This window comes from Oncorhynchus mykiss, chromosome 27 (genome assembly GCF_013265735.2).
Source record: "Oncorhynchus mykiss isolate Arlee chromosome 27, USDA_OmykA_1.1, whole genome shotgun sequence".
Classification (NCBI taxonomy): domain Eukaryota; kingdom Metazoa; phylum Chordata; class Actinopteri; order Salmoniformes; family Salmonidae; genus Oncorhynchus; species Oncorhynchus mykiss.
The window spans coordinates 10019249-10163034 of record NC_048591.1 but is presented as its reverse complement, the minus strand read 5'-3'; the positions used below and the strand labels follow the sequence as shown (position 1 = coordinate 10163034).

Sequence of the window (143786 nt, the reverse complement as noted above, 5' to 3'; positions counted from 1 at the left end):
AGGAATGGACTGTCTGTATCCATGGAGATCAGCTTTAACCACTCTGGCATGTTCTCTCAGTAGGGCTTTCTCTGAACAGGAGAGATACAGTACACACACAATGAGCAGGGAAGTCTTTCTCTCTTCCTCTCACCCACGCGTATACAGTCATGTTGGGTTGTCACGATACCAGTATTGCGATACTACAATACCTGATTCTCCATGGCAAAAAGGAAAACACAAAGCAGACAACTTTATGTAAAATATTGTGTGTTATAGCTTGCTAAATAAACATGTGATTCTGGGCGACAACATAAGGCTGCTTGTTTCCAACATTAGGACTGTTTTCCACCAGGACATTTAGTCTGCTTCATGTTTTGTTTCCTTTCCACGATACCTCGGAGTATCGCAATGCTGGTATCGTGACAACCCTACATTCATTCTACACACACATCACAACTGCTGCTACCAAACAGCTTAAACACTTCTCCCTCCTTCTCCAATACACATGTAAATATCGGACTATATAGTTTGCCTTCCGGTATTATACTTATGCTAAAATGTTTATTGTATCCTACTGCCATTTACTTTATGTTCATATTCTTATATTCTATTATTTCTTATGGTTGTTGCATTGTCGAGACGAAATCTGCGAGTAAGCATTTCATTTGATGATGTATACCATGTGTATCCCGTATATATGACCGATAACACTTGAAACGCACACACCCGCGTTATGTATGAAGATGTACCCACCTTGTTTGCTGCTCTTGCTGTGAAAGAAAAACAGTAAATGTTCAAAAGGTTGTCCTAGCAAGCAAACGACAATTAGCAATATCTCAATTGGGTGAACTCGTTAACAAACTTAACCTGGCAATGACTAAAAGGTAAAGGACAGAGTCGTGGTGAACGAGAGACGCTCACCTGAGCTCAGGCGGGGTAGCATCACACACAAAGTGGCCACCATGACCAGGATGAATCCACAGCCAAAGAACAACCACAGCAAGTTCCAACTGTCAACCTCTGATAAAACACAACATCCAAAGTTTTATCAGTCAATGCAGTTTTTGTGGCATGTTCTCCTCTCAAAGCACACTACAGTATTGTATGTATTGGGGCTGCCATCAAGTGGCCATGAATTGGTGCTGCATGCATATGAATTGGTGTTTGGATCAATATCCTCTGAAGACTATATAGACGGAGTATACAAAACCTTAAGAACACCTGCTTGACATAGCTTTGACCTGGATTCACCCGGTCAGTCTATGATCCCTTATTGATGTCACTTGTTAAATCCACATCAAATCAGTGTAGATGAAGGGGGTGAGACAGGTTAAAGAAGGATTTTTAAGCCTTTTAAGCCTTGAGACAATTTAGACATGGATTATGTATGTGTGCCATTCAGAGGGTGAATGGGCAAGGCAAAAAATGTAAGTGCCTTTGAACGTGGTATGTTAGTAGGTGCCAGGCACACCGGTTTGTGTGAACATCTGTAATGGTGCTATGTTTTTCATGCTCAACAGTTTCCCGTATGTATCAAGAATGGTCGACCACCCAAAGGACATCCAGGCAACTTGACTCAATTGTGTACAGTTGAAGTCGGAGGTTTACATACACCTTAGCCAAATACATTTAAACTCAGTTTTTCACAATTCCTGACATTTAATCCCAATAAAAATTCCCTGTCTTAGGTCAGTTAGGATCACCACTTCATTTTAAGAATGTGAAATGTCAGAATAATAATAGAGATAATGATTTCTTTCAACTTTTTTTTCTTTCATCACATTCCCAGTGGTCAGAAGTTTACATACACTCAATTAGTATTTGGTAGCATTGCCTTTAAATTGTTTAACTTGGGTCAAACGTTTCGGGTAGCCTTCCACAAGCTTCCCGCAATAAGTAGGGTGAAGTTTGGCCCATTCCTCCTGACAGTGTAACTGAGTCAGGTTTGTAGGCCTCCTTGCTCGCTCACACTTTTTCATTTCTGCCCACAAATTTGATATAGGATTGATGTCAGGGCTTTGTGTTGGCCACTCCAATACCTTGACTTTGTTGTCCTTAAACCATTTTGCCACAACTTTGGAAGTATGCTTGGGGTCATTGTCTATTTGGAAGAACCATTTACAACCAAGCTTTAACTTCCTGACCGATGTCTTGAGATGTTGCTTCAATATATCCACATAATTTTCCTGCCTCATGATGACATTTAGTTTGTGAAGTGCACAAGCCCATTCTGCAGCAAAGCACCCCCACAACATAATGCTGTCACCCCCGTGCTTCACGGTTGGGATTGTGTTCTTCGGCTTGCAAGCCTCCCCCTTTTTCCTCCAAACATAACGATGGTCTCCATGGCCATTTTTGTTTGATCAGACCAGAGGACATTTCTCCAAAGAGTACAGTATTTGTCCCCATGTGCGGTAGCAAACCGTAGTCTGGCTTTTTATGGCGGTTTTGGAGCAGTGGCTTCTTCCTTGCTGAGTGGCCTTTATAGTTATATCAATATAGGACTCGTTTTACTGAGGATATAGATACCTTTGTAAATGTTTCCTCCAGCATCTTCACAAGGTCCTTTGCTGTTGTTCTGGGATTGATTTGCACTTTTCGCACCAAAGTACGTTCATCTCTCCTTCCCGAGAGGTATGACGGCTGCATGGTCCCATGGTGTTTATACTTGCATACTATTGTTTGTACAGATGAACGTGGTACCTTCAGGCATTTGGAAATTGCTCCCAAGGATGAACCAGACTTGCAGAGGTCTACAATTTTTGTTTTTCTGAGATCCTTGCTGTTTTAAAAGTTAAGAGGCAGTGAGTTTGAAGGTAGGCCTTGAAATATATCCACAGGTACACCTCCAATTGAAGTCAATTAACCAAATTGAAGCGTCTAAAGCCATGACATAATTTTCTGGAATTTTTTAAGCTGTTTAAAGGCACAGTCAAAACTTAGTGTATGTAAACTTCTGACCCACTGGAATTGTGATACAGTGTAAACAATTGTTGGAAAAATTACTTGTGTCATGCACAAAGTAGATGTCCTAATCGACTTGCCAAAACTATAGTTTGTTAACAAGAAATTTGTGGAGTGGTAGAAAAACGAGTTTTAATGACTCCAACCTAAGTGTATGTAAACTTAAGACTTCAACTGTATATTTAAAATATGCTTCTGTAAATCTGCAGAAATTTGTATGAACACATACTGTATCACTGTACGTAATCAGACTGGGTTGTAAGGTACTCAGCTGTTCCTGAGAAAACGACCTTTACTTGAAGACTTCGCGAGAAGTTCCTAAACCACCTAACCTGTGACGATGAGGGTGAAACTCTTGCGGATGGGCATGCGCAGGGAGCTGTGAGACACCCTGCAGAAGTACTTGGAGCCCGAGTCATGCAGGGAAGCGTGGAGCAGGAAGAAGGCCGACAGAGAGTAGGTCCCGTCCTGGTGGTGGCGGTGGCTGGAGTACAGGACAGTGTCCAGCTTCTCTGGTAGGAGGCCTCCACCTCCACCACTGGGCTCCCTGAACCACTCCATCTCCACGTCCAGGGGGTAGTAGCCCTCTGCCTCACACACCACCTTCTGCTTCTCCGTTTCCACCAAGGAGATGACAGAGTCCACGTTCAAGGACACGCGAGGAGGCTCTGAGGGACCATGTCAGAAATGACTGGCATTACAATGAGGATGTTGGCGGTATATACCAGGTGATCAAAATGGCTAGTCTATGACACCTTTAATTGGTTGTTATGGTTATCATGTCATAGATATGTACATATTCATACATGTGTATACCATATCAGGTAGTGATAATAAAAGTCATTTGTTTATCCTTTCAATTTTCAATGATAGCGCAAATGAGTGAGCAAAGTTTCAACAATTAAATGTATCTGCCTCATGTCCCGTGACCCCTAACCCTTCCACCTTACCCATGATGTGCAGAGCGATTTCATGGCTGCCAAACAGCGGAGGCACCGAGACAAGGCAGACATATGTCCCCTCGCTGCTCTGCTTGGTGAGGGGGAGCGTCAGGGATGCGTCGCCCCTACCGATGCCCTTAAGCTCCACCCCACCCCCCTCCCTTTGGCCCGAGCGTCTGGAGTGGCTGAAGAGCGTGGTCCGTTCGCCGCGTCGTTGCAAACGCCATTCCACTGTCAAGTCGACTGCCTTGTGGTCCACGTCAAACTGACAGTGCAGGCTCGGTTGCTTCATTAGGCCCACCCACACAGAGGGAGTGCGGGTGAAGACTAGCATCGCAGCTACACACAGACACAGGTCACAGCCAAGGCAGGGCAGGAAGGGGGGCATGGGTTGCAGAGGAGGGAGAGGGAGGAATTTGGGAAAAAAAAGGGAGGTTATAGCTAGGGACTTATTCTGTTGTGTGTGACATAGACATACTGCACAGAATGTGACTCAGACTTTCAGGAGAGAGGAGTATTTTACAATTTACATGAAAATGTAACTCACACATAGATCATAACTCAAGATAACGACCGCCTAAAGTAAATAAACAAGGGTAAAAAAGGAAACACTGACCCCAGGAGGTTGGCGGAGAGGAATAGGTGGAATGGTATCAAATACGTCAAACACATGGTTTCATGTGTTGGATGCCATTCCATTAGCTCCGTTCCAGCCATTATTATGTGCCGTCTTCCCCTCAGCCGCCTCCACTGACACACGCTACAGACTAGAGCAGTGCTTCCCAATCCTGTTTCAGGGGACACCAAGGGGTGTACATATTTTTTTTTGTTGCCCTAGTACTAACACAGTTGATTCAAATAATCAATTTATCAAGCATTTGATTAGAATCAGGTGTTAGGGCTAGGCTCAAAACTCAAATGACCAGGAATGGGAAGCACTGGACCAGAGTGCAGACTACATCTACTGCAGGGGTGTCAAACTCATTCCACAGAGGGCCGAGTGTCTGCAGGTTTTTGGTTCATCCTTTAAATTAAGACCTAGACAACTAGGTGAGGGGAGTTCCTTGCTAATGAGTGACCTTAATTCATCAATCAAGTTTTGGGCTCCCAAGTGGCGCAGCGGTCTAGCACATCTCAGTGCTAGAGGCGTCACTACAGACCCTGGTTCGATTCCAGGCTTTTTCACAACCGGCCCGTGATTGGGAGTCCCATAGGGAGGTGCACAATTGGCCCAGCGTCGTCCGGGTTAGGGTTTGGCCGTCATTGTAATTAAGAATTTATTCTTAACTGACCAGCTAAATAAAAGGGTTTTAAAATAAAAGAGTTCAGACAAAACTCGTAGACACTCGGCCCTCCATGGAATGAGTTTGACATGAGATCTACTGCACAACAAATAGACGGAATCAAAAGTTTGAATTACTTGAGGTGGTTAGCATCTCTCTGTCTGCGATGGCGGGCCAGTTGCGGTAGTCTGCCTGGCCAGGTGTGGGTGTGGCAGGGGTATGTCTGAGGAAGCTGGTGATGACGAAGTGGCCGTCGGTGTGCCGTAAGGTGCTGGTGAACCAGATGTCGTGATCCTGGGCTCCTAAACCTGGCCAACGCATCTGGATACCCTCTGTGCTGTACCTGCGGATCTCACACTGCAGCTGGTGCTCCACTACTGCTCCTTCAATGTACTTCCTCATGTCCACCTTAGAGCCTGAACACACACAGGTTGAAGAGCACCTCTCAGTGTTGAAACACCAAACACCAGCGTAGAAAACATAACCAAATCTGACATTTGTTTAGCTGTTTCTCTCATTCACCTGTAACAAGGAAGGTGATGGCATTAGGGTTCAATGCACTGTCCCCTGGATGGCCAAACTGCAGCCCAGCGTTTCTGTGTTGATACTGGGTTTCAGCATGTCCCTCATCATTGAACTTTACAAGTTCATCCACCAGCATACAAGGCAGCCAAGGCACCTGTTGTAAAGACTGGATGCCTAGCACCTCTGTCAAATAGATGAATAAGTAGAATAATCACAATGAGTTTAAAATGTAACTTCAGCTTTAAAAATCAATCATAATTGGAGGCTAACAAATAGTCCATTCATAAGAACTCTGAATGAACACAGCACGCGTGAAACCGTCTGGGGAATGAAAAATACTCGCAAAAATAGTTCACAGGGTAGCCTACCTGCACAGAGAAATAAACAGATAACAATATTGACGTTTAAACGCATAATGTTACAAAACTGTCTTCCGGAGATGTCTTTCCCTGTGCCATTCGACTCCACAGAACTTTCACTTTCATTTCGGCAATTTGACGCAAGTGAAAAAAAATAGAATCTGCTCGTGCAGCTGCCTAAGACAAGTTAACGTTAGATTTTTACAATGGCTTGTAATAGTAAACTAAATATCATCCGATAATATGTGAATGAGGAAGAAACTGTTACAAAATGCAACTAAACATACACCCCCCCCCCCCGTCCCATACATCCATACCATGAGTGGCGCTGTAAAGTCACGAAAATACATTTCGTCGCTCTTCAATAAAAAAAATCCCGCCCACGTGACGTTGATGCAGAAGTAAGACGAGTTGTTTTGAATGGTCGAAAAAAAAAAAGTTCAACACGTTTATTTGATTGGTTTCTTGTCATATCGCCTTGGAAAGTAAGTATATATTTAAATATATTAACTTGTCTCCTTTTATTATAAATCAGTATACTAATTAAATGAACAAAAATGTGCACGTGTTCTTCGTTGTAGTTGGCTTGGCGTGCTGTTGGGTCCGGCGTGGATGACAAGGTGCACATTGAAGACTGAACTGCGCCTCACCCAAACACAATGATGACTCAAGGTAGCTATGATATTTAAGTTGAATGCTTGTGCTTTGTTTATAGCTATAAACATGTTAGCTGTGTAACTAGCGAGCTGACACACATTATTTACTGTCAGTGGTACCTGTAGTGAAATGTGTAGCGATGTGTTGGGGTAAAACCATTTGAATCAAGGACACCTTTCGATTTGACCTAAACCTTTCATACATATACATAAGTATTCATAAGCATTTGTACAAGTGTCCTTGTTACATCCATATTATAAAATTGATTTCTTTTTAAAGCCCTTATCCACACACAATACCACATAATGACAAAGCAAAAAAAGCCTTATAGAAATGTTTGCAAATGTATTACAAATAAGAAACTGATCACATTTACATAAGTATTCAGACACTTTACTCAGTACTTTGTTGAAGCACCTTTGGCAGCGATTACAGCCTTGAGTCTTCTTGGGTATGACGCTACAAGCTTGGCTTCTCTGCAGATCCTCTCAATCTCTGTCAGGTTGGATGAGGAGCGTTGCTGCACAGCTATTTTCAGGTCTCTCCAGAGACGTTAGATCAGGTTCAAGTCCAGGTGCGACTGCACTTGAAGAAACTTTCAAAGTTATTGAAATGTTCTGGATTGACTGACTTTCATTTCCCTTTGTTTATTTGAGCTGTTCTTGTCATAATATGGACTTGGTATTTTACCAAATAGAGCTAGCTTCTGTGTACCACCCTTACCTTGTAACAACAACTGATTGGCTCAAATGCATTAAGAAGGAAAAAAATTCCACAAATGAACGTTTAACAAGGCACACCAGTTAATTTCAATGCATTCCAGGTGACTACCTCATTAAGCTGGTTGAGAGAATGCCAAGAGCTGTCACAGCAAATGGTGGCTACTCTGAAGAACCTCAAATAAACCATTTTGATTTGTTTAACACTTTTTTTGGTTACTACATGATTCCATGTGTTATTTCAATTTAGAAAATAGTAAAAATAAAGAAAAACCCTTGAATGAGTAGGTGTCAACTTTTGACTGGTACTGTATGTTGTACCTTAGACCCTATTTTACATAATCTGGAGGTTGTCTTTTGACTGCCATAGGTTGAGACACAACATGCTCTTGAATACAGAGTGCGTGTCATGTTTTGGCTGATAAATGTACTAAGTTAAAATTTCAACTTTCAAATGGTACCACAAAGATGGTTGGGAGTCCACACATAAGAGAATGTTGACTTGAATGGGAATAAAGGACTGTTTTAAATTACTGTTACTCATCATAGATAATAGAATAGATGTGACCATTTAAAGGTGCCACACAGAATTTTTATTTTTAAAAACTGCATTGTAATTGAAAAAAATGTCCATAATATCTGCAGCAATAGTGGAATGATGGTGTGTCACAGTATTACCTACCTTCCAGTGTTGTGATATTCACCTATTGATTTCTTCTACCTGAGAGGCAACCAATGTCAAAATGGGAAAGCTGTTTTGACTTTATCTAGTGGAAATCGTGTCATGTGGCCAATGTAGAAATCACTCTGTCATTTTTTGGTTGCTAATATTCTAAACTGTTGCTCAATTTAAAAAAAAACAAGCACTGAAATAGTGTAGGGAATCATTGTACCATCTAAATCGTGTGAAATTTCGAATAGAAAAATATTGTTTCTACATCTGTTTGAAGCTGGTGGACCAAAACCTAAAGTAAAAGGCTCAAGGGCAAGTCTCTGCCATGTTACGGGGAAATGGGATGCGGTGGAGGGGGAGATTTTGTTTTCAATGCAGCTTAGTGCCGTTGCAATTCACCTAGCTTCCACATGGGGGGAGAAATTATAGGCGTAACGCCTTTCAGTTGACATTCGAATATGGGCGGATCAGCGGACATCTTGTGGTAAGTTGAAGGTCAAATTTCAATGGTCTGAAGAATAGGTCCATTCTATTTCTATGATTGAATGACACACACCCTGTATCCAAGAACATGTCTCAACGGTAGCTTGCAACCCTATTTGTAAGCTTTAAAACGGTTGAGTTTGATATGATTTATATTTTCCGGTGATGAAGACATGGATGTCTCATGGTATAGTGGGGTATGCAAAATGGGTCAACTTTGAGCTCCTTTATCCCTGGAATGTTTTGTCATTCGGTTACATGTATACGAAGTAATAAAAACAATTTAAACAAAAGGGATGCTGTCAAAGTGATTAAATTCAAATGGATTTACCCTTGGCAACCTGGTTTCTGTACTGAACTAACTACTCTCTAGTCTACTCGTGTTCATTCGTTCTCACTGTTCTGCTTGTACTTTCAGATTCCTGGCTGAGCTGTGAGAAGACTGCCATTCTCCAGGGAGGCTTTCTGTTGGCCAACAGATTGTGCCAGCCAGCGTCACTCAGTGCCCTGCAGAAGGAGGACTGGAGTAAGGTTGGCCACCCAATTCTACAGGCTGTCAGAGAAATTTGTGGGCAGGAGCGTGGTAGCTGTCTGAGCAGTGTCCGCTGGAAGAAGAAAATCATCTGCGTCTTATGGAGCAAATTACTGGGGAAGGAGAGCGAAGAAGACATGGAAATCGGCTGGAGGGAGAATCCATTCTTCTCTCTGCAGAACAGCCTACCTGACATTAACCGCATAGTGCTGTTTGAGCTGGTCAAGTTGACAGGCTTCTCTCAGATCTACGCCCAGCTGCTGCTTTGCCTCCCATCGGCCCACCTGAGTGCAGAGCTGGGGGAGCTAGTTCAACACGTTACCCGAAACAGCACTGAGGAGGATGTCCGCGTCCTGCTGGAGGTGTGGTGGGAGCTGTGGAAGGGCAGGTGGGGAAGGCAAGAGGAGGACGACCTAGATAAGGTCTTTACTTACCGGTGGACCAGCCTCACCAACACCACTGGCCTTTCACCTCAGGCTGCCAAGAGGTTCAAATCAGACCCAGAAACCTCAACATCATCATCGTCCACCACTGATGTGCTGTCCATTCTTTTTCATGCTCTGGAGGAGATGAAAGAGCATCTGAGCACCTCTGACCTTTGCTACCGTGCCCTATCCAACTGCCTCGACTCCCTCTACACCTCACATCTGATAGACCAAGCTATCATCCTCCCAGCTGAGGTACAACTTCAGAGCCTGACCAGTACGGTGACTGTCAGAAAGAGGCATGCTGGGATAGAGAAGTTTGACCTGGTCCAGGTGATAAGCGAGGCCCGCAGTGACCTGAAGGCAGCCCACACACCCTCTCTGTTTAAACCCTGTGGAATGACACTAATGCAAGCTCTGCAGACGGTCTCACAGCTCACTCAGGCCTGGGAGAAGAGAGGGCTGCTGGAGATGACAGACAGCGGGGACCCCAGTGACTTGACACGCCGTTTGAAAAACAGTCTGGCCAGAGTGCTCGAGTCCCTAGAGGAACGGTCCATGTCTGAGACCATGGATGAGGGTGAGCGGCAGACACTGAACAATGTGCAGAGCACTTTGAGAGGCTTGTTTGTCTCACTGTCCTTCCCCGACACAGAGAGCAACGCTGGGGAAATGGCCCACATTGCCGTAGCCATCATTAACCACCGCTTGGAGGGCTTCCAAGATTTCACTATGCTATTTGCCACTGAACTGAGCTGGTCCCTGAGCATGGAGGAGTGGATCAGCTGTCTGGAGAGAAACAAAAACGCATTCCAGCGAAAGGATATTGTCATGAAATTAGTCTCCACTCTCATTGCAAAGTGCCAAATGGATAGTGAAGTAGAGCACTGCAGAAAGCTGAAGGACATTATTGTGAACATTTTCGCAGAGCTCCCCTTAACTGAGAAAAACACAACATTAGCGGAAATGTTAACCTGCTCCAAGAGGGGTCTCCAGGGCTCTCTGCCCCTGGCTGTGATGGAGGGCTTTAGTGAGGAGCTCAACATGACGTTCAACTGCATCATCCAGGGTGGATCGGCGCAGAACAACCTCAGCTTGGCCGTGGCCGCCATAGCCCGCGTGGCCTTTCAGAACCCCGAGGCCACCCTGCGTCGGTGCTGCCATCTGGCGGTGGTGAACCATGGGGCCCACAGCCTCCTCTCCAACATACTCCAGCAGCTCTCAGGGCTGAGGGGCGGTGCCCCCGGTTGCACAGAGGGGACGGGCAGCTCTGCGGGGAGCTTACTGTGCAGCTGTCTTCAAGATACTGCCATGACTAAACTGTCCTCGGCTAAGGAGGAGGACCAGTTTCTGCACTTCCTGGTTGCACTTATGCAGCCGAGCATTTCGGAGAGCTTAGAGCGAGGCCAGAGTTTCCTGCACCCTGAAGAGGTTGTGTGTGCCTTCGTCCTGCCTCACCTCTCCCCCTCCTCTGGCTATAGCACCTGCAGCCTGGAGCTGTGCCTGCGTTTGCTCCACTCTGCCTTTTCTCTGGAATCCCAGGATCCATCTCCACACTGGGTCATGAACTGCTCCCCATTCCCCCTCCTCTACATCCTCTGCCAGATTCTGAACGAGGGCTGCAGGTGCTGGGAGCTTCCGGTAGAGGGCGCACCCTGTCACTTATCCACAGAGTCCAAGGAGATGCTCGTCACTGTGCTGACTGCACTGGGCAAGGTGGTGGGACGGGAGGTGGCCTCAGCCCCCAACACCTGGTCCAGAGCCCTCTTCTGGCTCTACAATAAAGTGGAGGCCCTGGACTGGACTGTTCGCTTCCATCTGAAGGTAGTGTGGGGGGATCACTTCAAAAACGAGGTGCCGTCCTCACTGTTGGCTGTGTGCGAGCTGCCGGAGCAGGAGTGGTCTGGCCTAAAGTTGGCCCAGTATGGGCAGGGCACAGGGCTGCTGGCGTGGATGGAGTGCTGTGCTCTCTCTGACGAGGTTCAGAACACCATGCTGACCTCTCTGGCTCTGGACCAGCACCGGCCCGACGATGTCAACATGTTCAGCAAAGGCCTGCTGGTGGCAGTGACACAGACCCTACCCTGGTGCACAGTCACCGAGTGGGGCAGGCTGCTGAGAGCAATGCGAGAGCTGCTCCGCTCAGGCCGGCTCCACGTGCCTTACTCACTGGAGTACGTGGACTTTCTCCCCCTGCTGGACCTGCGGCCGTTCTCCTGCGAGCTGCGTCTGTCCGTGCTACTGCTGCGTGTCCTCCAGCTGCTCTGCGGCTCCAGTTGCAAAGACTGGCTGCCCGGCCAGGGCTGGGCCCACGTGGGGCTGCTGTACGCCAGTGCCATGAGAGAGGTCATAGACTCCCTGAGGGGAAAGCTGTCGCAGTCTTCCTCCAACACCTCACCCAAAGACTCAAAGGTAGAGAGGGCAGCTACCACCACTGCCAGCCAGGAGGTGCTGTTTGTACTGAGCCAGCTCTTCTGTCATGTTCAGCACATTCAGGTGATGATGCCCGGCGGGCAGTGCGAGTCTCTGTTCCTGTGTGCCCTGGAGATCCTGACCCACTACGAGGCAGTGCTGGCCACACACCCCAGTAGCAGCTCCCACCTGGAGATCGAGAACACTCGCCACTTCTTCACCACTATCACAGACAACCTGGAGAGCGCTGAGATGAAGGCCGTGTTGCATCAGAAAATTGCTCAGCTGTCGTCTTCGGGTTGATGTACTTTTTTCAGACAGCACTTGAATGAGGGTTTATTGTTTCCAGCCTCAAATAAAAACGTGTTCTGACCTTGGGTTGAAAATACAATTATTTTTATTTTGAATACAAAAAATGACAAATTGCATGTCTTTCAATCGTTTATTAATCAAACAATAGTTTGGAGGTGGAAAGTTATCCTGATAAATCACTAAATATTCTGTAGTAGTACAGACAGTATAACACACTCCCTGAGAATTTTGATAAATACTGTTCATTGTGTATTGATAGGCAGTTGCAGGTCCTAAATTCCACACAGACTGTTACTTCAGAGGGAAGGATTGAAATAACGGCTAACTCATGGCATGGAAGACCAGCAGCAAAAGAAGCATAATTGACATTACATGTTGCTAACCATAGAATTAGATGGCAACTCTAATCTGTTTTTGAGCCATCTTTGTGAGCAAGTTGACCCTTTGACCTAGTCTGACGCAGGTAGAGGCGATAGGCCTTGTGACACAGAAGCACAAACCAGTAGATCTGAGGTGCCAGTATGGATAGGTTGGCTAAGTTACAGTGGAGCGGTAGATGGAAAGGCACTTTGTGGAAGGGAATGGTGTACTGCTGACCATACACCCAGTACATGTAGGGGAAGAGCAGGATACGGCAGGTGAAGAAACTCAGCAGAACCATCACACCGTTGACTCTGTGAAGCCATGAGTCCTCTAGTCCCAACTAGAGGAAAATATAGGGAACGTTTACTAATTGTACAGCGAGTTATAGTACACTTAATACTATGCTCAGTCTTCCTAAAGCACAACAAAAACAAAGTGGTTTATGAATCTAGGTGTGGCTTTACCTGGATCAGAACCTTTCCTAACGAGACAAAGGGAGTGCTGAATTCTGCCATGAAGAAACAGCCAATGAAGAAGTCTCCACCTAGACCAGTCCTAAGGAACTGAGGAAAAAAACAGCACTATATGAATATTAAACACTAACTTACTGTGAAATGAGCACAGCTTTTGAGGATGACACGGCAGATTCTCAATAACAGAAACTGGACTATAGTTAAGCAATAAGGCCTGAGGGGGTGTGGTATATGGCCAATATACCATGGCTAAGGCCAGTTCTTAAGCACGACGCAACGCAGAGTGCCTGGATACAGGCCTTAGCCGTTGTATATTGGCCATATACCACAAACCCCTGCGGTGCCTTATTATAAGTTGGTTAACAACGTAATTAGAGCAGTATAAATAAATGTCATACCCGTGGTATACGGTCTGATACACCACAGCTGTCAGCCAATCAGCATTCAGGGCTCGAACAAACCAGTTTATAATGACACATTTCAACTGCCGTTGTAACACATCAGACCTAACGTTACGGTCCAGTAATGTTTGTGATCCTTCCTCACCAGAATGGTGGGCATGAAGACCGTGAGGAGGACCATGTGATGGACAACCAGCAGGGGATGCCGGAGGAGGAACAGCTTGATGGTAAGGAGGGAGTGCTTTCTGTACGCCTCGTGCCCTTTTACCTTTTGACAGTGGTAGTTACTCAGATACATGGCATAAATATCAAACGCCATGTAAGGAGCGCCAAACCACACAAATTCATTGGTCAGTCTGTGCCTAAAGAAGATGGTGACATACCGGTACATTAGGATCATGAAAGTAAGTACTTACACTCAATTTTGTTGTTGTTGTGCGAAATAAAAAGAAATGTTACTTCATCCTTATAAAAATCACAGAATCCTCTTCCTCCACCAAATGCAACTTTGGAGCTTTGAGTAAAGTATTATAAATAGGTCCTTGTGTTTTGGTTAATCATGTCACATGACCTGGATTTGAACATTTATTTTAAAAAGGTCCCGAACAGTCATTCTGATTCCGATGTAAAATAACCTTTTGAGTGACTAAAATAAATCACCCATTAAATATTTGCTTTGGATAAAAATACTCAACATTTTGAGAAAGACAGGCTGAGTGGGCGGGGAGCATATATTCATGAGCTCGCCTTGAGTGACAGCTCTTTGAAACACCCATGTCAAGCAACTTGGATGAAGTGTTGCAGTAAAATCATCAAGCAAATTTGGTGATAAACAAAGCAAATCAAACACTGAAATTGCATCGATGATGTCATTTTTAAAAAAATCCATCTTCCATTTGGCACGTCTCTTGTGAGGCGGTTCACAGCAGCACTGACAGGTGTTGACCTGACAATGGCGTTGGGAGTTTTGAACAACCCCCCCACCCCCCCTTTTGTTCCATGCTGGCAGAAGACCTAGCTAACCAATAAATAGCTAACCCCAGACAGATGTAAGGGGAACATAAGTATCTTTGCCATAGATTAATAGGGTCAACTTTTAATTATGTTTGCCGAGACCCTACAGTGAGATTTTGGCACCAGTCGAGTAGCCATCTCGCTATATAAACCACGGCCATCTGCAAACAAGCCTTCTTTGATGTTGGTTACAAGACGGTACTTATGACACAGGGTAGGGGATCGACCAGTAACATTATCATTGTGGAAGCAACAGTCATTTTTCATACTTTGATCTGTTTTCATCCAAGTATCATCACATTTCATGAACACATGATTTGACTGTTCGTGACCTTTAAAGCTTTTTCAACAAACTGACCCCTTTTTATGTCAGATAGTCCAGAACCATCCTTAGACAATTGCTTTAATTTTTGGTGTAATTCTAATTACAGGAAAAGGCACGAAAATGTATGGTCATGTGACATGATTAACCCAAACGCAGGGCCCTAATTATAAAGTGTAATTCTTGAGCGGTGACAAACTACATCATAAACTGATCATCAATGCCAGCTGACTAGTCAGATATTTGTAGGCTTTTAAGACTATATAATACTAATACTACTGCACAGTGCACTTAGAAGCCTACCTATTCTAATCTATAACCTGTGTTTGGTATGAGATGATCATGTATAGAGTACTATGAATATTTGAGATACAGTTTCAGTCACTAAGGAAATAAACACAGCAAACCCCTGCTGATAATGAGTAAATTGACCACAGTGTTAAGATGGGGGGGATTGATCTCTAGAGATCACTCTAGTGATGGGGACGTATACAGGTCAGTCTTGTATCCGAGTGTACTACAGCCTCTGCCCCCAAAAGCTTGTTTTTATGGCACCGGGGGTAGTGCATTCAGCCGTCAAACAAAAGTACCACTGGTAAGTCTCACTCAGAGGAGAGGGGAGGAGATGACTCAATCACGACAAGTGATGATTGCTGGTTTGATGGCAATAATCAAAATATAAATTCTTACCTGTCATACATCACATCACTGGAGGCAGTAGCAATTATGAACCCAACAATAGTAGCCAGAGTGGCATGGATGGAGGACACCAACCTTGCAAAGAGATGGGATATATGATGAGGCTATGAAAGTGCACACAATTGGTTATTAATTTGTTCTGATATTAATTTAAAATAAACACACTTGTATTTATTGGCATGCCAGTTAAAGGGTTAAGTAGACAATATAGGCTACATTTCAGTGATTGTATATTTCTATATTTTGTGTATTATAATGATATTACAAATATTGCAGGGGGTACAGAAGAGGTATTTGGCCCATCCACACTTCGTCAAAAAGAATGGATTATTTTCAGATAAGGCATTTTTTCGGTTACATGTAACTTTTTATTTAGACCTATTCTGGAAGTCCATCGGCTGTGGCGGCTGTAATGACGATAGTTGCTCAGTGAAACTCCATTATTTTGTAAGTACCGAACGTATTTTGACATTATTACGCTTGCAAAGCTGGTGAATTGCAAGTTGGATGGCTCCTGGGTTTAAAGGAGAATCGCCAAATTCAATGTCTCCTGTAAATCCAGGTTGTGGTTCAGTTCTGATAGATTGATCTCCGGAGTTGTTTTGATATAACTAGACATCTGCTCACTGAAATAACTGTTGTCAGTTACTAGTGAAGTCATTCAAGGACAACAACTAGCTAGGTTATGCATATGTAAATATTACTGTAATAAAGCCTACCTTTCGCTGACCACAAACACATCTGCATCATTCCAACTTTTGAAAACGGATTTAAGCACTTTCCTGGATATGAAGAACAATCCCGGGAAAAATGCAGTGCCCCAAGCTAACATAAACATGATACACTCGCATTAACCCGCCTCAAGGTCAAAGTGCGAGGAAGCAGGAAGAGAACTTTCACCGTGCAGATGCAAATGAATAGTAGCTGAGCGTTTTAAATTCAGCTACTATTAAAATCATGTGCAGAGACTTTCCTGTTTTTCAATAAGGATTACTTCAAAATAAAAGCCCTCATTTCTAAACATTGCAATGTAGATTAAAAAATATATTCAAATTAATCAGTGGCCATTTGTATTATACTAATAAACAAATATAACAAGGAATTTATGAAAACAATGAAAAAAAAAATGACTCATATTTTTTAAAATATGTTGAGACTGGTATACAATAATTGGATGTAAAAAAAACTGTTCAGAGATAAAAGTAAAAGGTTGGAAGTACTTATTATTAGGGTCTCTACTAACCATATATTATTTTTAGGGGCACTGTGGTCTAAATATCCAGCAGCACTTCGTACTCAGTTTATTTCATTGCCCCCGATGCAATACACCAGGGGTGTTAAACTCATTCCATGGAGGGCCCAGTTTCTGCTGGGTTTTAGTCTTTCCTCTCAATTTAGACCAAGACAACCAGGTGAGGGAAGTTCCTTACTAATCAGCGACCTTAATTAATCAATCAAGTACAGGGGAGGAGTGAAAACCCGAAGACCCTCAGCCCTGCGTGGAATGAGTTTGACATGTGCAATACGCAGTATATGGAAATCATTTGGTTAAAGAGAAAAAACGATTATTTGTGCTGAGGTTAAAGTTGGGTTGGAGCTACTCAGTAAGGTCTGTAGAATCTATATCTGATGTTATTTTCATGGGAGACTAAGGAGTGTTTAAGCAACATATCCTCAAGCCAACAACATATTTTGCATACTTGTACATAAAGTACCATCTTACACAAGATACCTTAAGGAATTCACAGGTTGCCTCCCAAATGGCACTATTCCCAATATAGTGCACTACGTTTGACCAGAGCCCTATGTCCAGACTATTATTAATTTTTTTGTGCTTTGAAAATACTTTTGCACTACGATCATTACACCCTTATAGTACCTTTTTACACAAGAAACCTTACACTATAAGAGGTCCGAGGTTATGCCACTAGAGCCTGTCATTAGACTGTAGAGAAGACGGACCAGATAGTAGGGGCAGACTGGTCAGGGGCAGACTTTGGACTCCATTCCATTGTCTTGTTCTTCCAGAAACGCAGAAACTCCTATACTCTCCCCTCCCCTCTGTTCTCTCTCCTCTCCTCCCTCATTTTCCTCATTTTCCTCTCTCCTCCCATCCTCTCCACATTCCTCTCCACATTCCTCTCCACATTCCTATCCCCCCTTCAGGCTCCATCACCTCTCCTGTGGAATAATATAATTTATACAACTGGTGGGTGTAATCCTGAATGCTGATTGGTTAAAACCGCATTCCAGCCAGTGTCTATTCCACAAATTGCCGCCAGCTAAATCTATGATGTTAAAATGCCTATTTACTCTGTTCCATCTGACTGCGCATTGTCTCGTCAGCCAAGCAATTTATAAACGTTATCTCCACTATAAAAAGCATCTAGACATTATCTCACTTTTTTTTTGGATAAACATTTAGTTTTCAACAGCGGAGATTTGTATAATCCTTGCTGTCGGTCTCTCCGATATTTGCAACATTGTTTCAATATTCAAATTCGATCTCCTGCTGTCCCATTGTAATGAACGTGTCGTGATTCGGGACGAGACAGGCAGGTACCGTTTCTCAGCCAGTCTAAATCATGATTCAACTGGCATCATTTTTATGGATATATACAAAAAAATGTGACTTGAAAAAAGGTCAAACGAAACGCAGCTAATTTGCAGTCTTTCCAGCTTCAGTTTGAAGTGATTGTGTTTCTGTAGCTGTGTTGTTGGCTAGCTCCTCTGAACAACAGTGTCCTGACTAGTGAGCACATTTTCTATGCCAGACGAAATATCGCCTCATCAGCTTATTAAGGATGTATCCAAATAAATGTTACTAGAAAACAGTTTAAACAAATGCAAATGCAGCTACGTTGCTGTTATTCTGTCTGCACTGTTTGACATGACAGTAAGTTAGCCGTAGTTGGCTAGCTAGCAAGCAAGATATAAGAACGTTGCCAGCCAGTATGGCAATAGAACATTTAGAATTTACGACTGGGTCGAGTCCATAGATATAGAACATTTAGAATGAACGACTGGGTTGAGTCCATAGATATAGAACCAAAAGACTGAACGACTGGGTCGCGTCTCTAGCAACCCTAGATTTGTATCGGGACTATATGTTGTGGAAGGATGAAATAGTGTGAGTAAATTAATCAAAATAAAGTTTTTAATGAAAATGTTACAATAATTATTTAAGTATGTTGGTAACCCGTTGTAGAAAAGTGATAATGCCCTTGAAGCCGGTGTTTGGAGGACATATTGGCACGGTTTGCCGGCCCTCGACGAATCCTGTTCCGTTGCAACGTTCCATACTGGCTGGACCAGACTGACAGCCTGTGGTTACGGGTGAGATATTAGGAATTTCTAATTCATTGATTCTCTTCAGTAGCCGTGATGAAATCAAGTTATTATTTAAACAGATACTAGAAACTCCAGCTAACTTTAGCCACTACTAGCTAAAAGCAATGGAAGTGGTACAGTAGGGGGCATAAAAAAAGGCCAAATCACCTTTAAGAGTAATGTCAGATTCCTCTCCTCTCTCCTCCTCCTCTACTCCCATTTCTTCTCATCTCACCAGGGGCCCTAGTCAAAAGTAGTGCACATGAAATGACACCAGATATAGATTCTACAGTCCTTACTGACTACTCCCAACCCCACTTTTACCTCTGCACAAAGAATAGTTTTTTTTCTCTATAACCCAATTTGTATTTCATATATAGTGTATTGCATTGGGGGAATGGAATAGGCGGAGTATGGGGTGCTGCTGGATATTTACGACACAGTTCCCCTAAAAAACGAAACATTTGGTTAGTAGAGACCTTACTGAATAATTTCCACCCCCTCTAGCTTGAAACATGTAGTATTTTTCTCTATGGCCGTATGTATTTTGTATATGGTGTATTGGATTGCATTGCAATGAATGGGGTGGGTGGAGTAAGGAGTCACCAGCACTCCGTATTAAACCAGGTGCCCAGCACAAGAGACCATTTATATTCTACAGAATCTATTGAGTAATTCCAATAGCATATAAAGTGTGTTTCGTTAAATATACACAATAGTTTTTAACATAACAGTATTTGTGTAAATCTTCCAAATAAATGCTGTTAGAAATAATACAAAATATAAAAGCTACAAATAATTTCTCTCCCACCAAGGTCTTTGTTCTTCCAGAAACACAGAAACTTCTCTCTCCTTCTCCAGACCTTCCGAACAATCATGTTTGTGCTGCCAGCATAATTTCCTGCTTCTGGGAGAATGGAATACAATTGTTCTCATATTTTTCACAACGACGTCACACCCCAATCTAGCCAATATGTCTCGACTTGAGGTTCAGCAAGAAGTTACAAATCCTCCCTTCAAGTCATAACGATGCCATGCTAAATGTTTGCTCCAGGGTGGCGAATGAGGGGTATGGCTTCAAAACGTTCCTCAATTCAGGGATGAAAGGTGTCGCTTGTACTGTTCAATTTCACGGCATGGATAATGGGATAAAGCTCTATAGCTGCACCATCGAGAGCATCCTGACCGGTTGCATCACCGCCTGGTATGGCAACTGCTCGGCATCTGACCATAAGGCGCTACAAAGGGTAGTGTGTACGGCCCATTACATCACTGGGGCCAAGCTTCCTGACATCCAGGACCTACAGTATATACTAGGCAGTGTCAGAGGGAGGCCAAAAACATTGTCAAAGACTCCAGTCACCCAAGTCATAGACTGTTCTTTCTTCTACCACATGGCATGCGGTACCGGAGCGCCAAGTCTAGGACCAAAAGGCTCCTTAACAGCTTTTACCCCCAAGCCACAAGACTGCTGAACAACTAATCAAATTACCACCCATACAATTTACGGGTGGTCATTTGCTAGCCGTGCATGCTGACGAAAAAGGCAGTTTAATTAACCTAGCAGAGCAATAGTAATGGTGTATTTTTGTAGGCATGAACTCAGCCAGGGCTCATTGGTCAAAGCCTATGGGTAAATTCATGTTTTTTTAAAGAGTTGTGGATAATTTTTAAAATTTTATTTTACCTTTATTTAACCAGGTAGGCAAGTTGAGAACAAGTTCTCATTTACAATTGCGACCTGGCCAAGATAAAGCAAAGCAGTTCAACAGATACAACGACACAGAGTTACACATGGAGTAAAACAAACATACAGTCAATAATACAGTATAAACAAGTCTATATACAATGTGAGCAAATGAGGTGAGAAGGGAGGTAAAGGCAAAAAAAGCCATGGTGGCAAGGTAAATACAATATAGCAAAAAAACACAGGAATGGTAGTTTTGCAATGGAAGAATGTGCAAAGTAGAAATAAAAATAATGGGGTGCAAAGGAGCAAAATAAATAAATAAATTAAATACAGTTGGGAAAGAGGTAGTTGTTTGGGCTAAATTATAGGTGGGCTATGTACAGGTGCAGTAATCTGTGAGCTGCTCTGACAGTTGGTGCTTAAAGCTAGTGAGGGAGATAAGTGTTTCCAGTTTCAGAGATTTTTGTAGCTCGTTCCAGTCATTGGCAGCAGAGAACTGGAAAGAGGCGGCCAAAGAAAGAATTGGTTTTGGGGGTGACTAGAGAGATATACCTGCTGGAGCGTGTGCTACAGGTGGGAGATGCTATGGTGACCAGCGAGCTGAGATAACCTAGCAGGGTCTTGTAGATGACATGGAGCCAGTGGGTTTGGCGACGAGTATGAAGCGAGGGCCAGCCAACGAGAGCGTACAGGTCGCAATGGTGGGTAGTATATGGGGCTTTGGTGACAAAACGGATTGCACTGTGATAGACTGCATCCAATTTGTTGAGTAGGGTATTGGAGGCTATTTTGTAAATGACATCGCCAAAGTCGAGGATTGGTAGGATGGTCAGTTTTACAAGGGTATGTTTGGCAGCATGAGTGAAGGATGCTTTGTTGCGAAATAGTGTTGCCAATTCTAGATTTAACTTTGGATTGGAGATGTTTGATATGGGTCTGGAAGGAGAGTTTACAGTCTAACCAGACACCTAAGTATTTGTAGTTGTCCACGTATTCTAAGTCAGAGCCGTCCAGAGTAGTGATGTTGGACAGGCGGGTAGGTGTAGGTAGCGATCGGTTGAAGAGCATGCATTTAGTTTTACTTGTATTTAAGAGCAATTGGAGACCACGGAAGGAGAGTTGTATGGCATTGAAGCTTGCCTGGAGGGTTGTTAACACAGTGTCCAAAGAAGGGCCGGAAGTATACAGAATGGTGTCGTCTGCGTAGAGGTGGATCAGAGACTCACCAGCAGCAAGAGCGACCTCATTGATGTATACAGAGAAGAGAGTCGGTCCAAGAATTGAACCCTGTGGCACCCCCATAGAGACTGCTTGACACACCGATTTGACACACTGAACTCTATCAGAGAAGTAGTTGGTGAACCAGGCGAGGCAATCATTTGAGAAACCAAGGCTGTTGAGTCTGCCGATGAGGATGTGGTGATTGACAGAGTCGAAAGCCTTGGCCAGATCAATGAATACGGCTGCACAGTAATGTTTCTTATCGATGGCGGTTAAGATATCGTTTAGGACCTTGAGCATGGCTGAGGTGCACCCATGACCAGCTCTGAAACCAGATTGCATAGCAGAGAAGGTATGGTGAGATTCGAAATGGTCGGTAATCTGTTTGTTGACTTGGCTTTTGAAGACCTTAGAAAGGCATGGTAGGATAGATATAGGTCTGTAGCAGTTTGGGTCAAGAGTGTCCCCCCCTTTGAAGAGGGGGATGACCGCAGCTGCTTTCCAATCTTTGGGAATCTCAGACGACACGAAAGAGAGGTTGAACAGGCTAGTAATAGGGGTGGCAACAATTTCGGCAGATAATTTTAGAAAGAAAGGGTCCAGATTGTCTAGCCCGGCTGATTTGTAGGGGTCCAGATTTTGCAGCTCTTTCAGAACATCAGCTGAATGGATTTGGGAGAAGGAGAAATGGGGAAGGCTTGGGCGAGTTGCTGTTGGGGGTGCAGTGCTGTTGACAGGGGTAGGAGTAGCCAGGTGGAAAGCATGGCCAGCAGTAGAACAATGCTTATTGAAATTTTCAATTATGGTGGATTTATCAGTGGTGACAGTGTTTCCAATCTTCAGTGCAGTGGGCAGCTGGGAGGAGGTGTTCTTATTCTCCATGGACTTTACAGTGTCCCAGAACTTTTTTGAGTTAGTGTTGCAAGAAGCAAATTTCTGCTTGAAAAAGCTAGCCTTGGCTTTTCTAACTGTATAATGGTTTCTAGCTTCCCTGAAAAGCTGCATATCACGGAGGCTGTTCGATGCTAATGCAGAACGCCATAGGATGTTTTTGTGTTGGTTAAGGGCAGTCAGGTCTGGGGAGAACCAAGGGCTATATCTGTTCCTGGTTCTAAATTTCTTGAATGGGGCATGTTTATTTAAGATGGTTAGGAAGGCATTTTTTTTTTTAAATATCCAGGCATCCTCTACTGACGGGATGAGGTCAATATCCTTCCAGGATACCCCGGCCAGGTCGATTAGAAAGGCCTGCTCGCTGAAGTGTTTCAGGGAGCGTTTTACAGTGATGAGAGGAGGTCGTTTGACCGCTGACCCATTACGGATGCAGGCAATGAGGCAGTGATCGCTGAGATCTTGGTTGAAGACAGCAGAGGTGTATTTAGAGGGGAAGTTGGTTAGGATGATATCTATGAGGGTGCCCGTGTTTAAGGCTTTGGGGAGGTACCTGGTAGGTTCATTGATAATTTGTCTGAGATTGAGGGCATCAAGTTTTGATTGTAGGATGGCTGGGGTGTTAAGCATGTTCCAGTTTAGGTCGCCTAGCAGCACAAGCTCTGAAGATAGATGGGGGGCAATCAGTTCACATATGGTGTCCAGATTCACAGCTGGGGGCAGAGGGTGGTCTATAGCAGGCGGCAATGGTGAGAGACTTGTTTTTAGAGAGGTGGATTTTTAAAAGTAGAAGTTCAAATTGTTTGGGAACAGACCTGGATAGTAGGACAGAACTCTGCAGGCTATCTTTGCAGTAGATTGCAACACCGCCCCCTTTGGCAGTTCTATCTTGTCTGAAAATGTTGTAGTTTGGAATTAAAATGTCTGAATTTTTGGTGGTCTTCCTAAGCCAGGATTCAGACACAGCTAGAACATCCGGGTTGGCAGAGTGTGCTAAAGCAGTGAATAGAACAAACTTAGGGAGGAGGCTTCTAATGTTAACATGCATGAAACCAAGGCTATTACGGTTACAGAAGTCGTCAAAAGAGAGTGCCTGGGGAATAGGAGTGGAGCTAGGCACTGCAGGGCCTGGATTCACCTCTACATCGCCAGAGGAACATAGGAGGAGTAGAATAAGGGTGCGGCTAAAATCAATAAGAATTGGTCGTCTAGAACGTCTGGAACAGAGAGTAAAAGGAGGTTTCTGGGGGCGATAAAATAGCATCAAGGTATAATGTACAGACAAAGGTAAGGTAGGATGTGAATACAGTGGAGGTAAACCTAGGTATTGAGTGATGAAGAGAGAGATATTGTCTCTAAAAACATCATTGAAACCAGGAGATGTCATTGCATGTGTGGGTGGTGGAACTAATAGGTTGGATAAGGTATAGTGAGCAGGACTAGAGGCTCTACAGTGAAATAAGCCAATAAACACTAACCAGAACAGCAATGGACAAGACATATTGACATTAAGGAGAGGCATGCTTAGTCGAGTGATCAAAAGGGTCCAGTGAGTGGAGAGGTTGGTTGAGGGTCACGGCGATTTAGACAGCTAGCCAAGCCATCGTTAGCAAGCTAGCATAGAATGGAGGTCTGTTGTTAGCCACCTCTTGCGTTCGGTCAGTAGATTAGTGGGGTTCCGTGTGGTAGAGGGGATTAATCCAAATCACACAACAACAACAAAAATAAGAACAATAGATATAGTTATAGAGGCCCGAGAAGAAAACATAATAATAATAAAAATAAATAAATTGTCCGATTGTCTATTCAGATAGCAGCCGGTAAGACAGCTAACGGTTAGCGGGCCGCAGATGGGCGTTCAGGTAATAAACACCTTAAATATAGTAAACACAGGCTTAGGAGATCTTAAGTTTTGTCCTATGAGATAATATTCATCAGCGAACGTAACTTTTTGTGGATTTTGAAGCATTTATGTAATTAAACAAGCACATAAAGGGCATGTTAACTGTCTGATATCATCTCATAGAACGACACCTAAACCTTGATCCCCAAACCCCATTAATTTCCCCTTAAGAATGGCTGAATAATCCAGAGTTAACTAATTTCAGTTTTTTTTCTTACTATTGATTTTTATTTCACCTTTATTTAACCAGGTAGGCTAGTTGAGAACAAGTTCTCATTTGCAACTGCGACCTGGCCAAGCTAAAGCAAAGCAGTGTGACACATACAACAACACAGAGTTACACATGGAATAAACAAACCTACAGTCAACAATAGAGTAGAAAAAGTCTATATACAGTATGTGCAACTGAGGTAGGATAAGGGAAGGCAATAAATAGGCCATGGTGGCGAAGTAATTTTAAAGAAAAAAAGTATTTTACCTTTATTTATACAGTTTTGTTGTTTGTTTTGTTTTTCAGCAAACTTAAACATGTGTAAATATTTGTATGAACATAACAAGATTCAACAACTGAGACAAACTGAACCAGTTCCACAGACATGTGACTAACAGAAATTGAATAATTTGTCACTCAACACAAAGGTAATAGTCAGTATCTGGTGTGGCCACCAGCTGCATTTAGTACTGCAGTGCATTTCCTTCTCATGGACTGCACCAGATTTGCCAGTTCTTGCTGTGAGATGTTACCCCACTCTTCCACCAGGGCACCAGCAAGTTCCCGGACATTTCTGGGGGGGAATGGCCCTATCCCTCACCCTCCGATCCAACAGGTCCCAGACATGCTCAATGGGATTGAGGTCCGGGCTCTTCGCTGGCCATAGCAGAACACTGATATTCCTGTCTTGCAGGAAATCATGCACAGAACGAGCAGTATGGCTGGTGGCATTGTCATGCTGGAGGGTCATGTCAGGATGAGCCTGCAAGAAGGGTACCGCATGAGGGAGGAGGATGTCTTCCCTGTAACGCACAGCGTTGAGATTGCCTGCAATGACAACAAGCCCAGTCCGATGATGCTGTGACACACCGCCCCAGACCATGGCGGACCCTCCACCTCCAAATCGATCCTGCTCCAGAGTACAGGCCTCGGTGTAACGTTCATTCCTTCGACGATAAACTCCAATCCGACCATCACCCCTGGTGAGACAAAACCATGACTCGTCAGTGAAGAGCACTTTTTGCCAGTCCTGTCTGGTCCAGTGACGGTGGGTTTGTGTCCTTTGGTGACGTTGTTGCCAGTGATGTCTGGTGAGGACCTGCCTTACAACAGGCCTACAAGCCCTCAGTCCAGCCTCTCTCAGCCTATTGCAGACAGTCTGAGCACTGATGGAGGGATTGTGCATTCCTGATGTAACTCAAGCAGTTGTTGCCATCCTGTACCTGTCCTGCAGGTGTGATGTTTGGCTGTACCAATCCTGTGCAGGTGTTGTTACACGTGGTCTGCCACTGCGAGGACGATCAGCTGTCCGTCCTGTCTCCCTGAAGCGCTGTCTTAGGCGTCTCACAGTACGGACATTGCAATTTATTGCTCTGGCCACATCTGCAGTCCTCATGCTTCCTTGCAGCATGCCTAAGGCACGTTCACGCAGATGAGCAGGGACCCTGGGTATCTTTATTTATGTGTTTTTTCAGAGTCAGTAGAAAGGCCTCTTTAGTGTCCTAAGTTTTCATAACTGTGACCTTAATTGCCTACCATCTGTAAGCTGTTAGTGTCTTAACGACCGTTCCACAGGTGCATGTTCATTAATTGTTTATGGTTCATTGAATAAGCATGGGAAACAGTGTTTAAACCCTTTACAATGAAGATCTGTGAAGTTATTTGGATTTTGACAAATTATCTTTGAAATTCAGGGTCCTGAAAAGGGGATGTTTCATTTTTTGTTATATTAGTCATATATTAGTTATAAGGGCCACCAACAAGTAACCTTAGTTCAAGGGGAAGTTCACCCAAAAATACTCCTGGGCCCTTTACAACACTTACCTGGCTGTTTGTCAGTAACCCAGACAACAGTTTTTAGGTCTATTGTTTGAGTATTTAGATTTCTGTATTTTTACATCAAAATGCAGAAAATCTGAAATGACCTAAATTGCATTAAAAACGGTGTATTCATTGTTACATAAACAATGATTGTGGTGTTTAATGAAAAAAGTATAAAAAACAAAGACCTACTTTTGTGCACGCGCAAAGGGCTTCCATATAGTATGTAATCCGGTAGATACTCTTCTTCGTGGTTCTAAAATGTGTGGCCACAGCGTCTCCTCTGTCTACAGTTCCCACTGAACTGGAGGCTGCTACTGTACATTCTGATTCTGTATGGAAAAATGTGGAGGGGATGTCCATCTCCCAAGAGACTTTGAAGCAGTAGAATGTTTTAGTTTTTTCATTCCTAGGGACGTTAGATTCTCCCAAAGAGATGGACCAGAGAGATCGTAAAGCAAAGGAACCGCAAGCAAATTCCATCTGCTGGCAAGTCATGTAAATAAATTCGTTTTTTGATAATTGTTCTGTATGTGTTTGTGGTGTCCACTTGCTTTATGTGGAGCACCAGTTTCAACATTCCTTTTTACCGTATTATACAATGTTGGGAAATGTTCAGATAAAAAAAAATGTTGTGTAGAAAAGACATGCCTCTGATATGTAACAATCGCTTTCTCAATTGTCCTTCGTTACCTCTTTCTCTACGCATTGGAGGAGAAGTTCCAAGGTCCCGGGAGTCACATAAGGCGGCGCACAATTGGCTCACCGTCGTCCGGGTTTGGCCAGGGTAGGCCGTCATTGTAAAATATGAATGTGTTATTAACTGTCTTGCCTAGTTAAATAAAAATTGTAATAATGGATAATTACACAGTCTTACTATTGGTCTTCAAGAAAGGAAATCGGAACGAAAGGAAGTAAATAAAGAGATAGGTAGCTCGCTAGGCTTAAATAAAGTAAGGCGAATGTAATGAACACGAGGGGAGACAGAGAGCTGGTTTCAAGAGCAAGGCGCAGCAGGTGTTTATTGTAAAGGACCGCAGGAGGAGGCAGGTAGCTGGGTCCAGGGGCAGGCACAAGATCATACACAGGTCCAAAGGGGCAACAGTACAGACACGGAAAAAGGCTAGTAACGTAGTCCTGGAGATCAGGCAATAGGTAGATAACAGGAAATCCCCTAGGCTAAAGTACGGGCAGGGAATAGGCAAATGGCACCGTTAGTGAGGCAGGCAAAAACTATTATACACGGGAAGCGTGAATAAACAGGAAAAACCAGCGCTCTGAAAGACGTGTGTCACAAAACAAACAATACCTCACAGTAAGGGGGTGCAAAGAACTGAACTAAATAGTGTGTGATAATGACATACAGGTGTGTGAACAGGTGATTAGAATTCAGTTGATTGGATCTGGAGAGTGAGCTGCATTCAGGGGATCTAGGTGTTTGAGAGTGTGAGCTGGAAAGTGGGCTAGAAAGAAAAACTTAGTAACGTGAACTCACCCCATTCCGTACAAATGTGCGTAACCACAACATTTAAACGAGGCTACAAAGAAAACGAATGGGACTGTAGCGACTGTGTTGACGTCAAAATCTGGGGTGTGAACTAAGTTTCTATTCAAGCGTTGATCGACATGGTAATGGCTCTATAGTATTGGGGAAAAGTTGAAAAAACTGACCCTCCGTTACATCGTGATGTGTCATGCCGTAACGTACAGCACGCTGTTGTGGAAATTTCCTGGATTTACCAAGTCATGAGAGCAAACCACACACAAGTCAGAGTTAGTTATCACAAAGTCCATCTTTAATTATATGAGCTCCATAACAACCCTGTGACTCTCAGATCAATTCAGTGTCTATAAATTAATTCTCTGAGAGTCCCTTACACATTGCAACTGAGATCCTTTATAGCAAAGACACACATAGCCAGACAGCATCGGCATAATTTATCGTTCAGCTTTGTCTCCTAAACTATGTTATTTTCTCAAACTCAGAACCATAAACCAATCCTCCATATCAACAGGCATATATCAAATCCATCCTATCTTGACAAGATCACAGAGACACATTCACTGGCACACAGACATTGTGGAGCCAAGAGATACACGCTTGACCTCTCCACTCTCTCCGGCCCAAGTAACTTAGTCTTGACATAGAACAGATACTGCAACCCCACCACAGTATTATACAAAAATAACATTCTGATGAGAAGTAACTTACAAACATATGATGAATATAAAACATCTTACCTATGTTACCAACTAATTCTGATTATTCCCCAACAACGCATAAAGTTACTATTTATATCTTACAATCTCTCTCCACCAGGTGTAGCACTTCTCTCATCCTTTAAAAACAAGAAATGGACAGTGACGGGGGTAAGGGGAGAAACGTAGTCATTTTTTTCGGCATCATTACATGCGACCATCATTCTCAAAGCCGCTGTTTACTTCTAAAATCACTTTAGCACCGCCCTAAATACCCGATTCAAATTCGACATTAACCTTCAAATAGGTATGTAATAACTCTTTATAGTGTTTTATTGACATTTTAGATGCGATAAGGTGATAAGTTGGATAGATCGAGTGAAAAAAGCCATTTTCCCACACGACATCTGTCCTTCTCACTATCACGCATTAGTTTCGTTTCCCCACACGCCATTTTTAAAAAGACCTGACAGACCTGACGGGGCTCATTGCCTGCTTGAATTATGCAGAAACGGGCAGTGTTTAGGTCATGTAATTGATTTTGTTGGAAAGGGGAGAAATTATGCTTTACAATGGTATTGACATTACAGTTGATCTGGAAGTATCCTGTTTTTGGGGCGCTAAAATAAGGGCAATTGTACGGACCAAGGCGATGTACGAGTTTATGTTATCCTCTCCTACTCACTGCTCTGTTTATTTAGCTTTGTGATGCAATTCTCTTTTTCATTACAACGTTACTGATAGTAAATAGTATATTCTTTTCTACTAGGCATCAGTTTTATGTAGTGCTATTGATTGCATAAAATGACTTGCCCTAGTTAAGGTACATGAGTAGGACACAGCCCTATCCAGAGACAAAAAGATAAATATAACACTCGTATTAGGCTTAGTGCCTTTGAATTAATTTTTAGAAACACGAGTTTGGTCAGAGTCTGTGGCTTCAGGCTCATGCCTGGAGAGCAGGCCAGCAGCGGCGAATACCTTCTCCGCGCTTGCAGAGCAACTGGGGATGCTAAATACCCTTCAGACCAGTCATGCCAGGCTGGGCATGGCTACTGACTGTGCATAAGTTACCATAAAACAACAAATTCTAATTTAGAAGACTAAATCACATTGTTATCTTTTCAAATCAACCATTCCAGTGTTTTACTTGCTATATTGTATTTACTTCGCCACCATGGCCTTTTTTTTTGCCTTTACCTCCCTTATCTCACCTCACTTGCTCACATTGTATATAGACTTATTTTTCTACTGTATTATTGGCTGTATGTTTGTTTTACTTTATGTGTTGTATGTGTCGAACTGCTTTGCTTTATCTTGGCCAGGTCGCAATTGTAAATGAGAACTTGTTCTCAACTTGCCTACCTGGTTAAATTAAGGTGAAATAAAATAAAAAGTATTCTTATACTTATTCATCCATCTTATACAACATTCAAAAGTAAACCTGACAGCAGGGAAATGTACACTTAAAGAGATATAGCTATGTGTGTTTCCTGTCCTTCATGAGATCACCAAATGAAACACACTCGACATGACTGTCCCTTAAGTGTCCACAGACCATTCTCAAAAATATAAATATTGTTTAATTCTCCCATTGTGGGGATTAGGAGTTTTTAAAGAGAAGCTCTTTGTTCTCCATAGGCTTTTTCCATCCATACTCCATGGCAGTGAAGAGAGAGAGTTTCTAGCAGGAATGTATGACCATTGTAAAACCTGATGTGGGAGAGAAAGTGAGAGAGGGGGGAGAGCCATGATATACACCCCAAACGGCCCACGTCGTGACAGTCCCCCTCATGTGGGTTCAATTTTGGGATTATCCTGCAAGTTGGAAACCAACATAAAAATAATGACCATGTGATGTCCAGTTGGTGATCGCTGTTGCAGTCCCCCTCTGGTGGTCGACCCGGGTAGGATTTATGCAAATGGGCAGGCAGCCACAAGGGGGAGCAGCAGATGTCCGGATTGGGATCGCCGTTCCGGACCAGTCGTCTGGTCGTCCAGCCTGGTGGATCTGGCAGATGTTAACTTAGGCAGATGTTAACAACGCGCACACACTCATGAAATACATACAGTTGATGTCGGAAGTTTACATACACCTTAGCCAAATACATTTAAACACAGTTTTTCACAATTCCTGACATTTAATCCTAGTAAAAATTCCCTGTCTTAGGTCAGTTAGGATCACCACTTTATTTTAAGAATGTGAAATGTCAGAATAACTGTTCCTAGGCCGTCATTGAAAATAAGAATTGGTTCTTAACTGACTTGCCTAGTTAAATAAAGGTAAAATAAATGTATTTGTAATTTTTAGGCCCATTCCTCCTGACAGAGCTGGTGTAACTGAGTCAGGTTTGTTAGGCCTACTTGCTTGCACACACTTTTTCAGTTCTGACCACACATTGTCTATAGGATTGAGGTCAGGGCTTTGTGTTGGCCACTCCAATACCTTGACTTTGTTGTCCTTACGTCATTTTTCCACAACTTTGGAAGTATGCTTGGGGTCATTGTCCATTTGGAAGACCCAATTGTGACCACTTCCTGACTGATGTCTTGAGATGTTGCTTAAATATATCCACATAATTGTCCTGCCTCGTGATGCCATCTATTTTGTGAAGTGCACCAGTCCCTCCTGTAGCAAAGCACCCCCACAACATGATGCTGCCACCCCGTGCTTCACGGTTGGGATGGTGTCTTCGGCTTGCAAGCCTCCTCCAAATATAACGAGGCTTGCAAGCCCCCCCCCCCCCCCCCTTTTCCTACAAACATAACGATGGTCATTATGGCCAAACAGTTCTATTTTTGTTTAATCAGACCGGAGGACATTTCTCCAAAAAGTACGACTTTTGTCACCATGTGCGTTGCAAACCGTAGTCTGGAATTTTTATGGCTGTTTTGGAGCAGTGGCTTCTTTTTTTGTACCTGTTTCCTCCAGCATCTTCACAAGGTCCTTTGCTGTTGTTCTGGGATTGATTTGCACTTTTTGCACCAAAGTACGTTCATCTCTAGGAGACAGAACGCGTCTCCTTCCTGAGCGGTATGAAGGTTGCTTGGTCCCATGGTGTTTATACTTGCATACTATTGTTTGTACAGATGAACGTGGTACCTTCAGGCATTTGGAAATTGCTCCCAAGGACGAACCGGACTTGTGGAGGTCTACAATTGTTTTCCTGAGGTCTTGGCTGATTTCTTTTGATTTTCCCATGATGTCAAGCAAAGAGGCACTGAGTTTGAAGGTAGGCCTTAAAATACATCAACAGGTACACCACCAATTGACTCAAATTATGTCAATTAGCCTATCAGAAGCTTCTAAAGCCATGACATAATTTACTGGAATTTTCCAAGCTGTTATATAATTTGTGATACAGTGAATTTTAAGTGAAATATTCTGACTTTAAATAGCTGTTGGAAAAATGACCTGTGTCATGCACAAAGTAGATGTCCTAACCTACTTACCAAAACTATAGTTTGTTAACAAGACATTTGTGGAGTGGTTGAAAAACAAGTTTTAATGACTCCAACCTAAGTGTATGTAAACTTCCGACTTCAACTGTAATTACATTTCTTCCCAAATGAGCGGCATTGTGGCACTTAGTGATGGTTGTATGGGGAGCTTGTTTATGGCTCTATCACTTCCAAAGTGTCAAAGGAAATTAAACTAAAAGGAATGAAAGCATAAAAAAAGATATACAAAATATAGTTATCACACCTTCTAATTGGACTGTATTCTATTTACGTCTGTCACATTCGTTATAAGGATCGGACCAAGGCGCAGTGTGGTATGCGTACATTCTATTTTATTTAAAGAATGAACACTGAACAAACTAACAAAAGGAACCGTGAAGCTAAACAAGTGCTGACAGGCAACTACACAGACAAGATCCCACGAAACACAAAAGGGAAATGGCTGCCTAAATATGATCCCCAATCAGAGACAACGATAAACAGCTGTCTCTGATTGAGAACCATATCAGGCCAACATAGAAATACAACAACCCCTAGACCTACAACAACCCTAGACATACAAAACCCCTAGACAATACAAAAACTAGCATACCCACCCTAGACACACCCTGACCTAACCAAAATATAAAGAAAACAGAGATATGTAAGGTCGTCCAAGGTCTTGGCAAAATGACCCTATCATGGCATTGTCTAAATCTAGGGTGTTGATTAGGGCACTATCCTAAGTCGGTAACTACATGATAAGTCTACAGCTGTAATGCACCAGCTTCGGGCAGTCTACAGGGATGACCTATGGACCTCTGTGGAGAAACTGGTGAGTACTGTAGCTGTAGAGTCAAAAGGCCTAAGAGTAACCTTTCAACTTTACGAAGGCTGGTATTTTGTTCTGACCCTTAAGTGATCCGAGCATAAATCCTTATTTAATGTTCCGTTGTACATTGGCGTTTGTGCTTACACAAGCGCACATACCAAGGGAAAGAAACCAAGTATCCGGATAGGCTGCAACCTATTCAGAATGAGTCTGATGTCATCAGATCATTTCCAGGTCAATGCCTGGAGGTCAGTAAGAATTGATGTCAAGACGTGTTAAGGGGACCTGTAGTAGTTTTACTACACGTCAATGTGTCTTACACCATTGTAGTGGTGATAGGTATGAAGGAGTCTATTTCATAGCTATGTCCTCCACAGAGGAGCTAACCTCACGACGGAAGTACTGTACTCTATAAGCTCTGAACCAGTCGTACGGGGTGTGATCATGGTTCATGACTTCTAATAACATTCCTCCTGAATGGAGGGTTCTATTTATTAGTGGCATGTGTGTTAACCATCAGAAGATTGTTCTGGAGATTCCCTTACACGTGTTGCAATCTGAGTGACTACTAACTCCTCTGTCGCTGTTATCAATAGCAATTAGACAACCTTACTGATTGTGACTGGACTGACTGTGCTGGCATTGGTACTGGTACTCAAGGGGAACAGTTGTCCTACTGATTTATTCTGAAATATTATCCTACAGGAACCCATGATTAGAGCATTGTACTAGTTGTATTGTAGTTGAACCTACACATGTTAAAGCATGACTATCTTTGCAATTGTTTTGCAAGTGGAACGTCCACTGGACTTCTTTTACCACCAGTGTGGTACACCTCGGTAATATCTTAGATGTGTTCTCCGGTTGAAGTTGTGTAATAGCTAGTTGAGATGAACTTCTCTTGCCCTTTGGACACATCCGCAAGCACTGCGGCCGCCTCAGCAGTAAAAGCATTGACGCGCAGAGTGTACATTTTCCATTGTAAGGGGACTGTGACCCCTTACAATGACACTCATAGCGTCAGTTCAGCACGTGACACGATGACTCCCACTGGTGTAACACTTTGCGATATCACAGACCGGGGGGGTCGAGACTACCTGCAACACCCCAGGAGAACAGAGAGGAGCGGACAGGCACCTAGACGGAGGGCACCTAGACGCAGGCACCTAAAGTATGTCGATGGCAACATACTTTACAGTTATTTCAACCTCGGTGGTTATTGGATTTGTGGTTTCGCGGTAGAAACCGTTGTTGTGCGTCATTCTCTCACTGCTCCAATTCCTGATAATGCACCCTCTAACTGGGGTGAGTGCTCCTGGTCAAACTTCAAAGCCGACTTGTCAGGGCTCTTAGCGTGGCGAGCTTTTGATGCCTCAAAAGCTGTGCTTGCAAGCTTTCTGAGTTGTAAGATAGGCAAGCCAACGTGGGCTGTAGGGCCCAAGTAGGTAATGAAGGTGGGATACATGTTCGACAGAAACATTTGTTTGAATGGTAACAGCTCCTCCATTCCTGTTTCAGTGAGTAGGCCAAAGTAAGCTGAACGAAGCCTATGATATTAAGCTTGGGGGTGTTCATTCTAAACTTGTTTGACAGTATAAGTCACTGAGCTATCGTGTTTGTGAGTTGCAGAACCACTGAATTCTAATTTCAAAGCTGTGGCAAGTTTAGCATAGTCGTTTAGCACTTGTTGCTGTTGTAGAGACGAATGAACCTCGTCACGTGTCTATTCGACATTTGCTTCAAAAGGTAAACCCTTATAGAACCCGTAGTGTTCGGATAGCCATCCAATACGTCCTCTATGTCAACTAGGAACGCCTCAGTATCGCTTGGCTGTCCTGGAATGAGGTCAAAGGTGGGGAAATTTTTGACGAGTTTGTCAAGGCGTTTCCACGTCAAGCAGGTGGAGAGGTTTGGCTTCATCCTTTGGGGAAATTGGGGCCGAAAGGCCAAGAGGAGAAGCCAAGCTTTGGCTTTGTTGGCAAAGAGGAGCATATTGCTCAGTGCCAAATGGCCAAGAGGAGAAGACTGAGGGACACATGAGGGAGGCAAAGTCTGAAAACTTCTATCGTCTTCACTCCTTTGAGTGCCGGGCTCCAGTTGCTTGGTTGGGTCGTCACGCTGTAGCATGTGAGCGTTCTGGAATTCCACCAGATTATACCTAAGGGTGGTATTCTGCTCCATTGCAGAGTCCACTTGAGCGCTTAGACTACTGATTTTGGACACGTGAGTGTCGTACTTGCTACTGTCAGTGTCGTACTTGCTACTGTCGGTCTCATACTTATCTGTCATGGTTTGCAGATAGAGGTCGTGAGTATGAGAGATTCAGTGATGAGATTTCCTCCGCTTGCTTAGAAATCAATATTTCCATCTGCCTCACCTGAGTTCTCTCATCATTCATTCGGTCAGCGACTTCAATGAGTTCTACTGACCTGTCATCCAACTTAGTCATTGTGTAAACTTTAATTAACCTGAAAGTGTTGCTTCATCTAGATTAATATGGAAAAGTTTAAAATGTCTCATTTTACTTGGAAGAACCTGAAAAGGTATGTTCGACAATTTAATTTACATCCAATCAATTGAGATTGGCTGGATCATCATAAGTGTAAACAGGAGTTCAAATGTTAGGGTACATTCACTACTAGGGTCACTTATCCCTAAGGCCAAAGCCACATGGGATTCTTGCGAAGGCGGGACTTCCTTCAGTACTGGGTAGTACTAGAATTTTACTTATTAGTTAGTATTATGTCTCATACTGTGGTACGCTATTAACCAATTTAACACATGGTGATGTCACTATGGAAACCCGAAACTCCCGCCCATGCAAACCTGCTATTTAGAAAATCCTGTGTAGATTGTATTTTCAACCAGCAATGATCAGGAATCAAATCAAATCAAATCTTATTTGTCACATACACATGGTTAGCAGATATTAATGCAAGTGTAGCGAAATGCTTGTGCTTCTAGTTCCGACAATGCAGTAATAACCAACAAGTAATCTAACCTAACAATTCCACAACTACTACCTTATGCACACAAGTGTAAAGGGATAAAGAATATGTACATAAAGATATATGAATGAGTGATGGTACAGAACGGAATAGGCAAGATGCAGTAGATGGTATGGAGTACAGTATATACATATGAGATGAGTAATGTAGGGTATGTAAACATTATATTAAGTGGCATTGTTTAAATTGGCTAGTGATACATTTTTTACATCAATTTCCATCAGTTTCTATGATTAAAGTGAGCTGGAGTTGAGTCAGTATGTTGGCAGCAGCCACTCAATGTTAGTGGTGGCTGTTTAACAGTCTGATGGCCTTGAGATATAAGCTGTTTTTCAGTCACTTGGTCCCTGCTTTGATGCACCTGTACTGACCTCGCCTTCTGGATGATAGCGGGGTGAACAGGCAGTGGCTCGGGTGGTTGTTGTCCTTGATGATCTTTATGGCCTTCCTGTGACATCGGGTGGTGTAGGTGTCCTGGAGGGCAGGTAGTTTGCCCCAGGTGATGCGTTGTGCAGACCTCACTACCCTCTGGAGAGCCTTACGATTGTGGGTGGAGCAGTTGCCGTAACAGGCGGTGATACAGCCCGACAGGATGCTCTCGATTGTGCCTCTGTAGAAGTTTGTGAGTGCTTTTGGTGACAAGCCAAATTTCTTCAGCCTCCTGAGGTTGAAATGGCGCTGCTGTGCCTTCTTCACCACGCTGTCTGTGTGGGTGGACCATTTCAGTTTGTCCGTGATGTGTACGCCGAGGAACTTAAACCTTACTACCCTCTCCACTACTGTCCCGTCGATGTGGATAGGGGGGTACTCCCTCTGCTGTTTCCTGAAGTCCACAATCATCTCCTTTGTTTTGTTGACGTTGAGTGTGGTTATTTTCCTGACACCACACTCCGAGGGCCCTCACCTCCTCCCTGTAGGCCATCTCGTCGTTGTTGGTAATCAAGCCTACCACTGTTGTGTCGTCTGCAAACTTGATGATTGAGTTGGAGGCGTGCATGGCCATGCAGTCGTGGGTGAACAGGGAGTACAGGAGAGGGCTCAGAACACACCCTTGTGGAGCCCCAGTGTTGAGGATCAGCGGGGTGGAGATGTTGTTTCCTACCCCCACTACCTGGGGATGGCCCGTCAGGAAGTCCAGTACCCAGTTGCACAGGGCGGGGTCGAGACCCAGGGATGACGAGTTTGGAGGGTACTATGGTGTTAAATGTTGAGCTGTAGTCGATGAACAGCATTCTCACATAGGTATTCCTCTTGTCCAGATGGGCTAGGGCAGTGTGCAGTGTGGTTGCGATTGCGTCGTCTGTGGACCTATTTGGGCGGTAAGCAAATTGGAGTGGGTCTAGGGTGTTTGGTAGGGTGGAGGTGATATGGTCCTTGACTAGTCTCTCAAAGCACTTCATGATGACGGAAGTGAGTGCTACGGGGCGGTAGTCGTTTAGCTCAGTTACCTTAGCTTTCTTGGGAACAGCAACAATGGTGGCCCTCTTGAAGCATGTGGGAACAGCAGACTGGGATAAGGAATGATTGAATATGTCCGTAAACACACCAACCAGCATGCTCTGAGGACGCGGCTGGAAATAACAGTGATCACATTTTCTCACAATTTTACAGTGTTAGTTTCATCAGCTGTTGTACAATGTGATAGAAAACACAGGAAAAACAATGTTGACTGCAGTGTTTGCTGCCAAACATGTTCAAGACTATTTATCCGTCTGGTGGGTATTACATTCAGTGTAAATAAACCTAATGTTTGAGCAGACTAAGCATAGCTTTAACTCTTTGAGAACTATCAATTCCGTTGAAATTGATAGTAGGTATTTCCTTGTTTACAAGAGAGAATCTACTGTGGCAATTTACTCGACACATTTTTATTAATGTAAAGCTTGTGTTGTTGGTTGACTTACTTTTCATTTCCAATGTATTTAATACATTAATAAAAACTTAATACAGACTTAATACAGTATGATCATTTCTTATCAAAAGGGGAAAAGTAAGTATTCCTGAACTGTCTACATCTAACATTGGTAACTTAATCAAGCCAATCATAATTGAATTAATATAATCTATGTTTTCCTTCAAATATAGTCTAATCGAGGAATGTCAAATTACAGCATGGTAATGTCACCATGGAAAGACCAAAACCATATCCCACCAAAACAGACAGAGGTTTCAGGTGGTTTTATCAAACAACTCTAACACTGAAAGGACATTATCCTAATTTTCACTATTTCACAGTATTATTCCAACCTCATGGTGTGGAAATATATATTAAACCCCATTTTTGGCTGCAGTGGACCTTTTAAATGATTTGACTGGATACAGAAGAACATAGACATTTTGTTTTAGATAAGGCCATACAAGAACTTACTTTAAATAATTTGGCGCAAATTACATCAATGTATAATTTCAACCGTTTTAATTAACAGGGTGTTATCCGCAGAGGTGAATGATCCAGTGTCTACAACTGCTCCACCATCTGCAACAGCTCGATAATCTGGGTTAGATCGCCCTTAATATTGTTATCTAAGACATGGTACCTGTGACAACACTTCCCCAGCAGCCCACGGAGGGGCTCTCCAGTCTCCTCAATGTGCTCCTCAATGGTTCTGCCTCTTAACTCATCACCATAGGTGAAAAGCACCATGGTGCTTCGCCATACCCCCTCACCCAAAACACTCAGGTATTTCTCCACAGCACACCTATCTTTCTCTGTGAAGGAGTCAACAGGTATGGCCAAGAGGAATGTACAAACTACCCCATAGGGGCACAGGGATGCACTGCCTCTCATCTCCAGTCTGACCTGCTTCGGGTTGGACAGACCGTAGAGACTCCAACCGGGAGTGTCCACCACCGCGACTGTCCTCCCTCCCACCTCTCCCTGTCCCACCACACAATGGACTGTTCTTTTGCCACTACCAAACTCTCTTCTGCCAAGAATGGTATTTCCTGCTGAACTCTTCCCAGAACATCTTCTTCCCAGCAGCACAAGGCCAAACGCAGCTGGCCTACATTTAGATGTGTCTGTCAGAAAAATAAACAAAAACATCTGAATACAGCCTGTGCAGTTATACAATGCTACCAAGTAGCCTTATGTTCTCTATTTGCAATGGTATTCTTTAACCTTTGCCACAAACATGCAATTTTACAACCCAGCTCATCAATGAGCCTTGTGATAGCAGAGCACTTACCTATGGGTACCACTGCTGTGACCCGCTGGTTCTGCCTTGTCCTCATGTCCTGCATGACAAGCATTTCCATGTCCTCTCCTTGCTGTTTCCCTCCTCCCATCCTTAAGCTCTCTCTCACCTGGGTGTACAACCTCTCCTGTATTTCCCTTGGACGCCTATTTATCTCAACCATCCTATCAATCTTCTCCAACAGCAATTGGACCTGAACCTCTTTGTCCCTGGCGTGGCTGTCCAGAACATGGAACTTGTTCCCACACCTCTCCACAAGCCACAGGAGACTCTTGCCCTTCCCTCGGATGTGTTCCTCAGCGGACGTTCCTCTTGGTATCTCAGCTCCGTGGGTGAGGAGCACTATAGCTCGCTGCCAGATAGGGGCCTGGATCTGCCTCAGGTGCTCCTCCATGGCCCTCCATTCTCCCTGACTGAAGTCACCTATGGCAGAGACCACCAGGAGGATGGCATGGGGCCCCAGGGAACAGAGGGACAGGGCTCGCCCCAGCTCCTGTGCCACTCTGCCAGGGGTGCTGCTCCCGACGTACCATCCAGGACTGTCCACCACAGTCACCTGTCTTCCTGCAACAGTGCCCTTCCTCTTGGAGCTGTGAGTTGTCATTATCCCTGTGTCAAATTCCCTCTTGCCCAAGATGGTGTTCCCCACTGAGCTCTTTCCACTCAGTCTCTCTCCAAGTAAAAGCAGGATCCGCTTTGAAATACATGGGTCTTGACCTAATATGGAGTTAAAGAGTTAAACACACCTCAAACGTATTTTATATCTATTCATGCTTTCATTTCATTGAGTAACAACACATGATCTTATTAAGAAATAAGGCCCGAGGAGGTTGTGGTATATTGTCAGGTCCTGACCTTAGTCAGGTGTTCCTTTGTTCTTAACTGACTTGCCTGGTTAAATAAAGGTAAAATAAAAATAAAATGACGAACACTTACCACGCTGCATATTGGTCCAATCCTTCCTACTTCTCCTCAGAAGAGGAGAAAAAACATTACATGTATGGCCAATATACCACAGCTAAAGGCTGTTCTTGGACACAGCCCTTAGCTGTGGTTTATTGGCCAAATATCACAAGCCCCCGAGGTGCCTTATTGCTATTAGAAACTGGTTACCAACGTAATTAGAGCAGTAAAAATAAACGTTTTGTCATCCCCTTGGTATACGGTCTGATATACCACGGCTGTCATCCAATCAGCATTCAGGGCTTGAGCCACCCAGTTTATAATTATAGCTAATGCATGTGTGGCACTATTAATGATACAAGAACAGAATAACAGTCAAAAGACTTACCAAGAGTGGTTGAACTGTGAGCTGCCATTTGAAGGTGCCACTCTTTATGTTACGATTGAGAAGTGCAGTAGATTGCGACAGCCAAGTCCATGCTCCTGTGACTTACGTTCCGGCAATAACACATCTCTTCCCTAGCCTGCTACATTGTAAAGAAGGTACCTCCCATTTGCTTCAAAAGTACCCATTGATTAGTATAACAAACCCACCCTATGATAAGTGGTATCGTAGACTAGTCATGCCCAAGGCATTCATAACAGTTCCAAATGACACTTTACAGTTCTTCAGAAGTCGTTCTAGTTAATATGCAACCAACCAGGCACTGAGTGTACAAAACATTATTATCCATGAAATGGGGGGGGGGGGTTGGTGGTTTGTTACTAACACGATCATTTAGCAGACCCTTTTATCCAGAGCAACAGAACTGTTAACCTCGTCCCCGGGCTAATTGTGTATAGCAGCAGAAAGGGGAAGTTAAGCAGTATCTTTGTTTACGAGCAATGGGAGGAAGTGTTTGGTGAATGAGATTACAGCACGGTCAAAATTTAAAGTGATACACATTCAGTATGTTAACCAAGCGGGAATTGAACCCATAGACCTGGTGTTGTTGGCACTATGCTCTAACCCATAAAACCATTGCAACCACGGTCTTCGACCATTTAAAGCCACAACACGGGGTGCCTATATGATATAGATGATGGTAATCAAATATTTATGTGAAGATCTGTTTGCTCAACTAGCTGCCCGAATAAAAAGCAAGTTGTTTTATAACGTGAATATTTTTGAAATACGTACACAAGCATCCAGGCTACGTAAGGGCTATGTGCCTTGGCAGCACAATGTTAGACTCGTGTCTGTAATGAAAAAACATAAAACCCATAACTGACTGGACATAAACACAACACAAAATACGAAACTAAAAGCCACAGTTTTTTTTAAATTCATTTATATATATATATAATAAATTCATGTGTTTTGACTGCCACTGTTAAAAAGTACGACTCGTATCACATGTAAGTCACCTGTAAGCATAATTAAGAATCCTTTCTCATTCACCTGTTAAATGAACTGAAAACACTAACAGGTCTTTTCAGCACCACTGTAATAGTACATTCTCTATATTGCATCAGAATATAAAAATATACAGATATGTTTTTTTTGTGTGTGAAAACATTCTTCCCGTGTTGTTCATTGGCATGACAATTGAGGATGAACAAATCCATACGGACAAGATTGGGATCAATAGTGTGACTTCCTACGGGATCGTCCTTTCCTTCACAGCACTTTAAAACATCAGTAGCAGCCACACTGAAGAAAATAACACAAGGTACAGGGCATCCTCTGAACACGTAGCACTCTCAAGAGGACAACCTGCCCCCCACCTTCAGAGAGGAAGATGCAGGACAAGGAGAGAAAGAGAGAGAGAGAGAGAGCAGCAGTGAGAGGACAGAGTAGTACTGTACACAGCTGAACAGAGAAACTGGGATGAGATATTGCAGTGTGTCGGCAGGAGGGGGCACTCAGGTTTGTGTGAGCGGTGTGGTAAGAAGACTTTCTGACGGCTCCATATTGTTCTACTCCAACCTGTCAGCAGGGGGCGCTGCCGCAGCAACACAGTTCAGTTAATCTTCCACCGTGATGATGGTGGTAATACCAATACAAAAATCAACAAGAAAATCCAAAACCAACATTGAAACAATGTCTTTTAATATTGAGGCGATCTCGAACAAGAAGAGAAGAAGGTGCGGTCGGGACGAGAGTTTGGTTTGTTGCAGTGCATTGAGAGGGACTTCGGAGACGATTGGTTTTTATTGCCCGGTGATGCTCCCCTGTCTTAACCTAACACACATACTCTCTGAGACACACACACACACGCACCACACAAGCACAGGCCGACTCCTCCGACCACCCTGCTCTCCAAGAGCAGAGCGAGAGCGATGTGGCAGAGAAAAAAAGAGAGTGAGGAGGGCTGGGTTGAACGGCAACTGCAAAGATGACAGATTCCTGTAGTGTTTCCATAGTCTGAGGGTGGACGTCCAGCAGTAGTAGTAGCCTCTTTCTGTTGTGGATGTAGTTGGGGAGGGGGGAGTAGTAGCCTCTCTCTGTTGTGGATGGAGTTGGGGAGGGGGGAGTAGTAGCCTCTCTCTGTTGTGGATGTAGTTGGGGAGGGGGGAGTAGTAGCCTCTCTCTGTTGTGGATGGAGTTGGGGAGGGGGGAGCAGTAGCCTCTTGTGGATGTGATTAGTCCTAAAGGGCCTGGCTTCGCCCTCCTCCTCCTCCCGCCCGCAGTGCCCTCCACCTCCTCCTCCTCCCGCCCGCAGTGCCCTCCACCTCCTCCTCCTCCCTCCCGCCGCCCGCAGTGCCCTCCACCTCCTCCTCCTCCTCCGGGAGGCCCTCACATCCGCGAGGAGGAGGCCAGCTCGTAGAACAGCACGTAGGCGTCACTGCTGCGCACTTGGCTGGAGGACATTGGCGATACTCTGTGAGGGGAGAGAGGAAGAGGGGATGCATGTGAATGAGCTGTAATGTTGTTGACAGTCCTACCAGTGCAACGAATTGACAATATCATTGGAGAAATGCAATTATGTTGAACTGGGAACAGCCATATTGAGGCTCCCTTCCACTATTATGTCACAAAACCATGAAAATGGATGGTGTATTCAGACGGTTGTTTTCTAACAAAAGGTACTCGTTTTACGGGCAGAGAGTTTTTAGAGTAACCTTGCGTGGGTACTATCATACTGTGCATTAAGCACAGAGAAGGATAAGGGGGGAAAGGGAGAGAAAAAACAGGAGAGAGAGAACTGCATAATGAATGAGAGCGGAGTAGCAGGGAAAGAAGACACAGGTAGCTGCTGGGAGAGAGAGAGAGAGAAGCAGATAGGCTCTCACGAGGCAATGAGTGGGAGAGAGGTGAGAGAGCGAGGAGAAGAGAGGGGGAGGCGGAGCGAGGGAGGAGGTAGGCTACTGCACACTTGACAGAATTTAGGGGAGGTACTGTTATTAAGAAAGCAAGTAGCTCTGGGTGAATGGTATGTAGCCAGCAAGCAGGACAGACCGACAGACGGACGGACACAGGCTCTTCATGTCCTCTCCCTGACAGTCTCTGCTCTAGCACTCAACATGAGGCCCAGCAGATCATTTGTTACACAGAGGTCCTACACTGTGGTGGTCCATTCTAAACAACATCCTATTTCCTACTGTATAAAGTGGTGCACTACTGTTGACCAGACTAGTGATACAAGTAGTGCACTATAAAGGGAACAGGGTGCCATTTCAGATGTATGCAGTGAGGTGGAAGAGGGCTCTAATGTTCTAATCAGGAGAATTTCCAGTGTTCTAAGATTTCCAGTCGATTCAACGCAAATGAGCTCAGTTCTGAGCAGTATGGTTTGCTAGCAGAGCCTTGTGGGTAGTGTAGTGTCATAAAGGGAGAGGGAAAGACATACCTGGAGTCATTGAACGTGTACCATTCTCCCGAGGTGGGGTTGCGACAGTACGCTGTGTAGTGGCCGCCCATGGTAGTGCCTGAGTGATTGGACACTGCGTACAGGTTATAAACTGCATTTACTGTGGGGGGGGGAAGGGACAGGGGAAAGAGAGGAATCAGTAGAATGCCACTGTGGTACCTCGACGGACGATTCTACCCGACAGACGATGGTACTCACTGCTGTTTTCCGAGGCAAACTCCCTGAGGTCCAGTTTCTCCATGGGGAAGTTGACAAATGTGGACAGTTTGCTGGTTCTCCGCGCTTCAGAGAAGCGTTTCAGATCTGGACACGTAGGTGGGTAAAGGACAAAACAGTGTAGGGAGGAAGTGTCTGTAAATACACAGAGACGGGGGCTTCATATGGAACCTTGGGTGGGTTTCACATGAAGGTTGACATGCATACATTAACCCATAGGCAAGCCTCTATAGTAACAGAGAGCACTTCTAGGCTGGTCCCAGATCTGTGTGTTTTAGTTGAACCATAACCAACTCCTCAGACTACAATTGTCTCATGCATGACGTGTTGGCATATGCACATTATATACAGATCTGGGACCAGGCGTCAGCCAACTCCTCTCTCCTCTATAACATCTAATGGGATAGAGTACTATCAGACCAACGGAGCCCACAAATATGAGCGGCTTGAGAAAGGATACGAAGCACTAAGATCTTGGGGAATTTCTGTACAGTGAACTTCTTTGTGCATCGTCTTCTGGCTTTACACCTGTAGCACGTTGGTTTTTCATCTCCGTCGAGCACATCCTCTTTGGTGAAGAGACTCACGCAGTCCATCAGACTCACTTCTCCGTAGCCCTTCTTGACACATAGACACAGGGCACATTTAGGCGACATAAAAACGCTGGGACTGTATGTGGGTCTGGTGAAGGGTGAATGTGCAACACTGCGGGGAAGAAGCTGGTGTCCATTGTCGACACTGACCTTGGCGATGGGTAGCGAGAGATCCCAGAAGGGGTCAAAGACAGTGGAGCAGTAGCCACATGTGCTGCACGTCAACGAGCTCTTCAGCTGACCCACAAACAGGTCTGTGGAGGGCAGGCCAGAAAGGGACCATTACTACCCCCTCACACACACACACACACACACACACACACACACACACTCAGACACAGACAGACACACATGCATGCACGGCAGATTGATGTTGCTTGCCATGAATCTTGCCCTGGAGGCAAAACTGAGCAATTTCCGCTAGATGGGCCAGCTGCAAAGTCAAAATTGCCTAGTTATATCATAAAAATGTATGATAACAAAAAGTAGCTTTTTGGTCTTCATTTAAAGTTAGGCATCAAGGTTAGTGATGTGGTTAAGATTAAGGTTCAAAAAACAGATTCATTTGACTTTGTGGCAGTGCCAGCTAGTGACCACTCTGCAGAGCTGCCCCCAGGGAAAGATACATGACAATAAATGCCAACCTGCGCACACACGCACGACATCAACAGACTACACATGACCAGGAAACACAATTTATTAACAGCACAGAAGCGTTACTCAACCCCTGTGGGTGTTGATGCGTGCCCTTACCCACTACTTTGCTGTCCTCTCTCTCCAGGTACTTGCTCCACATTCTATCCCCTTTCTCTCGGTCACTGTGGGAGGGACGACCGGACAGGAGAGGGTGTGTCAGTATTCATGCTCACTGCTCCCACACCCTCCCCTCTTGTAAACCCACGAAGCGTCACGCCTCCACACCCACTGATGTGTACTAATAATATGGGACATGCTGCAGCCCTGGCTTTGTCCTACTGTCCCAGTTAACATTCTCTTGACCGTAGTCCCACGGTCGTTCACGGAGAGAGAAAGAGCAGGAGACACTTACGGCAGGTGGTCAAAGTCCTCCGAGCTGCCCCGCGGCCGCACCGTGACCCGGTTTACCTCGTTGTGCAGCCCGTCCAGCAGGAAGCGCAGGAACTCCTGGGCGTCCTGTTGGCTGGAGGGAGGGACACAGACAGACATTGGAAAATCATCTACAATACCATTCCCTACAGATGTAGGATCTTAGGAAATGTCAAACTTGCAGCGCATTTGAAGTTTTAAAAACGCTTCTGAAGTTTGTCATTTCCACTTTGAAATTTCTGACTTGATTTTCCCTTACGAAAAATGTAACCTCTACAAAAATGTCTGTTAATTATAATCCACACAATAATTCACATTACCTGTTGTGGCAGAATTATTCTCCTGCTGTAGCAAACTGGCTCAAATTAAGATCCTACATCTGTATAAAGTGCACACATGTTACACTAAGGCCCATAGGGCTCTGCTGTTGTCAAAAGTAGTGCACTATATAGGGAATAGGGTGCCATAGGGCTCTGGTCAAAAGTAGTGCACTACATGGGTAATAGGGTGCCATTTCACAGGTAGCCTTGGTGAATAGCTAGTTGAGGAACAACACATACTTGTATCCCACAAATCGGGGGGCGTATCTCTGGATCTGAGTTTTGAACTCTGAGGGGCCGACCGCCTCGCTGCTCGAGGACGTCCACATGGTCTGGAGGAGCTTGGCAAATTCTAGAAGCACAACCAGGAAGATAGATCAGATTCCCTCGGAATAGGGGTAGACATTGTAAAATGGGGGACTGGCTGGTAAATACTATGTTCAGCATTCATTGACTGCAGGGGACTTAGGCTAGCTGTCTCACCCTCCATGAGCGCCCCAGTGTTGGTGCGGCTGTTTTTGTTAAGGTCGCGTCGGTGGGAGTTGTGGAGGCAGTAGTCCCGGAGGTTGTGCGTGTTGCTGAGACACTGCAGGATGGAGTTCATGAAGCACTGTAGAGACACACACACACACACAGTCTTTAGAAGAGGGTTAACACACACACTACCATGCTGTTTGTGGTGCAGGAAGTTACAGCTTCAATATCGAGATTGTTGAGAAATATATATATTTTTTAAAATTCCTGCATACACAATAATTTGACAATTACGGTTTCAATGTTGAAGACAAATGAGGTGAAATCGTGTCTGCTGAAGTTATTTTTAGATGTTTGTTTGTTACATACATGCATGCAGGCAGGTAGCCTAGTGGTTAGAGCATTGGGACAGTAACCGCAAGGTTGCTAGATCGAATCCCCGAGCTGACAAGGTAAAAATCTGTCACTCTGCCCCTGAACAAGGAAGTTAACCCACTATTCCTAGGCCGTCATTGTAAATAAGAATTTGTTCTTAACTGACTTGCCTAGTTAAATGAACAATTAACATCACATGTTACACATGCTAGCATGGGGAAAACAAGGAACAGCGGGCTGAGTGAATGAAAGGTAGCAGGGATAGAGAGGGCGAGAGACAGTCCCCCAGCTGGTACAGAGTGCAGCAGAAACACTCTGATAAGGTTACGGTGCAAGTAGACAGTTTATTTCAGGACCCATCCTTCTCCCTGTTGCCTGGCAAATGCCCCCCTCCCCTCCTGTTTGTAGAGCCATGAGATGGCATGGCAAATCATCTCAGCTAATGGAAATAGACTAGCTAAGGGAAAGTGTTTGTGATATCAAAACACAGCCCTTAAGCCGATGGCTGTGGATTACACTACTTTTTCGGTACACTGACAATATTCCACATTTATTACACAACACACATGAATAGAGGCCTAAATAGTGTGTGTGTGTGTGTGTGTGCGTGCGTGCGTGTGTGTGTGCGCGCACACCCAGGCCACTACTTACGGTATTTCCCAGGTTCCGTAGGCCCACCAGGCCCTGGGTGCTCTTGGAGTTCTGGGGAGGAGAAGAACACGACAAGGAAAACCATTTACGACAAAAGCACACGAGAGAATGTGATCTGGCCCTACGGTGGAAGGACGTGTGCGATAAACATGGGGGGGGGGGGGGGGGGGGCATGCTCGGAAAACGGGGGCCGTTCTACTGCAGGTTAGGCGACTAGAAACGCTGTAAGATGTAAAGATGGACATATTCTTTGTCGAACATTAGCCTGTTCCTGTTTCAATACAAGGGGAATCACGCCGTACCTCAGATGTGTAGCGTTCCCGACACAACTGAAAAATCTTTAAAAAGGCTTTAAAAGTGGATAACGGTCTACGAATGTAGAATAAGGGCTTTGTAGAAAAGAACATGACTAACGTCACTGCAGTTTAATTATATAAAGTTCAGTCGTTTTATAATTGAGTAGTAATGGAAATAATTACCAAAGCACCAATATGACTGTGGACAAAACTTTACATGAAGTACATATCTCTTTAATATGGAATGCAATGTGTTGTGCCTTAAGGCCTCTGTAGAAATGCTACAATCAATTATTTATGCCTCGTACGTTGAACATAAGTGAACACAAGGTCCCATCACAATGATACAGGCCCCACATTTAGACCAGGAGGAAGGGAGACTGGGAGAGGTAGAGTACAATTCACGCAGAGTCAGACAGGCCAAAAACCTGACACAATTATGTTTTTATGGGTTGATGTAGAGCACAGCGCTGCTGGGGCACAGGAGAGGGAACCCAATCCAGCTTCCAGTGGACCTCAATATAACACTGAAGTGACCCTGACTGAAGCTCTCCAGCAACCCTCACCTGCATGTTCTGTTCCGGGCTGGCTCATATAGCCTCCCTCCCTAGTCTCTCCCCATGACCGCAGGAGTGACCAATCACCACAGGACACACAGTGAAAAACAGACACACACCCATGTGCTCCTGGTGTCTGGGAGTTCAACCAGACAGTGTGTTCCAGTTATGAGAACACAAACTTGGGACGGGCTGTAGCGTTTCACTATTACATAAATAACCCAACGCCATCTGTCCCCCTTTCCCAACAGGATAGAAAAACCCATCCAACAGTTTAATTAACTCAGGATTATCTAAATCCTTCTTTCTCAATTCCAACGTAAAATAAAGTGATTTATTAGTCCGCGACCACATGAACAAAACATTTCCTGTTGTCAGTTATTGGTATACAGTCAGTTCCTTGTAGTGGGTTGGTTCCTACTGTCCGAGACAATATATCTCATTTTCCCCCTCGTGTTCACTTGTTCACTTCCCTTCATTTGAAAGGAATTGACTGGTATGATTCCTTTGGTAGCCCCCACAAATCCAATGCTTTTACATTTGTGGCAAGTAGTGTGCGAGTGTAGGCTACACTTCAGGAGGAAGGGCAGATTATTAGGTCGCTGCAAGGCAAGGATCATACTGGATAATGCTCATAACAAACTCACACCGCTTTTCACCTCCAGAAGAGTTTTCCGGAATGAGCCCCATGACGTCACCATGTGCCGTACTTTGCTGAGTAATATCATCAGAGCCCAAAATAGCACCTTTCCTTCAGAACTGGCTGCCGCGTTCCCATTGGCTGGTTGCTGTCAGAGCGGTGTGACTGTCACTGCAGAAGTCATCCTGACAGCCTCTCTCCCAGGGAACGCTATTTTTACATGAACAAGATAGAGGACAATATGACAAACGCACTTGGTCACACTCACAACATCTGGCAAGGGCTTTAGTGTGACTTACTGATGAACTGACTGACCGACCAGTGTTCTTCTTTGGACTAGCAACAGATGAATCCGTGTCCCCCATTATGAAAATGTCTTATTCATTAACCTTTGATGATAAACTTAGTTATAGAACTCTTAGTCTTCACAGTGGTATGACAAGCCCCAGCACATGCAAGAAGCCCACTGCTGTTAATCATCATAGCAGTGCACCAATCACCTTGTGATCGGAAAAGGTTGCCGGTTCAAACCCCCCGAGCTGCCTGCGGTGAAATTTGCAGAACAGGCAGCGTTACCGGCTTCAATATCCCTGTATACTGCCCCTGTGCTGCTCCCAGCCTGTGTTGTGTGACAGCAACAAATGAAGAATATCTGTGCAAAAGGACCAATATTGTACTCTCTGTCTGAATGCTAGCCGTGCAGGTCCCATGCTGTCTTGCCAACTCCTATTGTCATGCCAGAACACTTCTAGGACCAGGCTATGTGGAGCGTTAAAACATGCCCAGGCACATCCATTACTCCAAATCCATGATGGAGGCCATTCAGTAGTAGGCCATGTTTGGTTCAAACTGTAGCTACAGTAGTCCAATCTCTCGTCTACAGTCATTCCATCTACAGATACAAACGTGGGCCTGGTTTTCACGTAACACAGAGACTGATTAATGAATTGCCTTGCACTCGGAATGTATTTACGCATACCATGATTACTGCCACCACACTACCAATCCGAGACATTTGATTTAAATGTTATCTGTTGTTTTGCTGTTTTGGGTTCCGTGGCCCTTGGCCGTCACTGACATCGATACTGAGCTGAACTATCTCATGATGAAACAAGTTGAGCCCTGAATGGGTTGAATAGGCCTGGCCTGCCTGACACGGTTCCACCTTGCTCCATGGAATGCGCTATAATCATTAGCTGGCAGCGGGGTTGTGTTGTGTTGATGGCTGCTGGAGATGGAGAACAGCATGTTCTAATCTCCCTGTGCCTGGCCCCTGTTGGGGGACAACAACAACAGCAACCCACCAACTGTCTTCACATGGAGTGACTGACCAGTCATGGACCAGTCATGGATGAGTCATGGATGGACCAGTCATGGGCCAGCTTAATCAATTGATATTTACATCCACTTGTCTCTCAAGACTATTCAAGACCAAGATAATGCACTGAAACAATAGCAACACGTTCCCAAAACAGGTTATAGAAAAGCCTCGCAAGATCTAATATGAGCCATAGATAAAACATGAGGGACAAGCGAGAAGAAAAAAAAAAAAACACTCTTCATTGTGATAGCCAGATACTAGCGTCTGCCACAGGCTTTCGCCTCATGAGAGCGAAGCCTGGGAGCCAAAGATAGAGTAGCCAGGCGCTTTCAGTCATGCCGCTCCGCTCCTTCTATTGAGTTTGTTTTCCTGAAACGTTCAATACACTCTCTCTAGGAGGAACCCCGATTATTGAAGATGATCAATGAAGTGTCAACGTTGAAGGTTGTAATAAAATAGTCAATCATTAGACTACAGTGGGTGACTGTTGACCAACGAGTTATCCAGTCACTGCTAGAGCCATAAACACCATTAGCTCATGTCAGATGATTTCAACATCAGTCTGAAAATAGACCCCTTGACCAACAATTGTACCTTGATTTGTTTCTCTCTATGGACATGGAATTATGGATAAAAATAGCGAGAGGGTGGGATATATTGTCCCATACGATATCACAGATGTTGCATAATAAAAAAAGAATACAAAACCCCATTCTAAATATATTCTGATACAGGCCTAGGCTATGTAATATAATGTATCAAAGGCCTGCTATGGAGTGAGATTAATTTGAGATTGTATAACTAGTCTAATGACCTGCCAGAATACTGATCCTCCACAGAGGTTTAGCGGGGGTTTAGGCTACTGCTAGAGTGACTGCAACGCTATATCGCCGTCAATGCCGTGTAGAAGAACCCCTAGTGATTTTCATCCAGGAAACGCAACATCAATCCTAGATCCTTATTGATTAACAACACATATATATTACTGTAACTAATTCGCAGACAAACATTCGATAGTTTATCTTGGTGCCAATATATCCTCTCTTGTTTTTTAAAAATGTTTTACCTTGGCTTGATTAATGAGAAGTCCTACAAAGGTTGACACCAGCACCGAGCCAGACATGCTGGAGCTTTTCCGCCGCATCTCTTGCTTCAAGAACGGGAAAACCGAGGCCGGGGGTTCTTCGGGTACGGTCACCGTGTATGACTGTCTCATGCTGGGCATGATGACTGTCTGATATAGTCGGCTACCGGTGTGTTCTGATGCTCTGCCGGTATCAGGCAGATAGAGCCGGTGCGCTCTTGATTCACCGGGAGTTGCGCTCGTTCTCCTGATATTCTATGTCGCAGGATCTTTGTATGAAAGTGTAGCCTACGTTACGAATATATCAGTATTTTTGCTCGAGCTTGTTCGTTTCCTTTTTGCGGTTGTCATGAAAAACCTAGCCATTCATCTCATCTACACTTGATTTACAAGCGATATATACCAGACTGACACTCCTGATATCATGAAAAAACACATAAACAATACATGAATGAAATAGTTTCGCAATGAAAACAGACTGAGCAAGGTCTTTTTTTCTCCCCTATATATTTCAGAAATCGAAGACCTTGAGTATACGCAAATCAAAACAATTTCACTCGTGCAGTATATCAATCACCGGGCTGTTTGAGAAGTAAATGACCACTGCCTCTCCATCGTTTTTACAACCCCGAAGACACGCCTCTTTTCGGTTTAGTACAACAGACGTCAGCCGCTGCCACAAACCTCTCCGACGTCAAACACCATGTGGTCCATTCACATTTCTACGAATTACGTTTATGCTTATTACTCGAATGGTGCTTCCGAGGACACCCGTGGAACATTCATTCCCGTTGTCCATACATCAAGCAGAGAGATACACATTCACGGTCGAATAAGGCTTTTCTGAAGGGCTACTCAGCGTGAGACCCATTCATTCAACGCAGGACTACATTTCAGAGGAGTACAGTATATCGTGTTGGGGAGAGTAGGCTACTACTACTGTACTACAAGCTCATAATCTGTTAGGCTATTGACCATGGCTGTAATAATAATATCTCTTCATACAGTTGAAGTCGGAAGTTTACATACACCATAGCCAAATACATTTAAACTGTTTTTGCACAATTCTTGACATTTAATCCTAGTAAAAATTCCCCGTTTTAGGTAAATTAGGATCACCACTTTATTTTAAGAATGTGAAATGTCAGAATAATAGTAGAGAGAATGATTTCTTTCAGCTTTTATTTCGTTCATTATATTCCCAGTGGGTCAGAAGTTTACATACACTCAATTAGTATTTGGTAGCATTGCCTTTAAATTGTTTAACTTGGGTCAAACGTTTTGCATAGTCTTCCACAAGCTTCCCACAATAAGTTGGGTGAATTTTGGTCCATTCCTTTTGACAGAGCTGGTGTAACTGAGTCAAGTAAGTAGGCCTCCTTGTTCACACACTCTTTTTCAGTTCTGCCCACAAATTTTCTACAGGATTGAGGTCAGGGCTTTGTGATGGCCACTCCAATACTTTGACTTTGTTGTCCTTAAGTCATTTTGCCACAACTTTGGAAGTATGCTTGGGGTCATTGTCCATTTGGAAGACCATTTGCAACCAAGCTTTAACTTCCTGACTGATGTCTTGAAATTTTGCTTCAATATATCCACATCATTTTCCTCCCTCATGATACCATCTATTTTGTGAAGTGCACCAGTCCCCACTGCAGCAAAGCACCCCCCACAACATGATGCTGCCACCCCCGTGCTTCACGGTTGGGATGGTGTTCTTTGGCTTGCAAGCCTCCCCCTTTTTCCTTCAAACATAACGATGGTCATTATGACCGAACAGTTGTATTTTTGTTTCACCAGACCAGAGGACATTTCTCCAAAAAGTACGATATTTGTCCCCATGTGCAGTTGAAAACCGTAGTCTGGATTTTTTTATGATGGTTTTGGAGCAGTGGCTTCTTCCTTGCTGAGCGGCCTTTCAGGTTATGTCGATATACAGTGGGGCAAAAAAGTATTTAGTCAGCCACCAATTGTGCAAGTTCTCCCACTTAAAAAGATGAGAGAGGCCTGTAATTTTCATCATATGTACACTTCAACTATGACAGACAAAATAAGAAAGAAAATCCAGAAAATCACATTGTATGATTTTTAATGAATTTATTTGCAAATTATGGTGGAAAATAAGTATTTGGTCAATAACAAAAGTTTATCTCAATACTTTGTTATATACCCTTTGTTGGCAATGACAGAGGTCAAAAGTTTTCTGTAAGTCTTCACAAGGTTTTCACACACTGTTGCTGGTATTTCGGCCCATTCCTCCATGCAGATCTCCTCTAGAGCAGTGATGTTTTGGGGCTGTTGCTGGGCAACACAGACTTTCAACTCCCTCCAAAGATTTTCTATGTGGTTGAGATCTGGAGACAGGCTAGGCCACTCCAGGACATTGAAATGCTTCTTACAAAGCCACTCCTTCGTTGCCCGGGCGGTGTGTTTGGGATCATTGTCATGCTGAAAGACCCAGCCACGTTTCATCTACAATGCCCTTGCTGATGGAAGGAGGTTTTCACTCAAAATCTCACGATACATGGCCCCATTCATTCTTTCCTTTACACGGATCAGTCGTCCTGGTCCCTTTGCAGAAAAACAGCCCCAAAGCATGATGTTTCCACCCCCATGCTTCACAGTAGGTATGGTGTTCTTTGGATGCAACTCAGCATTCTTTGTCCTCCAAACACGACGAGTTGAGTTTTTACCAAAAAGTTATATTGTTGTTTCATCTGACCATTTGACATTCTCCCAATCGTCTTCTGGATCATCCAAATGCGCTCTAGCAAACTTCAGACGGGCCTGGACATGTACTGGCTTAAGCAGGGGGACACGTCTGGCACTGCAGGATTTGAGTCCCTGGCGGCGTAGTGTGTTCCTGATGGTAGGCTTTGTTACTTTGGTCCCAGCTCTCTGCAGGTCATTCACTAGGTCCCCCCCGTGTGGTTCTGGGATTTTTGCTCACCGTTCTTGTGATCATTTTGACACCACGGGGTGAGATCTTGCGTGGAGCCCCAGATCGAGGGAGATTATCAGTGGTCTTGTATGTCTTCCATTTCCTAATAATTGCTCCCACAGTTGATTTCTTCAAACCAAGCTGCTTACCTATTGCAGATTCAGTCTTCCCAGCCTGGTGCAGGTTTACAATTTTGTTTTTGGTGTCCTTTGACAGCTCTTTGGTCTTGGCCATAGTGGAGTTTGGAGTGTGACTGTTTGAGGTTGTGGACAGGTGTCTTTTATACTGATAACAAGTTCAAACAGGTGCCATTAATACAGGTCTTAAAGAAGAAGTTACAGGTCTGTGAGAGCCAGAAATCTTGCTTGTTTGTAGGTGACCAAATACTTATTTTCCACCATAATTTGCAAATAAATTCATTAAAAATCCTACAATGTAATTTTCTGGATTTTTTTTCTCATTTTGCCTGTCATAGTTGAAGTGTACCTATGATAAATTACAGGCCTCTCTCATCTTTTTAAGTGGGAGAACTTTCACAATTGGTGGCTGACTAAATACTTTTTTGTCCCACTGTAGGACTCGTTTTACTGTGGACATAGATACTTTTGTACCTGTTTCCTCCAGCATCTTCACAAGGTCCTTTGCTGTTGTTCTGGGATTGATTTGCACTTTTTTGCACCAAAGTACGTTCATCTCTAGGAGACAGAACATGTCTCCTTCCTGAGCAGTATGACGGCTGTGTGGTCCCATGGTGTTTATACTTGCGTACTATTGTTTGTGCAGATGAACGTGGTACCTTCAGGCGTTTGGAAATTGCTCCCAAGGATGGACCAGACTTGTTGAGGTCTACAATTTTTTTTCTGTGGTCTTGGCTGATTTCTTTTGATTTTCTCATGATGTCAAGCAAAGAGGCACTGAGTTTGATGGTAGGCCTTGAAATACATCCACAGGTACACCTCCAATTGACTCAAATTATGTCAATAAGCTTATCAGAAGCTTCTAAAGCCATGACATCATTTTCTGGAATTTTCCAAGCTGTTTAAAGGTACAGTCAACTTAGTGTATGTAAACTTCTGACCCACTGGAATTGTGATACAGTGAATTTTAAGTGAAATAATCTGTCTGTAAACAATTGCTGGAAAAATGACTTGTGTCATGCACAAAGTAGATGTCCTAACCAACTTACCAAAACTATAGTTTGTTAACATGAAATGTGTGGAGTGGTTGAAAAACGAGTTTTAATGACTCCAACCTAAGTGTATGTAAACTTCCGACTTCAACTGTAGATAGCTTCACAGAGGAAGACTGTTAATTCTGACACCTGCAACTCAGCCACAGCATGAGGTTTTCAGGCTATTTTGAAGGTCAAACTGTGATGCCTACAGTATGGCTCTTCTGTTCGTTGTGGCAGATGGGGAGAAACATCAGGATCAAGCCTTTTTTGTAAATTCCTAGTAAAGAAGAGCTCATTCTCTGCAATGTGAAAATTCTGCTGAAGGAGAATATGGTAGGCCTAATATATTTGAGCTACATACAGTACCAAAAGGTGAGAAGTACAAAAGGTGAGGTTTTACAACATGGTACAAACAGATTGTAGGGTAGAACATGGAACAAATAGGAATAATTGACAAACCATTGTCAATTTCCTGTTAATCAATAAAAATGAAAAGTGCTGACTTGACACCCTCTGTAATAAACATTTAGCACCGTTAGTTCTGAACTCTCACCTTATGAGAGACAAACATGTTTGCTTGTTTACAGGCTTCAACACTCAATCTTGTTGCTCACCCCTCTTGCTCAAAGTCTAAAAATACCCCGATTCATTAGGATTAAAAAAGTGAGTGGGAAAATACAGATGCCTTTAGGCAGCTAAAATTCCATCACTCCATTTCAAGTTCACCACCTCTCTTAAAACCTAACAAATGGCATAGGCATTGGAAAAGTACAGAGTACCCGACACAGATAATTGTATTTGCAATGATGTTGCCTATTACATTTGAGGAGATCAGAATGACATTTCCCCATACCAGTCACACATAGAACAGCGGTCTGCCAAGAAAGGGGATTGGTAAACAGGAGACGATATGAAGCTGGTCTAAAACTTCAGTCAGAGTAGGATAACAGCTGCAGAGAGTAGCATTAGGCCTAGCGCGAACAGCAGACCGCTGCCAGGAGAACTGTCTACCTATAAGCTACCTAGACTATTGCCTTGATTCCATATGAAATGATCTACTAGATAGGTCTACTAAAATATAACAACACTGCCATAGATTATGGGTTAATGAACCAAAACTGCTTTCATGCTGCCACAGCTACTTCTTTAGCCTTTGGGCTTTCGAAATGTCTTCCTCTGTAATTGCGCTTCTGATCTAGAAGGAATCTGACGTTAAAATTCACATGTCCTACCAAAAGCATTGCTGGCTGTGACGTGACTCATGCTCATCTGAGCTAAATTGTACCGGACTAACTTTATTAAAAGCCGTGAGCATTGCGTCTGTTTCTGTAATGTATGTGTCGTCTACGACCACATTCTGTTTATGGTGTCTAAGTCTGTAAGTTGTTATGTCTGATATTTGTCTGAAACATTTGTTCCCCCTACAACTGCTGTCTTGTCTGAACCAGGACTCTTTTGAAACATAGATTTGATCTCAATGAGACTAACCTTGATAAATAAAGGTTCAATAAAATATTCAAAACATGAATGTGAGTCAAGAGGAGAGGTATATTGTTGTACATACTGGGTTTCATTGAGGTGATGTGTAGGCTAAATGGGAAAGAGAGAGAGAGAGCAGTATGTCCTCGGCTCAGTCTTGTGACCTAGCATGTGTACACAACAAACAGCCAAGGAACACATTCCATTACTCACCAGGCTGAGCATGTGTGTGTGTGTGTGTGTGTAAAACAATCCCACCTTGAGGGGAGATGCAAGAAAACACAGAGCCTAAAGGATAGCAAACTACAAAACACGACAAAGAAATCAATTTTTGTATTTTGACTTCTGAGATAAAGACCTGGTTAGCTAGGCAAATCATTACACATTTGATCAATGAACATCTGCCAACCACATTTCCTAGATAAGGGCATGTCAAGGAGATTCAATTGTTTAAGTAAACGCCCAAATTGGTCAGCACAACCAAAAGGAAAGTAATACCATGGTTCAGCATAAAGCTAGGCTACATTTCAAAGTTCTGAAACTAGGCTAAACCCAACAGTCACTCAAATACAGAACACAACATTAATGGAAAGGACTTTGTGTTTCTGTTGATATTTAGGCTACTCATCATTCTGCGGGCACTGACTGGAACGGAAAGGAGGAAAACGCTCTGAATGGTCATCGTTGCACTTAAAATACCAACATCAAAAGGCCTGCTGTTCTCAGTGCCAAGTAGAGTACAGAGATACAGTTTGGCTACACACTGAACTGTTTGAATCCACTCCCCAAGGCTTTAAATTCAACAGCCAACCAGATGTTGACGTTGAGCAGTGTGAATGTTAGGCTACTGTTTGACATCATGGGCAGCTTGCTGAGTGGTAGACCTATTTCTCACGATCCCGCCCTCTAAACTCCTCGGAATTAATACAATGCCTAATGAGTTCTGGGTAATTGTTTTCCAGAGGGCTCAGTATTAAAGCTCTCACACAGACCAGACTGGCGTTACATTTTCAGCAAAGCATTATGCTACTGTATCGGACTGAACAAGGTGGCCAGACTTAGGCTAAAGCAACCAAGAGACAAACGACAGACAAATTTCCCCCACGTGTGATAGGCTGGCATCACTTATGCAGAGTTGCGGACACATAATGGGAAGCCGGGGGTCTCATCTGACAGGAGTTGTACAATGGTTCTGAAAGTGTGTTAGTACCTGTTGTAAGGACCTGGCCACTTATTCAGCCACCCAAAACTCCTCCTAGCCCTCTCAGGTAAAGGGAAAAGGGTTGCTGTGCGGACTATAGAACACAGTAGGCCTATGTAACTCAAACTTAGCGCTAAGGGTGATAGAGAAGTAGCCTAAAAGCTAGGTTTTTAAAGCCCAGGCTTTTCCACCCCAGACTATAGTACAGTATGAAGACAGAACAGTAGGCTGTGCATGAAGGTGTAGCACTACACAGCGTTATTATTACTGTGTCCAGGACTGTGCCAGCCAGCTCGCCCCGGGTCAAGAGATAGGATGATGGAGTTGACTTTACTGCCAGGGCTATTTCTAGGACCACTGCCACGAGGGAGTTTAGAGTTAGATTCCACCACACCAGTGATTTGGCATTGAAAATGAGTTTATGGGATTTGGTGAAAATAACGGAGGTATTATTCTCAGTGCCACTTCTAATGTCGATGCCATTGTTCGTTGTAACTAGGAGCTGTGTATTGGGGTTGTATTATGCTCCAAATGGAAGAAAACTAACTGAATTAGGGAGGGAGTACCTGAACTTGACCGATAAGAAACGCTCATTTTATTTTTTCCCGTTGCAGAACATTTTGCTATAGTGTGCCTTAATGAATACAACCCAGGGCACTGGGTAGTGTGCAACAGCTGGAGCAGGCAGCACTGAGCTTTAGGATTAAACCATTTGCCGGGCCGTGCCTGGCTATATGACATAAAATGGCATGATGTGAGATCAGGATGGCGTCACAAAACTGGAAATTCCTTCACAATGCTTTCCCATGGTTCGTCGGTCAATCAGCTTTGTGAGGCTGAACACAAATCCCACGCAGTAGGCTTATGTGGATCGACTCCCAAGGACACGCAGTATAATAGGCATGGAGGCCTATTTTACAATGCCGCTTGCTAACAGTCACAGGAGGTGGAACCCAATCACTCGTCATCCTACCCACTTCTGACGCTCTTAATTAGGAACGGTTTCAGTTGACTAGGCATCATCACAGCCGAATACATCGAGTTTACCTTTGAATTTGCTTTTGTCACTTTAAGATTAGACTACTGCACTGCTCTACTCTCCGGCTACCTGGATAAGGCACTAAAACTTCCGCTAGTGCAAAATGCAGCTGCTAGAATCGTGACTAGAACCCCAAACTTTGATCTTACAGTATTATTCCTGTGCTAGCCTCTCTACTGTCTTCCTATTAAGGCTAGGGCTGATCTCAAGGTTTGACTGTTAACCTACAAAGCATTGTATGGACTTGCTTGTACTTATCTCTCTAATTTGGTCCTGCCGTACATACCTACACGTATGCTACGGTCAATAAGATTTCTTATTGCTCCTAGAATTTCTAAGCAAACAGCTGGAGGCAGGGCTTTCCCCTTTAGAGCTCCTCTTTTATGGAATGGTCTGCCGATCCATGTGAGAGACGCAGATTCAGTCTCAACCTATAAGTCTTTACTGAAGACTCATCTCTTCAGCAGGTCCTACGATTGAGTGTAGTCTGGCCCAAGGGTGCAAAGGTGAACAGCAAGGCACTGGAGTGACGAACCACCCTACTCTCCACTAGGAATCTTATTACGGGGGCTGAGCCACTATTTTGCTCGCACTCTCCCATTCCGTCGCTACCAGAGCGCATCTTGTCATGCCAGGCTTTTTTCACTATTCTCAATTCCCTTGGGTGGGTTGAGTTATTGATGTAATCATCCGGTCCGGTTTTGCGACCCCTCAGGCTCGTGCGGTGGGGAGAGATCTTTGTGGGCTATACTCAGCCTTGTCTCAGGGTAGTAAGTCAATTGTCTGTTGATATCACTTAAAGGGCGACTGCCCTTTGTGATTTGGCCTCGTTTTTAGATTTGGTTCATTAAGAAATGGTAGTGGCCATGACTGAATTCAAACGTGAGTTTCAAATTATTTTGCCAATTGGCTTTAGCCAGCTGGTGTGCGACTGTGGCAAAGTTGGTTTGACATTGGATAGCCTATCTCCCGGGGATAGTTAAGGACCGTCAATAAATTACACAATGTAAATTAGACAATATTTTCATGTTTCACACCTTTTATTTTTTTCATTAAATGCTTTCAATATTTGTATATGCATTTTTACAATTTATCATTGGTTTAAGGTTTTTAGGTCATTGAAATGTGGAGATATTGGAATTTTAACATATTGTTCCATGTACATTGTGTAATTTACCAATGGTCCAAATTATCCCCCATAGGCAGCTGCAGTCCAAATCTATGATTACTTGTGTGCTGCAAGCTGTGGGCATGTGGGCAGGATTGTAACAAACCCAACCCATTAAAGTTGTTGCAGTCACGACCACAATTCTCACAGAACTCTAAAATGATCTTATTTTCACTTTGTAGTACATTTTGACAGTAGAATAAATGTTGGACTCACATTGATGCCACATGGGCTGTTCTCTAAATGAGAAGTTGGTGTTTAGGGGCAGTTGCTCTTTAAGTGGTGTGGGGGCTTGCTTTGGCAAAGTGGGTGGGGTTATATCCTGCATGGTTGGCCAGGGGTAACTTTGAACGGGGCTACAGTGTCCTCCGACCCTCCCTGTCTCGGTCCCCAGTATCTATGCTGCAATAAGCCAGAATTATTGCCACCCTTGATAAAGATGAGCAAGAAATACAGTATAAAATTAATAATACAAATACTGAACTATATTGTATTCTCCAAAAATGTATATTATTTTATACTAATACAATTGCTAAGAGAAAGAGATTTTGTTAACAAGTAAGAAATCTAAAAATGATAGGGGTCCAAATGATTGGCACCCCTGTTTTCAATACTCTAGCACCCTTTCCTTGCGAGGATAACGACACTGAGCCTTTTTCTAAAATGTTTTATGACATTGAAAGAACACATTGGGAAGGATCTTAGACCATTCTACCATACATGATCTTTCCAGATCCTTGATATCCTTTGTCTGCGCTTATGGACGGCCCTCTTCAATTCAAATCACAGGTTTTCAATGGGGGCTGAGATGGTCATTGCAAAATGTTGATTTTGTGGTCAATTAACCGTTTAGTTGTGGAATTTGATGTGTGCTTGGGGTTATTGTCTTGCTGGAAGATCCACTTGCGGCCAAGTTTCAGCCTCCTGGCTGAGGACACCAGAGTTTTGGCTAAAATGTCCTGCTACTTTGTAGAGTTCATGATGCTGTTAACCTTAACAAGGGAAAAGGGCTTTATAAAATACAATTGATTGATTGATATCATTAGCTCGGTTTCCCTTTAATTGGCGACAGATTTTCATGTGAATATTCAAAATGTTCCCACAATAGATGTTTTCATCTAACTGTGCGTGATGACGTAGTGCACATGAAAATAACTTTTGCAGTTAAATTCCTATGTACCGAATACAAATTGCATTTTAAACTCTACCAATGGTTTTGTCACAAAAACTGTTGTGTTATATTATAGCAAATGTGCCCACTCTGGTTTTGGCACCTGCACTCTAGCCAGCAGCTCGCAGATCAAGTGCGGGAGGCTAGCCTACATTATGATGAGATTATCTTGGATAAGAGCGAGATCATTTGATATTTGTCAAATGGCAGCCATGCATCGATCATCATGTCACCAGAATAAGACCCTCAGTATTTATTGGAAAGGAGTATCAAGATCATCACCACGCACTTTCACCACCCTGTGGAAAGTTCATCAACAAAGTTCATTTGTAGCCTAACAAACTGCATGCTTTCCCGAGTCATAGTGGGAAGACCACACAACATGCCATCACGTGACTCAAAACCTGTGTTTGAATACCCATACTATCAAATCAAATCATTATTTGTCACATGCGCCAAATACAGTGGAATGCTTACTTACAAGCCCTTAACCAACATTTTCTTTAAAAGTAAGAGATCAGAAAAAGGAATAATTAAAGAGCAGCAGTAAATAACAATAGCGGGGAAAAGAGTCAATGTGTCAATGTGCGGAGGCACCAGTGTCGAGGTAATTGAGGTAAGCTTGGTCCCGGTGATGTATTGGGCTGTACGTACTACCTTCTGTAGTGCCTTGCGGTTGGAGGCCGAGCAGTTGCCATACCAGGCAGTGATGCAACCCGTCAGGATGCTCTCGATGGTGCAGCTGTAAAATCTTTTGAGGATCTGAGGACCCATGCCAAATCTTTTCAGTCTCTGAGGGGGAACAGGTTTTGTCATGCCCTCTTCACAACTGTCTTGGTGTGCTTGGACCATGTTAGTCTGTTGGTGATGTGGACGCCAAGGAACTTGAAGCTCTCAAACTGCTCCACTACAGCCTCGTAGATGAGAATGGGGGCGTGCTCGGTCCTCCTTTTCCTGTAGTCCACAATCATCTTCTTTGTCTTGATCACGTTGAGGGAGAGGTTATTTTCCTTGCACCACACAGTCAGGTCTCTGACCTCCTCCCTATAGGCTGTCTCATCGTTGTCGTTGATCAGGCCTACCACTGTTGTGTCATCAGCAAACTTAATGATGGTGTTGGAGTCGTGCCTGGCCATGCAGTCATGAGTGAACAGTGAGTACAGGAGGGGACTGAGCACACACCCCTGAGGAGCCCCCGTGTTGAGGATCAGTGTGGCGGATGTGTTGTTACCTACCCTTACCACCTGGGGGCGGCACGTTAGGAAGTCCAGGATCCAGTTGTAGAGGAAGGTGTTTAGTCCCAGGGTCCTTAGCTTAGTGGAGCTTTGAGGGCACTATGGTGCTGAACACTGAGCTGTAGTCAATGAATAGCATTCTCACATAGGTGTTCCTTTTGTCCAGGTGGGAAAGGGCAGAGTGGAGTGCAATAGAGATTGACTCATCTGTGGATCTGTTGGTGCGATATACAAATTGGAGTGGGTCTAGGTTTTCTGGGATAATGGTGTTGATGTGAGCCATGACCAGCCTTTCAAAGCATTTCATGGCTACAGACGTGCTACGGGTCGGTACTCATTTATGCAGGTTACCTTAGTGTTCTTGGGCACAGGGACTATGGTGGTCTGCTTGAAACATGTTGGTATTACAGACTCAGACAGGGAGAGGTTGAAAATGTCAATGAAGACACTTGCCAGTTGGTCAGCGCATACCAGTACACATCCTGGTAATCCGTCTGGCCCAATGGCCTTGTGAATGTTGACCTGTTTAAAGGTCTTACTCACGTTTGCTGCGCAGAGTGTGATCACACAGTCATCCAGAACAGCTGATGCTCTCATGCATGTTTCAGTGTTACTTGCCTCGAAGCGAGCATAGAAGTTATTTAGCTCTTCTGGTGGGCTCGTGTCACTGGGCAGCTCTTGGCTATGCTTCCCTTCGTAGTCTGCAATAGTTTACAAACCCTGCCACATCCGACGAGCGTCGGAGCTGGTGTAGTACGATTCGATCTTATTCGTGTATTGACGCTTTGCGTGTTTGATGGTTCGGAGGGCATAGCAGGATTTCTTATAAGCTTTCGGGTTAGAGTACCGCTCCTTGAAAGCGGCAGCTCTACAGTTTAGCTCAATGCGAATGTTGCCTGTAATCCATGGCTTCTGGTTGGGGTATGTACGTACAGTCACTGTGGGGACGACGTCCTCAATGCACTTATTGATAAAGCCAGTGACTGATGTGGTGTTCTCCTCAATGCCCTCGTAAGAATCCCGGAATATATTCCAGTCTGTGCTAGCAAAACAGTCATGTAGTTTAGCATCTGCATCATCTGACCACTACCTTATAGACTGTGTCACTGGTGCTTCCTTCATTAATGTTTACTTGTAAGCAGGAATCATGAGGATAGAGTTATGGTCAGATTTACCAAATGGAGGGCGAGGGAGAGCTTTGTACGTGTCTCTGTGTGTGGAGTAAAAGTGATCTCAAATTTATTTCCCTCTGGTTGCACATTTAACATGCTGATAGAAATTAGGTAAAACTGATTTAAGTTTCCCTGCATTAAAGTCCCCGGCCATTAAAGTCCCCGGCCACTAGGAGAGCCGCCACTGGATGAGCGTGTTCCTGTTTACTTATAGCGGAATACAGCTCATTGAGTGCGGTTTTAGTGCCAACCTAGGTCTGTGGTGGTATGTAGACAATATGTAGACAATTTAATTACGCTTTTTTTGCCGACGTTTACTGACGTCGGCCATATTCAACGGGTGTTGAGCGCTCGTAAATGAATTATTCTGTGCTCTGGCACACTCAGACGAGAGTCCTCTGAAATTGGAGTAGATAGCCAGAGCGAATTTACGAAAGCATTGAGAACGCACAAAGACAATACCATTTAGCTAAGCTAATAATGACGGGAATAATCAAGTCAATAAACGTTGGGTAGTTAGTTAGACAGCCTATCGTTAATACACTGGCAAGTTTGAAGTATAAGTAGCCAACTAACATTAGGTAGCTAGTTAACAACATGCCAGTACATACTGCTGTAATGATATGCTATGTGGTTATTTTGGACAAAGTACAGTTGAAGTCGGAAGTTTACATACACTTAGGTTGGAGTCATTAAAACTTGTTTTTCAACCACTCCACAAATTTCTTGTTAACAAACTATAGTTTTGGCAAGTTGGTTAGGATATCTACGTTGTGCATGACACAAGTAATTTTTCCCAAAATTGTTTACAGACAGATTATTTCACTTATAATTCACTGTATCACAATTCCAGTGGGTCAGAAGTTTACATACACTAAGTTGACTGTACCTTTAAACAGCTTGGAAAATTCCAGAAAATTATGTCATGGCTTTAGAAGCTTCTGATAGGCTAATTGACATCATTTTTATTTATTTATTTTATTTCACCTTTATTTAACCAGGTGGGCAAGTTGAGAACAAGTTCTAATTTACAATTGCGACCTGGCCAAGATAAAGCAAAGCAGTTCGACACATACAACAACACAGAGTTACACATGGAGTAAAACAAACATACAGTCAATAATACAGTAGAAAAATAAGTCTATATACAATGTGAGCAAATGAGGTGAGATAAGGAAGGTAAAGGCAAAAGAAAAGGCCATGGTGGCGAAGTAAATACAATATAGCAAGTAAAACACTGGTAGAGTGTAGAAATAATGGGGTGCAAAGGAGCAAAATAAATAAATAAATACAGTAGGGGGAGAGGTAGTTGTTTGGGCTAAATTATAGATGTGCTATGTACAGGTGCAGTAATCTGTGAGCTGCTCTGACAGCTGGTGCTTAAAGCTAGTGAGGGAGATGTGCTTCCAGTTTCAGAGATTTGTGTAGTTCGTTCCAGTCATTGGCAGCAGAGAACTGGAAGGAGATGCAACCAAAGGAAGAATTGGTTTTGGGGGTGACCAGAGAGATATACCTGCTGGAGCGCGTGCTACAGGTGGGTGTTGCTATGGAGACCAGCGAGTTGAGATAAGGGGGGACTTTACCTGGCAGGGTCTTGTAGATGACCTGGAGCCAGTGGGTTTGGCAACGATTATGAAGCGAGGGCCAGCCAACGAGAGCGTACAGGTCGCAGTGGTGAGTAGTATATGGGGCTTTGGTGACAAAACGGATGGCACTGTGATAGACTGCATCCAATTTATTGAATAGGGTATTAGAGGCTATTTTGTAAATGACATCTCCGCCTTGGTGAACCAGGCGAGGCAATCATTTGAGAAACCAAGGCTATCGAGTCTGCCGATGAGGATGTGGTGATGCCTTGGCCAGGTCAATGAATATGGCTGCACAGTATTGTTTCTTATCAATGGCAGTTAAGATATCGCTTAGGACCTCGTTTAGGATCATGAGTCAATTGGAGGTGTACCTGTGGATGTATTTCAAGGCCTACCTTCAAACTCAGTGCCTCTTTGCTTGACATCATGGGAAAATCAAAAGATTGCTGCTGCTCCAGTTTCAACTGTTCTGCCTGCGGCTACGGAACCCTGACCTGTTCACCGGACGTGCTACCTGTCCCTACCTGCTGTTTTCAACTCTCTAGAGACAGCAGGAGCGGTATAATTACTTTCAATGATCGGCTATGAAAAGCCAACTGACATTTACTCCTGAGGTGACCTGTTGCACACTCGACAACTACTGTGATTATTATTATTTGACCATGCTGGTCATTTATGAACATTTGAACATCTTGGCCATGTTCTGTTATAATCTCCACCCGGCACGGCCAGAAGAGGACTGGCCACCCCTCATAGCCTGGTTCCTCTCTAGGTTTCTTCCTAGGTTTTGGCCTTTCTAGGGAGTTTTTCCTATCCACCGTGCAGCTACACCTGCATTGGTTGCTGTTTGGGGTTTTAGGCTGGGTTTCTGTACAGCACTTTGATATATCAGCTGATGTAAGAAGGGCTACATAAATACATTTGATTTGAAATCTGACAAGAAGTATAACAAGTATAAACACCATGGGACCAAGCAGTCGTCATACCGCTCAGGAAGGAGACACGTTCTGTCTCCTAGAGATGAATGTACTTTGGTGCGAAAAGTGCAAATCAATCCCAGAACAACAGCAAAGGACCTTGTGAAGATGCTGGAGGAAACAGGTACAAAAGTATCTATATCCTCAGTAAAACGAGTACTATATCGACATAACCTGAAAGGCCGCTCAGCAAGGAAGAAGCCACTGCTCCAAAACCACCATAAAGAAACAGACTACGGTTTGCAACTGCACATGGGGACAAAGATCGTACTTTTTCGAGAAATGTCCTCTAGTCTAATGAAACAAAAATAGAACTGTTTGGCCATAATGACCACTGTTATGTTTGGAGGAGGCTTGCAAGCCGAAGAACACCATCCCAACCGTGTAGCACGGGGGTGGCAGCATCATGTTGTGGGGGTGCTTTGCTGCAGGAGGGACTGGTGCACTTCACAAAATAGATGGCACCATGAGGAAGGGAAATTATGTCGATATATTGAGGCAACATCTCAAAACATCAGTCAGGAAGTTAAAGTTTGGTCGCAAATGGGTCTTCCAAATGAACATTGACCCCAAGCATACTTCCAAAGTTGTGGCAAAATGGCTTAAGGGCAAGAAAGTCAAGGTATTGGAGTGGCCATCACAAAGCCCTAACCTCAATCCTATAGAACATTTCTGGGCAGAACTGAAAAAGCTTGTGCGAGCAAAGAGGCCTACAAACCTGACTCAGTTACACCAGCTCTGTCAGGAAGAATGGGCCAAAGTTCACCCAACTTATTGTGGGAAGCTTGTGAAAGGCTACCGGAAACGTATGACCCAAGTTAAACAATTTAAAGGCAATGCTACCAAATACTAATTGCCTGCATCTGACCCACTGGGAATATAATGAATGAAATAAAAGCTGAAATAAATCATTCTCTCTACTATTATTCTGACATTTCACATTCTTAAAATAAAGTGGGTATCCTAACTGACCTAAGACAGGGAGTTTTTACTAGGATTAAATGTCAGCAAATTTGAAAAACTGAGTTTAAATGTATTTGGCTAAGGTATATGTAAACTTCCGACTTCAAAACTGTAGCTAACAAATTGTCAGCCAATATAACGTGTAAGGTAACTTATTTGAAAAGTCATTACTTTTTTACATTGCTCAACTTCGACTACATATTTTCCGCCATTTTCTTCAAATCTGAAAACGATGTGAAGCCACGCCCATTTCCTGAAGAATTGCATTATGCCATAAAGTACGGAAATAGTGTCCTCTCCGTGTATACTTCATATTTTGGTGAATTTAGTACGACATCCGGGAACTTTTGGCATACTAACTATATCCATACTATGACCAATAAGAATACAATATACTCAATTCACGTCACAAATAGTACAGTTAGTGTGGTTAGTATGAGTATTCAAACACAGCTCAAGTTTACTTCGATATGGTGCTTATTATATCAATATGTGCGCATAAAGATGTGTCCACCTTCATTTCTCGCATCATTAATTTTAAAGACAAAAAGATCCCACCACGTCGAGCGAACAAATTGTTTATCAACAATTATTAAATTGTACTGGAATGTCCTGTTTCCATCAGCCCTGTCGTGACTTTTGTCATGCATCAGGTAATTAATGGATGGAAACCTGGTTAAAGTAAGCAGCTAGGCCAGTTGTCTTTTGATGCTTGTGTAAAACACAACATCTTGTTAATCAATGAGAGAGAGGTGAATAATTAGATGTCTTTGAGAGTGGGCAGGGAGGGGCCGAAAATCAGTCTTCCTAGAATGATCAATACACCAGTGTACTTGACCTACACGACCTCTCTTCTTCCATCCTGACCTTCCAGCACTCAGCCTGGGAGAGAGCTGCTCTGATGAGGAGCTGCTAGTCCTACTGGTCTCACGGAGTCATAATCCAACACATTCCTCAAAACATGACTCCATAAAAACTCCTCCTAACCATTGGACTGGATGAGCTGACAGAACATTGTGACTCAGCCAACAGGGATGCCTGACAGAACATTGTGACTCAGCCAACAGGGATGAGCTGACAGAACATTGTGACTCAGCCAACAGGGATGCCTGACAGTCAGGATGAAGATTCAGCGCAGATATTTATTTATGCTGACCTTTATTTAACCAGGAAAGACCCTTGCGGTTAGAAACCTCCTTTGGCAAGTTGATCTTCTAGAGTGGGGTGAACTTTCAGCCCATATCTCCTAAATCAAACCCACATACAGCGCAATCACAGTTATACATGACCCCCTAGCCCTTACTTCACCTGCTCTGGCTACTCTCCTGTCATAGTAAGGGGATTTATTGTATAAACTCCCTTCTCTAAACCGGTCCGGGTGGAACATTATGAGAATTAGGAAGGATAATTAAAATGACTTGATGAGAACATTCGAGCACAGGGCTCACGAAATCCTCTCGTGACATTAATTACAAAATCTGAACCTCTTGGTCCAATAGGCAACCCAGTTCCACTGTTCCAAGTCCAGGAGATTCATTCCCTCATTGATTGATAACTGTTAATTACGGAGACGATTCCATACAACCTTTGAGTGGCTTCAGTAAACAGGCTGACGGTTGTTTGCCACCATTTGTTTCACAACCAGCCAAGTCGATCTCTTTGACAAGGCTGTTTTGTTGTTGTTACTTTCGCAAACATCTATCACAAGCATCAGGCTCAGGCAGGCAAAGAGGCTGTTGATGTGCTGTAATGAAACTCTTCAGGATGCATCGAGGCTAACGCAAACATCTATCACAAGCATCAGGCTCAGGCAGGCAAAGAGGCTGTTGATGTGCTGTAATGAAACTCTTCAGGATGCATCGAGGCTAACGGTTGTCTGCTTGTGATAGATGTTTGCGAAAGTAACAACAACAAAACAGCCTTGTCAAAGAGACAGCTTGGCTGGTTGTGAAACAAATGTCCTCCTCCTTCTCCTTCCCACTTCTCCTTCCCACAGTGGTCAGCAATCAGGGCTAATCCCGTAACTGGGTTAATTCACACTCTGCTCTCTAAGGAGAGGGAGAGGAGGATAGCCACCTCCGCAGATGTCATTACTCTCCATGCGAGGCCTCCTGAGTACTTGAGGCGTCACTACAGACCCGGATTTGATCCCGGGCTGTGTCGCAGCCGTCCGCAACCGGGAGACCCATGAGACGGCGCACAATTGGCCCTGCGCCCGGGCCGCTACAGGAGTCGCTAGTGGGCGATGAGACAAGGATATCCCTGCCGGCCACACCCTCCCTAACCCGGACGACGCTAGGCCAAATGGGCCTCCCGGTCGCAGCCGGCTGCGACAGAGCCTGGGCTCGAACCCAGAGTCTCTGCAGCTAGCACTGCGATGCAGTGCCTTAGACCACTGCGCCACCCGGGAGGCCTATCCTGACTTTCAAGGCCTGAATTGCTTTGCCTTGCTTTTCTGGTTGGCTGGCAAGTTTCATCATCCAATTATTACAGATCTACGGGAGTGCAAGTCTCACCATGGCACGAACCGTGGCGATACGTTGGCACATAAGAATTATTAGAATATGGCAAATATTTGTAAATTATTGCATTCTATCCATGCTGGCTTTTGCGGTCTACCTGAGACATGATAGGGGGGATGTCATACAGGCTGTCGACAATTTATAAAATGCGCAATTTGCCTAAACGGGTCATTTTTTGTTGTTGGTATGACATCATTACATCCAGCTGTTTTTAACGACACACGATAGTTAAATAAATCTATTTTATCTAAAAAAAACAATTAAATCACTGGACAAGTTCATGGAAACATAGCTAGTGACACACAGACAGACACACAGCCTGTTTGTCTAGCCTGGTCCCACTGCCTTGCCAACCCCTATGGTCATTGTCACGTCAAACATGCAGGACCCATAGGAGTTGGCAATACAGCAAAAACAGATCTGGGACCAGGCTATAGCTACGGACTCACTGAGGAACTTCCTGATTCATCATCATAGAGAGAAATTGAATTTCTGAGGACCTTATGGGAGCTATGGCAACAGGAATGTTTACAATCTTACATATAGGGGCTTGGAGATTTTGTTAAGCATGTTCTTGTCTCTGTGAGATTAATTTCCTTTCTTATAGGAAATAGACCTAATATAGCTAGCTGACATAGATGCATTTTCTAATTCAATACTGTACGAATGAATGAATACTGTGACAATTGTGTAATGCCTATTTTATACTGTGTAGTGAGTGACAGTGTTCCCCAACACAGGATCTTAGTACTGTATAGTAACTGTGCAGAGCATCTGTACTGACCATGAGTGCCCCCACATGGTGTCAGTCTGCCATGTCAGTGGCCTGAGAGGCTAAATCTAAGATCACAGCAAAACAGTTGAGCAAACAGAAGAACACTGGTCTTACCAGGGAGTCCCTGGTGGGGGAGCTGGATCGTCCATTGCTGCTGCTGTCGCTCCTCTCATAGGAGGAGGTGAAGCGGCTACCACCACCGCTCTTTAGGCTGCTGCTGCTCAAGGCCTCCTGCGTGGCGCTGTGGGACAAGCCATAACTGGAGCTCTGCAGGCTGCTGTTGTAGGAGTCGGCCACATCGCTGGCCCTGCTCCGGTAACCCCTCAGGGCGCTGGAGGAGGAGCAGGAGGGGGACGTGGGCTCGGTGAGGCCCAGGGACGACAGGTCCCGCGTCAGGTCACTCTGGCTCGACGACCTCCGGCGGCTGAGAGAGATGCTGGAGGCCCCGGGCGACGAGGAGAGGTAGCTGGAGCGGCTGGGCGTGGTGGACGAGGAGTAGCTGCTGTAGCCAGTGTAACCGGAGCCGCCGCTCAGGCCCGACGAGCCATAGGTCTTCACCGGGGTGCGGCTCAGGCTCTCGCTTCGCCGGCTGCTGCTGCTCAGGAGGTCAGTGCGGGGGATGGGCCGGCCCCGGTCAAGCTCCGAGGAGGTGCTGTAGTTGCGGGCGCGGCTGGCGGCGCTGCTCAGGTAGCTGGAGGAGGAGTAGCCCGAGGAGGAGGCAGCGTTGCTCCTGTAGGAGGGCAGCCTGTCCCGGTCGGAGGTGTAGGAGCTGAGGGAGGAGGGCGTCAGGGAGGAGCCATAAGAGCTATAGGCACTGGTATAGGAGGAGCCGGTGTAACGCTTGGCGGTGGTGGAGACGCGAGACATGCTGGGTTCTCAGCCACGGGTGATGCAGTGGAAGACCGCATCGACTACAAGACAAGAGAAAGAACAGAAATCAGTTTGTTTCTATTTTCAGACTGTGAGCGGGAAAAACTTCATTTCCAAAAATGAAAACTTATTTAGCAACATTTGAATCTTTATAACCACCAAATTTAATTGTATATTTTATATCATATCGGTTCCATCTTAGTTTTTATGGGTTAGTCTTGTCTGATCCCGAGAGAGGTAGGATGCCAAAGGTCACTAGGGCATCATCCAACTCTTAACATACGGGTGCACTATTTATCAACGGGCTGAATACACTATACCATGGCTCATTGCTCGAGCCTGAGGTTTTACTCGTGTACAGGATACAGATATTTGACAAGCAACGTTATGTGACCCTCATTGGAACACATTACACAATATCAACTGTGTCATCAGTATTCATCCTGAAGTAGAACCCTGAAACACTGTTTACGCAACCAACTGGAACGTCATGCTTGATAATGTGATGTACTGTCGTATCGATGGGTTGCACAACATTGTTGCCGGCTGAACGCGCCCCCTGGGAATCCTGTAATGGGAGAAGCACCTAAGCGAAGCACCCGAATGTTTCTGGTGGCACAGTCTGTTCCTGAGGAGAGACAGGCAGTGCAGCGTCTGAATAAATAAAAGTATCTGGTGTTGTCGATCCGTGTTGGGTTCAGTGGGGGAGGCTTCTCTCTCTTTCATATATATATATATATATATATATATATATATATATATATATATATATATATATATATATATATATATATATATATATATATATATATATATATATATATATATATATATATCAATAATTCAGCATATGGATCTGGAATAGGCAGAGCACTGGAGCCAGGCCAAGACATACAGCTTTGTGCCGCTAGCTAGACCCAGCCGGAATACTACTGCTAGGTTAGCTTAGCTAGGCCATGCCCAACCGAACCTTGCTTAGGTTCTTACCAAAACCCCACTGTGGGTACAAGAGGTCTCTGCTTATGCACCCTACCATTTCGCCTATATCCTGCGCAAAGATGGCTGGACTGTAAAGGTACACAGCTGATAAACATGGGCCAGTATCTCAAGTCAATATACTGTAGTCTGCATCACTATTGTTTTGTCCCCCCCCCCCCCCCCTAAATAAAACAGCAGTACTATAACACCCCTAGGTCCTAGAGTACGCAGACATAATGTAGCTTGTTTGTGATTCCCTGTTTTCGCTGGGATGAATGTTTTCAAGTCAACCTCTCTTAGTGTGTTGTTTAAATAGGCAGAGAACAGGTGATAACAAACATCGAACACTACCTCCATCACACTACCAAACAACAGCGACAGTGCCAGTTTGCACTACAAGGCAAACCTGGCCATGTCTATCTAAATGTACAAACCCGAGAGAGTGCTTGTACTTGTAATCCCTGACTCCTACTCCCACCCATTCCTAATTGCCCTCATTATAAACATACACATCGTTTAGGCTGCTGCAGGTGTCTCGTCCCAAAAAATGAGGGCCTTGACTGAGACAAGTTCAGGCTAGCCTGGCGGCGTCACTTCAAATGGGAAAACGCAAACAACATCCATGGGGAATACAGCCTAAATGGACATGGGATTTGTAAGATGGCGGTAGCACAGCACTATTATGTTATTCATTTCTCAAACCAAAAACACACAAATATGCTAGTTGCCCTGCGTTTCAGCCTCCCCAAAGGCTCTGTTAAACGGGGGTTTCCATGACTACATGGCAACAAGCACCATTTGACTGCCACACAATCTCAGTGTCAAAACAGGAAAGCAGGTGTTGCACTGATCCCATTGACTTCCTGATTCCCTTACCCTGCAGAAATACAAAGCTATAGCTATAGCCTAGGGTCCAGTAGATGGGAGTCTACTTGAGCATACAGAAAGGGCAGATAGATTGAAAAGACTTATAGGCCTAATCCAAGTTTATTGCCGAAGAGGATATATTTCTGTTACCATCTTTACCTGTAAAATCCAGTAATTCCCAAGCAGGTGTAGGCTATATAATTGAATAGGGCCTAAACTCTGAAACCTCACAATGAGCCACTCTTTCCCACAGTCTGTCCATTCCTACTTCTCCCACTTATCACAGTGTAACTGTGTACTTTTGATCTCTCAGAGAGAATGCCTAGCGTGTGCAAAGCTGTCATCAAGGCAAAGGACGGCTACTCAATCATCTTTTTTGGTTACTACTTGATTCCATATGTGTTATTTCATAGTTTTGATGTCTTCACTATGATTCGACAAATGTAGGAAATAGTAAAAATAAAGAAAAACCCTTGAATGAGTAGGTGTGTCCAGATGTTTGAATGAATATATATATATATATATATATATATATATACACATACATACACACACAGTGGGGCAAAAAAGTATTTAGTCAGCCAACAATTGTGCAAGTTCCCCCACTTAAAAAGATGATAGAGGCCTATAATTTTCATCATAGGTACACTTCAACTATGACAGACAAAATGAGAAAAAAAATCCAGAAAATCACATTGTAGGATTTTTAATGAATTTATTTGCAAATTATAGTGGAAAATAAGTATTTGGTCACCTACAAACAAGCAAGATTTCTGGCTCTCACAGACCTGTAACTTCTTCTTTAAGAGGCTCCCCTGTCCTCCACTCGTTACCTGTATTAATGGCACCTGTTTGAACTTGTTGTCAGTATAAAAGACACCTGTCCACAACCTCAAACAGTTACACTCCAAACTCCACTATGGCCAAGTCCAAAGAGCTGTCAAAGGACACCAGAAACAAAATTGTAGACCTGCACCAGGCTGGGAAGACTGAATCTGCAATAGGTAAGCAGCTTGGTTTGAAGAAATCAACTGTGGGAGCAATTATTAGGAAATGGAAGACATACAAGACCACTGATAATCTCCCTCGATCTGGGGATCCACGCAAGATCTCACCCCGTGGGGGTCAAAATGGTCACAAGAACGGTGAGCAAAAATCCCAGAACCACACGGGGGGACCTAGTGAATGACCTGCAGAGAGCTGGGACCAAAGTAACAAAGCCTACCATCAGGAACACACTACGCCGCCAGGGACTCAAATCCTGCAGTGCCAGACGTGTCCCCCTGCTTAAGCCAGTACATGTCCAGGCCCGTCTGAAGTTTGCTAGAGAGAATTTGGATGATCCAGAAGAAGATTGGGAGAATGTCAGATGAAACCAAAATATAACTTTTTGGTAAAAACTCAACTCGTCGTGTTTGGAGGACAAAGAATGCTGAGTTGCATCCAAAAAACACCATACCTACTGTGAAGCATGGGGGTGGAAACATCATGCTTTGGGGCTGTTTTTCTGCAAAGGGACCAGGACGACTGATCCGTGTAAAGGAAAGAATGAATGGGGCCATGTATTGTGAGATTTTGAGTGAAAACCTCCTTCCATCAGCAAGGGCATTGAAGATGAAACGTGGCTGGGTCTTTCAGCATGACAATGATCCCAAACACACCGCCCGGGCAATGAAGGAGTGGCTTCGTAAGAAGCATTTCAATGTCCTGGAGTGGCCTAGCCTGTCTCCAGATCTCAACCCCATAGAAAATCTTTGGAGGGAGTTGAAAGTCCGTGTTGCCCAGCAACAGCCCCAAAACATCACTGAGGAGATCTGCATGGAGGAATGGGCCAAAATACCAGCAACAGTGTGTGGAAACCTTGTGAAGACTTACAGAAAACTTTTGACCTCTGTCATTGCCAACAAAGGGTATATAACAAAGTATTGAGATAAACTTTTGTTATTGACCAAATACTTATTTTCCACCATAATTTGCAAATAAATTCATTAAAAATCCTACAATGTTATTTTCTGGATTTTTTTTCTCATTTTGTCTGTCATAGTTGAAGTGTACCTATGATGAAAATTACAGACCTCTCATCTTTTTAAGTGGGAGAACTTGCACAATTGGTGGCTGACTAAATACTTTTTTGCCCCACTGTATATATATATATATTTGGTCATCTTACAAAACCAAATGCTATTGGGAATACTGTTGGAAATCAGAGCACGTAATGTACCCTGTTGCCTGGATCTTAGGGGGGAGCTATATTTACCCTGAAATGTGAGCAGATAAGAGACTAGCGTCTGTGAGGTGCCTCACTGACGCCAAAGCCCTAACTCGGCCCACCGTCAATCGCAGCAAACTGTCCATGCCAACTTAGTCTACATCACAACTCTATGCACAAAAAAAATTAAAAAATGGATTCAACGTACAATTGTAAGGCAACCAGCTGCAATAGGATTGTGAGTTTGCTCAACATGTGGGCATTTAGCTGAACCAGCATACATTCTGAATTTGAAGTGTATGTTCACTCAATTTTTTATTTTGGGTTGAGCAAACATACAATTCAGCTTGAGAATTTATTCTACCATATTTGCATATTTCCCAGTGTAAAATTAAATTCTTTATGACAATACAATACAAATATCAAATTTGAGAAAAGTTAACAAGTGCTGTTTATCTCATTTCAACCAGCGTTGTAAACATTGAAATTAGGGTAAAACTTCAACTTAAATACATTGACTTAACATGTTGCTACATCAATATAATTTCAACATAATCACCAGAACTATGTATACGTTGAAATTTCTTTGACAAATCTTTTTCATCCTATATTCAATTGATTGGTTGAAACGATGTTGAATTTAATATTTGATTAGACATATTTCATGTGACCTTTTTCTCAGCATTGATAGTAAAATGGTTTGTTTGAATCCACATCATTGTTTCAATGTCACGCTATAGCAACCTAAATAAAGATTGAAATAAAACGTGAAGCCGCAGTCCAACATCTACTGGTATATATGAGGGGTGATGCATTTCAGTGAGAACTAGTCTACCATCCAGATGCTCAGCTGAGCTATCATGCCAACACATTTAGACATTGATCAGCTTCCATACTCATTTACGTAGACTACCTAAATAACATTGAAAAGTTGAAAGGTTACTCCTACAGGACACCCAGAGATTACTATAATTCCCAACTACAAAAGACTAGTGCTTCCCCCCCACCCCCCTCAAAGTAAGAAAAGCTATTCAAGAATGAGCTACATTTAAAAACAAAATGCACTCAACAACACATTGGGATCTAAAATCCATGATATAGTGATACCGGATCATTCCCCTGTATCATGCTTAATTACACCAACAGAAAATACGCTTAGTGACAGAATATGGAGAATGAACAGAGCGCACCTTCAAGACCCGAAATGTATTAAATACATAAACAAAAAAAATAAAGACCTTTACCATTACAAATGTAGACATAGAGGACAGAGAATAGCCAACACGAGTTGGGAGGCTTTAAAGCCGTGCATTAGGGGAATGATAATCTCTTACTCGGCAAAAGTTAAATCTGAGTTAGAAATCACTATCTTAAAAAAATACCATTAAAAAAATCTTTACATGGTAAAGAAAATACAATTTCTGAACTTAAGCAGGCTTATGATCTTTTACTTTTGAAGAGAGCCCACAACTCAAATAAAGCACACCATTTAATGGCAAACAAACCTGGTAAACACCTCGCAGCCCTCACAAAACGAATACACGGCAAACCAGTTATCATTTTGAAAGATAAGGATACAAATGCTTTAATTAGAAAAAAACAACACTATTAATAACAATTTGAAAAGCTTCTTTGAAAATCTATATCAATCAGAATGGAATAACAGTTGAACTGATCCTCCTTAGACTCGATAACCATGAAGCAACTTTCAGCAGATAAAAAAAGAATCACAAAAAATTGAAATCACCCCCCCCACCCCAAAAAAATGACACTGTAAAAGTGTATTATCAATATCATACATTTGGTATCCTATTTATAGGGCTAATGGTAACTAGTTCTAAACTTCCAAAAATCCAATCAGCCATGGATGAATGAAAGTACCTAGCTACATGTTGAAATCATGGTGTCCTTTGTTGGGCAGATCAGATGTTAATGTAGCCTACATCAACCCAACCTCACCCCAAATTTACTTTCACATACAGCTTGTGTAAGAATTAGTGCTTAACTGACTTGCCTAGTTAAATAAAGGTCACATGTAAGAAAAGTTAGTTACTTTCAACGCTATTTAGGTAGTCAATGCAAATGAGTATGGAAGCTGATCAATGTATAATTGTGTTGACGTCATAGCTCAGCTGACAATAGCGCCGCTTATTCCAAAAGCCAAGCAGGGTACATAGAGGTCGGCATCTGGATGGTGAACAAGTTCACACTGAAGTGCAATACCCCTCATATACCAGTAGGAGTCCCTGTTCAGGAAGAAATCGTTGGACTGTGTCTTCACATTTTATTTCAATGTAAGTCTTCATTTGATAATTTAGTTGATTCAAACATACCATTTGACTATCAACATTGAAACAAGGTAAAATAAAATATGTCTAATCTAATCTAAAATTCAACATAATCTCAACCACCCAATATACACTGAGCGTACAAAACAGTATGAACACCTGCTCTTTCCATGAAATAGACTGACCAGGTGAAAGCTATGATCCTTTATTGATGTCAATTGTGAAATCCACTTCAATCTGTGTAGCTGAAGGGGAGGAGACAGGTTAAAGAAGGATTTTTAAGCCTTGAGACAATTGAGACATCGACTGTGTATCTGTGCCATTCCGAGTGTGAATGGAAAAGACAAAAGATTTAAGTGCCTTTGAACGGGGTATGGTAGTAGGTACCAGACGCATCAGTTTGTGTCAAGAACTGCAACGCTGCTGGGTGTTTCACACTCAACAGTTTCCAGTGTGTATCAAGAATGGTCCACTACCCAAAGGACATCCAACCATTTTGACACAACTGTGGGAAACATTGGAGTTAACATGGGCGAGCAATCCTGTGGAACGCTTTCGACACCTTGTCGGGTCCATTGCAACTCAATATTAGGAAGGTGTTCTTAATGTTTTGTACACTCAGTGTACTATATATTGAATACAAGGATGAAAAATATATTTTAGGTTTCTATGTGAAATTTTCAACACAATTTCAATGTATACATAGTTCTGATAATTACGTTGAAATTATATTGATGCAACAACCGGTTAGTCAGGTTAAGTCAATATATTTAAATGTAAGTTTTACCCTAATATCAATGTTTACAACGCTGGTTGAAATGAGATGAAAACAGTACAGTAGTTATTCAAAAATGTTCATATCCAATGTATTTTCTATGTTGATTCCATGTCACAATACATTGACCAATTACATTGAAACAACATTGCTTCAACCCATGTTTGCCCAGTGGCAACTTAATGCAGTGGTCTGGAACTTCTGTTTTACATGCCACATGTCACATTATTATTGAAGCTTTTAATCGCCCGCAACCTGCATTGAGAATGACTGCCAGGGTAGGGTAAACTGATTATTGAGACTCCCTAAATCATATAAACTCGAACAGTAACAAAAAAGTCAAATTCCTAACAGATTGGATAAGTTTATAAAAATGTATGTTATTTATGTTTGTGTTGCATAAGATTACTAAACCAATCAATGTAGACACAAACATACAGGTATTGAAATAAACAACTCTTAAAATCAACCCGCAATAGAGCATGATGGGAAATATGACAATGACGGACGTGGTTTTGAGCAAACATACATTTGTAATTTTACTCAACAAGCTTGTTCAAATTCAGCTCACTTCAAGCTGAGTTTGTTGATTCAACGTACAATCGTTAGGAAACCAGCGGCAATAGGGTTGTGAGTTTGCTAAACATTTGGGCATATAATCTAGCTGAAACAACATACCTTCCAAAGGCAAACATGAATTTGTAATTCGCCTCAACACATTTTTTTTTTTTAGATATTCAGCTCCCGTGAGCAAAGTTTGTTGAGTGAACAAACGTTCACACATTAGCTCAATTTCTTGTCCTTCTGAAGTGCACCCAACTCACCGAATAACGCTGATTATGCAATTGGTTAAATGAGCTTTTTTTTTACAGTCTACCATACACTAAGAATTAGACTCTGATATCATCCGGTCAGCTGAGAGATAGGCCTACTCAGTTAAAGCACAATTAACAACAACCCCTTTCTTCTGTTTCGTAACTCTGATGAGAGCACTAGCTCAAAGTAACCTCAGAAAGGGCAGAATGTGTGCGTGATTGACGCTCCCAATGTCTGCTGTAAGTGACTTCGTTCCTTATTCGCTGTCCTAAAGATTAGCTCAATTAGACATCATTACTATTTTAAACACCATCAATTCGTGCTCTGTGCCACTGTGTGAAATGTTGTTCTGTACTGAATACTTATAGGAAAAGGGTCAAATCAAACGTTGTGTCTCTTTTTTTAAAAAGAGGCAATCAGCAGTAGAAACAATAACAAAGCGTCTTCCTCGCCCCTGTTTCGTCAAAAAGCTGAGAAGTGGGGTTGGATGTAACCACTCTCAAAAAACACTCTCAAATATAGTTTTAACCGTGTTTTGAGGCTGCAGTATAAACGGTTTGTTTACATTTACTTTGTTTACAAAACAAGCTTATATTTTGGGTCCTGATGGGGCACGACAGTTGAGCTGACCTCGTGAGGCATTTCTAAGTTATATTCTTCAAGAATCAATGGGTACATAGCGTTCATTTAGAAGTCCACAAATGGATGTAGCAACTGCTGATTGCCCGTTTAAGCCTCGTGTCTGTGTGAGAGTCGGAGCCACTGCATATCTTTGAACATGTTTTTCACTCCCAAAGTACCATCAGTCCTTGAGAAAGTGCTTGCCTCTCATCGTGTTTGTGAGATGCACGCTGTGCGTGCGCGCGTGTGCACGTGTGTTTATTCAGTTATGATCACCTGCTGTGTATAGGGCGGTGTCTCTCAGTCCACGCAGGCAGCGATGGAGTGGAGCCCGCTCATCCTAATGTATTTCACAGACCCATTCACAGTCACAGGGACCTCTCACTGATCAGACCTGTGGGGAGACAGAGACACATCAAATGACAGACACACAGCCATGCGGATATTACCCGGGCAAAAAAAATGACTACGGTAATGGATTTGCAGTCTCGCTAACATGGACTTTGTTGGATACCACTGCCATGAGGCTAGCAGATCGATGTTGAGCCATTAGAACATACATTTTCTAACATTACTGGTTTGATCATGTCCAATTATTCCTCTTCAATTTACACAGAATTCAAGGAATTGCATTAAAACAACACCGCTTTATGGGAGGAGCAAAACATCCCATAACAAAACAATCTACCGGTAGCCTACAGTAGCCTAGGCTACACCTCATGCCTCCTCATCAACTGCATCACTTGACAGGCACAGAAATAGGTCCAAGTGATCATTCACTACAGGTCTCCAGTCAGCAAGTTGTATTTTAGGTTCATCTATAAAAAAAAATGTAAAAAGCATAACGACTGTAGACTATTCTTCAGTGCTTGTTGTCAAATCCACAAAAAAATTATCTGTTTCGGAAATACTGTACTTGTTGAGTATCTTAATAATCCAGCGCTTGCGTCCCAATATGGTCCAAACACACCATACCAACAGACCTGCGTCCCCACAACCCTGGCACAACCAATGAAGTTCAACGAATAGGCCTAGCACAGCCAACAGACAATTACCAATGAATAAATAGGTCTCAAGATGATTTTCTGAGAAACGTTATACCTTGTCTCTTTAACAAAACAAAATATGGATAAGCAAAATGAAGACAAACAAAAGTAAGTAAGCCTAGGCTTCAAACAACCAACACCACACACAATGATTGTCAGTTAAAATAACAGAAAGGTACCCCTTGTAAAAGGGAAACAATGTGTCAATTGGTGGAGAGGCTCACCAGTGGCGTATCAAGCGGACAGCCAGAGTAGGGTGCTGTATAGGAGGCTGTAGCCTCTGAGTGAAAGGAGCCAGGGAGGGATTGTATGAGCACAGCGATCCAGAATGCCAGAGATCAAGTTACAGAGATGGTAAATATAGCAGTTGCCTATGACCTCCACAGGTCACTCAACACTCACGTCAAGTTTTTTTTTTTATAGGCCATGAATAGGCCATGCAATGTAGGCCAGCAGCAACCACTGGGATGTGCTCTCTCTCTGTTATCTAAAGGTGTTTTCATTGTAAACCTACAAGGAATGGTAGTCAGTGAAATGTCCCCATAAATGTCATCCAAAAGTAGAAAAAGACTAATGAAAATATAGTTTATATCTACTAACCATGGCTAGTTTTATATTAAAAATATAAATTATACTTATATTATAATGGGTGTATGACACCATTTGGATACAAACAGGCAGCTTTTGTCATAATTTGTGTTAGGCCTATTTTTAAAATGGGGGTAGTTCACCTGCAATATTACATAGTCTGGTTTGAAATGCATATCACATAATGGATAGTTGAAAGTGATGAAAACTGAAACCCTGAGCTGACAGCTACTTCGAGTGCAGGGATGGGAGTGGGTGTACGGGGGCGAGGAAGCAGTGACATTACAGCCAGCTACTGTCAGCGCCAAATTCAATGAGAGCAAGCCTCTATGACACCGAACTACAAAGTCAGCCAGAAGTTGTTTTAAGCTTCTATAGCAATTCATGAATGATCTCGATTCATGGTTGTGCATTTGCAGTGGATGAAGGACTAACGGTTAATACACTAGGAGCTAGCAGCTCCCCAAAATGATATACTGCAGCAGTTGGTTGGAACCTCGCACCACACCCATGGCAGGCAAGTTGGCTAGCTAGGCTAACTTGTTAGCAGAGCGTGCACGCGAACTAGTCAGAGCGCGGCCGTGTATTAAAAAAAAAGGGGGGGGGGGGGGCAGAGTTTTTTTTTTTTTATAGCTAAGCACCTGAATGTGACTCAAGACCACCGGTTTTTAGCTTAGATGCATTCATATTAAGAGATGAAGCATACACATATGAAGCATACACATTTTAGATAAACTATCCGAGCGGCATCAAAGCAACTGATCAAGGTTTGCCTGCAGCTACTGACCACTGCATTATTCACTCACCCCAGTCCGAGATCATCCCGTCTACTGTCAGTCCCGCTGGCAGAGCGTCCCCAAAGTGGCTTCTAGCTAGTCTATCGGCGTCGTTAGACCACAGTTTTGAATATCGGTATGCTGAACCGATAACATTTGACAGATTAAAATAGCTAGATACTTTTCGCCACCACTGCCTTTGCGTTTCAATAGTTTTTTAGCTGACCAAGTAACGGCCGTTTCTCTTTAACTGTGACGTTGGTTCAACAAATAGCTGCCGTTGATTGGTTTATTCTTGTCCACGAACGTAAAACCAGAGGACCGCCTCCCACACGTTCACCTTAGTGACGGACGTAAACAGCAAGCAGACCCCCCACACTGATTCAGATCCACACACTCACATTCACATATGATCTGACATTGCTCACACAACTGGTTGCAAACAATTGTATATTTATCACAACTCCCCTTGCGTCCCGTTGAGTTCTAGACTCGTCGCTTGACTTTCCTTTTTTTTGCTGTTTGTGGCCATGACCACACACGGCTGGGGAAAATAATCAAGTTAGAAAAATGACAATTCCGGAAGAGGGCAGTGTTGTGTCATAATGAGTGCCTGTTACGTCACAACAAAGCTTTTCCAAAATCCATCTGGTCACATAACCACGCAGACATTTTCATATATGTCATGGCTAAGGATAGTGGTTGACACTTCAAAATGTTTGATTTGGAATTCAGTAATACCACATAATTCACACACCCAACACCATACAATATTTAATACATGTTTAATGCAAGAGTCAATGAGTTAAATTAAAAGGTGCATGTGTGTCCCTTGGTTACAATTCATTTAGTTTGTTTCACAGCTACCAAAGCTGATGAGAATAATTTAGTTATTTTGCATTCTAGCTACTCACACTGCAGCGACCAATTGTCTTTTTTTTGTCATTCAGCAGGGGGACACAGATAATTCACATAATACAAATCATAAATCTACAATCTGTGTCATTGAATGTTTTATCACCTGCCCTGCCTCTTATGAAAATAATGGTTTAGAAGCCAGCATAATCTTTAACAGTATTGTAGCAGCACCTCTATAAGTCCCATGCCCTAAAAAAAAATGTGCCACATTGATTTGGATTTATAGTGTTGCAGCGTATTTGTGCTGAAATGGGGCCAGTTGTTTTGTAACTTCCACCAATGCAATGGGAAATAAAATAACTGGGACTGGAAACAATACCACAGACAACTTCATAATAAGCCAGCCTTACAAAACAGAGGCTGATAGCAATGACAGCATTGATCTTGTCTATGTCTTCCAACATCTCACAATCAACGCAACAGTAGAATAATTGAATGCTGCACTGTAGAAAGAACACTACTGTTTATTCTTGTATGCATCTTTCTCTACACAGGTAAGTAATATGGAGTTCAGAGGACTTACATCCGTCTGCTCATTTACCATTCAAGTTGCATTCGATCATGTAAACTCATAAAGCCATCATTGAATGATCCATGTTCCACACTTATATTTATGCCACACAGATATACCTTTTCTAAACATTTGCATGTACTGTAGTAAGCACATTTGTACAGCACTGTTACATCCAGGAGGCAGACAATCAGAAAACAGTCTCTATACTGGTTGAACTCATGGAACACACATATATCAGGTGTTTAGCATCACGCTAATTTCGATGTAGCTAGCTGCCCCAGTTTACCTAGCCTGTAATGGCTGAAATGTTCCGATTATTTTGCCACACGTAAACCCATTCCCTTCAATAAAACAGTAAGTGGTACTGTTAAGTGGTTAAGTATTCCTTTCTTCTTCCCACATTTTACACAACGATGAGAATACACTGGGTTAGGTTGAATAAGCAGAAGGTTTCATGCCTACAACACAACAGCAGGAGATATATGTACTGTACCTGATTATTGTGGACCTGCATAATGGCTTTATAAATAATTTGCAGTTCAGGATAGGCACTGACCCACAACAATGATAAACATAGTTACTACTCCGGAGCAAATAACACATGAATGAATTCTAAAGCATTGGCTATTAAAGCCAGACAAGAGTGAGGTGGTGACATGGAATAGATCAAAGACAGGTCCTTCACACTAAAACATACCGATCCTGAACGTAACTAGTGCACCAATTCAGTGTGTGCTGACACTACTAGGGAAAGCTCATCACACAAAAATAAATCCATCAAAATGTATTACACATTTTTGCACTTCAAACATGTCAAACTCTAGCAGATATAAGTTGATAACTTGATTCAGAATCCTTCAAATGTGCAATGTTTAAGCTGATGAAAGTGAAACAAAAACATTGCAGTAAGAACTGCACGTCCAGGAAGCAATGGTTACAGGCTCAGATGACTGTCACGTGCCATTAGCCAATAGCTGATTCAATTTTCCTTTAAATTACTGTACTGTGCCACTCTCAATTATCACACTAAGCAGTGGTGCCTAATGCCTACACTAAAACGTTACTTCAGAAACCATTACATCTAGGCCTATGGCATTATCTAAATGTACATGGAGCCACGACTCCAGATTCAAATGAATGTTTTATTCCTTTATATTTGATTACATCTTTATCCCTTTACACAGTGTCCCTCTCAGTCGTAACATTCGTGTATTAAGTGTGCCTGCCAGTGCATGCTGACTCCATTAAAGCATGGGTTCACTAACCAAGGGAAGCGGTCTAGGCCACATAAAAAGATCAGGCCTAATGGACCCTTACTGCGTATTACTATGCAATGGCAAAATAAATACAACAAGCCGTATAAGATATATTGCTATGGTCTAATGTTCAATCTTTTGAGAGGTCTAACTCTGCTAAGTGCATCTTCCAATACTTTACTGTCTTCCAAATCAGACAATGACATAAAGCTGACAAATTCTGTAAATTCCAGGGAAACAAGCAGCGTGGAAATTGGGATTTAAAGTGGCGGTGCCCCTCAGCTGTGAAGTACCAACCAATGCCTTAGTTCTACTGTCCCAGCTACTGACCTAGTGACCTTCGCCCCCCGCGATGACAAAAATAACACCAAGCATGAGCCTCTACACGCAAGGAAAATGCGTCAACAATGCAATGAATAGCACACAAGAGTTCATACAAATCTTTGGTGAACACACAAAGCCTCTTGTCTGCAATAGACCTAAAATACTGTGGCTCTGGCACAGAAGCAAACGTGTCAATAGGTGTTCAAACGTAACCTAGATCTACCGTGTACTGACGGTCCCCGACAGTGGAAGGATCCACACGAATGCAAAAAAACTGAACACACACTACATAAAAACATACTTCGCAAAGGACATTGTCATGCAGCACTATATGGTACATCAATTTTTTCAGCCAGAGGCATCAATAGCCTAAAAACACTACGGTACAACTGGCCAAAGAAAGACAATTTGAAAACTCAAGGTGATTTGAGTTTGAATAAGACGTATCTTCCAAAAATACTCATCTCACTGAACACTACTTAGAATAACTAAACCTAACTTAGAATAACCCATCAAAAACGATGGCTCGGTCTTGTGAGGAAGTGGAATGACACAGCGCAATGAAGACTTCCATTAGCTACAGTACAGTCACCCTAGTACACTCAAAACAGAGTCTGTGGCACAGCAGTATACCATATCCTTTAATCAACATCCTCTGCATACCACAGGGTATGCAAAGGGGAGATTGATTGTTTTAAAGATAAAAGATACACTAGTTGTACTCTGCAATATCTCCTGTGCTCCTCCCCTGAAGATAATACTTTTTAGGAGTCAAGGGCAGAGGTGCTACACCAATACGAAGAGGGGACTCAGTCACACAGAATATGCACACCTTTAGAGGGCAGCATACAAGACAAATTTGTTGTGATTAGTTGGTGTGTGTGTGCATGTGTGGTGCAGTGAGGTGAAACACAACAAAGCCAGTCAGAATCAGAGTCAGAGTCGCTGTTATTCCTGATAGTGTGTCCCACACTGAATGTAGAACATAGGACGGGCGAAAGGAGGGGTGCAGGGAACTCTTCAGACAAGATTAGGATGGGGAAGGGTATGAGCATAGAAATATAATTACTAGAACTGCGCCCCCTTCAAATCAATGTGCCATGATAGGTGGACCGTTCTAGTAATTATATTTCTATGGCGGGGGAGTTAAGGTTTTGGAGTTAAGGTTTGATAGTGGTTTGGCAGTGGTGGTAGTCCCCCGGCCAGCTTTAGGCACCACCAGGAGTTCGTCTCCGTCCTGGATACTGTAGGAGTGGAGGGCTCTGGTGTGGTACTTCATCTCCTCCGGCCCAAAGACACACTCCTTGTCGATGTAGTAAAGACGCATCTGATTGGCCGACAGCTGCACGACTGTCCTCAGCTGTTTCTTCAGCTCGGCCACAGTCTGGTCCAGGCGGATACTCACCTCCGCCACCTTGTCCTCGCAGTGCACCTCCACCTTGGCGTGGCAGCGGGGTCGAAGGTCGATCTCAGCCAAGGGTTCCAGCTTCCCGTATTTGGTCACCAGACAGTGGTACCTAGAACGGCAGGTATAGACGGGTTTAGCAACACACAATCATACTAAATATACCACAGTCATCTAGACTAAGTTATTTAACATTACGGTTAGGTGAGGTTACAGTCATTATTTTTAACGAACATGAACATTTTATTTTGAATGTGCACATTTTAATAGGCAACTGATACTACAATTAAGCCAGTAAAGTACGTGCCAAATTCTATTGAATGGATATATGCAGTCTCATTGGATCAGTTAAAGGAGTAGCATAGTGTGGTATACCTGTAAGGTAGCTCCTCCTCTGGGTAGTCGACATGGTAACGGATGAAGAACCTCTCGGAGTCCTCTCTCTCCCCATCCGTCACCACACTGCCATTGAGCGAAGATACAGAGGGCAGGCTGCGAGGATAAAGGGTGAGCTTTTCACTATCTAGAGATATATGGCACTGTTGCAGTATTGTGTGTGTGTGTGTGTGTGTGTGTGTTAACGCAATGTCACAGTGAGTACGTTTACATGCAGAGGAATAATTTGATATTAAACTGATTATGGCAGTAGGCAATAGTCATGTAAACACCTTACTCTGTTTAGCATTATTGGCTCAAGGACAAAATTGAAGTAAGCATACACCGATAAATACACCTGTTTTTCTGAATAACCTTTCTAATTATTAGGACATATAAACAACTTAAGTGGCGTTCCCAGCGGTGTCTTTGATCTGCACACATGCCAGCACCAGCAGAGTGAGTCTCCCGCATCAGAGCGAGTGAGGTGAGTTCGGAACAAATTAACGTATCTGTCTTAGAAGTAGTTTTCACATACAAAATGTACATGTCCGACCTTCGGATGAGAATTGCTTCCCAAAAACAACATGGTTGCTGTGGTAGAATGTTTATTTCGATTGCCGATGTTCTGCACTTATCAGAGTCCCATCAGGCAGCCTGATTTCAGATGTGTCCATGGAAACAGGGTTGTTAGGGAAATTGTTATCTCCAGCAAAGCATGTAAACATTATTATTCAAACTATTATATTCATCTGACATTCCACAATTCTCACATTATTGTGTGCATGTAACCGTACTCAGATAAAAACTAGATCTTTCCACTATTTGTGTGTTGAGGTCTGTGTGGTTGCCTCACTCACCCAGTAGCTCCCAGAGAAACTTACTGTGATACCATGAGGCTCCGACGCTCCGTGTTGGTATAGGTCTGCAGTAAGGGAATCCCCTGCAGCCTCACATCTTCCAGTTTAGGAAACTGGTTCAGCTTCTCTATGTCCTCCCATCGGTTAAGAGCTGGCACACACAGAGACGCATAGGTGACCACACACCCACACCTTATTAAACACATTTCCATAAACAGTCAAACAGAATGATCTTTACATTTGTGCCCCGGCTCTGACAAGAACTGAAAGGAGTCCAAGGACAGTTTCCAGTGAAGGCTCTGGTTGATACCTGAGTTGTGCAGATTGATGCTGCGTAGGTTGGGGAAGAGGCGTCGCAGCATTTCTTCTGAGTCCTGAATGGAACTCAGGTTGCAGTTGGACATGACCAGAGTTTCCAAGCCGGGGAACATGGGGCCAATCTTGCGCACCTCGGCCCAGTCCTGCAGGTTGTTGTCAGTGATGTGCAGTAGGCGCAGTGTGGGGCAGGGCACAGTAGAGGCTGACACGGTGGTGTACTCATTAAGGCACAGGAACAGCTCTTCCAGCCTGGCGGGCAGGGCAGGGAGCAACACAAGGCTCAGTATAGAGACCATTAACTTTTCTTAATGCTTCTACTGTAATGTACTGTTAGCTGCCTGAAACCTGGACCTCATAACAGATGACCACTCACTACTCTCTCCAATCCACAATACTCGAGAAGGACACAAAATCCCTCTCACTGGCTTGGGAAAACACATTTCTCTCTCTTGAGAAGTGAACAATCAGAAGTTGACTGATTTTTTAAAAAAGGTGTTCAATAGCAGTGTAGCATCAAGGTTTAACTTACTCAGGCATCTCCCGTGTTAGTACGAGCACCGTGTTCCAGGATACTTGAGTGTTGTTGAGGACCAGGCGTCGGACTCGGGCAAAGGCCTTAGCACCGCTAGGCTCCAAGACAACCTCACTTAGCGGGTTGGAGCTCAGGTTGAGGAAGTCCAGGTTGGGGATGTTTGACACAATCTTACTGATCTGAAAGGAGTGGCTTCAAACTTAGTGTGACATCCTCAATATAATGATTCATGCATACATGTAAATAGCTACAAGGATATGGGTGAGATTGCATACAGGTAGAGGAATTCTTGTACAAAGTTACTATGAAATGTACCCAATTCTTGTACTCAATGTTTCCCATCTTGGCAGAGTACCCTAGTTGAGCCTACCCACCTCATGCCAGTCCTGGAACTTGTTGTGGGACAAGTCAAGCTCCATCACGTGGGCACAGAAGGCTGCGATCTCTCTCTGCTCTCCCGCATGGCTGATTCCACAGCCAGCCAGGACGAGCACACTGGGAAGGTTCAAACGATCTGGAGAGAGAGAGCAGAATAACTTGAGGAAACCAGGCCTATCTATACCACCGCTCAATCATTAAAATCCTCATCATCATCCTAACTGAGCTGCTGGAGAGGAAGGAACCTACTCAGGGATGCCAATGGTGTTTTTAAAACAGGGTTCAAATGGGTAAAACTGTGGATGGATCATATCGAAGACCTCACCTTTCATGGGCGAGCCCTGTGGGAGAGTAGGCACTACCACCACGCCCATGCCGGGCCCTCGGCGGTACGGGAAGTTCTCCGGGCTGTACTTCTCGCTGAGAACCTGCATGAAGGTGCGGCCCTCCTCCTCGGGTGGATCCACGGCCCCACTGTCCCACATCCCCTCTGGGTCGGCTGGGTCGCCGAAGTGGTAAAAGAGCCAAACACTCATAGAGGTTAGCTTGGCAGGGTCAGCTGGCTGAGACAATAGCGGAAGTCATTCACCTTCACGCCCACATCCAATCCCTCGGAGGGGCTTGGCCATCACTGACATTAGCCTGACCCGTTTCCCCTTCTAAACAGTTATGGTCATACAGTGCATTCGGAAAGTATTCAGACCCCTTGACTTTTTCCACAATTTGTTACGTTATAGCCTTATTCTAAAATGAATTGAATTGTTGTTTTTCATCAATATACACACAATACCCCATAATGACAAAGCAAAAACAAGTTTAGACATTGTATTATATTAAAAATTCAAAACTGAAATATCACATTTACATAAGTAGTTAGACCCTTTATTGAGTACTTTGTTGAAGCACCTTTGGCAGTGATTACAGCCTCGAGTCTTCTTGGGTATCATACTACAAGCTTGGCACACCTGTATTTGGGGAGTTTCTCCCATTCGTCTCTGCAGATCCTCTCAAGCTCTGTCAGGTTGGATGGGGAGCATCGCTGCACAGCTATATTCAGGTATCTCCAGAGATTTTCGATCTGGTTCAAGTCCGGGCTCTGGCGGGGCCACTCAAGGACATTCAAAGACTTGTTCAGAAGCCACCCATGCACTGTCTTGGCTTTGTGCTTAGGGTCGTTGTCCTGTTGGAAGGTGAACCTTCACCCCAGTCTGAGGTCCTGAGTGCTCTGGAGCAGGTTTTCATTAAGGATCTCTCTGTACTTTTCTCTGTTCATCTTTCCCTCGATCCTGACTAGTCTCCCAGTCCCTACCACTGAAAAACATCCCCACAGCATGATGATGCCACCACCATGCTTCACCGTAGGAATGGTGCAAGGTTTCCTCCAAATGTGACACTTGGCATTCAGGCCAAATAGTTCAATCTTGGTTTCATCAGGCCCGAGAATCTTGTTTCTCATGGTCTGAGAGTTAGGTGCCAAACTCCAAGTGGGCTGTCATGTGCCTTTTACTGAGGAGTGGCTTCCGTCTGGCCACTCGACACAATCCTGTATCGGAGCACTACGGACAATTCCTTCGACCTCATGGCTTGGTTTTTGTTCTGACATGCACTGTCAGCTGTGGGACCTTATATAGACAGGTGTGTGCCTTTCCAAATCATGTTCAATCAATTGAATTTACCACAGGTGGACTCCAATCAAGTTGTAGAAACATCTCAAGGATGATCAATGGAAACAGGATGCACCAGAGCTCAATTTCAAGTCCCGTAGCAAAGGGTCTGAATACTTATGTAATATAAGGTATTTCTGTTTTTTACATTTAAACATTTGCAAACATTTCTAAAAACCTGTTTTTGCTTTGTCATTATGGGGTATTGTGTGTAGATTGATGACGAAAAAAAAATGATAATACATTGAAGAATAACGGTTTCTATACTTTCCGAATGCACTTTACAATACATACCAGTCTTCATTGAAAAGTATGCTAGTCACATACGACACATTCCATTTTCAGCTACAGTATTTCAATCAGGCATGTTAACAGATTAGATCAACTAGATTATGGGGTGGCAGGTAGCCTAGTGGTTAGAGTGTTGGGCCAGTAACCGAAAGGTTGCTGGATAGAATCCCTGAGTTGACAAGGTAAAAATCTGTCATTCTGGCCTTGAACAAGGCAGTTAACCCACTGTATCCCTGTAGGTCGTCATTGTAAATAAGAATTTGTTCTTAACCGACTTGCCTAGTTAAATAAAGGTTCGATTTGTATTTCTTTTTTAAAACGGTTACTATTTTACATGGTCAGTCAGTTGATGCTGCTTGATATAAATGCCTTGGACACAAAACAGACAGAGCATAATTATTGGTATTTCAATATGTATTTCCCTTTAAGAGGGAAAAGGAGCCTCAGTGATAATACTAAAGAAGGGAGTGACGGAGGGAGTCGTCTGTCCTAAAGTCCTTATCAGTAAAACGCAGTGAGACTTTGCCATTTAAACTTTAAAGCCCTCTGAACGCCTGAGGAAAGGGTAGGCCTCTCCCGGTGATTCTCTTTTTATGTACTCGAGACCAAAAATGTATTAATTGAAAAAGTGGATAGACTTCTGCTCTTTGGCCATAATATTTCATGTTTAACCAACTGAGCAGGCAAAGTTTGACATAATCCGGAAACACCGATGACATCATCTGGTGTGCATCATGTGATTTTAAACAACTATGAGCAGGCAAATGTTAGTAGTGTTTGACTACAAAACATAAAAAATGTCATTTTCAAATATGTTGATAATGGGGTGGTGCTGGAGATGATGAATGAGGTTGTCAAGTGGTGAAATTTCGACAACAAAAAAGACAAAAATAACGATATTCAACAGTGAAAAAAAACAAAAACACATTTTTGAACGCCTCTCAGGTTGCCCTAGATAAACCATCATCTGCTGCTGGCTACATAAATAATGTTGAGGTTTTACTGAGATGAAAGTTATAGTATCAAATTAAAGTACTTCACCGGGCAGGTGTAGGTCACAGTAAACACTTTTCCACTTTTGCTTATTTATTTCAACTCCTGTTGTATACTCATCGTTTCTAAGTGTTTATGGTCGTCACTGCGTGTAAAATGGTTTATGTTCCACAGTGTCATGTTGATAAGTACAAGAGAACGGAAATGAAATGCTATAGAAATATTCCCTATGATGATGTGTTCTTAAACAGTGGAATTTTCCTATAGATCTGTTATATTACAACAACCATAAAAGGAAATGATAGATTACAGTATCCATAATATACTTATCATTGTACAAAACTGACACGTTATTAGTCAATAGCCTAATAATAACATGATTTTAAATTATGTCCTTAACATACATGAGTGTGAGGAAAACAATAGTTAGTATAAAGTACAATGACTATACAGGAACAAGTGTGCTCTGTAGGCTAAGTGTCTTACCTCCAGCAATGTTCCTCTCCACCGGTCCACTATCACAGCTCATTGTGGGTTTCTGCAGAGAAGGCCTGTCAGAGGAACACAGTTTTTGGAATTAAGGACAAGTCATGTGCTGGTGGGACGGACTTGCAAGCAAAATTAGTATAAAAGGAAGTACACATCTCTCTTACTCCCATAGTTTGACTCTAGATGGATAAACCTGTTTTGGCATGGACAGTGCCATTGAGTGCTTACACCATTTTAAAGTAGTCAACTGGGTGGGACTTCATATGGGTTAGGGAAGGATCACATGATTGTATCCAGGTCATCGGGATTATACTTGTGAGCAAACATTCCATAACAGTAGGCGGCAGTAAATTGCTAAACCTTGGACTTACACCTGTTCATTCAAAACACACTCTAGGTGGCAGTATGCACCTTTTCAGTTTTTTTTTGCCAAAATGGACTACTTCAAAATAGAGATGCCTCAGTGGAACCAAAGATATTTATAACTAACCCAAAATCAAATTTCCAATGGGGGCAAATTAAGCATAGTGGGCAGAACAAGCAAGGAGGTGGGCAGAGCCAAGCACGCGCTAGAGAGATCCTATTGACGCATTCAATCATGTATTTGCATATTTCCATTAGGGAACACCTCCTTTGAACAGTGTGCAATAACTCAATTTGCCATTGCACTCCTTGTAAACAATGCAAAAACAAAATGTTTAATCAAAGGGTCAAGTCTACAAAGCTTAGTGCACTCTGTTCACAACAGATTCTAGTTTAGGTGAACTTTAAACTGTATTGAGATTGGGCTTTTCTTCAATGAGAAAAATCAGCAGAATGTCGGTCCGGTTCCCATCTCGGTCCATGCTCTCCCACTGCCGACCACTGGGCTTCCTGTCCTCACCCATATTTGATTGATACAGCTGATGAAACATCTGGCTCCTTGATCTCTGATGGCACTGCCTGTGCGCACACAGACGCCATAATGGGACATTTATAAAGATGATATCTCTATCAGTCTCAACGCTTACTCCATAGTGGCTGGCTGGGCAGGGGAAGAGAGGCTGAGCCCTCCTCCTTCAGACTTCTCTCCAGTGAGGGGCTGCTAGGTGAACAGGAGGGACACGCAGGCACCACGTGAGAGTAGACACTGGAATCAAAACAAACCATATGTCACGATCGTCGTAGTGAGTAGACCAAAGCGCAGCGTGATGTGAATACATATTTTTTTAATGAAAGACGAAAAAACACAAAGTACACTAAACAAACAAAATAACAAGACGACCGTGACCGCTATCAACACTGAGTGCAAACATCACATAGACAATAACCCACGAAATACCCAAAGAAGATGGCTGCCTAAATATGGTTCCCAATTAGAGACAACGAAAAACAGCTGACTCTAATTGAGAACCAATCTAGGCAACCATCGACATACATAAACACCTAGATAGTAAACGACCCCATAAACCTACAAAACCCCTAGACAGTACAAAAACCCATACATCACCCATGTCACACCCTGACCTAAACAAAACAATAAAGAAAACAAGAATACTAAGGTCAGGGCGTGACACCATATGCAGTTAGGCATGATATTCAAATGACATTAAAGAAATCTACATAAATATATATGCATTGTTGACTTGTTAAAGCATAACTTTGAGGAGCAGGTCAAATAAATATCTGCATGAAAAGGAATTCAGATGGTAAACTGGCCTAGGCTTACTAACTATATTAGTTTGAGTAGGCTATAGCCTAGTTAAGGGATCATCAACTAGACTCCGCCGCGGGCCGATTTGTTATTGGGTGGATGGTCAGGGGACCGGAACATCATTGCAAATAATTTGTAGACTGCAAATTGACAGAAACAATCACAAACAGATATAATATTTGACTAATTCGACTCCCACCGAAGGTGGCTCCTCTTCCTGTTCGCGCGGTGGTCGCCGTTACCGGTCTACTAGCTGCCACTGATCCCTTTTCCCTTTTCTATTGGTTTTGTCTTATTGGTTACACCTGTTTCTTGTTTAGGTTTTTAGTTGGGCTATTTAAGCCGGTAAGGCCCGCCTGCTCTTTGTGCGGGCTTATTTTTCCCTCTGTGTTTGTGTGTGGTAGTGCGTTTCAGTTTTGTTTTTCTCCGGACTGGTTAGGTCCTGGTTTTGGGCCGGTCGTTTATGTGCGCCCTGTATTGGTGTGTACTATTTTCTCTGTGCCGGAGATTTAAAGCATTGTCCTGTACCTTCAGCGCCTGACTCCGCACCCACTACGCCTATGTGCGTCACAGAAGCCCGCACCATCGAATGGAGTCAGCAGGAGCAGCGGCCACCCCCCTTCCATTGATGGAGGAGCGCGTCCTCTATCATACGTCCATCCTCCATCAAATTGGGTCGGCGATGGAGCAGATGATGGAGCGAATGGACCGATGGGAGAGGAGTGGTCTCCCCACCTCACCTCCAGCTCCTCCGACGAGTCAACCCACTCCTCCGGCGGCGCCCGGCTCCAGCGCACTACGTCTTGCGCCCCCGAGGGAGTACGATGGAGCGGCAGCTGGGTGCCAGGGGTTTTTACTCCAGCTCGAGTTGTACCTGGCTACCATGAGGCAGACTCCCTCGGGCGAGGAGAGTGTGAACGTCCTCGTCTCCTGCCTGACGGGCCGAGCCCTGGAGTGGGCCAACGCTGTTTGGAATGGTCCAGACTCGGCGAGGGATCACTATCCAGAGTTCACCTGCCGTTTCCGGGCCGTGTTCAACCACCCTCCGGAGGGCCGAGCGGCGGGTGAGCGGCTATTCCACCTTAGGCAGGAGACGAGGAGCGCGCAGGACCTCGCGTTGGAGTTCCGGACCTTGGCCGCTGGGGCCGGGTGGAATGACAGGGCCCTGATGGACCACTACCGGTGCAGTCTCCGGGAGGACGTCCGCAGGGAGCTAGCTTGTCGGGACGCCACTCTCTCCCTCGACGAACTCATAAACATGTCAATCCGGCTGGACAATCTGCTAGCTGCCCGCGGGCGTTCAGAAAGGGTCATGTCAGTTCCACCTCCTGGCCCTCCCGCTCCCATACCTGGAGTTAGGGGGGGCCGCATCGAGGGGTACCGGAGGAGGAGGCTCCTCCTGCACCAGCTGTGGTCGGAAAGGACACACTTCCGACCGGTGCTGGAGGAGCCTGTCTGGGAGTCGAGAGGGCAGGCAGAACACTTCTCGGTCACCCCAGGTGAGTCAGCATCAAACTCACCCAGAGCCCCCTGTTGGTCACATGTTTGTATTATTTTTTTTCTTTAATTTTCTCCCTCTCCAGCATAAGGCGCTAGTCGATTCAGGCGCAGCTGGGAACTTTATGGATTGCGGGCTCGCCCGTAAGCTGGGGATTCTGCTGGTGCCGATAGATCCACCCTTCCCCGTGCACTCCTTAGGTAGCCGACCGTTAGGGTCAGGGCTGGCCAGGGAGGCCACGGTTCCACTGGACATGGTAACGCAGGGGGATCATAGGGAGTGGATTAGTCTGTTCCTTATCGATTCACCTGCATTTCCAGTGGTGCTGGGGGTTCCCTGGCTGGCCAGTCACAATCCCAGGATTTCGTGGAAACAGGGGGCTCTCCAGGGGTGGTCAGAGGAGTGTTCAGGTAGGTGTATGGGAGTTTCCATCGGTGCCACGTCGGTGGAGAGTCCAGACCAGGTTTCCACTGTGCGCATTCCCTCTGAGTATGCTGATTTGGCTATCGCCTTCTTCCAAATTACCACCTCATCGACAGGGGGATCGTGCAATAAACCTCCAGGTAAACGCTGTGCTTCCCAGGAGTCACGTGTACCCATTGTCACAGGAGGAGACGTTGGCTATGGAGACCTATGTCACGGAATCTCTGGGACAGGGGAACATTCGGCCCTCCACGTCCCCCGTCTCCTCGAGTTTCTTTTTTGTGAAAAAAGGAGAGCGGTCTGCATCCGTGCATTGATTATCGAGGTCTCAATTCCATCCCAGTGGGGTTTAGTTATCCGCTACCTCTCATCGCTACGGCGGTGGAATCATTTCAAGGAGCACGTTTTTTCACGAAACTGGACCTCAGAAGCGCGTATAATCTGGTGCGCATTCGGGAGGGAGGTGAGTGGAAAACCGCGTTTAGTACCACATCTGGCCATTATGAGTACCTTGTCATGACGTATGGGTTAAAGAATGCTCCAGCCGTCTTTCAATCCATTGTAGACGAGATTCTCAGGGACCTGCACGGGCAGGGTGTGGTGGTATATATCGATGATATCCTGATCAATTCCACCACACGCGCCGCGCGTGTGTCTCTGGTGAGCAAGGTGCTTGGTCGACTGCTGGAGCATGACCTATACGTTAAGGCTGAGAAGTGTGTGTTCTCCAAACGAGCCGTCTCCTTCCTGGGTTATCGCATTTCCACCTCGGGGGTGGTGATGGAGTGTGACCGCGTTAAGGCCGTGCGTAATTGGCCGACTCCAACCACGGTAAATGAGGTGCAGCGGTTTTTAGGGTTTGCCAATTACTACAGGAGGTTTATCCGGGGTTTTGGCCAGGTGGCGGCTCCCATTACTTCACTGCTGAAGTGGGGGCCGGCGCGTTTCTGGTGGTCGGCAGAGGCGGACAGAGCCTTCAGTCGGTTGAAGGCGCTGTTCACTGATGCTCCCGTGTTGGCACACCCGGACCACACTTAAGCGTTCATACTGGAAGTGGACGCATCCGAGGCTGGGGTTGGAGCCGTGCTATCACAGCGCTTGGGTACACCACCGAAGCTCCGCCCCTGCGCTTTCTTTTCGAAGAAGCTCGGTCCGGCGGAGCGAAACTATGATGTGGGGGACCCTGAGTTGTTAGCTGTGGTAAAGGCCCTGAAGGTGTGGAGACACTGGCTTGAGGGGGCTAAGCACCTTTTCCTCATCTGGACTGACCACCGTAATCTGGAGAATATCGGTCAGCGAGGAGACTGAATCCGCGTCAGGCAAGGTGGGCTATGTTTTTCACCAGATTTAGGTTTACGATCTCGTACAGACCAGGTTCCCTGAACACGAAGGCCGACGCGCTGTCCCGTCTCTATGACAGGGAGGATCGGCCCATCGATCCTACTCCCATCCTTCCAGCTTCTAAACTGGTGGCACTGGTGGTATGGGAGGTGGACACGGACATTGAGCCGGCATTACGGTTGGAACCTGCGCCTCCACAGTGTCCTACAGGTCGTAAGTACGTGCCGCTTGTTGTTCGTGATCAATTGATTCGGTGGGCTCACACACTACCCTCTTCGGGTCATCCTGGTGTGGCGAGGACAGCGCGGGGTCTTAGGGGGAAGTACTGGTGGCCCACCTTAGTTAGGGACGTGAGGTTCTATGTCTCTTCCTGTTCGGTGTGCGCTCAGAGTAAGGCTCCTAGGCACATGCCTAGAGGGAAGTTACAGCCCCTCCCCATTCCACAACGACCATGGTCTCACCTGTCAGTAGACTTCCTTACCGATCTTCCCCCGTCTCAGGGGAACACTACGATCCTGGTTGTTGTGGATCGGTTTTCTAAGTCCTGCATTCTCCTCCCGTTGCCCGGTCTCCCTACGGCCCCACAGACTGCGGAGGCCCTATTTACCCACGTCTTCCGGCACTACGAGGTGCTGGAGGACATCGTCTCTGATCGGGGTCCCCAGTTCACATCCCGAGTGTGGAGGGCGTTTATGGAGCGTCTGGGGGGTCTTGGTCAGCTTGACCTCCTGTTATCACCCCGAGAGTAATGGGCAGGTGGAGAGAGCGAACCAGGAGGTGGGTAGGTTTCTGTCAGAGGGGGGGGTACTGTCATGACCCCCACCGAAGGTGGCTCCTTATCCTGTTCGGGCGGCGCTCGGCGGTCGTCGTCACCGGTCTACTAGCTGCCAGTTAGAATGCTTGTTACTCAGTTGTAGGCATACTGTATGTTATTATCAGGTACTACTTTGTGCTGAAGCACTATGTTAGCCAGTTTACATCCCTTTTCTGTTGGTTTTGTCTTACACCTGGTTACACCTGTTTCTTGTTTAGGTTTTTAGTTGGGCAATTTAAGCCGGTAAGGCCCGCCTGCTCTTTGTGCGGGCTTATTTTTCCCTCTGTGTTTGTGTGTGGTAGTGCTTTTCAGTTTTGTTTTTCTCCGGACTGGTTAGGTCCTGGTTTTGGGCCGGTCGTTTATGTGCGCCCTGTATTGGCGTGTACTATTTTCTCTGTGCCGGAGATTAAAGCATTGTTCTGTACCTTCTGCCTCCTGCACCTGACTCCGCACCCACTACGCCTAAGTGCATCACAACTAAAACATAATCGTTTCAAACCTCGCATACAATCACATGCTGTATCTCTCTATTATGCGTGGCAATACTTTGGAACATATTTACAAAATTAAAATCACTCTGGGCTGATTTGCTGGTACTTTCAGTCTTTTATGTCCAACATTGAAAACATTTGTTGGACATTTTGCATAGAAAAATTAAGGGGCCAAATAAAATGACAAGCGGGCCACCAGTTGGGAAACCTGGCCTAGGTGATGTCACTGACATTTGATCATGTTTTATGAATAGCTTGGCTCTGATGAATATCAAGTGGCACATAAACTGTCCATAATATGGTGCTGTTAGCTTCAGAATAGAGGGAATAGAAGGACCGAATTACAAATCTGAACCTCTGTTAAAAAGCTATGGGCATAAGATAGGTTGTGAGAATAGTTAGTCTGGTCTCAGATCTGTTTGTGCTATTGCCAATTACATTTCTGTCATTGTCAAGCCAAACATTATGTTTGTGCAATCCATGCCAAATACCTGTCACTCATTCTGTGAGAATAGCTATCTAGCTAATTTTTTGCTCAAATTAAGTATTTTATATACTAGCTAGTACTACAGTACAGCAAATGTACATAATGAGTACTGCAGAGAGCTAGCTAATAATATGCCAATCATACCAGGGACAATTACGTGCAGATGGACTCGAGCACGAAAAAGAACACGAAACAAGAACCGTGAACGGACAACGCTACGTTAGAAAATAAAGATGTCAAGCGTGAAACGTATTTTATAGCTAGGATAAACGTCGAGGATGATTACAACGTTATTTCATAAACGTTATACATAATCATTCTGTACAATTTGACTGTAGCTTTCACCTGCTAGTTATCTGCAGGATCAGTGTTTTGCAAACTGACAATTTATTACGATTACACTAGTACGATTAGCAAACTAGATCAGCTAACCAAAACGTTACATTGCATCTTCTCCTCTACGAATGGTCAGACTGGTCCAGACTCCACACTCAGCATCATTGAATGACCCAATGTAAAGACAATGCATCAACATGGCACAAATACTATTGTCATAATACGATTGCATTAGCTAGATATAATCCAAAAGCAATAGACACCCATGTAATATTTTCGCATTTCCAAACTCACCTTTATTGACCTACTCTGTGTAAATGTCTTGTTGTTGATCCAGCTGTCATTGCCCCCCCTCTCATCCCGGAAATGACGTGGCTTAATGAAACGTCTGGATATTTTCCGTAGATCGTGGATGCGCAGCTTTGAACAGTATGTCTTTGAATACATAATTGGTAATAATAACCCATTTTGAGTCATAGGTAATGCTACTATAGCTGACTAGATTTAACACTGGTAATGATGGAAAGGCTTGACAATCAGTTTGCTGACGAAATATGTTGCATCTATCTCTGCTAAAATGTGTTCAGAGATACACTTCCTTCTCTTCTTGCTGTTGCATACAAATACAAATTATGAATTAAGTTTGATGACTTTGACTGGGAAAAAGCTAGGACATTCACTTGTTCATGACAAGTGTCACTGAAATTCCCCTGACTGGCAATCACCTTCTTGCCCTGTCCTGCACCCCACTCTCCTGGTAGAGAAGCTTGTTGTTTTGGTTCAATCCGAAGAGGCGCTGTCTCTACTGTCACTGTACTGGCGCCATCTGTACTGAACATCCCAGCCTAGTTTCATACTAGACGTAACATAGTAAATGTATATTCGCGGCACTCAAATTAGTATATTAGTTTTGATACTCTATGTTATTTTTGGTATGGTTAAATAAGGCAGATGGCTACTTAAGGTAAAAATTGAAAGGAGGATGGTTGGTCGGGGTGGATGTATAACGCAAACGTCTAGCAACCCAAAGGGTGCATGTTCAAATTTGACCAACTTTTCAACTGTTTAATACTTTTTAGCTACTTCACACCTACTTAGCATGTTAGCTAACCATTCCCCTAACCCTAACTATTCGTAACATATTGTAGGTTTTGCAAATTCGTAACATTTTTAACTTTAGCAAAATCGTAACATATCATACGAATTGTAATTTGTAACAAATCCACAAATTACTACACCCCATGTGAAACGTAGCATATTGTACTAAATGGAGTGTCTCGGATTTATGTAAAGAATAATACAAAATGCTCTGAGAGAAGATTGAACACCCTGGTGGAGTAGAAGAGAGCCAGGGCCTGGAGGGCCACCACTGTGTACTAAACACTGCAGGCTCAAATGGTTGCTGTTGATTTTGTTGTTGTTAAGGTAAATTACTGTTGTTACCTTACATGAAAGTGTAACAGAAAAGCTTATTGGGAAAAAACGACTACAGGAAGTTTTCTCCCACTGAATGGTGTACATTTGCCTCAACTAAACATTTTATTTTGCCACCTAGTTGGACAACAGGAAAGCTCTGTTTACTGAAAAATAACTTCTCTGTAAGCATTATTAGAAGTCCTATACTCCTGAACCGACCAAGCACTTTTTCCACGTTGCCCAAATACACCACATACCCATATGACCCCCCCCCCCCCCCCCCCCCCCCCCCGCTGTTTTCTTTCGGAAACCAAGCTTGAGTCTCGTCTCTGTAACACCCCTGGGGACTCTTTGGGTGGATGGGTGGAAAACAAAACAGAAAGAAATAGCATTGTAAAACACAAATAGATGCAGACCTACACACAACAGTTGTGCTGTAGCTTTCTAACCCTGTAGTTAGGTGCCAGAAAACAGCTACGGCAGATGACTCCATCCAGACAGCGCATGGTAAGATCTGTCTGTGAACCTTGTTTTCCATTCAGGTTGGTTACCCAGGAGTTGTCAGCTCAGCTCTGTCAATGAAAACGTTACATGATTGGTTTAACCCTCTCTCGTCAACGACATAAAGGAAAGTGAACAGCAGTCCCTTCAAAACACTGAGATGATTTGGGACTGAGGTCCCATCAATATCCCATCCTTAATGGTCATTTAAAACAAAGCCAAAATATTTGATCTCTGTTGTCGTTTATTCTCATTTAATTCAATGATTTATGTACAATTTCAAGGTAGATCAATTACTGCATCCAGCTGTTCAATTATGGAACATCACAGGCAGGGTGAACCGATGAAACGTTTTAAATCAGTGTGTGACCACAGAACAGGTGGAGTAGTCTCAGTCTACAATGTCTGCTTGTTGGTAAAAAACAAATAATAATAATACGGCTAATTAAAATAAAATAAAAAGGTGTATCAATCATGACTAACAATCTAAGTATCAATCTAATTATCTGAGGATTACAATATTTAAATGATCAACAATCATGAATAACAGTAATTATTAACTGTTTAATTTACAGAGGTAAAAGTACACTTCTGAAAATAATCTTTATCTTAATCTTCAATGATGGCTGTCAGATTATTTTAGTCAGGGTCTCAGCATTTGACAAAACCTGGAGAAAACACATGCTTGAAATGACTATACATTCGTTTGACTGGGATTTAGAGTTTGACATTGATTACAAGACAATCAAACCACACCTACAATAAATACGTTCATTGGTTGGTACATAAATAGGCTTGTTATGATGTCATCCATTCACACAGGCTTCAATCATCTCTTGAGTTGCTCAACATACATTAGCCCATATACTGTATATCACAAAATGAAAATAAACTATTAATCTTTTATTTTAAATACAATGAAAATCAGCACAGAGATGATAGATAATAAAAATGATGTAGTACCTTAGATCGAGCCTTTATCGTGTGCAACTATAAAACAGACTCCAACTTTACCCATATCAATGTCAGCACGTTATGGGATTATATGTGACATTTTGATTTATTTTTTCCAAACAGTGCTCTTTATCAGTAGTACTGATTTAAACCATCGTTCCTATGTAACCCTCATAGTCACATACAGTATGTGCAGCATTAAGATCTTCCCCAATATGTTGCTTGTGTCTCTTTCCACTGCCCTTTGTCAAAAGGAGTCAATACCCACAAACCACAAAGATTCAAGTCCACAAAGTTCTCTTAAATTGGTCTTTTTTAAATTGGACTTATGAAAGCTCTTCCCCAGTCTTTCTCTAGATGAGCAAGGACTAGGCATATCGCTCACAAGGGAAACAGCCGTCACACTTTCTTTATCTAGGTGGCTGTGAAAGGTGAAAGGTCACAACATGGCTATTCTTTCCATGTGTTGTTCCACTTCCTCAATGTGTTGTGCTGTCCGCCCATGGTATCGGCACCATGTGCAGAACTTGACAACGAGCTCCATTGTGACTTGCTGTTAAACAGCTGTCTGTCTGCTTGAGTCATCAGAACGTTTCCAGAGCGGTTGGGGCCGTTAGAGCATGTCGTCGTACGCCTCTCTGACCGGGGCCCTCTTGGTACGGCGTGGTCTCAGGCTGGAGAAGCAGGAGGAGGCAGTGAGGGCGATGCGGCTCAGGCCCAAGTTCAGGCAGTGCACCTCGGATGTGACGGGCACCTCGGAGAAGAGGGCACGGTCGCGGGACAGCCGTGTCAGTGTGTCACTGTTCTCAATGTCCTTCACGATATTCAGGATCTCCTGGCGCTCCGTCTGCCGAGTCATCCCCCGGATGTTCAAGATGGCCGACACATGTTTCTTCCTGCAAACAGAGGAGGAGAAAGAGGGCTTAGTCTAGTTCATGTTTTGATCTACCAATAAAAATTGATATGCAACAAAGATGTCATATAGGCCACATCTAGCCAATAAACATTGAGTTGAATTGAGAAGAGTGTATCTTGCATCACTGCAATGGCAGAGTCAACCATCACAAGGACATGATAAGGCTAGGAATAAAAATAATCATGAAAATACATTATAGAGAGGGCAGTCCCTAAGGAACAGGGAAAATTGGACAAAAGAGTTTGCAAAATACAGTTAGTTAGAGAACATTCCCAATGGTTGGCTCACACACTTACATACAAACACACACACAAAATGAATAAAACATCTGTCCCTGTTCGAGGGTGCCTGACTGTCCTTCGATTCGACACCTTGGCCTCTGGAAGTCTCCCTGCAAGAAAGCAGGAGCTGCTCTGATGCAGCTTCCTGTCTGTGGCGACACAAGCTGAGCAGCAGCACAAGGCTGAATGACAACCAGCTCTGAAGACTAAAAGCAGCCCTAGCCCTAGGACGATAGTAACTCCACCTTACCTGACACCCTAGACCCACTACCTTCAACACCATAGTGCCCTCCAAGCTAATCACTAAGTTTGGGGCCCTGGGTCTGAAACCCTCCCTGTGCAACTGGGTCCTGGACTTCCTGACGGTTCGACCCCAGGTGGTGAATATAGGCAACAACACCTCCGCTACGCTGATCCTCAACACGGGGGCGCCACAAGGGTGCGTGCTCAGCCCCTCCTGTACTTCCTGTTCACCCATGACTGCGTGGTCGCGCATGTCTCCAAGTCAACCATCAAGTATGCGGACGACACAAAAGAGTTGAGCCTGATTTCCAACAATGATGAGACAGCCTACAGGGAGGAAATGAGGGCCCTGGCGAAATTGTGCCAAATGAAGGAGATAATCGTGGACTTCAGGAGACAGCAGAGGGAGCATGCCCCCATCCACATTGACAGGGCCGCAGTGGAGAGGGTGAAACGCTTCAAGTTCCTCGGCAGGCACATCACTGACCACCTGAAATTGTCCATCCACACAGAAAGTGTGGTGAAGAAGGCGCAAAAGTACGTCTTCAACTTTAAGAGGTTGAAGAAATTCTACAGATGCACAATTGAGAGCATCCTGTCGGGCTGTATCACCGCCTGATATGGCAACTGTACCATCCACAACCACAGGGCTCTCCAGAGGGTAGTGAAGTCAGTCCAACCCATTACCGGGGGCACACTTCCTGCCTTCCAGGACATCTACAGCACCCAGTGTCACAGGAAGGCCAAGAAGATCAACAATGACATCAGCCACCCGAGCCATGGCCTGTTCACCCCTGCTACCATCTACAAGGCGGAGACAGTCCATCTTCTATCTCCAGGCCATCAGACTGTTAAGTATTCACCACTATCCGGCCTCCGCCCAATACCCTGCCCTGAACTTTAGTCACTGCTACTTATCGGCTACCACCCGTACTCAACCCTGCACCTTAGACACTGCTGCCCTATGTACATAGTCATTGAACATTGGTCACTTTAACAATATTTGCATACTGTTTTACCCACTTCATATGTATATACTGTATTCTAGTCAAGGCTCATCCTATATAACTACTGCTGTACACACCTTTTCTATTCATATGCTGTCCATATTGTCTACAAACACTATCATATACATTTACATTTATATTCCGGACAACGACATTGCTCGTCTAATATTTCTCAATTCCTTACTTAATTTTTGGGGGGGATTTGCGTGTGCTTTTTTGTATTGTTAGGTATTACTGCACAGTTGAAGTTAGGAACATTAGCATTTTCTCTACAACCGCGATAGCATCTGCAAAATATGTGTATGTGACCAATAACACTTGATTTGATTTTGATGATGGAGCCTAAACTCAATTCCCACCATGACCAGTGACTATCACCCAAAAGAATACAACGATAAAGTGGTGGGCTTCTTGGCTTCCGGGAAACCTGAATTTAAACTTTATTTTCCTGTTAGCTGCTACAGAGGCTTAACTAGCAGTTACATGAAACCAGTTGATTGCAATTGGTCTTTGGAGCGAATGATGCCATAAAACCAATGAGGGTATTATTCTACATAGTATACAGGATAGTATGAGACTCTGAAGGGTCAATATCTGGCACAGTTGAAAACATCAGGTGTGTACTTTACAGAGGTATTTAACATACTTACAATATGTCAAGGATTGTACGTTATAGTTCCTGTTTTCAAAAGGAACTGGGAGAACCCAGAGGGCAACGGTTAGCATTCACCAGATCCAAGTCAAGATTCCAAACAATACATGTGGGTCTGTTATGAGTTAAGGATGGAGACAAATCTTAATTTAGAAAAAGATTCCATTGAGGACTGCCTCCTCACGCCTGTGTGTTCCTACGGGACTCTTTAGTAGCCGGCTGCCAACGCCAGGTTATGCTACACAGCTACCATGTCACGCCTGGGCAGGAAGTCCGTGTTTTTGCTTCGTCTTCGCCCAGGACCCGAGACGGACAAACGGACAAGACCCCCCCCCCCCCCCCATCCTTTCATGTGCGCCAGCGAAAGCCAAACAGCTCCCCATAAAAATAAGGAAACGACTCAGCTCTTGTTTGCTTTTAACAAGTCCCTCATTTGCCATCCACAATCAAGATAGAACAGTAGCCATGTTTGTTTTGGGGTGTTTCAGTCAACCTGAGCTTTTGGAAATGTTGGTGATCATGTGGCTTGATGGAAGTCCTGAAAATATGACTGTCATTCCGCATAGGTGTTCGCTGCCTCCTGTGTTCCTTACCGAATGTCTGGGAACTCCCTCACCAGCACCCCCACCTCCATTTGGATGGAGGGGATGTCTTCCAGGAGGATGATCTCAGAGAGGTGTGGGATAGAACTGTCCAGCCAGGAGGAGGGAGATTCCTAAAGGGGAGAGATAGAGAGAGAGAGATGTGATCAGAACAGATCCTCTACACAGCACAGATGAGGATACAACCGTCTAAACAGGGCTATTCATGTTCAAATACCTCTGCAGCTCATGACAGGTCAACTGGCTGACTCTGACTCAAAGCCTTTGAATCTAAAACCTTGGCAACTAGATTACGTGGTTTCAAGTCTTAATGGTTACAACTAGATTGGTGATGTTCACACATTCGTTTGACTAGAGGGAACCATCAGATAACATAGACCCAAAACACCCAAGGTTAGAAGTACAGCGACAGTATTGAGCGTGCAAACTCAATCCCCTGAGCATCAAAGTGACCCTGTTATTCTGAGGACTAAACCGTGTGGTCGACCAGAGGTCCATCCTGGTCCTCCACTCGACCCGAAAGGCCGGTCAGGGCTTCTAAAGCCCAGGGCAGGATGCCAGACCACTCGTCTGTAAACAACGCTATCCTGTTGTCCAGAGAGGTGACAAACGGATGTTTTATCTAGAGCAAGGGGCGGACGCCACAGGGGAAGGATAGGGAGTGGGCTGGGGTGAGGTGATTGCCCACTTGTGCATATGGCCTGTCTGATCATCCATCTCTATCTCGGCTACAGTATCCATTCTTCACTTGTCTCCTTTGTTTGAACTCATCCGGAGTTGTTTCAGTAACCCTCACAGACAGGCCACATACCAGTCAAACGTGATTAATGAGCACACACTCGTGCAAACACACACACTCCCACACACACACTGTTCGTTGCGTCATGTCACAGGCAGCACTGTTGCTCTGACTACGCTTCTCTAATACAGTTGTTCTAGAATGGCTCACCAGATCTTTGAAGAGCACTTCGATCTGCTTGCCCTCGTCGCGCAGTCGCCCTGCCATCCTCTTCCTCATTCTGAGTGACGTGCAGATGATCCTCCCCCTCATGATGGAGCGCAGGTATTCCATCAGAACCCTTCTATGCACCTCTCCCACCAGGACCTGGGAGAACAAGGATAAAGATTGATTCATCCATTCTATCAACCAATCATCCATTCAGTCAATCGATAAAAAAACAAACCTGTGGCTTAGAATTAAAAACAGTACCAGAACTTTGAGTTATTAGTGTACATTGTGTCAGAGGACCTTAAGCACCTCTCCATGTTTACATGGCTCCTACTTGCTGCGTCTCTGCCATGTACCTGATAGGGTGGGCTGTCCACCCGGCGGAACTTCTTGAAGTGTTCCTTAATATGGGACTCGATTTGCTCATAGGTCTCTGTGTTGTTCAGCCACTTCCTCTTCACCAGCTTGTCAAAGAAGGGCTAAATATGGCCAGGAGAGGGAAAATGTGAGGGAGCGAGAGAGACAGGAAAATGGTGAGAGAATGAAGAAGAGAAGGAGGCAGAGAGATGTGGGTGTGGAGACGGCCACGTTACCTGAGTCAGATCCTTGTTTGATGCATAACTACACTGTCTGACTGGAGCTGTGTCTTCCTATCAGGATGTGTGGGCCATTTGGACCAAGAATTCCATAGATTGTGACTTCCTACCCGACGACAACAGCATAAAAAATCCCAGCCCGGTCAAGAGGATGCGACATGCGGCTCTGTGCCTCTGGAGGACTGGCAGTGCCCGTCTCTATGGCGGCTACTGAAGAGGAGTGGAACTTCATAGCCTGCCAGTAACTATGTGGCATGCTGCCAATCTAATCTTATTTAACCATGTTTGTCACATTGGAGCGTCTATTTTAGGGCCTCAGTTCCTCAGCACATCCCTGAGAACTTTGAGGGCAAGCCATGAGGAGAACACTGATAAGATGTGCTTTATATTCTGGGACACTTGGCAGACAGAGGGACGCTTGAGGGTGTGTGTCTGTGTGTGTGTGTGTGTGTGTGGGGGGGGGGGGGGGGGGGGGGGGGGGGTGTAAACGTTTCACTATTTTTGTGAGTACCAGGAGTCATCATAAGAATAGTAAACCAACTAAAATTCAGAGAAGTGAGGACAGAAAGGCTATTTTAGGTTTGTGTGTTTTAGGTTTGTGTGTGGGTTTTGGGTTAGGGTAAGAATTAGGGTTAGGGTTAGAATTAGGGTTAGGGTTAGGGGTTAGGTTTAGGGAATAGGGTTGGGGGTTAAGGTTAGGTTTAAGGTAAGGGTTAGGGTAAGGGTTCGATTGTATTTTGAATAGGAATCAATTGTTGGTCCCCAAAAAGTCCTCACAAGTATAGTAAGACATAGCTGTGTGTGTGTGTGTGTGTGTGTGTGTGTGTGTGTGTGTGTGTGTGTGTGTGTGTGTGTGTGTGCGCATTTGAGGTTGTTTACATGTTGTTTTGGAAAGCTGTGATCATGGGTGTGTTTATGAATCCTTTGTGTGAGTGTGTGTATTTAGTGTGTGTGTTCGCCTGCGTGTGTGTGTGTGTTAAGAACACTTACCCTTATGCACTCATACAGTCTGTCGCTCAGCACCTTCACTCCCTGGTTGACTATTCTGTCCAGGGAAGTGTTTGCTCGCCTGGCTGAGTCCTCACTGATGTCAGGGTCGCACTGCACACAGCGCTGGACAAAACCCCTGCACACACACAGTCACAGCAGACTAATGAATACATTGTACACTTACATGATTTACGCATGTTTTAAGGAATACTATGATGCAAAACACATAATCGAGACAGTTCTTGCTCTGTACTTGAAAACTTGACGGCTGATATGCACCATTTTGGGCGACTGTATTAACAGTGGACTAATGGACAAAATACTAGAATCTGTTTTTTGAGTAGCGTGGTTAAAAGAAAACTCCACCCAAAAACAAAATGGTGGTATTTGTTTTATTAGTCCATTGTTGATAAAGTTGCATGTCTGCAATCCAGTTTTCAAGATATATAACTTAAAATATATCGAAACGATGCTGCGTTTTGCAGCATAGACCTACTATAACACAATGCAGGCTACTCCTGCTACAACAGTCCTACCTGAAAGGGGGACAGCAGTTGACCAGGGCGATGGTCTTGGAGACATATCCGTCCTCGTTATCCCCAACCATGTTGACCAGACACTCGTGGAACATCTCCACTTTCCTTTGGAAGCTTTAAGTTAAGCAGTATTAACAGTATGTCTCATGTCTCATAGAGATGTTCCTTTCCATTTTCCAGTTGAACTGGTTGGTTCCAGTTGATATATTCTTGAATTATTGCACAATAAAATGTTGCTGGCAGTGAGGAAACTATAGGTTCGGCCCTGTGTCATTCTATGAAGGATGACAGAGACTTTGTTTTAGGCCTTAGTATGCCATATGGAATGATACAGTGTGTTCTAGGCCTTAGTATGCCATATGGAATGATACAGTGTGTTCTAGGCCTTAGTATGTCATATGGAATGATACAGTGTGTTCAGGTCTACTACAGTGTGTGGTCCTCTCACCTGTACAGGAAGTCTGCTAGACCATTCAGACTGCACTGAGCCACACGGGAACCCAGGTTTCTGTTGATGGCAGCCGACTGTTCAAGATCTACCTGCAGCCTCTGCGCACACACACACACACACACACACACACACACACACACACACACACACACACACACACACACGATGTTACGTTGGCAAATGTGTATTATGTGTGACGTGCAAACAGATGCTTTCTTTTTCTCTTCCACCGCATCTGTGAAACATGAACTGACGCATGAATGACGATGATGTATAGAAGGTGTTAGTATCAATCACAGCCACTAGAGGCCAGTGAAGTGACTCTAAAACAGTGAGCTGTGATGGAGTTCTAAGGGAAGTGTCTGTATTGACTTTGGCTGCTGCTTGAGGAATGTTTTCTCTGCTCCACCAGATGGATGAGCTTATCCTCAAAATACAAAAGGACCACATTTAGCGTGCAACACAAAACCATCATGACCGGCCTCATCAAAATCAGGGGAAGAAATCAGTTATTTACATAAGCTCCTGGTGTGTGTGTGTGTGTATGCGTGCGTGTGCGTACCTGGATGACGGTGCGAGCTAGTGTGATCTGATACTCCTCGATGTGCAGCGTCTCCATCCAACGCTTCTCCTCCTCGTCCAGCACCTGAGACAGCTCTGTGGTCACCTTCTCCTGAAACGCAACCAGACCGTGCGGTCAGACACAACTCAACCATGCACTGAACCACTGTGAGCTCTCCAGCCACAAACCATCAAAATATTTCCAATTGATGCCATCAAGACATCAAGATGGAAAAAGGTATAGAATCAAAGATAATACAATACTGTAAATCTGACTTGGTTTGTTGTGATATTTAGTATATCACCAGTAATAGCTAACCCCTTGTAAATACCCCCCTGTATTTTAAGTTAAGGTTTCCTCCCATTGTTGCTTGACCCAGCAGAGTGATTGCCAGCCGACAGGCCACTCTGCCAATAACCCCTGTTCACTTTTTCCACTGCAGGATTCACTTGTGGACTATTATATCTACCTACGTGGACCCTCCATCTCAAACACTGACTGTAATACACATACAACAGTGTTCTAGCCTACTTGGACCTGATAATGACCTAAGCTAAATGGCCTGTTGTCTGGCTTCTATTGTGTGGTGGCCGTTGCAGACAGGAAAACCCATGGGCTGACCCTGAGACGCCGCGCACTGATTGGCTGCACTGGTCGGAGTGATAGCCCTCCCTTTAGGTGGACAGGAAGGACCATAGGTGCACCCTTTCCTTAGGCCGGTAGGGAGACACGGGGCGCACCAAATTAAGGGGGGGGGGGGGGGGGGGGGGCGGGGGTTGAGGGGTGGATGGTTCGGCCCTTACCCTGACGGAGTTGAGGCAGTCCAGCTCCAGTTTGTCCACGGTCTCCGAGGGCAACAGTGGCCCCAGCTTGGACCTGTTGAAGGGCATCGTCATGCTGACTGTTCCAAGGACGTCCCTGGAGCGATTACAGTAGGAGGACAGAGTCAGTGGCATACTCATACAGTAGCACTTAACTAATAAACAATTGTTTATGTGAAGACAGTATTTATGTACAGTATTATGGACAATAACATTACACTACCTTGTAACATGCGTTACAGTGAAAACGAAATGAAACATTTCTGACAAGTTGTGCAAGTTCTTTACAACCTGACATTTAGCTATATACTTTTGTTCTTTCTTGTTTTTCATGCAATTCTGCTACTTCCAGAATCTGATATGCATAAAACCACAAGTTACAGTACACAATTATTGAATGGATGGACACCCACTTGTTATAGATGTTGTAGAGCCAGTCCAGCAGAGAGTAGATATCAGTAATCAGCAGCTGGTCGTCTGTGATGCTCTGCAGTCTGCGGGCTACAGCCTGGTGGTAGCTCTGTAGGTACACCTGGAAGGGTTCATACTCCTCTGGGTACACTGGCACCACGTTCCTCTTGGCCGCCCCCAGGTCCTCCACCACCCGGGTCCGCACCCTGTCCAGGTAGTCCGCCAGCTCCCCGCCCTGGGCCTCGTTCCTCTGGGGAAGGCTCCCGTTTGCTGCTTCCGCCAACGCCTCCTTCCACTGCTTCTTCAACTGCCTGGGTCTGGGGCCTCCGGGGAGCGCCCCCTCACCCTGCGCCCAGTCCCGGTCCGCCTGCTCCTCCTGCTGCAGCACCTGCACCACCAGCCCCAGGTTGGGTCCCGCCGTTGGGGAGCGAAGTGACTCACGCACCACCGCCCACAGCTCCTTCTGCAGGGCTTCGTACAGCAGCTCCACGTCTTTGGCTTTGCGCCTGCCGCCATCTTTGCTCCCGGGGCTGTTGAGGTCCTCTGGGACAGCACCACCTGCTGGCGATGAGGGCAGGGTCGCAGCGGCCGCCTCGTTACACTCCTGCTCCAGCTCCAGGATGTGTGTGTCAGCCAGGAACAGGTCTCTCTTAGTCACCAGCTGCAGAATTTCTAGAACTAAAGGAGAGAGGAGGGAAATGCGTGATACAACTCCACATAACACATGATAAACCATGCGTAGGCAATACAGCTGTATGAAGTCAAAAGGTATAATGGAGACACAATCCTAATGGAAAGGTCTGGGCTCTCACCTGCCTATCTGTTATGGTACACAACCCACGACCTGGTCAAATGGATCAAGTCCTATGTAAATCCAAGACCCACTCAAATAAACATGACTATTCTTTGCTTTGAACGTGTCAAAGAGCTATGTTTGTTTTCGCGTCAAGCTAAAGGCTAAGCCACAGTGTCACTTCCTACACAGGTTCCCACATCAGGTCCTATCCATATCAGAGGCTCCAGGCCTGAGAGACAGATGTTGTTTGTCCCTTTTTGGCGTGTTGTTTTTGGGCAGATTGGACACGGTTAGACCGATCTCTCTGGAGGTGGGTTAGTTTCATCTCGACTTCAGTTGCACACTTCAAAAGATCCCATCAGGGACATGTGGGTGCCAAACATAAATCATCCTACAGTAGATTCCCACAGAATGGCTAATCGTGTGTCCACTCACTGTCCTCTCCTTAGACGCTTCCCTATCAGTTTGAGGCCTCTTATACGGCTAGCATAGCTATGGAATAGTATATAATAAAAGTACCCAGTGCTTTGCATTAAAGTGGAGAAATTGTATTTATTGTGGAACTCCATCTTGGCTTCAGAGAGTTCCGTTAAGTGTACACAGACTTTTAGAGTCCAGTCTCACCCATTGAGGTGATCTCATCCTCTCTTACTCTGACGTGGTCTGAGAAAAAGTTTTTAAATTAAGTACTAAAACCAGTGATGAAGTCGACCATTTCCCATCGAAGTCACCAGACACTCCTCTCTGACATCACCCCTCGCCCTCTGGGAGGAGCAACACAGCTCGTCAAAATCAACGAAGTCTGACTGTCAAGACCAAGCCCGTACTTTACGTCTAACAGTCCTTTTTGATTCAGTTCACAGAAAAGTCTGTGTGTCAAATCAAATCAAATCACATTCAATTGTATTTGTCACATGCACTGAATACAACAGGTACATTTCACCTTATAGTGAAATCCTTACTTACAGGCCCTTAACCAACAATGATTCAAGAAGTTTTAAGAAAAAAAAGTGTTAGGTAAAAAATGGATAAGTAAAAAATAGAAAAATAAAAGTAACAAATAATTAAACAGCAGCACTAAAATAACAATAGCGAGGCTATATACAGGTGGTACCGGTACAGAGTCAATGTGGGGGGGCACCGGTTAGTCGTGGTTATTGAGGTAATATGTACATGTAGGAAGAGTTAAAGTGACTATGTATAGATAATGAACAGAGCGTAGCAGCAGCGTAAAAGAGGGATCTGGGTAGCCCTTTGATTAGCTGTTCAGGAGTCTTTTGGCTTGGGGGTAGAAGCTGTCAAGAAGTCCTTTGGTCCTCAACTAGAGGATAAAACAAAGTAGAGGCGTCATACAAGGGTACATGCGCGCTCAGATTTGTCCAGTTTTTCAAAAATGTTCTTATGATATTCTTTGGAAGGCAAAAAGGGTTCTTTGGAAGGCATTAAGTGTTGTACATAGAACCCTACCTGTACATCATATCTTCCCAGCATGCTCTATTGCAGGGTGATTTTAAGAATTGTTTGTTTTAAAATCTGTGTTTTTGCATTGATTGGTTGAATATTTGTATGCTACACAAAGATAAATAACATATATTTTTCTAAACTCATCCAATTTGTTAGAAGTTGGGCTTATTGCATCCGTTACTGAGATGGTTGTTCCAGTTTAGATGATTGAGTCTCAGTATTCAATCTACCCTACCCTGGCAGTCATTCTGAATGCAGGTTGCGGGTGATTAGAAGTTAAAATTGTTGTTGGATATCCTAACTCTGGCTGGATTCCAATAGGAATTACACATCACTTTGCAAGCCGGCTTAATGTGACTTGATGTGGCCTGTAAATCAGGAGTGTCCTAACGCTGCTGTGTTAGGGTATAACTAGGCCATCAAAGAAAGGCCTATATGTATATATATATATATATATATATATATATATATATATATATATATATATCATACAGTATTTGGAACCACCTACTCATTCTAGGGTTTTTCTTTATTTTTACTATTTTCTACTAGGTAGAATAATAGTGAAGACATCAACATTATGAAATAACAAATATGGAATCATGTAGTAACCAAAGTAGCCACCCTTTGCCTTGATGACAGCTTTGCCCGCTCTTGGCATTCTCTCAACCAGCTTGGAACCACCTGGAATGCTTTACCAACAGACTTGAATGAGTTCCCACATATGCTGAGCATTTGTTGGCTGCTTTTCCTTCACTCTGCGGTCTAACTCATCCCAAACCATCTCAATAGCGTTGAGGTCGGTTGGTTGTGCAGCACTCCATCACCCTCCTTCTTGATCAAATAGCCCTTGCACAGACTGGCTGTCCTGTTGAAAAACAAATGACAGCCCCACTAAACGCAACTCAGATGCGATGGCGTATCACTGCAGAATCATGTGGTAGCCATGCTTGTTAAGTGTGCCTTGAACTCAAAATAAATCACTGACAGTGTCACCAGCAAAGCACCCCCACACCATCACACCTCCTCCTCCATGCTTCACGGTGGGAACCACACATGCGTTCACCTACTCTGCATCTCACAAAGACACGGCGGTTGCAACCACAAATCTCAAATTTGGATTTCCACCGGTCTAATGTCCATTGCTTGTGTTTCTTGGCTCAAGCAAGTCTCTCCTTCTTATTGATGTCCTTTAGTAGTGGTTTCTTTGCAGCAATTCGACCATGAAGGTCTTATTCACGCAGTCTCCTCTGAACAGTTGATGTTGAGATGTGTCTGTTACTTGAACTCTGGGAAGCATTAATTTGGGCTGCAATTTCTGAGGCTTGTAACTCTAATGAACTTGTCCTCTGCAACAGAGGTAACTCTGGGTCTTCATTTTCTGGCTCATGAGAGCCAGTTTCATCACAGCGCTTGATGTTTTTTGCGACTGCACTTTCAAAGTTCTTGATATTTTCCGTATTGATTGACCTTCATGTCTTAAAGTAATGATGGACTGTCATTTCTCTTTGCTTATTTGAGCTATTGTTGCCATAATATGGACTTGGTATTTTACCAAATAGGGCTATCTTCTGTATCAAATCAAAATCATATCAAACCAAATCTAATTGTATTGGTCACATACACATGGTTAGCAGACATTAATGCGAGTGTAGTGAAATGCTTGTGCTTCTAGTTCCGACAGTCCAGTAATATCTAACAAGTAATCTAACAATTTCCCAACAACTACCTAATACACACAAATCTAAAGGGGTGAATGAGAATATGTACATATAAATATATGGATGAGCGATGGCCGAGTGGCATAGGAAAGGTGCAATAGATGGTATAAAATACAGTATATACATATGATATGAGTAATGTAAGATATGTAAACATTATTAAAGTGGCATTATTTAACGTGGTGTTGTTTTAAGTGACTAGTGATCCATTTCTTAAAGTGGCCAGTGATTGGGTCTCAATGTAGGCAGCAGCCTCTCTGAGTTAGTGATTGCTGTTTAGCAGTCTGATGGCATTGAGATAGAAGCTGTTTTTCAGTCTCTCGGTCCCAGCTTTGATGCATCTGTACTGACCTCGCCTTCTGGAGTGTGAACAGGGTGTGGCTCGGGTCGTTGTTGTCCTTGATGATCTTTCTGGCCATCCTGTGACATGGGGTGCTGTAGGAGACATGGAGATCGGGTAGTTTGCCCCCGGTGATGTGTTGTGCAGACCTCACCACCCTCTGAAGAGCCTTGCGGTTGAAGGCGGAGCAGGATGCTCTCGATTGTGGATCTGTAAAAGTTTGTCAGGGATTTGGGTGACAAGCCAAATTTTGTCAGCCTTCTGAGGTTGTCTTTATGGGTGGACCATTTCCATTTGTCTGTGATGTATACGCCGAGGAACTTAAAACTTTCCACCTTCTCTACTGCTGTCCCTTCGATGTGGATAGGGGGATACTCCCTCTGCTGTTTCCTGAAGTCCACAATTTTCTCCTTTGTTTTGTTGATGTTGAGTGAGAGGTTGTTTTCCTGACACCACACTCTGAGTGCCCTCACCTCCTCCCTGTAGGCTGTCTCGTCGTTGTTGGTAATCAAGCCCACTACTGTTGTGTCGACTGCAAACTTGAAGATTGAGTTGGATGCGTGCATGGCCACGCAGTCGTGGGTGAACAGGGAGTACAGGAGGGGGCTGAGCACGTACCCTTGTGGAGCCCCAGTGTTGATGGTCACCGAAGTGGAGATGTTGTTTCCTACCTTCAACACCTGGGAGTGGCCCATCAGATAGTCCAGGACCCAAATGCACAGGGCGGGTTTGAGACCCAGGACCTCCAGCTTGATGATGTGCTTGGAGGGGTACTATGGTGTTGAATGCTGAGCTGTAGTCAACGAACAGAATTCTTACATAGGTATTCCTCTGGTCCAGATGGGATAGGGCAGTGTGCAGTGCGATGGCGAATGCATCGTTTGTTGACCTGTTTGGACAGTATGCAAACTGAAGTGGGTCTAGGGTGGCCGGTAAGGTGGAGGTGATATGATCCTTGACTAGTCTCTCAAAGCACTTCATGATGATAGAGTGTTACGGGAAGGTAGTCATTTAGTACAGTTCTCTTTGCCTTCTTGGGTACAGGGACAATGGTGGCCATCTTGAAGCGTGTGGGGACAGCACACTGGGATTGGGAGTGATTCAATATGGCCTTAAACACACCACCCAGCTGGTCTGCACATGCTCTGAGGACGCGGCTAGGGATGCAGTCTGGGCCAGCAGCCTTTACGAGGGTTAACACGTTTAAGTATTTTACTCAGGTCGGCCACGGAGGAGGAGAGGGGGGCCTAGTCCTTGTTAGCGGGCCACAACAGTGGCACTGTATTATCCTCAAAGCGGGCAAAGAAGGTGTTTAGTTTGTCTGGAAGCGTGACATGGCTGGTTTTCATTTTGTAGTCCGTGATTCCCTGTGGACCCTGCCACATACGTCTCGTGTCTGAGCCGTTGAATTGCAACTCCACTTTGTCCCTGTACTGGCATTTTGCTTGTTTGATTGCCTTGCGGAGAGAATAACTACACTGTTTATATTCAGCCATATTCCCAGACCTCTTTACATGGGTAAATGCGGTAGTTCACTCTTTCAGTTTTGCGCGAATGCCGTCATCCATCCACGGTTTATGGTTAGGGTAGGTTCTAATAGTCACAGTGGGTACATCATCTGCAATGCACTTCTTTATGAACTCACTCACCGAGTCAGCGTATAGATCAATGTTGTTCTCTGAGGCTGACTGGAACATATCCCAGTCGGCGTGATCAAAACAATCTTGATGCGTGGATTCCGATTTGTCAGACCAGCGTTAAATGGTTCTAGTCACTGGTACATCCTGTTTGAGTTTCTGCCTATAAGACGGGAGGAACAAGATGGCGTCATGGTCGGATTTGCCCAACGGGAGGGCGGGGGAGGGCTTTGTATGCATCGCTGAAGTTAGAGTAGCAGTGATCGAGTGTATTATATGGTATCCAGTGAAGTTCCTTGAGGGCCGTCTTGGTGTCTGCTTGAGAGGGAATGTACACACCTGTGATGATATCTGACGAGAATTATCTTGGGAGGTAATATGGCCGGCATTTGATTGTAAGGAATTCTTGGTCGGGTGAGCAGAAGGACTTGAGTTGTTAATCATGAAGCATACACCCCTGCCCTTCCTCTTCCCAGAGAGGTGTTTATCTCTGTTGGCGCAATGCATGGAGAAGCCCAGTGGCTGAACCGATTCCGACAACATATCCAGAGAGAGCCATGTTTCCTTGAAACAGAGAATGTTACAATCTCTGATGTCTCTCTGGAAGGCAACCCTTGCTCGAATTTCATCTACCTAGTCAAGAGACTGGACATTGGCGAGTAGTATACTCGGGAGTGGAGACGTGATGTGCACGTCTACGGAGCCTGACCAGGAGGCCGCTCCATCTGCCCTTTCTGCAGCGCCGTTGTTTTGGGTCGGCTTCTGGGATTAGATCCATTGTCTTGGGTGGTGGTCCAAACAGATGATCCGCTTTGGGAAAGTTGTATTCCTGGTCTTAATGTTGGTAAGTTGACCTTGCGCATATATCCAATAGTTCTTCCCGGTTGTATGTAATAAAACTTAAGATTTCCTGGGGTAACAGTGTAAGAAATAATACATAAAAAAACAAAATACTGCATAATTTCCTATGGACTCGAAGCGAGGCGACCATCTCTACAACCACCCCTACCTTGTCACAACACAACCGATTGGCTCAAACGCATTAAAGAAGGAAAGAAATTCCACAATTGAACTTTTAACAAGGCACACTTGTTAATTGAAATGCATTCTAGGTGACTACCTCATGAAGCTGGTTGAGAGAATGCCAAGCGTGTGCAAAGCTGTCATGAAGGCAAAGGACTTTGATTTGTTTAATACTTTTTTGGTTAATACACGATTCCATATGTGTTATTTCATAGTATTGATAAAATAAAGAAAAACCCTACATATATATATTGTCAGGGATGAGTTGATGAGGGAAGTGAGGAAGTGTACAGACAGCTCAAGAGGTATGCTTAGATATAAAAATGCTTGGTTTAAATGTAATCTGGCACCTTATGATAATATTTTGATGTTTGTGTATTCATTAGGATGAGATGATATGTGCCTGTGTTGATGATGTGTGTTATGAGCCCATGTACTGTGTTGTAACTTCGATGTAATATCCTAGGCATGTTCGTGCAGTATATTAATATGTGTGATTTATGGCAGTCAGAATAAAACACTCATTAAAATGAAATTGTAACGGGCAAAGAGGTATGCTTTCGATAACTAATGCAGAAAAATATACTCTTTTTACATAGTGATTATGGCTGTAGATTGCAGGAAAAATCTTTTGTCACATACTTCCTGACACCTCTAAAACAATGGGTGCATGATGCCCCTGAGATCAAGCCCTACTTTATGGCTTTCATTCAATCTGTGGTTTTCCGCCCTAATGTAATTGGCTGATATACTGTCAGGCTCCTTGAGTCCTTTTCACTTGACCTCACACACTGAATGCAACTGTGAAATGGAACAGACCCTTTTTTAGGGATATTGTGCAAAACACTGTGACTCATTTACATAGTTAATTCCCAATAAACAGTCTTAAGTGCTATCCTTTTACAGGAATACACCACTTCAGGTTCTGATGCTTTTCTAGAGCAGAGAGCTTTGAAATGCTCTTCTTGTCTGGGCCCCATGAACTGTATACTGCGATAACATTTCAGACCAAAGTTCAGTCAGTTTTTATCTGATGGCAAAGTACCCGTGTTGATTAACTTATTGGTGGTTATTGGATTTGGCTGGCAAAAGTGCCTCTGTCCACATTTTAATTTTTTTTATAACCTTTATTTAACTAGCCAAGTCAGGTAAGAACAAATACTTATTTACAATGACGGCCTACACCGGCCAAATACAGACGACTCTGGGCCAATTGTGCGCCACCCTACGGCACTCCCAAACACGGCCGGTTGTGATACAGCCTGGTTTCAAACCAGGGTGTCTGTAGTGTCACCTCTAGCACTGAGATGCAGTGCCTTACATCGCTGCGCCACTCGGGACTCTATGGTGGGACCCGGCGGGTAACAAAAGCATAGCAGAAGTTCAAGAGAACATTAGGACAAATGGGGAACGGTCTCACATTCTAAGTTGCTTATTAACTGACCAATCCAAAGATCAGCCATTGACAGAGTGTTCCCAGTACCTGAAACAGGTGGATGGAGGAAGCTTTCCAATCATACCTACAAAGCAACAAAGCTAGCACTATGTATATTTCAATACAGACATATTTAAAGCTTCTAAGCTCTATACCGCAAGGAACACGTCAAGGTATATATTACCAGTTTTTACCGCACCAATAAACCAAACCGTTTTATGACTTACAGAGAACTAGTTGTGGGTCCAAGCTATCAGAGTACAACTACACCTTTATAAAGCCAACCCCTCCATTCAAAGCAACTAACTACAGTTATTTTTTTAACTATTGAATGCTTGCTTGTGAAACATACAGTTGAAGTCGGAAGTTTAGATACACCTTAGCCAAATACATTTAAACTCAGTTTTTCACAATTCCTGACATTTAATCCGAGTAAAAATGGCCCTGTTTTAGGTCAGATAGGATCACCACTTTATTTCAAGAATGTGAAATGTCAGAACAATAGTCTAGAATTATTTATTTCAGTTTTAATTTCTTTCATCACATTCCCAATGGGTGAGAAGTTTACATACACTCAATTAGTATTTGGTAGCATTGCCTTTAAATTGTTTAACTTGGGTCAAACATTTCAGGTAGCCTTCCACAAGTTTTCCACAATAAGTTGGGTGAATTTTAGCCCATTCCTCCTGACAGAGCTGGTGTAACTGAATCAGGTTTCTAGGCCTCCTTGCTCGCACACGCTTATTCAGTTCTGCCCACAAATTTGATATAGGATTGAGGTCAGGGCTTTGTGATGGCCACTCCAATACTTAGACTTTGTTGTCCTTAAGCCATTTTGCCACAACTTTGGAAGTATGCTTGGGGTCATTGTCCATTTGGAAGACCCATTTGCGACCAAGCTTTAACTTCCTGACTGATGTTTTGAGATGTTGCTTCAATATATCCACATAACTTTCCTGCCTCATGATGCCATCTATTTTGTGAAGTGCACCAGTCCCTCCTGCAGCAAATCACCCCCACAACATGATGCTGCCACCCCCGTGCTTCACGGTTGGAATGGTGTTCTTTGGCTTGCAAGCCTCCCCCTTTTTCCTCCAAACATAATGATGGTCATTATGGCCAAACAGTTTTGTTTCATCAGACCAGAGGACATTTCTCCAAAAAGTACGATATTTGTCCCCATGTGCAGTTGCAAACCGTAGTCTGGCTTTTTTATGGTGGTTTTGGAGCAGTGGCTTCTTCCTTGCTGAGCGGCCTTTCAGGTTATGTCGATATAGGACTCATTTTACTGTGGATATAGATACTTTTATACCTGTTTCCTCCAGCATCTTCACAAGGTCCTTTGCTGTTGTTCTGGGATTGATTTGCACTTTTCGCACCAAAGTACATTCATCTCTAGGAGACACGTCCTTCCTGAGAGGTATGACGGCTGCGTGGTCCCATAGTGTTTATACTTGCGTACTATTGTTTGTACAGATGAATGTGGCACTTTCAGGCATTTGGAAATTGCTCCCAATGATGAACCAGACTTGTGGAGGTCTACAATTATTTTTCCGAGGTCTTGGTTGATTTCTTTTGATTTTCCCATAATGTCAAGCAAAGAGGCACTGAGTTTGAAGGTAGGCCTTGAAATACATGCACAGGTACATCTCCAATTGGCTCCAATTATGTCAATTAGCCTATCACAGGCTTCTAAAGCCATGACATATTTTTCTGGAATTTTCCAAGCTGTTTAAAGACAAAGTCAACTTAGTGTATGTAAACTTCTGTCCCACTGGAATTGTGATACAGTGAATTATAAGTGAAATAATCTGTCAGAAACAATTGCTGGAAAAAATACTTGTGTCATGCACAAAGTAGATGTCCTAACCAACTTTCCCAAACTATAATTTGTTAACAAGAAATTTGTGGTGGTTGAAAAACTAGTTTTAATGACACCAACCTAAGTGTATGTAAACTTCTGACTTCAACTGTACATGGAATGCTATTGTGTTACAATAGTGTACTCAAAAGAAAACTCAAAGAGTTGTTTACACATTCTGTGTGATAAGTGCTAGGGGGTAGGTCTGGTATTTACAGTCATTACACAATGTGATTAGAGGGGTTAGTGTAGTGAATCACTGTGTCCTAGAGTGTTTGGAGATGCTTGTCTCAGCATACCGGTCAGCCCAAGTGAGGTGACTGGAGCATAGCACTTGGAGGAGAAGGAAACTGTCGGATGAGAACCAGGAGGAGTCAGCCATGTCTCTTACTGTCTGCTAATGATTGGGCTGCTGTGTGTCTCAGCATTAGGTGTCAAACTCAATAAGGCTCCCGATCTGCTTGCATAGCTCATTTGTGGCTCTGGGCAGCCGGATAGCAATTTACATGCTGTTGTCCTGCATAGCCCAGCAGCATGGCAGGAAATGATGTAATTTCCTACTCCTCCAGTCCAGTGGTGTGGTAACTGAACACAACGACCCCAGGAAAAGGGGCAGGGAGGTGTGGGGCTGGGGCGGTGACATGACACCACTTTGGGCTCTCTCTCTTATAGGCCTACGAAGCACATCGCACCAATGCTATGGTGCATCACAGATCAGCTGTGTAAATAACCATCCCGCTCTGTCTGTTCGGGGCACTGCACGGCTTCCAGGAGCCTTTGCAGTGCTGAGTTGCCCGTTTAGAGGATGCGGGGGCGCTCCGCTTCCGGCCTGCCTCCTTGCTCATCCTTCCCTGTCCCGCTTGAGGAAGAGAAGTTGCGCCCAGCGATGCCATGGCTCCGCCGATACCCCTCCCCCAACAACACTCCATTATGGCCAAAGTTGCCTGCCAACGCAGCGGAAGGACATCTAAATATAAAACACAATGCAGCCAGGCACATCTCCCTTAAAGAGAGTGGGAGGTGGAAAATGACTGTTCTTCCTCCCTTTAGGAGGACACCACGTCTTCCACATGATGGGTGTCTCCCCCCAGACAGAGCCCTCAGTCTGGGCGTTACCTGTCACATGATGTAGCTGGTGGTGACGTGTCACAGAGGGTGTAACTGTGTCACCCACTGGGACGATTAGTCCGCCGTGGCTCAGCCTGCGCCCAATCACCACGTTAAGGTGAGAGGTCAGCCCCAAAACGCACCAAAACTGGATTGCCAGATGTTTGAGGGCTCTGCACAGAGATTTGACGGCCTATCCAGGAGTCATTAAAAGCACGAATTGGCCTGGAATGGGCAGTTCCACAGATGCTTAGCTAAGCTATACAGAACAGGGGAACACTTGTCTTTTGTTCCAAGGCACTTGCCCTCTAAGCCTGTCATAAGCAACAGGCCCAGCTAATGTATAGCAGTGGCACCACCCTTCCTCAGTGAAAACCACAAAGGGTATAATGTTGCGAGGGCCGCCTATGGGATCTATAAAGGCTTACATATTATGTAACTTTACCTTGAGGAATTTAGGGAGAAATGTTGGCCTTTTTTATTCCCAAAGGGAGTAAAATAAATTCTTCCCTCAAATAAAAGCACTGACTAAGCAGGATATGTAGTGTACTCTCTTTTCAAATTATGCAGGGTATCAACGCACCTGCAGAACTGCCATTAAGACGATCTCCAGTCATGTTGCTCAGAGCCTAGCAGCACAGAGGGTTATATTGTCCGGGGGTGTCAAGCATGAAGTAAAATATGAGCCTCCTTCCTGGATAGCAAAACCACAGTTCTCTCTGCAGTGAATTCAAAGCAGCATCATATGTTCCCCTTAAACTGCATGTCTAAGATCTAAGACCCCCATCTACGCCCACCACCTCCTCAGTCCTCGGCAGGCTTTCTATGGGTACTGTAGGTGGACACCTGAGCTCTAGAACCTCATCTCCCATTCTCTGGTACCCATTCAGCCTTTATCTAGACAGAAGAAGCCTAGCCTGGTCCCAGATCTGTTTGTGCTGTCGTGAAGCCAACTGCTATGGTTGTTGTCAATGCCAAACAGACATGGGACCAAGCTAGAGGCAGCCTGCCCGCCTTCACATCTAAGCGCGTGCGATCCAAAAGCAGAAAATCAAATAAGCAGAGGAGCATCCAACAACCTTCCCACAGCTCCACCAAAATCCCCCATATTCCTGCAGGCACAGCTGGGTCAAATTTGTTCCCCCCTTTCCTTCCTATCCTCTCCTTCCATCCTTTTCTCCATAATCCTAAGCTCAGCCACAACAAAGCAAACCTGGCCCTGACCCGGCCATGTCCTGAGAAAGCCTTTGGTCCCAGGCAAGCCCTCCAGGCCTCGGTCGGAGAGTGACATGGCGTCCATGTGAAGTGAGCGTCGGCCCAGAAACAAAGAGGCCTCCTCCCCAGCCACTCCCTCCCGTCAGCACATGCCCCGGCAGGGCTGGGACTGATCACATTAACTCATCCTGGGAGTCAATAGTGCACTGTACTCAAATTCCCCTTTCTCCTCATTGCTATGGACATTCAACTGACACTGACAAAACAAACACTAATCGGATCATAGGAAAAGTGCACTGCCTGGGTTGTCACTCCGGCAGAAAAGGCGGCTCTGCCCAGTTTGAATTATTTATTTTTTTACCAACTGATTGCTCGTTATACTGTTTTTCTATTTGCTGCCATAGTGAAACTGACTGTGTTACAGCTGGTGTGTTTCAAGGTCATATATTGAATATGAGAGGAAGCAGCATGCATTCCATCATGGCTAACATAGCCATTTGTTGCTAGGATCCTGAGCTGGACACAGTTTTCATAGCAGTTACTGCAGGACATGAGCCAGTGCTAGTTACAGTTTTATGGTCCAGGGGCCTTGGGGTTGTCATTTGGCAAGGCCTGGAAATCATTCACTAGGCTGTGGCCTGCACCTCCTATATGGCCCTGTTATCAAGGCGCTCTCGGATGCCGTCTGGACCGCTGTGAACTCAACCTAATGTGGACGCACCCAGCCAATCAGAGGAGTATGACACACAGAGATTACGACTGCCATGTTAGCTGGGTAACCAGAGAGGGCTGATGATGATGGGGAAAGTGGGTTGGAACAGGAGGCTGTGGGCTGAGGGCTTGGTCAGAATATGTTGTAATCTGACCCTAGCTTTCTGAATACCTGAGGCCAGGTTGGTTGCCACACTTATCTGATTGGAAGAACACCGAAGGGGACATCCCATGCGGAGGTACAGGGAGCAGTGTTGAGGTTGCTGTGGCTTTGTGCCCTTTCACGCTATACATATGTCACTGCTTTACTTTCAAGGTACAGATGGGTTGCAAGATGTGCTGTGGTTTCACCTATGAATATGTGTTTCCTTAGTTTCAATACCTATCATGACTGCATCCTCTTTTCTTTATTCTGTCTTGAATGATTTAGTATCAACATGCTGCATCTTTGATTGAGGGATCATTCAAATGTAGCTCTCAATTTGTCTGAAACAGTTGGCAAAGAGTCTGAATAGTCACTCACTCTCCATTACTCAGGTATTTCCTGACACCTGAGCACAGCCACACAGTCTACTTAGCCGAGCACAGGCTGTTTTTCTTTCTGGAATCAATGCCACAGTACTGATGTCCGCAAACATACACTGTCCGTTCTTTTTTCCTTAGCTCCTGGCTCTTTTAATAAGGACCAGTCTAGAAACAAACAGCCTCAAGGAACAAAGGCTTGTTCCATGTTGAAGGAGGGCCCAACTCTTTACAGAGGGATGGCCTGGTGAGAATGTTACTGCTACTGCTCTTAAACCATCTTCTCCTAATTGTTTTATTTAACTAGGCAAGTCAGTTAGAAGAAATTCATTGGGTTAACTGCCTTGTTCAGGGGCAGAACGGCAGATTTTTACCTTGTCAGCTCGGGGATTCGATCCAGCAACCTTTCTTATGAAGACAATGATAGTGTTAAATATTTACCAGCTTCAACATAACCCTGAAAATACCTTTAAAGTAGAGGTTTCAGTTTTGTAGAATGAGGAAATGAATCTAACAAGCGATGACTGAAAGAAACAAGAGTTCCCTACTGGTCATGTCTTTGTGATTTAAGGGGGCTAACAACCACCGTCACTGTTCTGCTGCACAACAGTTTGTGCTGACAGCTGAGAGAACAATGCCAGAAAGAGCTGTGTTTTCCCCTAACAAACACGGTCAAATAAACAAATATAACGCCTCTTCGCTGTGGGTCAGCTGGAGGAGGGGGGGGGGGGGGGGGGGGGGGGGGGGGGGTTCAACCAAGAAATAACACACATGTTTGAAACACACAGAGTGGAGCACGCATCCCATTCCTCCTCCATGGATCCCTCTTTCATCACTCTCTTCGTACGGCACTCATGCATGGATCCCCGGGGCGAGGTGTAATGGTGTAAAGCTTTGATATGACAGCCTGTATGGCTGAATCTCTAAGGCGATAAGGCCATTCTGTCCTGCTTCACTAGTCTCAGATATGTCATGGGGCCCAGTGGCGTAGGTAGAATGGCATGAACATGGAGAAGCAGCATCTACAGTGGGGAGAACAAGTATTTGATAACCTGCAAAATCGGCAGTGTTTCCTACTTACAAAGCATGTAGAGGTCTGTAATTTGTATCATAGGTACACTTCATGCAAATTAATTTTAATTTTAATTTTTAATTACTTAAAAATCATACAATGTGATTTTCTGGATTTTGGGATTTAGATTCCATCTCTCACAGTTGAAGTGTACCTATGATAAAAATTACAGACCTCTACATGCTTTGTAAGTAGGAAAACCTGCAAAATCGGCAGTGTATCAAATACTTGTTCTCCCCACTATATATAAAGACTCAGAATGTGTGACATGTCCTCTGGGTTACATCAATGGAGGCATGAAGTCAACAGCCTGTAAACAACACATCTCAGTGATATTTTGAGTGTGATACGATGGTATTTGGACAGCTTGCTTAGTGAAAGGCCAGGATAAAGAGTGAACATGTCTGATCCTGAGCTCTCAGCAGTTTCTATGTGCTGTTGGTGAAGCTGGTTAAAAGGACTTGTACATTCTTTATACATTTTTTTTTTAAATGGGACTGTTGCTACCACTTTTAGCCTTACCTTTACTCTTCACACAGAGAGACAGGCACATCCTGTTGGTATTAAACATGAAAGCTGATCTCTAGCCATGCTGACATGGTGGTGCACCATTACCGAGTTCCCTCACGCTATCCCGAACGTTAAGCTCTGGATTATTCAATTCAGACTCACGGAATCAAGTTCTATGCTTTTTTTTTCTATGCCACATCTTACATCGAATATCTCTGTGGGAAACCCTTAGGTTGGTCCTCCTGCATGGGGATGACCGCATCGCTCAGCCGTGGACTAGTTGGACCTGGTCTCCTCTATCCCAGCGACATCTTTCTCCCATTGTTTCCAAAGTGTCCAAAAACAGCCCCAGACATTGAGACATTCATAGCATCATCTCTGTTGTGAAAATAGCAGCACACTGCGGAGAATATAAGCGGGATTGATTGTTTACTGGAAGGGAGGCTGACCCTGTTTTATGGTAGACCTGTGAAACATGGAATGCTCAGCTGAATTGAAGTAAACCTTGGCCATGACTATCAACTAACTGTTTGGGTTATTATCGGCCATGATCTCCATGCATTTTTGCAGTATCTTATCTCTTCAAATGTAATGGGGGGATAGCATACCCTTACTGGTTCAGTTACCAATCAACAGTCATCATAAGACCCCCGTTGGAATAATTTAGAGTGGATCCCAGTGCATACTGGCTGACCCTTAGTAACCCAGTGCTCCACTGAGGGCTGTCCTTACCTGAGAGGGGCTCCCTTGGCTTCACCTCCTCCACCACTTCCTCCTCCACCACCTCCTCTTCATGAGACGAGTGGTCGGCCACGGACTCCCTCTTCAGCTTACCCAGGCCCACCATCTTCATGAAGGAGAGCCGGCGGCTGGAAGAGTCGCCCCCCTCGCTCTCTGAGCACAGCTCCCCGTTGGGCAGGCTTTCCTTGCGAAGGCTCTCCCTGCACTTCCCTGCAAATCTGTGCAGAGAAGAGGTGGAATTGAGGGTTAAGGGGTTATGTTATAGGAGATGTGGGCTGGGCTCAACATCCTCTACTAAACCACTCCTCAACAGCTTTTCTCTACACCTCTCGTACCTGAGTAAGCTTCCCTCTACACCTCTCGTACCTGAGTAAGCTTCCCTCTACACCTCTCGTACCTGAGTAAGCTTCCCTCTGAGCTCCGTCGGCCCTTCTTCTTCTTCTCTGAGGTGGGGGTGCTTGCTACGGACCCCTGAGGGGAAGGGGTGGCAGTGCCCTTACTGCGGCCTGACATACGGAGCCCCTTGCCCAGCTTGCCCAGAGTCTTCAGCGGGGAGACGCCTCGGATACGGTCCAGGGTGCCCTTGAACGAACTCTTCCCGCCACGTCTCTCCTCGTTCGCCTCGTTCTCATCCTCCTCGTCTTCGAAGGGGTTACGGTCTCGTGGCGCGCCCCCGTCCAGGAGTGAGTTTGCCTGAGCCCATTTCTCATTGCCACTGGGCTCCTCAAAGGCGCTGGATTTCAGGTTCAGGCTCATTTTGCGAAGGATCAGCTCGCCACGCGTGTTCTCCAACTCCCCGTTTACCCTGCTGCCTCCCTTCAGCCGCGCTGGGAGGTTCTTGAGGATGGGCATGCTTCCACTTGGGGTTTAAACTAAGGAACAGAGAGAGAAAGAGATGTGGAATGATTACTTAGGACCTCTTCCAAGAGATGCTTCCTTTAAATTGGACCTGAATAAAACTGATAGCACAGTATGTCACACATCTTTCTTTGTTCATTTTAATAGGCTACCTAATAAGATTTTGTCTGATACAGCTAACGAGGATAGTTACTAAAGTAACTCAGATATACAGTTTACGATAACAGTCATCTGTTCACCCAGTGTCATCGCCCCCACCCTTGTGCCGGGTAATAGGATAGTTCAGATACAGGATGGTTATCAGCAATCATTAATCATCTTTAAAGAGAGAGTCTATCTGATAAAACATTAACAGGTAACCTTCTGCCTTTACCACCCAAACAGGAATCACCATGGAAACACCAACCTTGCTTCCGTTTGGGTGGAAAGACGGTTGTGAATAGATGTGCTATGCTATCATGGTCATGTGGCTGAGGTCCAGGATCTGGGCCTATTTTATTAGGTTTCAGATCCTTGTTCTACTTGTTTATGTGCTACAGTCTTTGATGCCCTTTGACCCTTTTCAATAAAACATGTTTGTCCCTCTTCATGGGCTTCCTGCCACACCGAGAGCCCTGGGATATTTACGTCTGGTGACAAGGGGAAGGGACAACGCTGAATCACTTCCCTCTTATGTGTATGTGTGTGCTCAACAAGCTTTGGGAAAATGATGGAGACCGCTATTTCCGTGCCCTTACTTTGGGGAAATTGAAAGTGACCTCTGAGAACATTTGAGTGGAAAGTCCTGAATTGATCACTTGAAAACTCAAGAGACCTCTGCTCACCAGTTTACAATGTTCTCCTTCCTACTCCTACTGATACCAGATACAAATATAAAAAGTATTGATTTTGTTCTAATGAATAAAAATTCCATGATGAATTCTGGGTAAACTATAAACTAAGTCAAACATTATGAATGGTACGCTTGGGATATAGCATATACTAAAACACATTCCATATTAGATTTTAAAAAATGACTTGATTTATGATGTTTCACAGTAACGTGCATGGCTTTACACAAATTATTATGGCCAGGGCATTTTCAATTCCCAAAGAAGACCTATTGTTTTGTAGCGTCCCTAAGTGTTTTAGAATGACAGTGCTTCTGGATGCTTTTTCCATGTGGGTAGCTGGGGCATTCAAGGTACAATCAGAGAGCCAACCTTCAGGGGAACTACACTGAGAATGTTGTGATATTGTATAGAAGCTTCATACACAGCTGAACTTATTTAGACCAGGTCGCCGGCTTGGAAAAAGACCCACCTCTCTAGAGAGGGGAAGTTAACCCCAAAGGAAACTGCTACGACTGAAACGTACAACTGATGACTGGTTTGTGGCAAAAGGGATATTACATAACAGTGAACCCTTTCACTTTTGTTTACACAACATGAACTTAGCCTATACATTGGCTATATGAGTCCAATAGATGTGACCGAATAGGGTTATAAAATGTGTTATTACACACCCTTACTAATGAAGTTAGATCTTGTCCATTTGGTTCCATGTCATGACTTGCAAGAAAAGCCATGTGAGCAAACAACAAGACGCAAGCGCAACTAGCGGCGTGACAACAAGGAAACAAAAAAATGTACCGAATAGTTCTGCAAAGCAAATGCCAGGCCTATCCTTGACCTTTGGTAGTCAACACAAAGCCTCATGAACAATGGCTTTCTAAATTCACAGATATCAACATGAAACGTGATGTCGACAACCCGAGTTACGTAAAGCATGTGGCATTGCAGACAGTCGGTGACACCAGCGACACGGATGTCTGATAAGCTTTCGAGAGCGGCTGTAACAAGTGGTCCCGTGGACAGCCCTCCCTGTTGTTTATCCCGTGCTCTCCCACACCTCCTCATCTACTCAGCTACTAAAGCCACACTGCAATTCCTGCTCTAATTATAACCTAATCAGAGCTGCCATTATGAAAGCAGCGGTTAGATCACTGGGGGAGATACGGGGACCACTTTCCCAGACTAACTCCACTTCCTGTCTCGTCCAGGACCAAGTAGCAGACAAAAGGGACAGGTTCCCATTGGTCCCTCCCTCTCCACCTCTCCAACAGGCCAACAGCACAACCCACCAGCCAGGCCAGACATCTCTGTTTCGTTAACACACACTATCGAGGGTCTCATCTCTCTTGACACAGATAAACTTCAAAAGCTTGTACATCATGTCCTTCTGGATTGGCTGGATATGTATGATGCCAATGTGTTTTTTTTTATAGCCATATCAACAAATAACACTATTTAATCTCATGTCTTGAATAGGCCTACACTCAGGCTTGACCTTCAGCTATTTAACATTTTAGAATACGTTTGAACTGTCGAACTGAACACAATAGTGTGTAATTGAAGACTTCACTTGGTCCAAAGTCCCCTCTCTGCAGACATCTTGTCTCTTCAGAAGGGAGAGAGCGGGCATCAGGCTACTGCAGAGAGGCCAGGCCTACCGTCAAGATGTGTCAGATATGAGGGGCTCCGCTGCGGCTCCATTCTGGCCTAAGGCCACTCAATGAAGGCAGCGGTTAGAGGACAGGCCCAATATTGTTGGAAGGGCCCCAAAAACATACGGTCTTGTATAACTTTCCTTGAGGACAGAAGCTGTTCTGAGAGTGACAGTGTTATGGAGACTGGCGACATGGGTCGGTGAATCCAATAAAACATATTAGCAACATAGGAAATACCTATATGAGTAAGTACGATTAGTTTGGAAAGGCTGCTTTTTTCTCTCTCAATTCTATCAACTATCTATCAAATGTATCAACATGTGATTTCGCCCCTCAACGTCCTTGATTGACCAGATTTCCTCTCAATCAAGGCTTCCAATCTCAGTGTTGGCTATGAACAATGAACTCTAATACCTTGCCAATCATCAGGATAATGTTAAAGGATGAAGCAAAGCAGTTCACTATCATATCAGCATTGCTCAGTAGCTGCAACAGTTCACATAATGGCTGTGCGTGCCCTACAAGACCTCTGCTAAGATTGTGTTTTTTTCCATGACACTTCCCTTATTTCAACATATTTAGGGCAGTAAATTGTTAACTGACACAGGGCTGGCTGTGAGCAGAGCTAAATGGGGGGGGGGGGGGGGGTGTAGATCTAAAGGGGGGGAAATTTCTTCTGCAGGAAGAAAATATGTCACAGTCAGCTCATTTAGAGTTCAGTTCTCCTGAGAGTACAGAGGAATAAATCATGAATCATGAAAATACTTGAGTTTATAAAGAGAGTTAATAAATCATATTTATTCGACAAAGGTTTGGCCTGAGTTGTCTCAGAATAAATATGACTTATTAACTGATCAGGTTAGTCTCTAACGCAGAACCCTGAGCATGACTCTCTTTAGAAACTCAAGCATTTTCAAGAGATTCGGGAATGAGTCACATGCCTCAATTAGCTACAGATTGTAACACCAGATAATGTGTAATAATTGTTCAACTGTCTATTATTACAATCTGTAGCTAATCCCAGACCAGAGTTTGTCATAGCCTACTGCCACAAAAATATAACACAAATGCTAAAAATCGGAGATGATCTCTGCAAAAACCTTTCAATTAAAGACCCCCCAAAATACAGCACTTTATGTTTCATCATACACAACATAACAACACTGAAAACGTCTAAATGTATCACATTTCCCTAGACATTACTGTTTGTAGGTTAATGCCAGTTGTCAATGTCATCAGTGTCAGTCTATTAGTAACATAATCATAATGGATATCCAATAACAATCTGAGAAACACACAACAGGTGAATCTACTTACATGATTCATGATGAGTCGCTTATTAAAAACATGCACCAAAAATACAAACAAAAGTGAAATCCTTGAGCTAGTCAAAACCAAGATAAGGTCGTCTCGTCAGGTGAGAGACTGCTGCGCTCAGTGCGCTGCGGAGAGTTCCATAAAGCTTTCACCCTTTATTTTCTGTGGGCTGGTTTCTGAACTCCTCGCCTATCGCTGTCACTCGCAGCAGCCGCGTTGGCATCGCGCAAAGGCATTGACAACTGTGCGACTGAGTTCTCCAGAGTTGCTGTTATAATCAAGTTCCTAAGTGTTATCTTACAGACTTGTAATGCCACTCTGTCTTTTCCGCGCGTTTCCATTAAAATAGTATACATCCGCGTAATGGAAGAAAAAAACACAGATGGGATTCCCCTTGAATTTCCAATTAGGTGCTACACTACACCTGTCACATTATGACCCAGGATCAGCCAATATCATGAGCTTCTGGCAATCATCCCAACTGATGATTTATTAGGAATGTGGACAGTTTATTCACGAAAGAAATGCAGTATGAAATGTTATGTGTTCTGCATTACATTATTGTGTTATGCAAGCCTACCTATCATGATAGGCAATATTCAATGACGGATATTGTAGGATAGGTGTTGCCATAGAGTTAGAATTGAATCCTAACAGGCTCCCTACACATATTTTTTCCAAAAGAACATGTCCATTAAAACCTCCACAGGATTGGTGGGTCCCCCGTTGGACAGTTGAACTAACGTAGGCTAATATGATTAGCATGAGATTGGAAGTGACAAGAAAATTTACCAGGACTGATATTGTCAGAAAGCTTCAATTCTTGTTAATCAAACTGCGCTGTCCAATTTACAGTAGCTATTACAGTGAAAGAATAACATGCAATCGTTTGAGGAAAGTGCACAGTTATGAACTTGAAAATGTATTAATAAACCAATTAGGCATATTTGGGCAGTCTTGATGCAATGCAATGGTTCATTGGATCAGCCTAAAACTTTGCACATTCACTGCTGCCATCTAGTGGCCAAAATCTAAACTGTGTCTGGGCTGGAATAATACATTATGGCCTTTCTTTTGCATTTCAAAGAGAATGGTACAAAAAAATACAAAAAAACGCATGTTTTTTCTTTGTATTATCTCTTATCTCTTACCAGATCTACTGTTTTATATTCCCCTACAAACAATTCCACAAAAGTCAAAGTGTTTCCTTTCAAATGGTATCAAGAATATGCATGCCCTAGCTTCAGGTCCTGAGCTATAGGCAGTTAGATTTGGGTATGTCATTTTAGGCAAAAATTGAAAGAAAAAGGGCTGATCCTTTAAGATTGAATGTAAAAGTTCACCTTGTGCCTTGTGAACGGATGGAGCACACCCCTCAACAGGTCAATGCCCTGTCTCTGCCCTTCTCTCACTGGCCTGTAAGTTGTCCAGAACAAACGGCCTCAGCACGCGCTGAGAGGAAGTCCCTCAAATACAAATCAGTTCACTCTCAAAAAGACAATAGGAGTTGTGTACGAGTGCGTCTCGGCGGGATACATTTCATTTGTGGCAGCCAATATGGACGCCATTGTTTGGAGCCGTGTTGGACGAAGCACCCCAGACGACATAAACTCCCGTTTCCCTCGCAATTCAGGCACTCAATGTCAACATTGAGAAATCAGTTTGAGCCTGGGAGGCTGAGAGTACGGTAAACAATTGGGTAAAGCTTAGCCGCTGATGTATTGATGCATAAACAAAGGATGGTCCGGAGAGTACCCTTTCGGCCTGGCTGACCTGGAAAACCATCTTAACATTCTACAAGGTTAAGTCGTGGGGGCAAGTCAGAGAGTCTAATACACATTCATCACAAATATTTACTCTCCATAGCTGGTGGACACTTAGAATAGCAATAGTTTCTTATAAGTGTTTTTTTGCACAACACTCACCAAACAAGCATCAACCTTTTAGGGATTTTGACTTTGAAAATGGATGGCGATACTGATTAACTTGGGCTGCCGCTGGACACAGACTCTGAACCGGTATAATGAGAGGCACCACCAGTCACCTTGGCTAAGGCAGTTGGCCTGCAGTTCTGGACAGTTGTGTACTCAGTTACCCCACCTCACATAGTGCCAAGTCATGGTGGAATACCACTGTGCACGATAACTTATTTGTCAGGACCAATGAATTGCATGAAGATACTCTACAGCAGGGGAGTCAAACTCATTCCATGGCGGGCCTGGTGTCTGCGGGTTGAGAGTACTGCATGGATGAGAGTTGGAATGAAAGATATCATCTTTGCCACTTTTCAGCATTCCATTGAGTGAGTCCCCGCACGTCCTGTCCCAAACAGACCGAACTAATCAATTACAGAGCAGTGATTGGATCTGTCTGAGTGGAAGCACTGTGAGCACACCACTAGTCAGGTCTGTTCCTGTTGATTGCCATGGGGGTGGCGAGAGGGACAGGAAACATGGCTCCTGGCAGCACATCTAAGGCCTGCCGTGAATACAGAGTGGCTATTTCACTGTGTGCCTTGGCTTCTATATGGAGGAGCCTGCAATTGGAGTGTATTTCAGGCTTTAGGGAACAGGAAATAGCAACGCATAAGATTGCCTTCTTCATTGTTAAGTGCAACATTCTCTCTCTGTCTCTCCATCCTTTTCCCCAAGCTGTCACCACAGTCCACCTTGGCAGCGTTTCAACGGTTTCGCAACGGCCCCCAGCAGACCTGTTGGTTCATGTTGGATCCTAAACGGCCAGATGTACTATTATTTTGGTTTTAGATAGGGAGTTATCTTCAGGTCATCTTCCTGACTGCGGAAGATAGGTAACAGAATGAGGGTAGTTCTAGTTGCTCAATTCTTTTTGTTGTAGAAGTTCTACCACTGAGGTTGAGGAATTCCTAAACGAACAAGATTATATGATGTTATTAGAAAAGGGTTCCATCTTTTGCGTTAACTTTCACATTCTCAAACTCTGCAGAAATAGACAGGTAGCATTTTGCTACTGATAAGCTATAAGATGCTAAAAACAAATCCAATCAGGACATTTTTGTTGTTTGTCGCCATGGTTATGTAACGTTCCCCAATGCAGCACCTGTGTGTGGGGTCAACAGGGGGCGCTCCAATCATAGCCTGCCTGCATCCTGTACTGATCGCCCCACACGGGCCACAGGAAGCCCCCTCGGAGCACCTCTACCACCCCTCACTGAGTGAAGGGCCCCTATTGAATGCCCTCGGTTCATCAGTCTCAGTGCATCAATCTGTCCCCTGTCCCACTCAAACACACACAGCCAACAGCACAGGAGGAATTAAGGTTATCCTTTATTTGCGCTGACTGCAGTAAGTAGCATCCTGGTGCCTTCACGATTCACCCATCTGGGGAGCGGATAGACGTCAGACTCGTTTCCCTGACCTGAAGAGGTTTAGAGTGTTCTAATTCAATGCTAATTCAGGTGGACGGAGGAGGAAGGTAGCCAGCCTATCACTCAGCAGGCGAGTCATTTGTAATGTAGACTGTAGGAATAAGAGGATAAAAAAGGATCTCACAGAACCATTTTTGTCACCAAAGGGTGCGCTGTAATGGCTTGGTGACAAACATAATCATGTACAGTATACTCCCACACATCCCATGTTTCTCTCTCTGCCTCAGCTTTTCCTTCCTGAGTTAAACTCTTTTGTAATCATGACATTGGTTCCGCTGACCTTGGCAACATGGCCATGATGTCCTTAGTTTGGCAGGCCTCGTTGTTGACAATTAAGTTGCTCTTTGTTTGTCACGTTTGTATTGCTTGCTTTTGTTTACTGGTCATAGTACACCGTGAAAATAGAAAGACTCATAACACCATGATTGTGCAATGAAACCATGAAAAGTAATGCCTCTAAGCTGAGATGTGGTGTTCGGAGCGTGTTGGAATGTAAAACCCAAATGAACAGTACCAGTCAAAAGATTGGACACACCTACTCATTCAAGGGTTTTTCTTGATTTGTTTTACTATTTTCTACATTGTAGAATAATAGTGAAGACATCAAAACTATGAAATAACACATATGGAATCATGTAGTAACCAAAAAAGTGTGAAACAAATCTAAATCTATTTAATATTTGAGATTCTTCAAAGTAGCCACCTTTTGCATTGATGACAGCTTTGCACACTCTTGGCATTCTCCTTGGAATTGGTGGCAGCTCAGTTGCCACTAGTTTTGGCGTTACAAAGCAACTCATTTTAACGGTGTAGCTATCCACTTAACACACTTTATAGCCTGGAAACATCGTATTATCTCTCATAAGGTACTGTGACTGCTATATCTACTGCGTTACTGTACTGACTACAGCATTATGTAATACCACACCATGTACCATCACTTAGGCTAGACAGAAACTTTTACATGGTAAGTTTTGAAGAACTGGTGAGATCGTTCAATGTTGAAATCCTTAGTGGCAACAGGTCTTGTTCCCTTGAACTGTCCTAACTGTAATTGTCTAGGTGTACCTCTGTGACTAATGGGGGCCTTGGTTGCATGGTTCCTCACTGTGAGACATCTCACAAGAAGGCCTATACTGGCCACTGTACATTGGCTTATATTAAGCTACTGTTCATATGTTGCATCTTTAGACTTTGTCATTGTCGCTCTAATGTTTATAGAAAAGGTTATTGAGATTTTCCCGTGACTGTGCGTGCGTCACGAACATGCAGGGATAAACAATACAGACAACAGAGATTCCCTGAAGGACACTCAGATAACCATCAATGACTCATCAGATTATCAGATACTCCCTCAACACTGGACATGTGGTCAGCGGTCAGTGTAATTCAAATGTGCTACACCGCATCAAACAAGGCTTTCATACCATTGAAACATGGATTAAAACGGCACCGAAGTTAAAGCTTCACCCACGAAATTCTGTAAAAAAAAATAATTATACAATGCACTCTTCACATTTCATCCATAAAACATGATATAAACAGCCAACAGATGAACAGCTGTGGATAGTCCACTATGTGGGCTGTTTCTAGAAGGACTAAAGTGGAGCAAATCTGCTCTGTATGTACAGTGCATTCAGAAGGTCATCAGACCCCTTGACTTTTTTCCACATTTTGTTACGTTACAGCCTTATTCTAAAACTGATTCAATTGTTTTTTTCCCCCTCTTCATCAATCTACACAAAAATACCCCATAATGACAAAGCAAAAACAGACTTTTAGAATGTATTGCAAATTTAATTAAAATACTTTGTACTTTGTTGAAGTACTCAAGTAGTCAGTACTTTGTTGAAGCACCTTTGGCAGCGATTACAGCTTAGGTATGACGCTACAAGCTTGGCACACCTGTATTTGGCTGTGTGCTGTGTGCCTGTTCAGGGGCAGAACGACAGATTTGTACCTTGTCAGCTCAGGGGTTTGAACTTGCAACCTTCCGGTTACTAGTCCAACGCTCTAACCACTAGGCTACCCTGCCTATGATGGAGGTCACTGTGTTCTTGGGGACCTTCAATGCTGCAGACATTTTTTTGGTACCCTTCCCCAGATCTGTACCTTGACACAATATTGTCTCTGCGCTCTACTGACAATCCCTTCGACCTCATGGCTTGGTTTTTGCTCCGACATGCACTGTAAACTGTGGGACCTTATATAAGGTGTATAAATTAGCAAACATTACGAAAAACCTGTTTTCAATTTGTCTTTATGGGGTGTTGCGTGTAGATTGATGAGGATTTTTTGTATTTATTTAATCCATTTTAGAATAAGACTGTAACATAACAAAATGTGGAAAAAGGGAAGGGGTCTGAATACTTTCCGAAATGCACTGTATATTCCTGTAGTTATCGATGTATGGCTTTTCCTGATCCACGAGGCTTTGGAGCCCTGTCTGTATTATAAGTGCTGCAATACATGATAACAAAATACTTATATTGGAGGAAGTTATATTTAAATTATGGTATTCTATAGGCCCTAGTAAAGACACAACAGCAGACGCATAAATATTCCATAAAGACTATACATGAAACAACAGTGATGTACTGTATGACTCTGAAAAAAGCAAACAGAATGTTATCCACTGAATACTGCCGCTCACTGGTCTCTCATTGGTCTCCGCTCTGACCAATACGGAACCCAAGCCCTGCTCTCTATGAGTGGGTGAGGACACATGCTTCTGAAGAGAGCTCTGACTGGAGCCCAACCAAACCAGGGGCACCTGGACAACATGAAACTGAGATGAAAAGTCTAAAATGGCATCACCCGGGGCCCAGAGTCCAGCTCTTACCTTGTTATGCTGTTAAAAAGGGGATCCCTGTGATTCTCACAGCAGTGGCATCCCTGGCCACACGGGCAATGTAGCTGGTCGAAGTGGGTGTGTGAGTGGCTGTGTCCTCGCAGGTCCGACAGCTCAGAAGTAATGCCTGCTTCTCCGTTCCAGAGGCTCGTCTGGACTCCAGGGCTGGCGTTGGCCATTTCCTGCCTATAGCGCAAGATGCTTTTTCCTGAGGAAGCGGGCCATCCCATTTTTGCCCCCCCAACCCTGCCTCCTCCTCCACAGCGAGCTACAGGCCCCTCAGGGAGAGAGGCTGATTATACTAATTGCCTTTGGAGAGGGGGGGGGGGTTATTGTGGCTAGACTTTCATTTCGTTTATTAATTTGTTTGTTTGTTTTAGACCCATATGTATATTGAATCCCCCCACCTCATAGAGATGATCTATTTTAAGTAATCTACCATAGGCAGCCCCCCTATGCCCTATCCACCGGATCTAGGATTTGTTTTGGAGTATTCTCCCGTCACCTAGTTGTTTTGAACTTTGTTTATGAACGTATTCTGCAATGAACACACCTACACACGGATGTGGTCATAGAGTTCATGTGTAAAGCTCTTTGTTTGAGGCCCATGTTTGTTTATGTGCTTTGAGCATCTGTGAGACTTTGGGATGTATTGATGCTGTGGAACAAAGCACTTGGAGTTCTAACCCTTTACTGTATACTGTTTGTCCAGCCCACTTAATAGCCTTAGTCTTTTGGAGCATGAATTGTCAACCTTTTGAGTAGTGTCAAGTTTTTTTGGGGGGGGGAGGGATTTCCTCTCATTTGAACATTCTGTCATAAGGAGCACATGTTCAACTTCATAAAAAGTGTTTTCCCATCTCAAGAGGTTACATTTAGTACTATAGTAAATGCCTATTAAGTAACAGGGTTGATGATTTCATCATAAAACAGAGGTAAATCCCCTTGCGATGGGGGGGGGGGGGGGGGGGGGGGAGTTTGTTGTGCGCAACAGGGAGAGGCGATTGAAATTAAGCTTAACAAATTTTATTTGAATATTTATTTTTACATTTACAGCCTGTCTAACTATGGGTAACAGGGTTGACATCTTATGATCGACCCACTCATTTCCCCACCACAAAACACCAGAACATAGCCAAAAATTCTAGAACCAGCTTTTACTCTATGGTTTGACTAAATGTTCAATGTTTGGTTAGATGTTCAATGTTTATTTTGAGAAAAAATTATATTTGAAAAGCAATAGTTTCACCACGTAAAAACGAGAGTTCAGTTCACGTTACAGGGTTGACTTTAAAATGAGGTAGACATCAATTGTTCACTAATCACATTAAAGAAATCATCATTTTCAGAAATGACTGACTTTAGTCAAAGCAACAAAATACAATGATGTGAAAACTTGGGAGAAATTTGCGGATGAAGTGGGTTAAAATCTTCCTAGATTTTAAATCTTCCTAGATTTTAACCCACGTCACAGAGTGCAAAATGCTGGATTTTTACACTTTCGCAAGTCTTCATTAAAAAAAATCTGATTTTAAATAGGAATAATGTATGTAGTCCATATGAAAGGGGCACATTTATTAATATAACAGGCTTTTAAAATGCAATAGTTGTGCACAATTTCTACTTCAAATATCAAAGGGACACAAAAGGCAATCATTTTGTGGGAACGACCCTTACAAGGTCTAAATGCATACGCATACCAAACCATCATGTAAACGGGGAAAGTTCACTTCACAAATCCATCTGATTCCATGATCATGACACACGAAGACATTTCTAAAATGTGCACCTTACAGACCAGAAGTCCTCAATGCCCGGGTGGAATGTGTCATGTTTACTTCACAAACGTAGACAAAGGTGTGTTGAGCCTGGTTGGTCTGTGTCTGGTGGAACAGCGGAGCTTCAGCAACAAACAGGCATATACATACACAAAGCGTTTTTTTGAGCAACAGAAAATTGTTAAATTGAGGCTAACGTCCGTAGCATGATGCGGAGCTCAAAAGAGATGCGGCATGATGTACTACAGTAGCCATAATAATGCTCTGTAAGCGGTTGTATCTTACTAATGACGTTCCTGAAGCTGACTCTATGGTGTCCTTAATATAATGAGAAAGGAAATGTTGACTTGTGTTCTCCTGCCATCTACAGGTTATTCCAATGAAACATGACAGTCTGTCAGATTAGATAGTATTGGATTGGTTTGAGCAAGAGTTCATACTGTAGGATTGCTGTGATAAAGTTATGGGTGCTTGAAAAATCTGACCCGTCTCTGATATTACATGCATCCTCGGGCTGACACTTCAGTTAGCATCATATAGGCTACTATCTATCTACCAACCCCCACACCATAGCAATCGATTTACAATGATGGTAAATGGGTTGACCCCTATGGGATTAAATAAACACCCAGTTTGTCAAAAGAGTAGACTGTCATACCAAAATGTAATGTTTTTGTAAATAACTCAGTACATTTAGCCAGAAGAGGGCGCTGTTTATCAATTCAACTCATAGCATTTTTTTATTTATTTTAAACACGGGCCTTCTCTATGGTACAGCAGCATGTAAATACAGCCTCTAATCTATAAAACACTATGCTGATAATGATTCAAAGTTACTCTGGGAAACATTGAATTCAAAATGTATTTAAACCAATACAGCCAACCGAGATCTACACATTTACAAACCGTGTTGAAACTCGTGTAAACAATTTTTTTTTTTTAAATGGTGTACCTGAGGAGGCACATAGGAGTACAGTTGGGTTTCTATCCTTTAGCTGACTGAAAAAACCTCTACAGATATACAAATATTTTGGTGAGAAATAAAAATACCTGGTATTCCTGACAGCTTAAATGTTATCTTAAATTATCCTTAATAGCTAGTCATAACCATCTTTGAGTGGCAGTTGACAACCTACCAAGCAATACTGCTTGGTCTTCATAAAAAATATCCTTTGTAGCTTTATCTATATGGTCATTAAAATCATTGGGAATATCACAACAATATTTCTCCCCCTTTTAATATATATATCTATATACTGCTCAAAAAAATAAAGGGAACACTTAAACAACACAATGTAACTCCCAAGTCAATCACACTTCTGTGAAATCAAACTGTCCACTTAGGAAGCAACACTGATTGACAATAAATTTCACATGCTGTTGTGCAAATGGAATAGACAACAGGTGGAAATTATAGGCATTTAGCAAGACACCCCCAATAAAGGAGTGGTTCTGCAGGTGGTGACCACAGACCACTTCTCAGTTCCTATGCTTCCTGGCTGATGTTTGGTCACGTTTGAATGCTGGCGGTGCTTTCACGCTAGTGGTAGCATGAGACGGAGTCTACAACCCACACAAGTGGCTCAGGTAGTGCAGCTCATCCAGGATGGCACATCAATGCGAGCTGTGGCAAGGTTTGCTGTGTCTGTCAGCGTAGTGTCCAGAGCATGGAGGCGCTACCAGGAGACAGGCAGGTACATCAGGAGACGTGGAGGAGGCCAACAACCCAGCAGCAGGACCACTACCTCCGCCTTTGTGCAAGGAGGAGCACTGCCAGAGCCCTGCAAAATGACCTCCAGCAGGCCACAAATTTTTATTTATTTATTTGACCTTTATTTAACTAGGCGAGTCAGTTAAGAACAAATTCTTATTTTCAATGACGGCCTAGGAACAGTGGGTTAACTGCCTGTTCAGGGGCAGAACGACAGATTTGTACCTTGTCAGCTCGGGGGTTTGAACTTGCAACCTTCCGGTTACTAGTCGAATGCTCTAACCACTAGGCTACCCTGCCGCCCCATTTGAGCATGTGTCTGCTCAAACGGTCAGAAACAGACTCCATGAGGGTGGTATGAGGGCCCGACATCCACAGGTGGGGGTTGTGCTTACAGCCCAACACCGTGCAGGACGTTTGGAATTTGCCAGAGAACACCAAGATTGGCAAATTCGCCACTAGCGCCCTGTGCTCTTCACAGATGAAAGCAGGTTCACACTGAGCACATGTGACAGACGTGACAGAGTCTGGAGACGCCGTGGAGAACGTTCTGCTGCCTGCAACATCCTCCAGCATGACCGGTTTGGCGGTGGGTCAGTCATGGTGTGGGGCGGCATTTTTTGGGGGGGCCGCACATCCCTCCATGTGCTCGCCAGAGGTAGCCTGACTGCCATTAGGTACCGAGATGAGATCCTCAGACCCCTTGTGAGACCATATGCTGGTGCGGTTGGCCCTGGGTTCCTCCTAATGCACGACAATGATAGACCTCATGTGGCTGGAGTGTGTCAGCAGTTCCTGCAAGAGGAAGGCATTGATGCTATGGACTTGCCCGTTCCCCAGACCTGAATCCAATTGATCACATCTGGGACATCATGTCTCGCTCCATCCACCAATGCCACATTGCACCACAGACAGTCCAGGAGTTGGCGGATGCCTTAGTCCAGGTCTGGGAGATCCCTCAGGAGACCATCTGCCACCTCATCAGGAGCATGCCCAGGCGTTGTAGGGAGGTCATACAGGCACGTGGAGGCCACACACACTACCGAGCCTCATTTTGACTTG

The 143786-nt window shown here is 44.0% G+C and overlaps 7 protein-coding genes across 18 annotated transcripts in view; 1 reads left to right on the top strand and 6 right to left on the bottom strand.

Moving 5' to 3' along the window:
• LOC110507516 (tapasin-related protein) overlaps positions 1-6403 on the bottom strand; it is an 8084-nt gene extending 1681 nt beyond the window's left edge. Inside the window, exons 1-8 of one of the 3 annotated variants that reach the window (XM_036964641.1) lie at positions 6372-6403; positions 5693-5878; positions 5308-5586; positions 3897-4226; positions 3279-3614; positions 904-1002; positions 736-752; positions 1-71 (exon numbers count right to left, since the gene is read on the bottom strand). The exon at positions 1-71 is cut by the window's left edge and continues 354 nt beyond it. In XM_036964641.1, the coding sequence (XP_036820536.1) occupies positions 57-71; positions 736-752; positions 904-1002; positions 3279-3614; positions 3897-4226; positions 5308-5586; positions 5693-5831 (1215 nt within the window). In that variant the 5' untranslated portion in view covers positions 5832-5878; positions 6372-6403 and the 3' untranslated portion in view covers positions 1-56. Of the gene's footprint in view, positions 72-735; positions 753-903; positions 1003-3278; positions 3615-3896; positions 4227-5307; positions 5587-5692; positions 5879-6063; positions 6347-6371 lie in introns of those variants that run through there. The other 2 variants (XM_021587552.2, XM_021587553.2) reach the window with 2 other exon arrangements.
• Positions 6404-6429: 26 nt separating this feature from the next.
• LOC110507513 (gem-associated protein 4-like) lies at positions 6430-12336 on the top strand. The gene is made up of 3 exons (XM_021587550.2): positions 6430-6539; positions 6636-6726; positions 9005-12336. The coding sequence occupies exons 2-3, from the start codon at positions 6714-6716 to the stop codon at positions 12256-12258; spliced, it is 3267 nt and encodes a 1088-aa protein (XP_021443225.2). The 5' UTR covers positions 6430-6539; positions 6636-6713; the 3' UTR covers positions 12259-12336.
• Positions 12337-12383: 47 nt separating this feature from the next.
• On the bottom strand, positions 12384-16478 carry LOC110507514 (TLC domain-containing protein 3A). The gene is made up of 5 exons (XM_021587551.2): positions 16259-16478; positions 15531-15614; positions 13650-13866; positions 13095-13193; positions 12384-12970 (listed from the first exon to the last, which is right to left on the bottom strand). Exons 1-5 carry the CDS (start codon positions 16375-16377, stop codon positions 12671-12673), a joined length of 819 nt encoding a protein of 272 aa, XP_021443226.1. The 5' UTR covers positions 16378-16478; the 3' UTR covers positions 12384-12670.
• A 21131-nt stretch (positions 16479-37609) lies between these two features.
• Positions 37610-41094, bottom strand: LOC110507512 (GTPase IMAP family member 8). The gene is made up of 3 exons (XM_021587549.2): positions 40575-41094; positions 39275-40000; positions 37610-39107 (listed from the first exon to the last, which is right to left on the bottom strand). The coding sequence occupies exons 1-3, from the start codon at positions 40600-40602 to the stop codon at positions 38545-38547; spliced, it is 1317 nt and encodes a 438-aa protein (XP_021443224.2). The 5' UTR covers positions 40603-41094; the 3' UTR covers positions 37610-38544.
• Positions 41095-41509: 415 nt separating this feature from the next.
• On the bottom strand, positions 41510-83134 carry usp2a (ubiquitin specific peptidase 2a). Of its 5 annotated transcripts, none has more exons than XM_021587541.2 (13): positions 82903-83134; positions 80739-80856; positions 71153-71949; positions 47735-47785; positions 46718-46844; positions 46475-46586; positions 45898-46008; positions 45603-45667; positions 45000-45103; positions 44717-44876; positions 44239-44343; positions 44020-44140; positions 41510-43050 (listed from the first exon to the last, which is right to left on the bottom strand). In XM_021587541.2, the coding sequence occupies exons 3-13, from the start codon at positions 71903-71905 to the stop codon at positions 42966-42968; spliced, it is 1794 nt and encodes a 597-aa protein (XP_021443216.1). In that variant the 5' UTR covers positions 71906-71949; positions 80739-80856; positions 82903-83134; the 3' UTR covers positions 41510-42965. The 5 variants fall into 5 exon arrangements, with proteins under 5 accessions (XP_021443216.1, XP_021443215.1, XP_021443217.1 ...); XM_021587540.2 differs by lacking the exon at positions 82903-83134 and adding an exon at positions 81733-81843; XM_021587542.2 differs by lacking the exon at positions 82903-83134 and adding an exon at positions 81733-81843 and having other exon boundaries at positions 44717-44873.
• Positions 83135-83640: 506 nt separating this feature from the next.
• Positions 83641-100656, bottom strand: LOC110507511 (tubulin-specific chaperone cofactor E-like protein). 5 transcript variants are annotated; one of them, XM_021587546.2, is made up of 10 exons: positions 100567-100656; positions 94200-94318; positions 93187-93251; positions 90078-90311; positions 89749-89888; positions 89372-89553; positions 88835-89091; positions 88549-88675; positions 87665-87781; positions 83641-87401 (listed from the first exon to the last, which is right to left on the bottom strand). In XM_021587546.2, exons 2-10 carry the CDS (start codon positions 94202-94204, stop codon positions 87017-87019), a joined length of 1512 nt encoding a protein of 503 aa, XP_021443221.1. In that variant the 5' UTR covers positions 94205-94318; positions 100567-100656; the 3' UTR covers positions 83641-87016. The 5 variants fall into 5 exon arrangements, with proteins under 5 accessions (XP_021443221.1, XP_021443222.1, XP_036820584.1 ...); XM_021587547.2 differs by having other exon boundaries at positions 90078-90251; XM_036964689.1 differs by lacking the exons at positions 94200-94318; positions 100567-100656 and adding an exon at positions 93354-93421.
• A 1759-nt stretch (positions 100657-102415) lies between these two features.
• Positions 102416-139375, bottom strand: LOC110507509 (tumor necrosis factor alpha-induced protein 2). 2 transcript variants are annotated; one of them, XM_036964978.1, is made up of 13 exons: positions 139227-139375; positions 128713-129187; positions 128307-128533; positions 112163-112838; positions 111732-111846; positions 110929-111039; positions 110364-110464; positions 109916-110029; positions 109380-109515; positions 108150-108272; positions 107794-107949; positions 106836-106957; positions 102416-104039 (listed from the first exon to the last, which is right to left on the bottom strand). In XM_036964978.1, the coding sequence occupies exons 2-13, from the start codon at positions 129165-129167 to the stop codon at positions 103757-103759; spliced, it is 2619 nt and encodes an 872-aa protein (XP_036820873.1). In that variant the 5' UTR covers positions 129168-129187; positions 139227-139375; the 3' UTR covers positions 102416-103756. The 2 variants fall into 2 exon arrangements, with proteins under 2 accessions (XP_036820873.1, XP_036820872.1); XM_036964977.1 differs by lacking the exon at positions 139227-139375 and adding an exon at positions 132979-133409.
• Between the last annotated feature and the right edge of the window lie 4411 nt (positions 139376-143786).

Bases quoted from the DNA above. Each gene is read 5' to 3' on its own strand.
- LOC110507514 (XM_021587551.2), bottom strand. From the start codon at position 16,377: ATGTTTATGTTAGCTTGGGGCACTGCATTTTTCCCGGGATTGTTCTTC. The intron at 13,867-15,530 runs GTAAGAATTTAT...CATCTTCTTTAG, and splicing joins AGTGATGTGATGTATGACAG to GCACAGACTGACCAATGAAT. The intron at 12,971-13,094 runs GTAAAGCCACAC...ATTTTCCTCTAG, and splicing joins TAGGAAAGGTTCTGATCCAG to TTGGGACTAGAGGACTCATG.
- LOC110507512 (XM_021587549.2), bottom strand. From the start codon at position 40,602: ATGGCAGCTCACAGTTCAACCACTCTTG. The intron at 40,001-40,574 runs GTAAGTCTTTTG...ACTCCATATTAG, and splicing joins TCACAGTTCAACCACTCTTG to GTCAAGACCCATGTATTTCA. The intron at 39,108-39,274 runs GTAAGTGCTCTG...TTTTTCTGACAG, and splicing joins CACAGCAGTGGTACCCATAG to ACACATCTAAATGTAGGCCA.
- usp2a (XM_021587541.2), bottom strand. From the start codon at position 71,905: ATGTCTCGCGTCTCCACCACCGCCAAGCGTTACACCGGCTCCTCCTAT. The intron at 45,668-45,897 runs GTAAGTGTCTCC...TCCCTCCCACAG, and splicing joins GAGGACTTTGACCACCTGCC to TGACCGAGAGAAAGGGGATA. The intron at 44,344-44,716 runs GTATCCTTTCTC...CTACGTGTCCAG, and splicing joins CCCCAAGATCTTAGTGCTTC to ATCTGAAACGCTTCTCTGAA.
- LOC110507511 (XM_036964689.1), bottom strand. From the start codon at position 93,406: ATGGCACTGTCCATGCCAAAACAGGTTTATCCATCTAGAGTCAAACTA. The intron at 93,252-93,353 runs GTAAGAGAGATG...TTCCTCTGACAG, and splicing joins TCTAGAGTCAAACTATGGGA to GCCTTCTCTGCAGAAACCCA. The intron at 88,676-88,834 runs GTATCAACCAGA...TGTGTGTGCCAG, and splicing joins CATCAATCTGCACAACTCAG to CTCTTAACCGATGGGAGGAC.
- LOC110507509 (XM_036964978.1), bottom strand. From the start codon at position 129,167: ATGCCCATCCTCAAGAACCTCCCAGCGCGGCTGAAGGGAGGCAGCAGG. The intron at 108,273-109,379 runs GTAAGTGTTCTT...GGCCATATTTAG, and splicing joins GACTGTATGAGTGCATAAGG to CCCTTCTTTGACAAGCTGGT. The intron at 104,040-106,835 runs GTAAGGAACACA...CTCTGTTTGCAG, and splicing joins AGGGAGTTCCCAGACATTCG to GAAGAAACATGTGTCGGCCA.